The sequence below is a fragment of the Oncorhynchus nerka genome, linkage group LG2, assembly GCF_034236695.1.
Source record: "Oncorhynchus nerka isolate Pitt River linkage group LG2, Oner_Uvic_2.0, whole genome shotgun sequence".
Classification (NCBI taxonomy): Eukaryota; Metazoa; Chordata; class Actinopteri; order Salmoniformes; family Salmonidae; genus Oncorhynchus; species Oncorhynchus nerka.
In genome coordinates, this window is record NC_088397.1 from 13,946,694 (window position 1) to 14,074,551 (window position 127,858).

Below are 127,858 nucleotides of genomic sequence, written 5' to 3' on the forward strand. Positions count from 1 at the left end.
AGCTGTCCAAGAAGACTGTTCAGAGGATACGCATCAACTTTGTCTTCGCTCTCATCTACAACCTGGTAGGGATTCCCATCGCCGCAGGTGAGTAACAAATCATATTTTATTGGTCGCATACACATATTTAGCAGATGTTATTGCGAGTGTAGCAAAATGCCTGTGATCCTTGCACCAACAGTGTAGTTGTGTGTGTGTAGTAAAGCTGGGTTGCACTGTACCCATCCAGGTGTGTTTCTGCCCGCTGGTCTGGTCCTACAGCCATGGATGGGTTCAGCAGCTATGGCAGCTTCCTCTGTGTCTGTGGTCATCTCTTCCCTGCTGTTGAAACTGTGAGTGTATGCTTCTGCCTCTCTGTCTGTCCGTCCTTCCATCTATCTCCCTGTCTGTTGGGGATTTTGCTGTGTATTTATTTCAACCAATCAAACTTGCCCTCCTAGATGTTTTGCATACCTTTCAACATCCCAGATGGGAACTTTTACAGGACGTCATGCAAGCATTTTTATACCACTTTTCATGCACCAAAATCTCAATCTCTTCACTGTAAACTCGGTCCATTGAGAAGCGTTTCCATAGTAACCTGAGTAAAGTAGCGTGTGCCTGTAGAACAGCCCAGGGCACCGTGTCCAGAGTGTCTCTGTTGCAGCAGCCCACTCACTGAACACTACACAGACTGAACACAGTGCACTTTGACCTCTCAGCTGTATCTAGTTCACTATTTGGAACCATTCCAACTCCCTCTTTATTTATGGAAAACAGTGTAAATGTCTCAATCTTTCTCCTTTTCTGTTTCTTACATGCCACATGTTTTCATGTCATGTTTGTCTTACTCACTCACACGTTATTCTGCCTATATGAACACGCCACTTGTCCGTTTCAGGTCAAGTCTCTGTCTCTACACTTTTCTCCCCATCCTCCTCATACTCTCGTTTACTCATTCAAATATTTTTTATTGAACACGCACCAGAATGGTGTATAGGTATAAAAGACAAGTCTGCAATTCTTATTTAAACATAAAAGAGCAGACAGGAACAACAAGACCCAGAGTTCTGGGTACAAAACAAATATTACAAAACAAGACATAGAGAACAAGGACATGTAGAAAGAAAGAGGGTAGATGTCACCCCCCTTATCCCCCCCCCCCCCCCCCTATTCCCCCCTATTCCCCTCCCAACTGCTCGGGTGGCAGGGCCAGCACATGCTGCCTAAAGGTAGATTAAAATATTAGAATTGAGAGTGGGTTAAAATGTACAAATCCACAGCGCCGACTGGTCCAAGTAAGAGAGGAAAGGCTGACAGATTTGATCAAATGTTAGAATATATCTCATTCTTTGTAAGTGTACACTATTTGCCAATTCGCTAAGCCATAATTTGGTAGAGGGAGCTTCCCTCCTTTTGCTCTCTCTCTTACTAAAACTGACCTCAGTCCTCTCCTGATTCTGCCTGCTCCAGGTATAAAAAGACGTCAATCGAGACGTATGAGTTCCGGGCCCAGGGGAACATGAAGAGCCTGAGCCCCAGCCAGGTGAGCACCCACGTGGGTCTGGACGACCGGCGACGCACCCCTCCCTCCCTCCGCGGCGCCTGGGAGCGCCTGAGCCAGGGCAGCCTCCTCTCCCTGCCCATCTCCCGCTCCAGCCAGCCGGCCAGCCGAGGTCCATCCACCCCCTCTCTCCAGGACCGCTGCTCCCTGCTGGACCACGAGAAGGAAGTGGGCCTCGTAGTGTAGCAAGGTGCCAGGTAGAGGACATTCTGTCGAAAGGGAAACTGCCTGTCCTATGGAAACCATCTGATGGAAAAGTCCAAGGGAAACTGTCCACATTCCTTAGTCTCATCCTCTTCATGTCAATTAGATGTATTTTAATATTTGACTGAACCATAACTGAGAAATAAATCAATACCTAGAAGTTAATCATTCACAAAGTTACTTTCTTTAAATCTTTCAAGACACTTTTTATCACAAGCGGTTAAACAATATGGCTCTTCAGTTTACATTATGAGGAAATGTTATTCATTGTGAACTTTTTTTAGGGGGATTGTCATGTGTGGTTTGCCCACCTATTGTCTGTTTTGAGTGTGTTCTAATGATTCATTTGTCTCCTTTGTCCCTGTAGTCCAAATATATTTCAGTAAAATCCACCAACGTTTCTGCTTTGTACTTCCCTTGACTTGTTTGCGTAGCCCATCTCATTAAGGTTTTTACAAAACATCTGTAGGTAGCCTGCGAGATGAAAAAACAGGATTTTAGGCGCAAGATTCAGAGAAACGTATTTGGACAATATTCCTCCTATTCATGAGAACATTGCACTCGCCCATGCAGTTGTTTTAATAAACTACTCTGCGGGGACGTGGGAGGGCGAGACTCTCCCTGATAAAAGGAGAGGGGCTCAAGAATACAGTTTCACAGAAGATGCTCAACTGAAACCGTCTCCTGGTTCCACTTGTTTTGTTGTGCACTGATTTAGAAACAGATCTTGACACACGTTGCAGACTATTTCAGGAAGACCAGAAGGGAAGTCATTCTGAATTGGTGGAGTTTTTATATTATTAACAAGTATTTGTGGAGATCATTTTTAATTCTATCTAAACAATAGGCTAACCTTTTTGTCTCTGCGTTGGCATAATTGACCATCCAAGTCATTCAATATAGCCTTTACGCTTATTTCAATTGGATGTGCATGGTTACCAGTTTTCCAGTACGCTCTCCATCTGTTTTCTGGTCAGTGTGGATGCAAAATAATGTTCAGGTGGATATTAGGTTCTAGGTGACTGTAAGGGAATTCTGCCCTATGCACACAAGAGACCACAGGAAAACTTCTTTGATCAGAGGTTTTGTTAAATAAGGATTGCAACCCGGAGCACACACTTACAGCAATTTACAAGCAAGACACTCAGTTCTAAAGATGGTGTTTTCCCTTTTATCCCACACTATAGTTCACCCCGCCCAGGGTGATGTCCCTTAACTTTAATACCATATAAGCTCATCATTTTCTCTCCGCTGGGCGGAGTTCAGTTTATTGTGTTATTGGCAGTTAGTTTCCCAATCCTTCTTCCTCTTATTGCTATCAGAAGTAAGACTGGAACATGGCATCAACAGAAACTGGCTAAGTTCCCTTTATTTATCTGTTATCAAATTGTATTTGTCACATACACATGGTTAGCAGATGTTATTTGTCACATACACATGGTTAGCAGATGTTAATGCGAGTGTAGTGAAATCCTTGTGCTTCTACTTCCGACAATGCAGTAATAACCAACGAGTAATCTAACCTAACAATTCCACAACTGCTACCTTATACACACAAGTGTAAAGGGATCAAGAATATGTTCATAAAGATATATAAATGAGTGATGGTACAGAATGGCATAGGCAAGATGCAGTAGATGGTATCGAGTACAGTATATACTTATGAGATGAGTAATGTAGGGTATGTAAACAAAGTGGCATAGTTTAAAGTGGCTAATGATACATGTATTACATAAATATACAGTAGATGATATAGAGTACAGTTTATACAGTGGGACAAAAAAGTATTTAGTCAGCCACCAATCGTGCAAGTTCTCCCACTTAAAAATATGAGGCCTGTCATTTTCATCATAGGTACACTTCAACTATGACAGACAAAATGATTTTAAAAAAATCCAGAAAATCACATTGTAGGATTTTTTTATGAATTTATTTTTAAATTATGGTGGAAAATAAGTATTTGGTCACCTACAAACAAGCAAGATTTCTGGCTCTCACAGACCTGTAACTTCTTCTTTAAGAGCCTCCTCTGTCCTCCACTCGTTACCTGTGTTAATGGCACCTGTTTGAACTTGTTATCAGTATAAAAGACACCTGTCCACAACCTCAAACAGTCACACTCCAAACTCCACTATGGCCAAGACCAAAGAGCTGTCAAAGGACACCAGAAACAAAATTGTAGACCTGCACCAGGCTGGGAAGACTGAATCTGCAATAGGTAAGCAGCTTGGTTTGAAGAAATCAACTGTGGGAGCAATTATTAGGAAATGGAAGACATACAAGACCACTGATAATCTCCCTCGATCTGGGGCTCCACGCAAGATGTCACCCTGTGGGGTCAAAATGATCACAAGAATGGTGAGCAAAAATCCCAGAACCACACGGGGGGACCTAGTGAATGACCTGCAGAGAGCTGGGACCAAAGTAACAAAGCCTACCATCAGTAACACACTACGCCGTCAGGGACTCAAATCCTGCAGTGCCAGACGTGTCCCCCTGCTTAAGCCAGTACATGTCCAGGCCCGTCTGAAGTTTGCTAGAAAGCATTTGGATGATCCAGAAGAAGATTGGGAGAATGTCATATGGTCAGATGGAACCAAAATATAACTTTTTGGTAAAAACTCAACTTGTCGTGTTTGGAGGACAAAGAATGCTGAGTTGCATCCAAAGAACACCATACCTACTGTGAAGCATGGGGGTGGAAACATCATGCTTTGGGGCTGTTTATCTGCAAAGGGACCAGGACGACTGATCCGTGTAAAGGAAAGAATGAATGGGGCCATGTATCGTGAGATTTTGAGTGAAAACCTCCTTCCATCAGCAAGGGCATTGAAGATGAAACGTGGCTGGGTCTTTCAGCATGACAATGATCCCAAACACACCGCCCGGGCAACGAAGGAGTGGCTTCGTAAGAAGCATTTCAAGATCCTGGAGTGGCCTAGCCAGTCTCCAGATCTCAACCTCATAGAAAATCTTTGGAGGGAGTTGAAAGTCCGTGTTGCCCCAAAACATCACTGCTCTAGAGGAGATCTGCATGGAGGAATGGGCCAAAATACCGGCAACAGTGTGTGAAAACCTTGTGAAGACTTACAGAAAACGTTTGACCTCTGTCATTGCCAACAAAGGGTATATAACAAAGTATTGAGATAACAAAAGTTTATTGACCAAATACTTATTTTCCACCATCATTTGCAAATAAATTCATTAAAAATGTGATTTCCTGGATTTTTTTTCTTCATTTTGTCTGTCATAGTTGAAGTGTACCTATGATGACAATTACAGGACTCTCTCATCTTTTTAAGTGGGAGAACTTGTACAATTGGTGGCTGACTAAATACTTTTTTGCCCCACTGTACATATACATATGAGATGGGTAATGTGGGGTATGTAAACATTATATTAAGTGGCCTTGTTTAAAGTGGCTAGTGATACTTTTTTTTTTACATCAATTTCCATTATTAAAGTGTCTGGAGTTGAGTCAGTATGTTGGCATCAGCCACTCAATGTTAGTGGTGGCTGTTTAATTAACAGTCACATGGCCTTGAGATAGAAGCTTTTTTTCAGTCTCTCGGTCCCAGCTTTGATGCACCTGTACTGACCTCGCCTTCAGGGGAGGTGACCAAGAACCCAATGGTCATTCTGACAGGGCTCCAGAGTTCGTCTGTGGAGATGGGAGAACCTTCCAGAAGGACAACCATTTCTGCAGCATTCCACCAGACGGAAGCCACTCCTCAGTAAAATGCACATGACAGCCTGCTTGGAGTTTTCCAAAAGGCTCTCGACATTTTGAAATGTTGCGTAGCCTAATTCTAGATGTTTTTTCTCTTTCTACCCTCTCCAGCTAGGCTACTCTGACCCCCTGGGGAAGATACAGGGGCAGGGCAAACACTTTCATCCAGGAATCAGGATGTAACTGTTTGACCAAATTAAGGTTTTAGCTGCCCCCAAAATAGAAAGTATTGAGTGAAGTGAACAGACAGAATTTGTAGCTGTCACAGATGCAACCACATCCAAGCATGGGAGAAGTATGCCTACTTTCTACCTCTCCACTTTATCTACCAGCTCACGTTTGTTTCCTATGTTTTAGGCCTAGTGCTTGGGCTATATGACGCATTATATTCCTTGCTATATTTGACAACATTGTTTGAAAGGTGTTGAAGTTGGGTATAACATGCCAGCGGGTGATAAGATAGTATGCTGAATATTTTACGCATTGGCCCGCCCTAGACTATAAACCAGCAGCGCAGTTAATACCTAGACCTATGTGGATTGCTGCATGTTGTAAAATGAATGAGTATTGTGATGCATAATTGCAATAGTACTTTGGAATGTCCAGTCAATGAGCATTATGATTAAGGCCAACTAGTCATTCTACAGATCGGTGCTTGATGACAGCATCATCTCTCGTAGTAACGGTGCCATTTCAAAAACCGGGGAAATAATCAAACAACCATCTGCTAATAAAACAAGAAAGACTTTAAAGTTAGTTGGAAGCGCTCGTTTTTATTTCGAAGACTTGCAGCCGAAAGGACAATAACCAGGTATGTCAGGAATCTAAGGTCTCCGGAGCCTTTGCCAACTTTCTTAACGTCCCCCCCTTCTCCCCCTTGCCAACTCTCCTCTTGCGCCTAACGGTTTAAGAATATTGGTATATCCAGAAACCAAAAAGCTGAACAGATATACACATTTTTTATTTGGAGGAAGGGGGAATTGCATTGAATCAAGTTCTTACGGAAGGTAAGGAAGGGATCCAATGTGTCAACGTTTTAAATAAATAGCCTACATTGTTAGGTCTACATTTAATTTTCAGGGACAGATACAATGATTACAATGTCTCAATATTTTGTTATCCTAATCTACTTATTTAACTCAATACTGCCTAAAAAACTCTAAACCATCTAATAATAAAAAGACAAAGTCGTAACAGTTTTAGTTAAACGCCCATCTTTTATTTAAGCAGACTTTTAACATCTCTGCACTACCAGTGGTGGAGTCTGGAGTGAGAACCGGTAGGGGGCGGTTAGTTCAGGTAGGTTACCCGGCCTGTCTAACGCCTCCTGCGGCCTCCTCTCCTGCGACGCCGGGACACCCTGGGGCGACGGCGCCTGCGGATACGGCGGCTGGCTCTGCGTCTTCTGGGCATAGTGATTGATAGATAAGACTATGAATGACTTTGAGATGTGCCGGGGGTCCCTTTTATAGGGCTGGAGGTGGGCGGGAGTTACGTCATCATGGGATAAACGATGACGCAATAATTATTAATGACAATTAGAATTTTGAAAAGTCCTGTTATAAGTGAGGTCATAGTAGCATAGTCAGGATGATGCAATAGTCACTGTGCCATTCCAAACACAAAAACCGGAAAAATACAAAACACAGTGGAATATAAATTGGATAATCAGATGTGTTAGGTAATATGACAAGCTTTGCTTGAGCCTAAAATGAAGAAGAAGAAAAATTGTCCCAAAGTTGTAGGAGACCTTCCTGCAGCTTAGAATCCTTAGCACATGCCTATTATAATATACATATGACAATATTTGAGGATGACAATAATTAATTATAGTACACAATTTCTGAAATATCACATGCCTTCACTTTTATTTTCCTGCATAAGTAAAATCAGGATTATGCCTCTACTGCCATTCATTCGAATTAGACTGGGTTGGATTTCTCCCTGACCAATATGGCTGCCATTTTCATCCCATTATGGAACTTTGTGGGCTAGGAAAAACTCCCTAGAAAGGCTGGGAACCTAGGAAGAAAGCTAGAGAGGAACCAGGCTCTGAGGGGTGGCTAGTCAGTCCACTTCTGGCTGTACTAGTAGGAGATTATAAGAGAACATGGCCATTAAGGCCAGATCGTTCTTCAAGATGTTCAAATGTTCATAGATGACCAGCCAGGTCAAATAATAATCACAGTGGTTATAGATGGTGCAAAAAGTCAGCACCTCAGGAGTAAATGCAATTTGGCTTTAAATAGCTGAGCATTCAGAGGGGGAGACAGAGGGAGAGAGACAGAGGGAGAGAGACAGAGGGAGAGAGACAGAGGGAGAGAGAGACAGAGGGAGAGAGAGACAGAGGGAGAGAGAGACAGAGGGAGAGAGAGACAGAGGGAGAGAGAGACAGAGGGAGAGACCGAGGGGGAGAGGGAGAGACCGAGGGGGAGAGGGAGGGAGAGAGAGAGAGGGAGAGGGAGAGAGAGAGAGGGAGAGGGGCGAAGCAGCAGGTCCGGAACAAGCAGAAACTCAGCAGCATGACCAGGTGGACTGGGGCCTGACAGCCAGTAGTTGTCAGGCCAGGTATTCCTGAGGCATGGCCCTAGGGCTCAGAACCTCCAGGAGGGGAGAGAGAGATGGGAGAATTAGAGGGAGCACACTTAAGATCACAGGTGACCAGATAAGACAGGAAATTACACCAGATAGGACAGACTGACACTAGTCCTCCAGTACATAGACTATTACAGCATAGATACAGGAGACTGAGACAGGGGGGTCTGGGGAGATGCACTTATTGGTTTTGGTGCTGTATTTGTTCTATTGAGTTATGTTGGTAAACTAATGAACTATTGATGATGTTTAACCCCTGCAGGTGTGAAGTCTATAGACGACTGCCCTGTTCAGCCAATGATTCCTCTCTACCTGCTGGTGGGTGGGGTTATTGGCAGTGTAAAGGTAATGGATGTGTTCCAGATCATAGGTTGTAATGTGGCAACAGGAAAGTAGAACAGGTTCCAAACACGTCCAGGCTGTAAAAATTATAGACAGTGCAAAACAATATGTAAGGAAGGCAGGCACTGTCGCTCTAGTGTTCACCCCAATCTGACCCATGACCTCTGACCCTGAACCTTCCAGGTCACGCTGCTCCTGTACGACACCACCCGCATGAGGTCGCTCATCTCCAAGTCGGTCGTCATCGGCGACGACGATGCCGACGAGTATCCATGGAGACAGAACGCAAACAAGTACTACGTGCACGTCATCCTCAGCCTGTTCTTGTTCGTCTGGTTCCTCCTGGGGAACTACTGGGTGTTCTCTGTGTTCCAGCCTAACTTCATCACACCCTTCCACCAGCCACAGGACTACTGCAGGAAGTCTCTGTACCTATTTGCTGTGTTTGTGTTGACGCTCAGCCACACCGTGCTGCTCCTGCTACTCTGCTGTGGGGTCTGTGTACACGTCTGCTCTCAGACCAGCACCAGGGACGACTACGGGGATAGTGATGAAGACTGAGTGACTGACTGGCTGGCTGGATGACTGACTCAGAGAAGCATACAGATGTAGGATTTTAATTTGATCATCCTGTTTTCGCAGGAATGTTCTTGCGCAGCAGGAAATACAAGCTTGTAGTGTATCTGAGTTTTAAAAGGGCTTCTGAAGTTTGTAATTTCCACCTTGAAATTTCAGACTTGATTTTCCCTCACAAAAATTATACTGTAATGTCCAGTAATTATAATCCACATAATCATTTACATTTCCTGTTTCCTGCTGTAGCAAACTGTCTCAAATAAAGATCCTACATCTGTACAGAAAGATTGTGGAGCACTGGGGCATTGCAGTTAGATGGTTCTGTAGTTAGTAGAACAGTGGGGCATTGCAGTTAGATGGTTCTGTAGTTAGTAGAACAGTGGAGCATTGCAGTTAGATGGTTCTGTAGTTAGTAGAACAGTGGAGCATTGCAGTTAGATGGTTCTGTAGTTAGTAGAACAGTGGGGCATTGCAGTTAGATGGTTCTGTAGTTAGTAGAACACTGGGGTATTGCAGTTAGATGGTTCTGTAGTTAGTAGAACAGTGAAGCTTTGCAGTTTGATGGTTCTGTAGTTAGTAGAACAGTGGGGCATTGCAGTTTGATGGTTCTGTAGTTAGTAGAACAGTGGAGCATTGCAGTTAGATGGTTCTGTAGTTAGTAGAACAGTGGAGCATTGCAGTTTGATGGTTCTATAGTTAGAAGAACAGAGCGAAAGGTGAGGTTGGGTGTGTAACGTTGGGGAGATATGAGCGCAGGGAAAGACTCATCTTAGCATAACTAACAGAAGTTCTAGGCCTCTATATGTGACCTAGACAGTTGCACGAGGAAAGAAGAGTCATTCTGGTGGCAGCTCCCAAACAAATCTGTGAAATCTACATGTATCATATGTAACCACACAGGTGGGCCTAGGAGCCTGTTGTTAACTTGACTGCATCATGTGTGGGTGTTTTTGTGCAATGTAATTGTCTTTTTAGATATTAAATTACACAAATGAAACATGTGCTACAATTCTACATCTGTTTCATGTACTTTGTAGGGTCTGAAATGAATTTACAAGGCATGTTTTATATACAGTCCCAGATCAACATTTGATCAACACAGATGTCAGCATGTACAGTATATTGTGTTTAACTCAATGTAGGATTTTAGCACTAATATTTATTCATTCATGTTTGCATTTTCTATAGTATTTTAAATCATTTTGTTTGTCAGGAGGCAATGTGCACTGTTACATTAGGCTCTTGACTTGTGGAAGATAATTTTTGAACGCCGCCAATCTGACAGTACAGCAATACTACTGCACCATCTAGTGGTCAAATCAAGTACTATGAAAGCGTAATCTCACATTTACATTTACATTTAAGTCATTTTAGCAGACGCTCTTATCCAGAGCACGACAGCTCATTTTTTAAATGTAATTATAATCTTTAGTGGGTGTGATGAATAATCTCTCAATTGAATTGGTGTTCATTTTTTATCATAAGGACATTTGAATGCAAATAAATAATACATTTTTCAGAAGTCTTACACAATCATTCATGAAATCTATTTATTTTGGAGGCAGTAGCAAAATAGGCCATAAATTCCACTCTGATATGTCTACCCAAATCAGTTTGGACGTGCCTCCAAATCTAATTGGTCTATTCGAAGACGCTTCTGACGAGCTGTTAAAGGAAACGCCAATCCCTCACGCCATTGGCTATGCGCGCCCAATCCCTGCGCATTGGTTTGGTCTGTGCTATCTGGAATCCTTGGGACGTCCATTGACGTTGATATTTAAAATGGTTACTGTAGGTAAACCTTATGTTTAGGTAAAAGGGTAGGGACGTCCCAAGGATCCCAGATAGCAATGTTTGGTGCTGCTGCGTCATCAGAAGCAGTCTCACGCATGCGTCTCTGTGAGTTTAAGCGGTCGAAGTGTCAGCAGCTAGGTACAGGCAGCGGCAAAAGAAACCCAGCTACAGTCCAGTGCTAGCCCCGACCACCGCAAGGACACAGGGCACATGAACAGTAGAATGGCTGCGTCTTCGAGCAGGGTAATGCTGGGGCCACTCGTTGCTGCCATTGACCAGGGTACGAGCTCGACGCGGTTCCTGGTGAGTTACAACCCCCGCAGTCGCATTGAATGGTTCTTCTTGCCTAACGGTGAATGTCCTTTAAATAACCTAGTTAGACACCCGGTTGATTTCGTTATAACTCTCCGATTAGCTGTTTTAATGTAACCTATATAGCCGTACACATTCTATTCTAGTCCTATCGACCGAATGTTTGTGCTTTCTGCAGATTTGTTGTTTAGTAATCGTTCATTCATGCATGAACACGCAGGACTCTAGTGGGACAGTTCACTCAGTAATTTAGTAAATTAGCTAAGAAAATTGTCTTCCTCTTGGATGTCATTTCTGCCTGTAAATACTGCAAGGGTGGTTGGTGTCCAATCTCGGTTGTTACAGCCATTCGGCCTAAATCTCCAAATGGCTGGTGTGGTTGCAGGCTCTTTCTCCAGCAGAAATACTTGATTAAACACTAAGCACATGAACCTGATGGCTGGAGTGAAAGCCTGAACACACACACACACACACACACACACACACACACACACACACACACACACACACACACGCCCTTTGTTGATAGGACTATCCTGTTCTAATGTGTAGCCGCCATAGAAATGCTGAGTCTGTAATTCATTCATTGTGCAGAGCAGCACATCCTCCAGTGCCTGAAGTTTGTGTAACAGTAGGCTTGGAGGGACTCACTCTGTCCCAGTCCTCCCCCTGCTGCTATTCCCCTATGGCATCTTCTTACCCCACATTGAAACCAGCTGTTGTGTCCTACGGAAGCCAGTTTGGACCAGAATGGACAGGTTGACCGACGGGTCACCCCTAAAATCTCTAAATGTTTCACTAGCCCTCTGAAGGGAAGGCAGGGAAGGAGGGGTGTGTTTGTGTGAAAGCTAACAGGGACACTTTTTGATTTGTTAAAGAGCTATCTGTGTTATTGTTGTTACATTTCCTGGAGAGGTGTCTGCTGTTGAGGATACTACTGTGATTGGGCATGGAGCTGTCTGTTCCGTCTCCCTTAACACTGTCCCCTCTCCTCTCCCACAACTGATACATCATAACTCCGTCTCTCCCGTTGTCGTCCGTCTCTCCCGTTGTCGTCCGTCTCTCCCGTTGTCGTCCGTCTCTCCCGTTGTCGTCCGTGTTGTTTTTCAGTTCCACTCTGCGGTTTAGGTAGCAGAGATGCTTTGGTCCAGATGTTCACTCCTGTTCTCTCTTCTCATCCCCAGGTGTTCAATGCTAAAACAGCTGAGCTCCTCAGTCACCACCAGGTTGAGATCAACCAGAGTTTCCCCAAGGAAGGGTCAGTACATGCAGCCGTGTTGCCTCTACAAATCCCCTATTAGTTCCATTCAAACTGGATGACCTGTAACCTCTGAGGTCTATTAACCTCTGACCTTTAACCCTCTGTTTAGGTGGGTGGAGGAGGATCCCAAAGAGATCCTGCAGTCTGTGTACGAGTGTATGGAGAGAACCTGTGAGAAACTCACCCAGCTCAATATTGACATCTCCAACATCAAAGGTAAAACACACACACCACATACTGAACACACCCACGCAAACGCTTCCTCATATTACAGACTGTCACTTTCACTCACCAAACGTGAACCTTTCTAGCCATTGGAGTGACCAATCAGAGAGAGACCACGTTGGTTTGGGACAAAGAGACAGGCGAGCCACTCTACAATGCTATCGGTGAGATATGAATATGTGCCTGTGTTCACATCTCTTTCCTCATGACCTATAAAGCCATCATCTAAGGCCTGGAAGGATTTTAAAGACCCAGGTTGTGTTGGTTGTGTGCAGTGTGGCTGGACCTGCGGACCCAGTCGACCGTGGAGCGTCTGATCAACAAGACACCTGGGAGAAACAAGAACCATTTGAAGGTGAGACGCCGGGGAACACCGACTGCAGACAGTCATGTTTTATCTGGCCTAGTTTACCCGGATGTCAAAGGCAAATGTCCAAGAAACAATCCAACTATTCCAACTATCTGAAGTACAACAAAAGAATAAGCTCAGTTCTACCTCTCTGAGGTATGTGTTATAATTGTCCCCCCTCTCTGCTCAGCACAAGACTGGTCTCCCAATCAGTACGTACTTCAGTGCTGTGAAGCTTCGCTGGCTGATGGATAATGTGGACGAGGTCGCGGAGGCAGTCCTGACACACAGAGCCATGTTCGGCACCGTCGACTCCTGGCTCATCTGGGTAGGAGGGACACACCTCTTTAGATGGGGTTTATGATGTCTGTGTGTGAGTGGTAAGGATAGGAAAGGCCCACCATGGCCATCTGCCTACTCCAAGACAAGTTGTCCTCTGTGTTTCTGATTAGATCTTACATGTGTCCAGTATTGCCTGTGTCCCACCCCCCCACAGTGTCTGACGGGTGTCTGTGTTTGCCCCCCAGTGTCTGACGGGTGTCTGTGTTTGCCCCCCACACAGTGTCTGACAGGTGTCTGTGTTTGCCCCCCACACAGTGTCTGACAGGTGTCTGTGTTTGCCCCCACAGTGTCTGACAGGTGTCTGTGTTTGCCCCCCACAGTGTCTGACAGGTGTCTGTGTTTGCCCCCACAGTGTCTGACAGGTGTCTGTGTTTGCCCCCCCAGTGTCTGACAGGTGTCTGTGTTTGCCCCCACCCCCCGAGTGTCTGACAGGTGTCTGTTTGCCCCCCCACCCCCCAGTGTCTGACAGGTGTCTGTGTTTGCTGCCCCCTCCCCCCCCCCACAGTGTCTGACTGGTGTCTGTTTTTGTTTGCCCCCCACCCCACAGTGTCTGACAGGTGTCTGTTTGCCCCCCCACCCCCCAGTGTCTTGTCTGTTTGCCTGTTTTGCTCCCCCCTGACAGGTGTCTGACTGGTGTCTGTTTTGCCCCCCCCCACAGTGTCCTGGTGTCTGTGTTTGCCCCCCCCACAGTGTCTGACAGGTGTCTGTTTTTGCCCCCCCCCAGTGTCTGACAGGTGTCTGTTTTTGCCCCCCCCACAGTGTCTGACAGGTGTCTGTGTTTGCCCCCTGTTGACAGGTGTCTGTGTTTGCCCCCCACAGTGTCTGACAGGTGGTGTTTGACTGTCTGTGTTTGCCCCCAAAGTGTCTGACAGGTGTCTGTGTTTGCTCCCCTGACAGGTGTGTGTTTGACCTGTGTTTGCCCCCACAGTGTCTGACAGGTGTCTGTGTTTGCCCCCCCCCCCCACAGTGTCTGACAGGTGTCTGTGTTTGCCCCCCCCACAGTGTCTGAGGTGTCTGTGTTTGCTCCCCCCCCACAGTGTCTGACGGTGTCTGTGTTTGCCCCCCCACAGTGTCAGTGTCTGTGTTTGCCCCCCACAGTGTGTGTCTGTGTTTGCCCCCACAGTGTCCCCCCCCAGGTGTCTGTGTTTGCCCCCCACAGTGTCTGACGGTGTCTGTGTTTGCCCCCAACAGTGTCTGACAGGTGTGTGTTTGCTCTGTCTGACGGGTGTCTGTGTTTGCCCCCCACAGTGTCTGTGTCTGTGTTTGCCCCCCCCCAGTGTCTGACAGGTGTCTGTGCTTTCCCCCCACCCCCCAGTGTCCCTGTTTGCTCCCCCCACCCCCCCACAGTGTCTGACAGTGTCTGACAGGTGTGTCTGTGCCCCCCACAGTGTCTGACCTGTTTTTGCCCCCCACAGTGTCTGACAGGTGTCTGTGTTTGCCCCCCACAGTGTCTGACAGGTGTCTGTGTTTGCCCCCCCACAGTGTCTGACAGGTGTGTGTTTGACAGGTGTCTGTGTTTGCCCCCAAAAGTGTCTGACAGGTGTCTGTGTTTGCTCCCCCCCCCCTGTGTTTGCCCCCCACAGTGTCTGACGGGTGTCTGTGTTTGCCCCCCCACAGTGTCTGACAGGTGTCTGTGTTTGCCCCCCCACAGTGTCAGTGTCTGACAGTGTGTCTGTGTTTGCTCCCCCAACAGTGTCTGACTGTGTGTCTGACCCCCCAGGGTGTCTGTGTTTGCCCCCACAGTGTCTGACAGGTGTCTGTGTTTGCCCCCCTGACACAGTGTCTGTGTTTGCCCCCCCCCCACAGTGTCTGACAGGTGTCTGTGTTTGTGTCTGACAGGTGTCTGTGTTTGCCCCCCCACAGTGTCTGACAGGTGTCTGTGTTTGCCCCCACAGTGTCTGACAGGTGTCTGTGTTTGCCCCCCACAGTGTCTGACAGGTGTCTGTGTTTGCCCCCACAGTGTCTGACAGGTGTCTGACAGGTGTCTGTGTTTTGCCCCCACAGTGTCCCCCCCCACAGTGTCTGACAGGTGTCTGTGTTTGCCCCCACAGTGTCTGACAGGTGTCTGTGTTTGCCCCCCACAGTGTCTGACAGGTGTCTGTGTTTGCCCCCACAGTGTCTGACAGGTGTCTGTGTTTGCCCCCACAGTGTCTGACAGGTGTCTGTCTGACAGGTGTCTGTTTTGCCCCCCACAGTGTCTGACAGGTGTCTGTGTTTGCCCCCACAGTGTCTGACAGGTGTCTGTGTTTTCCCCCCCAGTGTCTGACCTGTGTTTGCCCCCACAGTGACAGGTGTCTGACAGGTGTCTGTGTTTGCCCCCACAGTGTCTGACAGGTGTCTGTGTTTGCCCCCACAGTGTCTGACAGGTGTCTGTGTTCGCCCCCCCCCACAGTGTCTGACAGGTGTCTGTGTTTGACCTGTGTTTGCCCCCACAGTGTCTGACAGGTGTCTGTGTCTGTGTTTGACCCCCACAGTGTCTGACAGGTGTCTGTGTTTGACCCCCACAGTGTCTGACAGGTGTCTGTGTTTGACCCCCACACAGTGACAGGTGTCTGTGTTTGACCCCCCCACAGTGTCTGACAGGTGTCTGTGTTTGCCCCCACACAGTGTCTGACAGGTGTCTGTGTTTGACCCCCACACAGTGTCTGACAGGTGTCTGTGTTTGACCCCACACAGTGTCTGACAGGTGTCTGTGTTTGACCCCCACACAGTGTCTGACAGGTGTCTGTGTTTGACCCCCACACAGTGTCTGACAGGTGTCTGTGTTTGCCCCCACAGTGTCTGACAGGTGTCTGTGTTTTCCCCCAGTGTCTGACAGGTGTCTGTGTTTCCCCCCAGTGTCTGACAGGTGTCTGTGTTTGCCCCCAGTGTCTGACAGGTGTCTGTGTTTGCCCCCACAGTGTCTGACAGGTGTCTGTGTTTGCCCCCACAGTGTCTGACAGGTGTCTGTGTTGACAGCCCCCACAGTGTCTGACAGGTGTCTGTGTTCGCCCCCCACAGTGTCTGACAGGTGTCTGTGTTTGCCCCCCACAGTGTCTGACAGGTGTCTGTGTTTGCCCCCCACAGTGTCTGACAGGTGTCTGTGTTTGCCCCCCACACAGTGTCTGACAGGTGTCTGTGTTTGACCCCCACAGTGTCTGACAGGTGTCTGTGTTTGACCCCCACACAGTGTCTGACAGGTGTCTGTGTTTGACCCCCACACAGTTTCTGACAGGTGTCTGTGTTTGACCCCCACACAGTGTCTGACAGGTGTCTGTGTTTGACCCCCACACAGTGTCTGACAGGTGTCTGTGTTTGACCCCCACACAGTGTCTGACAGGTGTCTGTGTTTGACCCCCACACAGTGTCTGACAGGTGTCTGTGTTTGACCCCACACAGTGTCTGACAGGTGTCTGTGTTTGACCCCCACACAGTGTCTGACAGGTGTCTGTGTTTGCCCCCCCACAGTGTCTGACAGGGGGGAAGAGTGGGGGAGTCCACTGCACAGACGTGACCAACGCCAGCAGGACCATGCTGTTTAACATCCACACCCTGGACTGGGACCCAGAGCTTTGCAAGTAGGTGAACGTCCAGTACATGGTGTACTCCCTCATACATGTCCATTCAGTGAGACAAACCATATCTTCTGTGTATTTACACCTGTTTTTGACACGTTCTTTCAGGTATTTTGATATTCCAATGGAGATTCTCCCAAAAGTGAGGAGTTCCTCAGAAATCTACGGCTTAATGGTAAGTCCCCATTGTCTTTGTGTGAATGTCTGAGGGTTGGGAGAAGGGGAATTATGAAGTGTTGCTCTGTCTATTCAACATGCTTATGATTATTATGTAACAACCGGTGGTTGGCTGTACTTCTATCCAATCATAAGCATTTATGAATCACATTCGTAGGGCATTTAGTCTGTTTTTCATAGTCTGTACTTGCTTGAGGTGTTTGAGGTGTTGTCACAAGCATTCTTTTGTGTGTGTCCCTGTTGTCTATAGAAAATATGTTCTAGCCTGGTGAGTATTGGGGTCCACATCGATGTCCTCATCACTGTTAATGCTCTGTCAGAATGTGATCCCCAGTCATCTTGCCTCTGTGTCAGTGACTGAACCATCCAAAGGTGCATTTCCAAGCCATTGAGAAGACAACGGTCAGATGTGTTGAGCAAGACTTTTGAAGGCTTTGAGACAAATATATTTATTTTTAGGGAGTTACGCCTCACCCTAAATGTACTTATATTGATTCCCCCCCCTTTATTGTATAGGATATAAAGCATTTTAAAAGTTTGGGTGAAACAGATTTTCATGGTACACACAATATATATATATATTACACACAAGAGTATGTGGACACCCCTTCAAATTAGTAGATTTGGCTATTTCAGCCACACCCGTTGCTGACAGGTGTATTCAATTTAGCACACAGCTATGCAATCTCCATAGACAAACATTGGCAGTATGGCACTGTCATAGGATGCCACCTTTCCAACAAGTCAGTTCGTCAAGTTTCTGCCCTGGTCAACTGTAAGTGCTGTTATTGTGAAGAGGAACTGTCTCGGGGCAATAATGGCTTGGCCGCGAAATGGTAGACCACACAAGCTCACAGAACGGGATCCTCGAGTGCTGAAGCGCGTAAAAAAAAATGTCTGTCCTCAGTTGCAACACTCACTACTGAGTTCCTAACTGCCTCTGGAAGCAACGTCAGCACAATAACTGTTTGTTGGGAGCTTCATGAAATGGGTTTTCATGGCCGAGCAGCCACACACAAGCTTAAGATCACCATGCACAATACCAAGCGTCTGCTGGAGTGGTGTAAAGCTCGCCACCATTGGACTCGGGAGCAGTGGAAACGTGTGAATCACGCTTCACCATCTGGCAGTCTGAACAATGAATCTGGGTTTGGTAGATGCCAGAAGAACGCTACCTACCCCAATAGGCAGGGTAGCTTAGTGGTTAGAGCGGGGTAGCTTAGTGGTTAGAGCGTTGCACTAGTAACCGGAAGGTTGCAAGTTCAAAACCCCTGAGCTGACAAGGTACAAATCTGTCGTTCTGCCCCTGAACAGGCAGTTAACCCACTGTTCCTAGGCCGTCATTAAAAATAAGAATTTGTTCTTAACTGACTTACCTTGTTAAATAAAGGTAAAAATAAATAAATAGTGCACACTGTAAAGTTTGGTGGAGGAGGAATAATGTTCTGGGGCTGTTTTTCATGGTTCGGGCTAGACCCCCTAGTTCCAGTGAAGGGAAATCTAAACGCTACAGCATACAATGATATTCTAGACTATTCTGTACTTCCAACTTAGTGGCAACGGTTTGGTGAAGGCCCTTTCAATGCCCCCGTGCACAAAGCGAGGTCCATACAGAAATGGTTTGTCGAGATCGGTGTTAGAGAACATGACTGGCCTGCACAGAGCCCTGACTTTAACCCCATCAAACACCTTTGGGATGAATTGGACCGCCGACTGCGAGCCAGGCCTAATCGCCCAACATCAGAGTCAGACCTCACTAATGCTCTTGTGGCTGAATGGAAGCAAGTCCCCGAAGCCCAGAAGAGTGGAGGCTGTTATAGCAGCAAAGCGGGGGGGGGGACCAACTCCATATCAATACCCATGGTTTTGGAATGAGATGTTCGATGAGCAGGTGTCCACATGCTTTTGTAGTGTATTTGTAGAATACATCTTGAGTAGTCAGGTCCGACTGAAACAGACACAGACATTCACCAAACCGTTCTGGATCAGATTGGAAATGTACTGGATGGGTGTGTGCTTCCTGCTCCTGTCGTGGCATGTCGCTCTGCTACTGTGGATGATGCCGCCCTACACCTTACTGCAATGCTCCACACCTTGCCCAGGTGTTCAGTGGGCTGCTGTCCACTTCCTGTCTGGCTGCTCCTCATCCTGTTGACATGTTTCTACAAGCTGTTCTGTAAATCTCTTCACTCTTCCACTCAGTCCCATTTCGGTCATCTCCGTTCCATTTCGATCCCTAGCCCCTTTTGGTGATTGAGGGTTATAGTGAGTTCAATGGGAGTGAAGATATTTGACTTGTGTGCCTTAAACCATTTGTCTCCAAGACAACATGTCTCCTTCATGCTCTTTGATTGGCTGCATCGAGAACTTCTGTTGGCTATAGCACCGTACTGTAGAGTAAAACACTTCTACAGTCTGTCTGTACACAAGCAACACTTCTACAGTCTGTCTGTACACAAGCAACACTTCTACAGTCTGTCTGTACACAAGCAACACTTCTACAGTCTGTCTGTACACAAGCAACACTTCTACAGTCTCTGTACACAAGCAACACTTCTACAGTCTGTCTGTACACAAGCAACACTTCTACAGTCTGTCTGTACACAAGCAACACTTCTACAGCAGCTTGAAACATCAAACTGACATGGCGTTTCATACAGGGAAGAGTCTTTCTTTGCTGGTTCTTGTGGTAACAGAGTTGGCCAGAATTTTACACTGTGAAGCTGGTTAATTTGTCTAACACGTTTTTGTTTCTTTGACAGAAATCGGGCTCTCTTAGTGGCATACCCATCTCCGGGGTAGGTTTTGAAATGTCCTGTCTTACTCTGTTCAAGGTCTCTTATAACATTTCCTGATGTTATGAGGAGTAATTGGCACCAATCTGAACGGTCTTTGTTTACAGTGTCTTGGGGACCAATCGGCTGCTCTTGTTGGACAGATGTGCTTTCAGGAAGGGCAGGCCAAAAACACGTAAGACTTCTCTCCATAAGGTTTTCATAGCTGGTGATAGAACCATATATTTGGGATGTACTGTAAGATAGTTTTGAGATATTTTTCTGTGACAAACGTCAGTGACCAGGTATGATTATCTTTCAGATATGGAACTGGCTGCTTTCTACTCAGAAACACTGGAACCAAGGTGATTTTCTTCCAAATCATCTTTAAAAAAAACTAAAAACGAATTTAAGATGTGGAACATTCATTTGTGACATCATTCAGCCTAGACAGGCATTTGCCTGTATCTTGAAAGATCTGTTTAACTGTTATCTTTTGCAGCCTGTCATGTCGGACCATGGCCTACTAACCACGGTGGCCTACAAACTAGGTCGAGACAAACCTGCCTGCTACGCGCTAGAGGTAGGCATGGATCATAGATTAAACTTGTACTGCACTATTATGCATTCATATCTGACCTGATCGGTCTGTTGTCAGTTCTATTTTCTGATTGGTCCTTAATTCCCCTACTGGTCTATGATTGGTCATTGCCAGGGCTCAGTGGCCATAGCGGGGGCTGTGGTTCGCTGGCTGAAGGACAACCTGGGGATCATTCAGACTTCCACAGAGCTGGGTAAGGGGAAGTCCTTCACAACACTAGTAGAGGGGTGTGTTCCAGAACACATCATGAGATAACTCTCTCTCGTCTCCATACCTCCCGTCTCCATACCTCCCGTCTCCATACCTCCCGTCTCCATACCTCCCGTCTCCATACCTCTCCTCCTTGTTTCCTTCATCCTCAGAGAAACTGGCGGCTTCAGTGGGCACGTCGTACGGTTGTTACTTTGTCCCGGCGTTCTCTGGTCTGTACGCTCCCTACTGGGAGCCCAGTGCACGAGGGTGAGTACTAGTCTTTAAATGAGCCCATTCTCTTTCCCTTACATTTGGTAAAGAAGGAACGTTAAATCAAGAAGTGTAAAATATCTCGCTCTCATACACAGGATAATCTGTGGTCTGACTCAGTTCACTAACAAGAGTCACCTGGCCTTCGCTGCATTGGAAGCTGTCTGTTTCCAGACTCGAGAGATCCTGGATGCGATGAACCAGGACAGTGGCATCCCTCTGACCCAGCTCCAGGTGGACGGGGGCATGACCTCCAACAGACTACTGATGCAGCTGCAAGCTGATATACTCTGCATCCCCGTTGGTAAGAGACTCTCTGTTTCTTTGTCTCTATAAGTCTGTCTTTCGCTCGCTCTCTCTCTTTCACACAAACTATGTTTATGTTAATATCCACAATGATGAGGAAGAATGTGTTTGTAGTGAAGCCCTCCATGCCTGAGACCACTGCCCTCGGGGCGGCCATGGCTGCGGGGGCAGCAGAGGGGGTCAGTGTCTGGAGCCTGCGTCCTGAGGACCTCAGTGAGGTCACCTCTGAGAAGTTTGAGCCACAAATCAACCCTGAAGGTAAGGGACAAGTAAAGCACTGTTCCCTTATTTCAATACTAGCAGTTCCTATTTGTTTGAACACAGACCTACAGTAACAGTCAAACGTTTGTACACACCTACTCATTTAAGGGTCTTTATTTATTTGTACTATTTTCTACATTTTAAAATAATAGTGAATTCAAACTATGAAATAACACATGGAATCATGTAGTAACCAAAAAAGTGTTAAACAAATCAAAATATATTTTATATTTTTCAAAGTAGCCACCCTTTGCCTTGATGACAGCTTTGCACACTCTTGGCTTTTTTATCAACCAGCTTCACCTGGAATGCTTTTCCAACTTGAAGGAGATCCCGCATATGCTGAGCACTTGTTGGCTGCTTTTCCTTCACTCTGCAGTCCAACTCATCACTCGTCCAAACCATCTCGATTAGGTTGAGGTCGGGTGATTGTGGAGGCCAAGTCATCTAATGCAGCACTTGTCACTCTCCTTCTAGCCCTTACACAGCCTGGAGGTGTGTTGGGTCATTGTCCTGTTGAAAAACAAATGATAGTCCCACTAAGCGCAAACCAGATGGGATGGCGTATCGCTGCAGAATGCTGTGGTAACCATGCTGGTTGTGTGCCTTGAATTCTAAATAAATCACTGTGTCAGCAGCAAAGCACCATCACACCTCCTCCTCCATGCTTCACGGTGGGAACCACACGTGGAGATCATCCGTTCACCTATTTTGCGTCTCACAAAGACACGGCAGTTTGAACCAAAAATCTCACATTTAGACTCATCAGACCAAAGCACAGATTTCCACCAGTCTAATGTCCATTGCTTGTGTTTCTTGGCCCAAGCAAGTCTCTTCTTCTTAGTGGTGTCCTTTAGTAGTGGTTTCTTCACAGCAATTTGATCATGAAGGCCTGATTCACGCAGTCTCCTCTGAACTGTTGATGTTGAGATGTCTGTTACTTGAACTCTGTGAAGCATTTATTTGGGCTGCAATCAGAGGTGCAGTTAACTCTAATGAATTTATCCTCTGCAGCAGAGGTAACTCTGGGTCTTTCTTTCCTGTGGCGGTCCTCATGAGAGCCAATTTCATCATAGCGCTTGATGGGCTTTTGTGACTGCACTTGAAGAAACTTTCAAAGTTCTTTAAATGTTCCAGATTGACTGACCTTCATGCCATAAAGTAATGATTTAAATAATAATATTTGACTAGGCAAGTCAGTTAAGAACAAATTCTTATTTATAATGACTGCCTGCTCGGCCAAACCCGGACGATGCTGGGCCAATTGTGCACCACCCTATGGTACTCCCAATCACGGCCGGTTGTGATAGAGCCTGGAATCGAACCAGGGTCTGTAGTGAAGCCTCAAGCACTGAGATGCAGTGCCTTAGACCACTGAGCCACTTGGGAGCCCTGTGATGGACTGTTTCTCATATTTGAGCTGTTCTTGCCATAATATGGACTTGATCTTTTACCAAATAGGGCTATCTTCTGTATACCACATCTACCTTGTCACAACACAACTGATTTGCTCAAACGCATTGAGGAAAACAATCCACAAATGTACTTTTAACAAGGCACACCTGTTAATTGAAATGCATTCCAGGTGACTACCTCATGAAGCTGGTTGAGAGAATGCAAAGTGTGCAAAGCTGTCATCAAGGCAAAGGGTGGCTTTTTGCAAGAATCTCAAATATAAAATATATTTTGATTTGTTTAACACTTTTTTGTTTTGGTAACTACATGATTCCATATGTGTTATTTCATAGTTTTGATGTCTTCACTATTCTACACTTTAGAAAATAGTTAAACCCTGGAATGAGTAGGTGTCCAAGGTTTTGACTGGTACTGTAGGTCAAAAGTCTCCATTTTGGAGGTAAGGGTCACCACTGTTACCTTAATGCTAGCAGTTCCTTTTGTGTGAACACAGACATGGGTCAAAGTATCTGTCTGTCTCTCTGTCTCTCTATGAACCCTGGAGGTCAGGGAGCCTATGGTAAGACAATATACATGAACCCAGCAAACTGCAAAATGTTTGCTGTTGTGCCCATGTGAATAAATGGGATGATGTATTTATTTCTGTCTCCCCCTCTCTCGTGTTCTCCCCCTCTCTCGTGTCTCCCCCTCTCTCGTGGTCTCCCCCTCTGTGCTCTGTAGAGAGTGAGTTTCGATATGCTCGCTGGAAGAAGGCCGTACAGAGAGCCATGAACTGGGAAACCACTGAACCCATCTCTAATGGAAATGGTAGGGACTGTTCTCCACTTCAATACTGACGGGTTTAATGTAGGCTGCTCCATAATAGCACCGTGTATAACAACCAGGGACAGTAAGACTGAACAGTGGCGCCCCTAATGAATACAGTGACAGACTGGGTGGCTGTTCCAATTCCTAAAAACACAGTCAACTTCTAAACTGAAAAAGTCCAAGAAATTGTCATCTAGAGTGGCGATGTTATTGTTGAGCTGTAGCCTGGTCCCAGGCCTGTTTGTGCTGTCTTGCCAACTCTTATGGTCATCATCACGCCAATAACCGTAGGAGTTGGCAAGACAGTAGAAATAAAGGGATCTTGGAACAGGCTGGTTAAGCTGTACCCAGAGGTGGTAATTCTGTGTCCTGCTGTTTCTCTCTCTCTCTCTCTCTGTCTGGCTTGAATTGGACCTGGGTTTGGGCATCGTCCAGGTGAAACTAGTATCTTCAGTAGTGTCCCACTGGGCTTTTACATTCTGGGTAGCATGTTCATGTTAATTGGAGCAAAATACATCACAGGTCAGTGTCTGCTTTAGTGTGGATGTGCTAACAGTGCATGAGAGAGGAAGTGTGTGTGAAACATGTACATGTACTTTGTATGAACAAAGATAAATGAATCTGACTGAACAGTGTGTGTGTGTACTCTATCATACAGACTAGCTTTTAGTTGATCTGAGGGATAAAGTGGTGTTTTCAAGTGTGTTTGTGGTTAATCTGTATCCTTTGCTCTAACTCTTGTCTTAACAAAGTTAGACTGACTAGCTAGTTCTCCCAACCTGCTGCTACTGCAACAATCACATGCTTTACCTGATCGTTTCTCCTGCAGTAACACCATAGCACCTGCTAGCTCTTCCTTCCAAGACTTAGCGATACTACCAGCTTGCATCAATTGCATGACATTACCCTGTAGTTTCAATCCCTGGCATTTATAGCAAAACATCCCCTCCTATGTGGCCTGGTGGTATTAAACTCTTTCTCTGTTTTGTTTTTACCCAGGCCACAAGTAGACTGTGGCCCGTGATGCATTGCAGTGGATCAGAAGGGGCGGGTCCAGGATGCGGGTCCAGCACCAATCCAACCGTTACCTGGGAACTGAACTGTTGGCCTGGAGCCCAGTAGCTGATGGGAACTGTAGTGTGGAATGGACCCAGTAATGAATAAATCTGGTGTTTAGGAATGATGTTGCTCTACATCCTAATGGACATTGCTCTTCTTGTGTGACTGTGGGGTGGTGAATATGGGATGGGTTGTGTATGCAATATCTATCCATGTCATTTTTGGTTCCTTGTTTTTTTGGGTCAACGATCAGTTTGTCGAAGGATATTCACTAATGTAGTGCTATTCACGGAACACAACTCTTCCTCATCTAATCCAAACACACAATCTGTCAATTGTAACATTGCCCTGCTGTCACTGTCACACATTCCTCACTTCACTGTTGTGCTTGAACGAGTTCTCCCAACGTTATCTTGGGTTCTGAACGAGTTCTCCCAACGTTATCTTGGGTTCTGAACGAGTTCTCCCAACGTTATCTTGGGTTCTGAACGAGTTCTCCCAACGTTATCTTGGGTTCTGAATGAGTTCTCCCAACGTTATCTTGGGAAGGTTGGTAAGGGCCTCACAATGAACTGCAATGTGGGTTTCTGGAGCACGTTCGATTTTGTTCTGTGTTTGTGTTGTATTTTTTTATTTTTTTTTATTTCACCTCTATTTAACCAGGTAGGCTAGTTGAGAACAAGTTCTCATTTGCAACTGCGACCTGGCCAAGATAAAGCATAGCAGTGTGAACAGACAACACAGAGTTACACATGGATATTAACAAGTCAATAACACAGTAGAAATAAAATGGGCAGTCTATATAATGTGTGCAAAAGGCATGAGGAGGTAGGCGAATAATACAATTTTGCAGATTAACACTGGGGTGATAAAAGATCAGATGGTCATCTAGAGATATTGGTGTGCAAACACACAAAAGTAAATAAATAAATAAATAAAATTAAAAAAAACAGTTGCCCTGACTGTCAGCTGCAGCATTCTGCTCGGATAGCTGATGTTTGAAGTTGTGAGGGAGATAAAAGTCTCCAACTGAGCGATTTTTTTGCAGTTCATTCCAGTCACAGGCAGTTATCTGGAACGAAAGGCGGCCAAATGAGGTTTGGCTGAGGGATGATCAGTTCACCTGCTGGAGCGTGTGTCTGGGTGTTGCCATCGGAAGTGAACTGAGATAAGGCGGAGCTTTACCTAGCATGGACTTGTAGATGACTGCAATGTGGGTTTCTGGCGACGAATATGTATGTAGATGGTATGTAAATGTATGTAAATGGTCTGAGAGATGAACCTTTTCTAACCCTGTTTGGTTGATCCCACTGCCTGGAGAGCAGAACTTACATCTGGCCCTAAGAAATGGTAATGCAGGGTTATTGTAAAGGACTAGTCTTTGTGGTTACTTTCAAGTTGCCATGTTTATAGACAGACTGGTTAAGGATATAGTTGCCCATATGCACTGATTTGGGGGTGGTTAGTGTTCCCCTCTTATGGAGGACTGGGGTAAGCTGATTCTAGATCTGGGGCAACTTCACTTCTAAGTGAGAGTTTGTCCCATGTGTTACACTGTTCTCTATGTAGAGTATAACCTTTGACTGGGACGCAGCCTGAGTAAGGGACCCATTGTATGTGATTTAATGTACCAAAAATAAATGTCTATGGCAACTGAATACTACTGTAAATTTGGCCAATGAATGCATTGTCCAGAGTAAGCATTTTAAACACAGTAAGTAAAATAGATATGAAAGGTTTCAGGTTGGAATACACTACTCTAAAGGCTGGATTCAATCCATATCTTGGAAGATTTGCATTACAGCTGGTTGAGATTTAAAGGTGATGTTTGGAGACTGTTCACGGTGACTCAATCGCTAATTGCCTTGACATGACCTTCCACGATACGGATTGAATCCAGCAAGGCAACACAATTCTTGCTTCTGCCTAGTCTGACTACTGATTTGAGTCTTCATATTAAAAGGAAGTCAAATGGAGACCAGTAGTGTTTGTCACCTGGTATGATTATGCATCTAGCTGACCCTGTACATGTATATTTCTCATGTGTTTATGAGATGAACAACCTGTACAGACCTGCATATCAGGGTGAGGAAAATGACTCCACTTCTAATACAGCTGATGATTTTTAAATAACATTTGAATGAAAAGGAAATAAAATTGTTTATTTTAGTATCACTTGTAATTCTATATGATGACAAATATAGAACTGATACTTGTATCCAAAATAATATTGCGGTCCTTAACTGTATACATTTTCCTCATCACTATTTAAATCACAGGAGCTGGTGGTGATCCAGGTAACTTAACACAACTATTCATCAGTCATTTTTCAAACGGTTTACATTTACTTTATTGTAAATAAACAGATTTTCACAGGTTAATCCTTTGTGGTCTGCCAGTCCTTCTCCTTTGACCTATTGGTGGCCATCTTGATTTCCCAGAAGGCACTGGGAGAGGCCCTGTGTGATGAGGTCAGTGTCTCTTGGCTACATTCCGATGTTCATCCTAGCATACTACAGTACTTAAAATGCTTGCCCAATACATTGCTTCATTGGAATGTAGCAGTGGTATGCTAGTGTGGATATTGGAACAGAACCTTATTGAAGCTGCATCACTGTACTCTTGAGTGGCTTCCTCTCCTTGTCTCCTTTCCTTTATCAGTGGGTCTGCTTCATACCAGTCAATGGTTATTCAGGTCAGAGTGGATGAAGGGAAGTCCACCACTCAAGAGGTTGTGGCTGCATCCTACTACATGAGCATGTCTGTCTCCTCCAGAGAGGCCTCGCTCATCACCTCAGAGTCCTCGTCCTCGCTCTCGTCCTTGTCACAGAGAGCGTCCCCCGCTGTCCTCTTCACACCCTTCTGCTTGGACAGGGCGACTGCGTAGCGGATGGTGTACATGTTCCAGTCACAACTGCACAGGACACAGAGACAAATGAACACGACCACATTCCACACTGTTACAGGACACAGAGACAAATGAACACGACCACATTCCACACTGTTACAGGACACAGAGACAAACACGACCACATTCCACACTGTTACAGGACACGGAGACAAATGAACACGACCACATTCCACACTGTTACAGGACACAGAGACAAATGACCACATTCCACACTGTTACAGGACACAGAGAGAGATGAACACGACCACATTCCACACTGTTACAGGACACAGAGACAAATGAACACGACCACATTCCACACTGTTTCAGGACACAGAGAGAGATGAACACGACCACATTCCACACTGTTACAGGACACAGAGACAAATGAACACGACCACATTCCACACTGTTACAGGACACAGAGACAAATGAACACGACCACATTCCACACTGTTACAGGACACAGAGATGAACACGACACATTCCACACTGTTACAGGACACAGAGACAAACACGACCACATTCCACACTGTTACAGGACAGAGACAAATGAACACGACCACATTCCACACTGTTACAGGACACAGAGACAAACACGACCACATTCCACACTGTTACAGGACAGAGACAAATGAACACGACCACATTCCACACTGTTACAGGACACAGAAACAAATGAACACGACCACATTCCACACTGTTACAGGACACAGAGACAAATGAACACGACCACATTCCACACTGTTACAGGACACAGAGACAAATGAACACGACCACATTCCACACTGTTACAGGACACAGAGACAAATGAACACGACCACATTCCACACTGTTACAGGACACAGAGACAAATGAACACGACCACATTCCACACTGTTACAGGACACAGAGACAAATGAACACGACCACATTCCACACTGTTACAGGACACAGAGACAAATGAACACGACCACATTCCACACTGTTACAGGACACAGAGACAAATGAACACGACCACATTCCACACTGTTACAGGACACAGAGACAAACACGACCACATTCCACACTGTTACAGGACACGGAGACAAATGAACACGACCACATTCCACACTGTTACAGGACACAGAGACAAATGACCACATTCCACACTGTTACAGGACACAGAGAGAGATGAACACGACCACATTCCACACTGTTACAGGACACAGAGACAAATGAACACGACCACATTCCACACTGTTTCAGGACACAGAGAGAGATGAACACGACCACATTCCACACTGTTACAGGACACAGAGACAAATGAACACGACCACATTCCACACTGTTACAGGACACAGAGACAAATGAACACGACCACATTCCACACTGTTACAGGACACAGAGATGAACACGACCACATTCCACACTGTTACAGGACACAGAGACAAACACGACCACATTCCACACTGTTACAGGACAGAGACAAATGAACACGACCACATTCCACACTGTTACAGGACACAGAGACAAACACGACCACATTCCACACTGTTACAGGACAGAGACAAATGAACACGACCACATTCCACACTGTTACAGGACACAGAAACAAATGAACACGACCACATTCCACACTGTTACAGGACACAGAGACAAATGAACACGACCACATTCCACACTGTTACAGGACACAGAGACAAATGAACACGACCACATTCCACACTGTTACAGGACACAGAGACAAATGAACACGACCACATTCCACACTGTTACAGGACACAGAGACAAATGAACACGACCACATTCCACACTGTTACAGGACACAGAGACAAATGAACACGACCACATTCCACACTGTTACAGGACAGAGACAAATGAACACGACCACATTCCACACTGTTACAGGACACAGACAAATGAACACGACCACATTCCACACTGTTACAGGACACAGAGACAAACACGACCACATTCCACACTGTTACAGGACAGAGACAAATGAACACGACCACATTCCACACTGTTACAGGACACGGAGACAAATGAACACGACCACATTCCACACTGTTACAGGACACAGACAAATGAACACGACCACATTCCACACTGTTACAGGACACAGAGACAAACACGACCACATTCCACACTGTTACAGGACAGAGACAAATGAACACGACCACATTCCACACTGTTACAGGACACGGAGACAAATGAACACGACCACATTCCACACTGTTACAGGACACAGAGAGAGATGAACACGACCACATTAAACACTGTTACAGGACACAGAGACAAATGAACACGACCACATTCCACACTGTTACAGGACAGAGAGACAAACACAACCACATTCCACACTGTTACAGGACACGGAGACAAATGAACACGACCACATTCCACACTGTTACAGGACACGGAGACAAATGAACACGACCACATTCCACACTGTTACAGGACAGAGACAAATGAACACGACCACATTCCACACTGTTACAGGACACAGACAAATGAACACGACCACATTCCACACTGTTACAGGACACAGAGACAAATGAACACGACCACATTCCACACTGTTACAGGACACAGACAAATGAACACGACCACATTCCACACTGCTACAGAGACACAGAGACAAATGAACACGACCACATTCCACACTGTTACAGGACACAGAGACAAATGAACACGACCACATTCCACACTGTTACAGGACACGGAGACAAATGAACACGACCACATTCCACACTGTTACAGAGACACAGAGACAAATGAACACGACCACATTCCACACTGTTACAGGACACAGAGACAAATGAACACGACCACATTCCACACTGTTACAGGACACAGAGACAAATGAACACGACCACATTCCACACTGTTACAGGACACAGAGACAAATGAACACGACCACATTCCACACTGTTACAGGACACGGAGACAAATGAACACGACCACATTCCACACTGTTACAGGACAGAGACAAATGAACACGACCACATTCCACACTGTTACAGGACACAGACAAATGAACACGACCACATTCCACACTGTTACAGGACACAGAGACAAACACGACCACATTCCACACTGTTACAGGACACAGAGACAAATGAACACGACCACATTCCACACTGTTACAGGACACGGAGACAAATGAACACGACCACATTCCACACTGTTACAGGACAGAGACAAATGAACACGACCACATTCCACACTGTTACAGGACACAGAGAGAGATGAACACGACCACATTCCACACTGTTACAGGACACAGAGACAAATGAACACGACCACATTCCACACTGTTACAGGACACGGAGACAAATGAACACGACCACATTCCACACTGTTACAGGACACAGAGAGAGATGAACACGACCACATTCCACACTGTTACAGGACACAGAGACAAATGAACACGACCACATTCCACACTGTTACAGGACACGGAGACAAATGAACACGACCACATTCCACACTGTTACAGGACAGAGACAAATGAACACGACCACATTCCACACTGTTACAGGACACAGACAAATGAACACGACCACATTCCACACTGTTACAGGACAGAGACAAATGAACACGACCACATTCCACACTGTTACAGGACACAGACAAATGAACACGACCACATTCCACACTGTTACAGGACAGAGACAAATGAACACGACCACATTCCACACTGTTACAGGACACAGACAAATGAACACGACCACATTCCACACTGCTACAGAGACACAGAGACAAATTAACACGACCACATTCCACACTGTTACAGGACACAGAGACAAACACGACCACATTCCACACTGTTACAGGACACAGAGACAAATGAACACGACCACATTCCACACTGTTACAGGACACGGAGACAAATGAACACGACCACATTCCACACTGTTACAGAGACACAGAGACAAATGAACACGACCACATTCCACACTGTTACAGGACACAGAGACAAATGAACACGACCACATTCCACACTGTTACAGGACACGGAGACAAATGAACACGACCACATTCCACACTGTTACAGGACAGAGACAAATGAACACGACCACATTCCACACTGTTACAGGACACAGACAAATGAACACGACCACATTCCACACTGTTACAGAGACACAGAGACAAATGAACACGACCACATTCCACACTGTTACAGGACACAGAGACAAACACGACCACATTCCACACTGTTACAGGACACAGAGACAAATGAACACGACCACATTCCACACTGTTACAGGACACGGAGACAAATGAACACGACCACATTCCACACTGTTACAGGACACGGAGACAAATGAACACGACCACATTCCACACTGTTACAGGACACAGAGACAAATGAACACGACCACATTCCACACTGTTACAGAGACACAGAGACAAATGAACACGACCACATTCCACACTGTTACAGGACACAGAGACAAACACGACCACATTCCACACTGTTACAGGACACAGAGACAAATGAACACGACCACATTCCACACTGTTACAGGACACAGAGACAAATGAACACGACCACATTCCACACTGTTACAGGACACAGAGACAAATGAACACGACCACATTCCACACTGTTACAGGACACAGAGACAAACACGACCACATTCCACACTGTTACAGGACACAGAGACAAATGAACACGACCACATTCCACACTGTTACAGGACACAGAGACAAATGAACACGACCACATTCCACACTGTTTCAGGACACAGAGAGAGATGAACACGACCACATTCCACACTGTTACAGGACACAGAGAGAGATGAACACGACCACATTCCACACTGTTACAGGACACAGAGACAAATGAACACGACCACATTCCACACTGTTACAGGACAGAGAGACAAATGAACACGACCACATTCCACACTGTTACAGGACAGAGAGACAAATGAACACGACCACATTCCACACTGTTACAGGACACAGAGACAAACACGACCACATTCCACACTGTTACAGGACACAGAGACAAATGAACATGACCACATTCCACACTGTTACAGGACACAGAGAGAGATGAACACGACCACATTTCACACTGTTACAGGACACAGAGAGAGATGAACACGACCACATTCCACACTGTTACAGGACAGAGACAAATGAACACGACCACATTCCACACTGTTACAGGACACAGAGACAAACACGACCACATTCCACACTGTTACAGGACAGAGAGAGATGAACACGACCACATTCCACACTGTTACAGGACACAGAGACAAATGAACACGACCACATTTCACACTGTTACAGGACACAGAGACAAACACGACCACATTCCACACTGTTGCAGGACACACACACACAGATCTGTACCGAGACAAAACATAACTTTGTGAGAAAAGAAAAGTTAAAATAAGAGAGATGTGTAATATATTTGGACTTACAGTTTTGAGAGATCCTCAAAGTGTTTTTGAATACTCTTCTGCAGTGACTGAATGGTGGGGAGAACAGCTCCAGACCTGATCACCACAAACCAGTGTTTAGCAGTCTGCCCTCTGCTGTGGCTTCACAATCCTTTAAATGACTCTACAAGATGGCATTTCTCCTCTCAGTAAATGTTCAACTGTTTTTGATGCGGAAGATAAGCCTGTTATTTCTATGGTGTGTTTGTTGCCAGCAGTACCCACCTGGTTTTGAGTTTCTGTCCATGCTGCGTGAGGAGAGACTGGGACCAGCTCAGGTAGAACTGCAGGTGACCACATCGCTCCAGGGCTGATGCTATGAAACCTAACAGTTTCTCTACATAGACGTCAGGCAGGGAGCCACACACCACGGCGACTAAAACACACACACACAGGACATGCTGATGGCGTGTGACTACTACCATGATAATCTACTCGTCTGTGGTTACAAAAAACTAACTCTTACATCCTCCAATACCCAACCTCTCATTTTTACAAACAAGTACAGATCGCAGCACTTTTTACCAGAAATGTAAGTCACATGACACCTTTACGGAAACAGAAATGCCCATGAGCACTCACTCTGGTGGTGTGGCACGGCCTCCAGGACTTCTTGTGTGAGGGCGGTCTCGTTGAGGCGGAACGCCAGCACGATGGCTGCCGCCCACTTGGCCTGGCGCAGCTGTCGGCGGACGCTGGCGGGGGTCACGTCCAGGTCAAGGTCGTAGGGGTCAAATACCAGCGCCCCGTCCAGAGAGTAGGTTAGCAGACCCTCCGTGGAGGTAGCAGCCCAGCTACGACCTGAGAGAAGAGAGAGAGGTGGAGGGGAAAGAGAGAAGAGAGAGAGGTGGAGGGGAAAGAGAAGAAGAGAGAGAGGTGGAGGGGAAAGAGAAGAAGAGAGAGAGGTGGAGGGGAAAGAGAAGAAGAGAGGTGGAGGGGAAAGAGAGAGGTGGAGGGGAAAGAGAGAAGAGAGAGAGGTGGAGGGGAAAGAGAGAAGAGAGAGAGGTGGAGGGGAAAGAGAGAAGAGAGAGAGGTGGAGGGGAAAGAGAAAGAGAGAGAGGTGGAGGGGAAAGAGAGAAGAGAGAGAGGTGGAGGGGAAAGAGAGAAGAGAGAGAGGTGGAGGGGAAAGAGAGAAGAGAGAGAGGTGGAGGGGAAAGAGAGAAGAGAGAGAGGTGGAGGGGAAAGAGAGAGAGGTGGAGGGAAAGAGAGAAGAGAGAGAGGTGGAGGGGAAAGAGAGAAGAGAGAGGTGGAGGGGAAAGAGAGAAGAGAGAGGTGGAGGGGAAAGAGAGAAGAGAGAGGTGGAGGGGAAAGGGAGAAGAGAGAGGTGGAGGGGAAAGAGAAGAGAGGTGGAGGGGAAAGAGAAGAGAGGTGGAGGGGAAAGAGAGAAGAGAGAGGTGGAGGGGAAAGAGAACAGAGGTGGAGGGGATAGAGAAGAGAGGTGGAGGGGAAAGAGAAGCGTTTTGACATTGGATATCCGTGGTACAGAACGATGCACCAGGTGGACTCTTCAGCAGAACCAGCTCAGATGAGACACTTGTAATCCTGATACTAACCAGTAGGAGAGAAGCGGAGAGAGCTCACTCTGATTTCAGGCTTGAAATGGCGAGAGCTCATGTCTCCTTTCCTAACCCCTGGCAGACTGAGCTCTACCCCGTCCCCATCGCCCACCCCCTCATCCACCAGCGCCAGACTCCCAAACTCTGTCATTTTCCTCCGGTCCAAGAACTCCTGAAGGAGATAGAAAACAGACGAGATCAATCTCACGCAACATCTGATTAGAAGACAGCTAGCCGCCATTCTACTAGCACAGTGTACTGTATATATGCTCTGAAGGTGTACTGTGTATATGCTCTGTAGGTGTAACTGCATATAAGCTCTGTAGGTGTACTGTATATATGCTCTGTAGGTGTACTGTATATATGCTCTGTAGGTGTAACTGCATATAAGCTCTGTAGGTGTACTGTATATATGCTCTGTAGGTGTACTGTATATATGCTCTGAAGGTGTACTGTATATATGCTCTGTAGGTGTACTGTATATATGCTCTGTAGGTGTACTGTATATATGCTCTGTAGGTGTAACTGTATATAAGCTCTGTATGTGTACTGTATATATGCTCTGTAGGTGTACTGTATATATGCTCTGTAGGTGTACTGTATATATGCTCTGTAGGTGTAACTGCATATAAGCTCTGTAGGTGTACTGTATATATGCTCTGTAGGTGTACTGTATATATATATGCTCTGTAGGTGTAACTGTATATATGCTCTGTAGGTGTACTGTATATATGCTCTGTAGGTGTACTGTATATATGCTCTGTAGGTGTACTGTATATATGCTCTGTAGGTGTACTGTATATATGCTCTGAAGGTGTACTGTATATATGCTCTGTAGGTGTACTGTATATATGCTCTGTAGGTGTACTGTATATATGCTCTGTAGGTGTAACTGTATATAAGCTCTGTATGTGTACTGTATATATGCTCTGTAGGTGTACTGTATATATGCTCTGTAGGTGTACTGTATATATGCTCTGTAGGTGTAACTGCATATAAGCTCTGTAGGTGTACTGTATATATGCTCTGTAGGTGTACTGTATATATGCTCTGTAGGTGTAACTGCATATAAGCTCTGTAGGTGTACTGTATATATGCTCTGTAGGTGTAACTGCATATAAGCTCTGTAGGTGTACTGTATATATGCTCTGTAGGTGTACTGTATATATGCTCTGTAGGTGTACTGTATATATGCTCTGTAGGTGTACTGTATATATGCTCTGTAGGTGTACTGTATATATGCTCTGTAGGTGTACTGTATATATGCTCTGTAGGTGTACTGTATATATGCTCTGTAGGTTTACTGTATATATGCTCTGTAGGTGTACTGTATATATGCTCTGTAGGTGTACTGTATATATGCTCTGAAGGTGTACTGTATATATGCTCTGTAGGTGTACTGTATATATGCTCTGTAGGTGTACTGTATATATGCTCTGTAGGTGTACTGTATATATGCTCTGTAGGTTTACTGTATATAAGCTCTGTAGGTTTACTGTATATATGCTCTGTAGGTGTACTGTATATATGCTCTGTAGGTGTACTGTATATATGCTCTGAAGGTGTACTGTATATATGCTCTGAAGGTGTACTGTATATATGTGTACTGTATATATGCTCTGTAGGTGTACTGTATATATATTCTCTGTAGGTGTACTGTATATATGCTCTGTAGGTTTACTGTATATAAGCTCTGTAGGTGTACTGTATATATGCTCTGTAGGTGTACTGTATATATGCTCTGTAAGGTGTATATATGCTCTGTAGGTGTACTGTATATATGCTCTGTAGGTGTACTGTATATATGCTCTGTAGGTGTACTGTATATATGCTCTGTAGGTGTACTGTATATATGCTCTGTAGGTGTACTGTATATATGCTCTGTAGGTGTACTGTATATATGCTCTGTAGGTTTACTGTATATAAGCTCTGTAGGTGTACTGTATATATGCTCTGTAGGTGTATGCTCTGTACTGTATATATGCTCTGTAGGTGTACTGTATATATGCTCTGAAGGTGTACTGTATATATGCTCTGTAGGTGTACTATATATGCTCTGTAGGTGTACTGTATATATGCTCTGTAGTTTACTGTATATATGCTCTGTAGGTTTAGGTGTACTGTATATATGCTCTGTAGGTGTACTGTATATATGCTCTGAAGGTGTACTGTATATATGCTCTGTAGGTGTACTGTATATATGCTCTGTAGGTGTACTGTATATATGCTCTGTAGGTGTACTGTATATATGCTCTGTAGGTTTACTGTATATAAGCTCTGTAGGTTTACTGTATATATGCTCTGTAGGTGTACTGTATATATGCTCTGTAGGTGTACTGTATATATGCTCTGTAGGTGTACTGTATATATGCTCTGTAGGTGTACTGTATATATGCTCTGTAGGTACTGGTGTACTGTATATATGCTCTGTAGGTGTACTGTATATATGCTCTGTAGGTGTACTGTATATGCTCTGTATGCTCTGATAGGTGTACTGTAGGTGTATATGCTCTGCTCTGTAGGTTTACTGTATATATGCTCTGTAGGTGTACTGTATATATGCTCTGAAGGTGTACTGTATATATGCTCTGAAGGTGTACTGTATATATGCTCTGTAGGTGTACTGTATATATGCTTTGTAGGTGTACTGTATATATGCTCTGTAGGTGTACTGTATATATGCTCTGTAGGTTTACTGTATATATGCTCTGAAGGTGTACTGTATATATGCTCTGAAGGTGTACTGTATATATGCTCTGTAGGTGTACTGTATATATGCTCTGTAGGTGTACAGGTCAACCTGTGGTCACTATTGTACCTCCATGGCGTCCAGGGACAGGTTGCAGGAGATCTCAAACTTCTTCATGAGGATCTGTTCTCTGATGTTGTAGATGCAGACAAACTTGGACTGGCCTCCAGCCAGGATGGACTCCCCGTCTGCAGAGTAGCACAGCGATGTGAAGGACCTGGAATACACAGTACGGGTGGCCACACTTAATGCCCGAAGGGAAACTATGAGGTAATTGCTAAGACGCTGCCAGGGAAATGAACTGTTGGTCCAATAACCAGAACCCTGTCAGAAACACACAGGTTATTCCACTCACTTGCCCTTGGCGGACTGTTTGGAGGTGATCTTCTCGGTCTCCTTGCGTCCCATCTTCAGGTCGTGGCGTCCGCTGACCGAGCCTGTCTGATTGGCTGACTGGGGGCTCCAGAAGGAGATCTCTCCGTCCAGCGTGGCCACGGCCAGCTCCTGACCATCCGGCCGGTACGACACCGCCAGGCCTGCACAACCAATCGGAGACAGAGACATTCATTCAGTGTTTCCCCTACTACCATTACTTCTGCTGAATCCCAAATCGTCTCTACACTCGGCCAAACTACGACTAAGTGTCTGTCTGGAAACAACTAACAACTCTGGATTAGGAAAATTACGAAGAAATGCTAATTTAGCAGGAAACTATCCCATTAACATGACTGTCAGTCAGAGAGCTGTGGAAGGGACTGAGGGGAGACTGAGGCGGGGCTTACCGTCAGAGGTGAGACGGAGCGTCTCTTTGGTCTGCCAGCTGTCCATCATGTCCCAGAGGCGGACCGTCTTGTCCCATGATGCACTGGCCAGGATGGACTGCACCGGGCTGAAACACAGACAGCTCACCGGGCCCTCGTGGCCCCCCAGGACCTCTAGCAGGCGTCCAGTTTGCATGGACCAGATGAAGACCTCGAAGGAGTCCTGGGCCCCAGCGCTCACCAGGTCCCCACTCGGGTCCACCGCCAGAGACGAGAACTGGGCCGGACGCGGAGACGTGAACGTCCGGAAGTTACGGTACCTGTGTAGATACAGTAGTTCCAGACAATCAACTATCAGTATGAACCACTCATTAACCATAGAGCCTGTGTCTCTATGAAACCTTCCAGGTGGATGTGATTGAAATCAACTATCAGTATGAACCACTCATTAACCATAGAGCCTGTGTCTCTATGAAAGCTTCCTAGTGGATGTGATTGAAATCAACTATCAGTATGAACCACTCATTAACCATAGAGCCTGTGTCTCTATGAAACCTTCCTAGTGGATGTGATTGAAATCAACTATCAGTATGAACCACTCATTAACCATAGAGCCTGTGTCTCTATGAAACATTCCAGGTGGATGTGATTGAAATCAACTATCAGTATGAACCACTCATTAACCATAGAGCCGGTGTCTCTATGAAACCTTGTGTAGGAGTGGTGTGTAGGTCTGGTGTGTAGGTGTGGTGTGGTGTGTAGGTGTGGTGTGTAGGTGTGGTGTGTAGGAGTGGTGTGTAGGTCTGGTGTGTAGGTGTGGTGTGTAGGAGTGGAGTGGTGTGTAGGTGTGGTGTGTAGGCGTGGTGTGTAGGTGTGGTGTGTAGGTATGGTGTGTAGGAGTGGTGTGGTGTGTAGGTGTGGTGTGTAGGAGTGGTGTGTAGGTGTGGTGTGTGGATGGTGTGTCTGGTGTGTAGGTTGGTGTGTAGGTGTGGTGTGTAGGCGTGGTCTGGTGTGTAGGCGTGGTGTGTAGGTGTGGTGTGTAGGAGTGGTGTGTAGGCGTGGTGTGTAGGCGTGGTGTGTAGGCGTGGTGTGTAGGCATGGTGTGGTGTGTAGGCGTGGTGTGGTGTGTAGGGGTGGTGTGTAGGCATGGTGTGTAGGTGTGGTGTGGTGTGTAGGCATGGTGTGGTGTGTAGGTGTGGTGTGTAGGCGTGGTGTGTAGGCGTGGTGTGTAGGCATGGTGTGGTGTGTAGGTGTGGTGTGTAGGTGTGGTGTGAAGCGACCTTCACCAGGTGTCTTCTCTTACCTGTGCAGGTCGAAGGCTCGGACCGTTCCATCCAGGGAGGCGCTGACGATGACAAAGCCTCTGGAGGTGAAGGTGACGTTAGTGACAGAGCTGGTGTGTTCTGTGAACGTGACGAAGCACAAGCCGCTGGTCATGTTCCACACTTTCACCTGAAACACAGAAAACCATCATCATTCACATGCCTGTTTGAAAACACAGGAAAATCCTGCTGTTACCTAACCATAGAATCATTGGGGGGGGGTGCTTATATTCGTTGTGTAATGAAATTGTGTTTCTTGCATATCTCAACTCCCCCTAAAGCTCCCGCAGGGAGTGGGGTCACGGTCAGGGTCACCATTTTCATGACCTTGGTATTCCAAAAATGTTGTATCATTCAGCCAACGTGGTTTGGCACAACAGAACAACAGAGATACAGCAGCTAACAGGCCATGGAGATAAACGTATAAGAACTCACTTTCCCATCATCCCCTCCTGTAGCGATGTACTGTCCGTCGGGGGAGTAAGCCAGGGCAGCCATGTTGTTGAAGTGTCCCTGCTGTTTGAACACGTAGGATTCACTCTGCCACTCCCACACCAGCAGCTGGCCCAGACCTGGACAACACACAAGGTAACATGTCACACGGGTAATTGATGATATTTTGTTCCTTTGTTAAACACAGCAAGTTTGCATGTGCTAGTTGGGTATGTTAATTGAGACACCATGAGAACATACCTGAGCAGCCAAAGCCTATCCAGTCGCCAGAGCTGTTCATTGACACTGTGGCGATCCTCTGGTCTGAGATACTGAGAGAACACATGAAAACATACAGGCTCAGTTACTGCTTCTAGCCAATAATGCAACAAAACCTAATTGTCCTAACAACTTATGATGAATGACACCCACGAGCAAGAACTGCAGACTTGGGGCCTGAATGAAACTGGTCATTGAGTGGTTCAACAGTCGAGGAGTTAAGTGTGTGTGCGTGTGTCTGTGTGTATGACCCCTGACCTTAGGGAGTGGATGAGGTTGAACTTGGGCAGTTCGTGGAGATGGAAGATCCCCGAGGCGAACCCAGTCACCAGGATGTGTGTGTGCGTGTGTCTGTGTGTATGACCCCTGACCTTAGGGAGTGGATGAGGTTGAACTCGGGCAGTTCGTGGAGATGGAAGATCCCCGAGGCGAACCCAGTCACCAGGATGTGTGTGTGCGTGTGTCTGTGTGTATGACCCCTGACCTTAGGGAGTGGATGAGGTTGAACTCGGGCAGTTCGTGGAGATGGAAGATCCCCGAGGCGAACCCAGTCACCAGGATGTGTGTGTGCGTGTGTCTGTGTGTATGACCCCTGACCTTAGGGAGTGGATGAGGTTGAACTCAGGCAGTTTGTGGAGATGGAAGATCCCCGAGGCGAACCCAGTCACCAGGATGTGTGTGTGCGTGTGTCTGTGTGTATGACCCCTGACCTTAGGGAGTGGATGAGGTTGAACTCAGGCAGTTCGTGGAGATGGAAGATCCCCGAGGCGAACCCAGTCACCAGGATGTGTGTGTGCGTGTGTCTGTGTGTATGACCCCTGACCTTAGGGAGTGGATGAGGTTGAACTTGGGCAGTTCGTGGAGATGGAATATCCCCGAGGTGAACCCAGTCACCAGGATGTGTGTGTGCGTGTGTCTGTGTGTATGACCCCTGACCTTAGGGAGTGGATGAGGTTGAACTCAGGCAGTTCGTGGAGATGGAAGATCCCCGAGGCGAACCCAGTCACCAGGATGTGTGTGTGCGTGTGTCTGTGTGTATGACCCCTGACCTTAGGGAGTGGATGAGGTTGAACTCAGGCAGTTCGTGGAGATGGAAGATCCCCGAGGCGAACCCAGTCACCAGGATGTGTGTGTGCGTGTGTCTGTGTGTATGACCCCTGACCTTAGGGAGTGGATGAGGTTGAACTTGGGCAGTTCGTGGAGATGGAAGATCCCCGAGGCGAACCCAGTCACCAGGATGTGTGTGTGCGTGTGTCTGTGTGTATGACCCCTGACCTTAGGGAGTGGATGAGGTTGAACTCAGGAAGTTCGTGGAGATGGAAGATCCCCGAGGCGAACCCAGTCACCAGGATGTGTGTGTGCGTGTGTCTGTGTGTATGACCCCTGACCTTAGGGAGTGGATGAGGTTGAACTTGGGCAGTTCGTGGAGATGGAAGATCCCCGAGGTGAACCCAGTCACCAGGATGTGTGTGTGCGTGTGTCTGTGTGTATGACCCCTGACCTTAGGGAGTGGATGAGGTTGAACTCAGGCAGTTCGTGGAGATGGAAGATCCCCGAGGCGAACCCAGTCACCAGGATGTGTGTGGGCTTGTGGAACGCTGCAGCCGTCAGGTTGTTGAAGTCACCCTCCTTGTTAAAGAAGTGTCTGATGGAGACCAACACAACAGGCAGCGTCCAATCAGAAACCAACCTCACATTGGTAACACTCAGTCGGCCCAAAACAAATGTAAGTATCATCAATGTTTATTTGTAAATGGCTTGGTAAGAGTTGGTTAGACTCCTGGCCAGACAAACCGTCGGCAGTCTGCTGCTGTACCACAGATACTTCAACATGTTTGTGAGATGACATACTTGCTCCTCTGTTTGTATCTGACGTTCTTGGTTCCCTCCTTCTCCTTGGGTCTTTCTCCTTTCCCTCTGATCACCTCTCCTCTGGGCTCTTCCTCCTCTCCTTCTCCTCTCTCATCCTCCTCTCCTCTCTCCTCTGGTAGCCTGGTCTTTCTCAGAACCAGCCCGTCCAGCTCCGTATCACTCTCCCACACACACAGCGTCCCGTCCTGGCTCACTGTGTACAACTGGAACACACACATATTCAGCAGGTCACTATGGAAACATGTACACACACACACTTAAAGGGACACTTTGGGGTTTTGGCATGATAGCAGATACCCATACACTTCAAGTCATTGTGCTACCGCTAACGTCCTTCATACTGGACACAGAGACATAAACATGGTATCCACCAGTTTGTCTGACTCTGGGGAAGTAGACAAAGGGCCTCGTCGACAACATCCCGAAGCATCCCTTTAACTCACATACGGTAAATGATGCACAAGCACACGCAGGTTCCAATCTGCAAACACACACAGGGCACAGAGAAACCCAGAACATGTTGGACACAGAGAAGGGCTGAGGGGGAAACCCGAGAGAGAACACTCACATCTAAACTGTCCTTCTCGAAGAAGCAGCCCACCATGATGTCCTTGTGTCCCCCCAGAGAGTAGTAGATGAGGTTGGACCAGCGCTCAGCTCCAAACACCCAGGTAGACATGTCTTTGCTGCCCACCACAAAGCACCTGCGTGGGGGAAACAGAGTTAAGGCAGGGGGTTTCTCTCTACTACTACCATTATATAAGGAAGGGTCACAAGACAAAACTGGGTACTGGGGGATGCTAAACTCCAGTGGTCGGGGTAAGCAGTGCGGTCGGGGTAAGCAGTGCGGTCGGGGTAAGCAGCGCGGTCGGGGTAAGCAGCGCGGTCGGGGTAAGCAGCGCGGTTGGGGTAAGCAGCGCGGTCGGGGTAAGCAGCGTGGTCGGGGTAAGCAGTGTGGTCGGGGTAAGCAGTGCGGTCGGGGTAAGCAGTGTTAGCTGGTTTTCCATTGCCAGGTGACATGAAACTAGGTGGGCCAGTGACTTACTTGGAGTCGTCGGTCCAGTCGATGCAGGTGGTCTCATCGTAGGGTCCGTAGTAGCTCTTGTCCAAGACAAAGGCATTGAACTCCCGGTTCCTCCCGGGAGCGTGGTACATCAACGCTACATTCTCCTTGGTTACCACAAACTTCCTGAGGACCAGGAGAGAGTCACACCAACAGACATTAGGCTACATCAGCTGATGTAATGATGTAGCAATGCAGCGTGTGTCATGATGTGAGAGGGTCTGACCTGCCATCAGGAGAGAAGCGGATACTGGCCACAGGTTTGTGGAAGTGGAAGTGATGGAGAACAGCCCGTGTGATCAGGCTGATCAGCAACGCGGCTCCATCTTCATCCACCAGTATAGCCAGGTTCCCATCGGGGGAGAGGCCGACACAGGTGATGTTCTTGGCAGTGGACACTGGCAGTGTCTCTGACTTGTTGCTGTTAGAAAGAGAACGTGATCAGTTAGTCTGTTCTCCAAATGCAATAAGTTAAAAACGTATTTTAATCAACACAGTCTTGTAAAGGAATCTAGCTAGCTTTAACATGTAGCTAGTTAGCAGATAAAAGGAATCATATAATCAGATGCAATCTTACTTTTTTAGATCAAAGACGGAGATGCGGTTTCCCACCGGACTTATCACAGAGTTGCCATCCTTGGAGAAACTCAGATTCCCACGACGATACACAGCTCCCAACAAATTGGAAAACTGGAGGCAGACATTAGAAAGATTAGCTAGCTAACTAACTAACCACTAAAGCTAGCAAGCAGATACAGACTACTAAATGGTATCACTTACCCTGTAAGCAAACTTCATGTTTGTAGTTGTTCTCTATATTTGTTATTATTTAAATTATCATAAACATCACAGAAAGAGTACATTGATTTATTTCAAGCATGCCACACATGTGTCGGCATGTTGACAGTAGTCATTTCCGTGTATAAAAAGGGCAATTTACGAGTTGTTAGGGAAATCTACAGAGCCCTCTAGCGTCGAGGAGGGTAAATGCACGTGAAAGTGAAAAGTTACAAATATTGTTTTGAGACCATACAAAACTCCTCAAGGTGACTTTAATAAACGGGTATGTTACACAATTTAAATAGCCTCCTATATTGCCATATATATCCGTGGGAACCCCATAACCCTGAGTCATAAGCAAAGCTTTGTAGCTTTACATTGTGCAGATGGATAAACTTGTAAAGAATGTTAATCTAATTACAAAGTAGGTTAGATGGTTTTACTCTTGACAGATTAACATATTAGGAACAAACACTAAACAATCAGCTCCCTGCAGACAAAGTGCACATTATTTACCTACAGGATTGTTCTAGAACATTGGTCATAAGATGTAATTGTGCACCAGAACTGCATACACCAATCTTGTCTGTCCCAATAATTAATTCACAATAGATAGTCCCCAAATATCAGACAACAGACAGGGAGGGGGGACAGAGAGACAGAGACAGAGAGAGCTAGATGGAGAGAGAGGGAGATAGAGAGAGACGGAGAGAGAGAGAGAGAGTCAAAGAGAGGGGGGGCTACAGAACTGTCTGAGAAGAACAGTTTTCAAAGGAAGGATGGCATTCTGGTGGAATATTTTCCCGGAAGGAATGGAGCTGGAAGTGTTCTCTCATGTCATGCAGATCATTGATCGTATTGGGGATATCTTGTCATCAGAGCCCACCATAGAGCCCGAGCTTAAGGGAGATGATGACGAAGAAACAGATTATAGCTCTGATGACAGTGAGGAAGACATGAGTGCAGCTAACACAGTAAAGGATGGTGAGGTGGTACAGGGAACATCATCATCATCACAACCACATACTGTAGGTCGCTGTTCTCTAAAGTGGGAATTAGTGGGGTGGTCACAGTGACAATCAATGATGACCCTTGTAATGGGGCCACCATGGCTGCTGCCAGCGATTCCATGGTACAAGAGAGAGGGACAGCAGGAACTACAGCCAAATATCACAACAGGATGTTTTAGTCACATCACTGGATAATGGTGAACAGAGAGAGAGAGAGAGAGAGAGAGAGAGAGAGAGAGAGAGACACACATTTTATCAGCCGGCCTTGTCATATCAGCCATGCCAGCCATAACCAGACCCTGTAGAGAGAGAGAGATAGAGAGGGGGGGAGAGAGAGAGAGAGAGATAGTGTGTGAGAGAGAGAGAGTGTGTGAGAGAGAGAGAGAGAGAGAGAGAGAGAGAGAGAGAGAGAGAGAGAGAGAGAGAGAGAGAGAGAGAGAGAGAGAGATAGAGAGAGAGAGATAGAGAGAGAGAGAGAGAGAGAGAGAGCAGAGTGTTAGCAGCGGGACAGCCTGTGATGCAGAAGAGCCCCTAACAGAGCCCCAGTCACAGACGCTGCCCCCTAGGACTGGGACAGAGCTGCTACAGCTAGAGCTGCTCTGGTCCCCCCAGAGACATCCAGAGCAACAGAGACAAACTTCTCATCTAGAACCAAAGCCTGGACCAAGCACACAGTGTGACCCAGAGACAGATCTTCACATAGAGCAAGGTGAGAAGCTCCTACAAGGTATTTCAGTATGGTTGATGAGAACAGTTAGTCAGGGATGTGGTATGATTTTTGTATCTTGACATTATTGAATTATAGAGAAGATGTACTCAGATAAACTCACAATAAGGAGATATTTTGATGTACTTGGACACATACATGCACCTATCTTATTTATGTCTAGTTATGTGTATTGTAGATGAATGGAACAAATAAAATAGTCATTTATTATCACATGCTCTAGGAACTATGTGTTGTGGTGTGCGAGTGAAGCAGCATATTTTCTGCAGGCTCATTGCACACCAACAACTGTAGTGCAACACAAATTAGGGCATCAGGCTTAGCTGGGAGTTTGTGATTAATTAGAATAACAATTACAGTTGCTCTTCTCATGCAATGCCATGTTACCAACCATTGATTGTCCTAAGTGGGCAGCAGTGTATCAACAAGACTCTTTTTTATTGGACAAAAAGCCTTTGTGTCTCATCAAGAGAACTATAATTATGGAGGATTGTTGGCAGAACAACAACTATTGATAAACAATGGAAATGTTTTGTCTCTGTTCACTAGAACAGGAAGTGACATCTTCAATGGAGAGGACGCCACAGGAGACAAAGCTGGAGACTGGGGTGTCCACTGGTCAACCTGCAAAAGGGGCAGGACCTAACACATTCACCAAGCCAAGAGAGAACCATGAGGAACCTGAGGAAGAGTGTGAGGAGGAGGAAGAGGGGTCAAATGGAGGTGGGCGCCAGAGTGGTGGGCGGCAGTCCCCTGGCGAGAAGCCTGGCAGCAAAAATGCTTCAAAGTACAGCACCGTATCCTACAGGAAGATAGGAAAAGGGAACACCAAACAGAGGATTGATGAGTTTGAGTCCATGGTAAACACATAACCCCGATGTCACGTGCGCCTTTAGGAACTTTATGCCCTGACATTGTGTCATAATAAATCTTTGTATATTAAAATGTCCAATAATTGCAAGAAATGCTTTTTATACAGTTCATAGAATGTAAATCTTCTGTACTCTATGTTATAAGTTAAGTTGAATAATCTACAGCAGGGGTGTCAAACTCATCCCATGGAGGGTCTAGTGTCTGCTGGTTTTTGGTTTTTCCTTTCATAAGATCTAGACAACCAGGTGAGGGGCGTTCCTTACTAATTAGTGACCTTAATTAATCAGTCATGTACAAGGGAGGAGTGAAAACACGCAGACACTCCGTCCTCTGTGGAATGAGTTTGACATGTGATCTACAGTATTTGCTGTAAACTGGTGTTCAAGTGTGTTTCTTTTGTAGATTGTTCTTCAAATGTAGTTTCAGAGATCCAGTGACGAAGACCACAGAGAAACATGTCTTGCCACACACAAAACAACATCAAACTGAATCTGATCCTTTTCTTTCACATTCCAGTGTATTCCATAAGACCATCCTGAACAGTCAGACCAACAACAGAGATTTGGACTAACAGTGAGCTAACTGCAAAATTGACTTGGATGATAATTATTCTGTGACTTGTAGATCCACTCTGCACACATAGAACAGACCTTGAGACAAGATGGTCTACATTTAGAAAAATATACTTTACACATACACTGAGTGTACAAAACATTAAGAACACCTTCCTAATATTGCGTTGCAGAACAGCCTCAATTCGTCAGGGCATGGACTCTACAAGGTGTCCAAAGGATGCTGGCCCATGTTGACTCCAGTGCTTCCCACAGTTGTGTCAAGTTGGCTGGTGGACCATTCTTCATACTCACGGGAAACTGTTGAGTGTGAAAAACCCAGTAGCGTTGCAGTTCTTGATACAAACCGATGCGCCTGGCACCTACTACCATACCCCGTTCTTGCCCATTCACACACACACACAATCCATGTCTCAATTGTCTCAAGGCTTAAAAATCCTTATTTAACCAGTCTCCTCCCTTTCATCTACACTGATTGAAGTGGATTTAACAAGTGACATCAATAAGGGATCATCTTTCACCTGAATTCACCTGGTCAGTCTGTCATAAACAGAGAACTCAGTGTACTTTTACATTTACGGACAGAAGGTGGCGCTTGAGATCTAGATTAACTGAGGACCAAACAGCAGGCTGTGTGTGTGTGTGTGTGTGTGTGTGTGTGTGTGTGTTTCTTTACACATGGTCTCCCTGGTCAATATCTGTGTGTGAGACAGAGAGAGAGACAGAGAGACAGAGCGAGAGAGAGAGAGAAAGATGAGCCCATTTTGCAATGCAATATTGTCAGACGTTGAGGCTAGACTGCAGTGCCACCTGCTATGTTAATTCTCCTAAATTGCTGAGTAAATTCTCCTAACCTGCTACGTTAATTCTCCTAACCTGCTATGTTAATTCTCTTAACCTGCTACGTTAATTCTCTTAACCTAACATGCTACGTTATACTGAGTAAGTTCTCCTAGTTCTCTCCTAACCTGCTTATACTGAATAGGTTAGTTCTCTCCTAACCTGCTACGTTAGTTCTCCTAACCTGATACGTTAGTTCTCCTAACCTGCTGAGTAAGTTCTCCTAACCTGCTACGTTAGTTCTCCTAACCTGCTACGTTATACTGAATAAGTTCTCCTAACCTGCTGAGTAAGTTCTCCTAACCTGCTACCTTAGTTCTCCTAACCTGCTGAGTAAGTTCTCCTAACCTGCAACTTTAGTTCTCCTAACCTGCTGAGTAAGTTCTCCTAACCTGCTACGTTAGTTCTCCTAACCTGCTGAGTAAGTTCTCCTAACCTGCTGAGTAAGTTCTCCTAACCTGCTGAGTAAGTTCTCCTAACCTGCTACGTTAGTTCTCCTAACCTGCTAGGTAAGTTCTCCTAACCTGCTACTAAAAGCCCCCCCACCACAAAACATCTTCCTGCGGCCATGATAGTGCCGTTGGCATTGTAACATAGTGGTTGATTGAATTTCAAATTCAAACTACAATGTGGAGGAGTAGATGAAAGTGATTTGTGTGTGAAAGTGATCTAAATGTAGCTAATGTCACAGATTACGACAGTTTGGAATGTGACATTTAAGCCTTCATTAATATTTATAAACTGTATTTCATTGTGCCCTTACTGCCTGTATTCATATACATATCTACAGAAACCAAAGGAGTAATCATGGGCCAATCTTGCCCATTAAGAAAGGTAGTAAACATCAAAGGTCTGATGAGTTGTTTCCCTCCATTCTAATCTTGATTTAGCTGTTGTGACCTGCTGAAGTATGACAGATTAGTTGACTTTGATCATTTGTCTCTTGGAAGTTTGTTTCATGTTTGTGTTTTTTCTTATGCAAAATGTATTTGATGAAATTTTCCAAAGCTAACTTTGTATTCACCTTAGCATATTGTCAACAATAGAGCACTTTCTTGTCTCTTCTTGGGCAGTGGTAGTGTGTGTATTTGATTGAATCCTCTTGTCTCTTCTTGGGCAGTGGTAGAGCGTGTATTTGATTGAATCCTCTTGTCTCTTCTTGGGCAGTGGTAGTGTGTGTATTTGATTGAATCCTCTTGTCTCTTCTTGGGCAGTGGTAGTGTGTGTATTTGATTGAATCCTCTTGTCTCTTCTTGGGCAGTGGTAGTGTGTGTATTTGATTGAATCCTCTTGTCTCTTCTTGGGCAGTGGTAGTGTGTGTATTTGATTGAATCCTCTTGTCTCTTCTTGGGCAGTGGTAGTGTGTGTATTTGATTGAATCCTCTTGTCTCTTCTTGGGCAGTGGTAGTGTGTGTATTTGATTGAATCCTCTTGGCTGAGACTGGAGAAGGAGAATGCAATGCACATCGTCCGGTTTCATTTGGTTTTGAATAGATGGGATACATCTTTGTTCAAATTTGACTTTTCATAGAAGGTTAGGAGAACGTAATCGGTTATAAGAATTAGGTAAAGGTTAGGAAAACAGTTAGGGTTAGCTAAAATGGCCCCCCAAAAAATCAACTTTTGATGTTAATTTGACAAAAGCTGGAGCCCTTCTAGCCATGACCGTTTCATTTGACTAGAGGCAAATGTCAGATGATATGGCTGCAGGCTACCTGTTCATTCCATGATGAGCTCCGTTGGGCTTCTTTCCTGATGTAGCTGGGGGTCACAGGAGGTACCAGGTCACATTCAGCACTCTGGTGTTCTGGGGCCACGCTTGACCTTTAGAGCAGTTGTGCAGGACAACATTCCTTCAATGCATAAATAAGAATATTCTTTATATGCTACAAAACTATTCTTCTTAACATTGGACTACAGTATGGATACACGACTCTGACACAGAGGACCATCTGCTGCTATACATGTCACCAATTCCCACTAAAAGCAAAGTCCTACATTACACACACCTGTTGTGATTTGGTGCTCAATGAGATACAGGTGAAATAAAGGACTTTATCTCATCTGTGGACCTATGTTCAGCTAGCCATAGAGACAGGGATAGTTAGTGACACTTCTGTGTCATAGTGTTCACACCACCATCATTAGCCAAGCAGGGGGAGCAATATGTGAGGGTCTAATTAGCTTTCTGTAGCAGCAGGGTGGCTAACAGGATTGGTTCTTCTCATACCAATGTCTTTCTTTCTTTCCTTTGTTCTTTTGTTTGTTCACTTTCTTTCTTTCTTTCTTGTGGAAGAGGAAGAGCAGGAAGCTGAAATACCACTGTTTACCCCAAGCTTTTGATTCTCACATGCACTGAACAATGTTCATCGTCTCTCCTGAGGGAATTTCAGTTTTTATTTTCAGTTTTATTATATTTCCTGGAAGTTTCTTCAACGTGTCATAATTAAATAGTCACTACATTACCTAATAATAACAACACAAACTGTGTTGATTTGAATTCAAAATCAAGACCACCTTTCGCCATGCAGCACGCTGTTCCAGTTCCTGCTAGTGCTGGCGAATTCCACTGAACAAGCTCTTAATCCACCATATAAAACAGCATGCCCTCTGGTGACATTTCACTAAGACATTACACCATGAGACGTGAGAAAAGGGTGGTTGGGGAAAGGGTGGTTTCAGTGCAAGACTATGTGCCCAGTCCTACAGTGGTTCTAGGATTTACAGGTCAGGACTCTTTTTAGATTTAATATGGAGATGAACAACAGCCTTACAAGATACCTTGCGCTATCACAGAATGTGTCCGTTTTAACAGCTTCCTGTTTTAGAGAGCTCTCTACATTGGTGGTCCGTGCTATCCGGAATCCTTTGGATGTCCCTGCCCCATTGAAGTTGAAAGGTTGAAAGGTTAGTATAAGGGTAGGGGTTAAGGTTAGGGTATGGATGTCCCAAGGATCCCAATTAGCGCTTACCCTACATTGGCTCCATCAACTCTCAGAATGGTAGACCATAATATTTGCCAGACTTCGGGGCCACGCCGTAAAGCACCTACATACAAAACTTTGTTTCGGTCGTTGTTGTCTTGGTTTGTAGTCCAATCAGAAAGTAAGGCAGTGCACCCACACACACACTGTATGAATGGTTGGCAGGTTTGGCCCATTTCTTTCCTCAAGTAATTGTGTTTGAGATACAACAGTAAAAAATACAGTAGTTTCACCATGACCATTGACACTGAACAATATTCAAGATTAGAACAATACCATGAACTGTTAATATGAAGTCCTAGTCTGGGTACCAGTCTCTGTAACATTCCACTCCTTCTACTCTGTGTCATGTGTCATTTGCCAAATGACACAGAGTAGGCTACAAGGACAAGTAGTTAAATGTAGCTGATAAGAGATTGGCAGCCAGGCTGATAGTCCTTCTTAATGGCCAAATTGCCAAACACCTGAAGGATATTTGTTGGTTTACACAGATGCCTAAGCTAAGACGGGAGGCAGCCTTCATTCTGTGTTTCCATTAACTCCATGGTGACCACTGAAACAGACCTGTGTGGCAGTCAAAACGCTGTAGAATATTCATGACAGGCCTGGAAGGGGGAGATTAGTGAAACACCTAACCTGGTGACATAGGGACCAATGGTCTTCCTGTAACCCCCCCCCCCCCCAGGGCTCTGAGTAGTCTTGCAGAGAGGATGACTCAATAACCCAGGAATGCTAAGAACCTTCCATTGTGTGAAGAGAATAGATCATTGAGCTTCACCCCCAATTCCGTACATTCCGTCTCCTCCTCCTCCCCAATGATGCAATAATACTGAGGTAATTTGGAAGGTGAGCCGGCAGGCATTTATCCAGGCCATCCACTGCCTGGCGATAAGAACCACATAGTGCTGCATATCAATGCTCAAGCAGGAAGCTCTTTCTCTGGCATTTGAAAGGACACCTGTCACTCAGTCTGTTCAGCAAAATAAGATGATTTTCTCTTTCTTTTCCTATTTTCTATGTTATCAGCAGTAGAAACTAGAACAAAGCGGCCTCCCAGAACCTGGTTAGGTAAAAAGCTGAGGAATGCGGCTGAAGAAATGTAACCTCTCAAATACATAGACAGCGCTATGGATGTAAGGACTGACCATCCAGGATATCAGAATGATCGTTTTAACCATGTTTTGAAGCTAAATAGTGTTTGTTTACATTTTCTTTGTTTACAAACATTGGAGTTCTGATGGGGTACGACAGTTGAACTACATTATTATTATTATATTTTTATTTTATTTAACTAGGCAAGTCAGTTAAGAACAACTTCTTATTTACAGTGACGGCCTACACCGGCCAAACCCGGGCGATGCTGGGCCAATTGTGTGCCGCCCTTTGGGACTCCCAATCACGGCCGGTTGTGATACAGCCTGGATTCAAACCAGGGTGTCTGTAGTGACACCTCCAGCACTGAGATGCAGTGCCTTAGACCGCTGTGGCACTCGGGAGCCCAACTAAGCTCACCAGCCATTTATAAGTTATATATCTTCAACAATCAATGGGTACATTTCATTCATTTACAAGTCCAAAAATGGACGTAGCAACTGGTTTATAACAATGTACAGTGGAATGTTGAAAAATATTGCTTTGTTATCAAATGAGCCTGTTGGGATGGTATTTAGCATCATACAGAGATATCCCTCCTACTGACGTGGATGTTCCATACAGTGTGTTGTAGGGACATACTCTGCCAGCAAACACTGCAACTCATTCCATCTCTACAGTGAGACACTAGCTTCACTTGTCCACTGAGGTCCTGCCCTGTCCAACTGGCCAGCGTCATCCCAGGATTGCTGTCTCCCTCAGAGCACTTGTGTGTGGAAACACCAGGGAATGAATTGCCTGCATGTCATCTCTCCCATCATTGTTCTCCCCACGTAGAGAATCAGAGACTGTTGCCCTCTGGGTTAAGGAAGTCAACACTTCAACTACTTTCCTCGCTCCCTTTTTCTCCCTCAAATATTTTCCAGTTTCTCTCCACCGCTCTCAACAATGTCCTCTTTGAGACCAGGCGCGGGGTTCACAAACTCATTCAAACCCATGACTGTTCCCCCTGTAACTACTGTAACACCAGACTCTGAGTGGGCTGCCTAAATTACAGATATATATGAAGGGATGGCTCCAATACTGCCCTGGCGTCGTTCTGTTCCCTCCCACTCATTTTTAAAAATGAATTTAGCTGTCATGTTGTCTTTGACAGATTCCAGAACTCTGAGGCTGCAGCATTCAGTCCTCCTTTGGCCATCATGCAGCGTCCATCAGTGCTGCTGCCTCCATTATGTGTTAGCTGTTGCAGCAGCTAGCAAGGCAATGCAGTTTCTCCTGAAGCACTTTCAATAACCTCTCAGTGCTCTTCTGTACTACAATGTGTCTTAGAGCAACACTGGTGACCTTGCTATGAATAGCTTCAATGTGGTGGTGGAGATCACGCCTTTGTCACATTGTGACGTCAGCAACTCTAAGACCCTTTGTGTACAGAAGAACGCCCACCTCAAAAATGTACTCCCACGGGGCATAGCTAACTAGTTGTACTTTGAACAAAGGTGGGCCAAGGGCAGAAGGCCTGGGTGATATGGAGAGCCGAAGGCCTGGGAGCTATGGAGAGCAGAAGGCCTGGGAGCTATGGAGAGCAGAAGGCCTGGGAGCTATGGAGAGCAGAAGGCCTGGGAGCTATGGAGAGCAGGCCTGGGAGCTATGGAGAGCAGAAGGCCTGGGAGCTATGGAGAGCAGAAGGCCTGGGAGCTATGGAGAGCAGAAGGCCTGGGAGCTATGGAGAGCAGAAGGCCTGGGAGCTATGGAGAGCAGAAGGCCTGGGAGCTATGGAGAGCAGAAGGCCTGGGAGCTATGGAGAGCCATCTTGGCTCATAATAACATGAATGACAGCTAGCATTCACACTGAAGACCAAACCTCACAATACTGGAGCCAAAATGGACAGCTCTTCTTTTTCAAGTGATGAAAACTGTTATACTCGTGAGATAAAACTTTCTTATAATGAACGTTCCAGTTTTGACAAATGATTCGGATCAACCCTTCCATTAAGAGCCCATGGCAGGACAGGCAGTATGATTATGTCATATTGTCCTGCATCTGCAGCTGTAGTGGTTTGCTACAGAGAAGATGCAGAAAAGATATTGCACAGATGCAGAGAAGCCAATAAAGCTGCATTGTTGAATTCCCACAGCCATTCCCTAATGCCCTTTTCTAGTAGTGTGCAGTAGTCAGTCAGACACCACGGAGCACAGCAGTCAGTCAGACACCACGGAGCACACCAGTCAGTCAGACACCACAGAGCACACCAGTCAGTCAGACACCACAGAGCACACCAGTCAGTCAGACACCACAGAGCACACCAGTCAGTCAGACACCACAGAGCACACCAGTCAGTCAGACACCACAGAGCACACCAGTCAGTCAGACACCACGGAGCACACCAGTCAGTCAGACACCACAGAGCACACCAGTCAGTCAGACACCACAGAGCACACCAGTTAGTCAGACACCACGGAGCACACCAGTCAGTCAGACATCACAGAGCACACCTGTCAATCCGACATCACTGTGCACACCATTCAGTCTGACACCACAGAGCACACCAGTTAGTCAGACACCACGGAGCACACCAGTCAGTCAGACATCGCGGAGCACACCAGTCAGTGCACACCCACACCAGTCAGTCAGACATCGTGGAGCACACCAGTCAGTGCACACCCACACCAGTCAGTCAGACACTTGTAGGTGTACTCTCCCCATCTCTAATCCCCCTGCTGCCGACCTGCTGCCTGCAGAGATGGAGAGCTTTAGTGGTCATAATGCCAAGAAGATTTGTCTGATTATTCATTACAATTACAGTAATTGCCTCTGGTCTCGCTCACTCAAGGCCCTTTAAGTGTGGCGCTGGATGGATCTCATAGACTTCCACTGCAAACGCACCAAGTAATATGAACAGAGGACTTTAGTCCTGACATTCAAATCTCACATTGACCTTTAGGAAAGCCTGGTTGTGTGTGTGTGTGTGTGTGTGTGTGTGTCAAAAGGCTGCTAGCAGTGGCCCTTCCATACTAGTGCTTGTATGTGTGAGACATTTTGGCCAGCCTGACATCTTGTCTCCCCACTCTCTCTGACACATGGCGAGCGTTCAGAGCAGAGGACCTCTATCAGCCTGGTCTATCAGCCTGGTCTGCCCACCCAGTTTCATTAGCAGCCTACATGATTATTCCAGGATCACAGAGCTTGCTATCAAACCGCAGTTCAAATTAGTTCAGGATCAGAGCCCCTCGTCCAACAGCCCCAGGTTGCTTAATTGCATTATACCGTCTGCTGATCACCTAGGAAAACCCATTACCTATTCCCCTGGTGCAGGAGAGCCCCCTGGATTAACACTGGGCTGGGTGACAGGGGACCAGGTATATTAAGGGCCTTTAAGCAGAGCAAACCACAGATACTAGTTCCCTGTTCAAATGAATGCAATCAGACCCAATGAAACAATAACACATTTTCAAAAGCTTTTGATGGATTTGGGGTTAAAACCACTTTGTTTGAGGCAATCAGCCTGAATTGAAGGATCTAGCTGGTTTCCGCTGGTTGTGGGGTATTACAGTTGGCTAACTGAATCTATACATGACCTTCCCCTTGGAGAAGATTAGGTTGTATGTGGCCAAATGATGAGGTCCTATACCCAGTGTAGAGCAGCTTATCTGTACCAGTGACTGATAAATCTATCCATCCTTAATGCAGGATCATCTCCATGTGCTTCACTCTGACCAGTCTCTTCCATACCTGTAGCTTCATAGTGATGCTAGTAACAGGTGTCATCTCTCGTATATACAGTTCTGTATGTTGACTGATCATCAGAACCTGCTTCATGGAAGGCTGCCATATGAATAGATTTAGTGCAAGTGTCTTGGGTTTGTTTGTTACAGTTCAGTGGTTATAACTAATTACCTCAGTTCAATGTGTAGTACACCTCAGTTTGAGTACAGTTCAACATGCAGCCGTTTTCTGTATTGTGTTGAATTATACTACTAAGTTCCCTTATGGGAGAATTATCATGCAAGCTTGTTATGCTCACAAATCTGAATGGCGGTAAGCGGGATTGTAAAAAAACAAACAGGGTTTGCCGTGAAAACACACATGAAAACAATGTTGTTGTTAGCAACCAGATACATTTAATTACATAATTGCAGTGTGTCTTGAAAAAGCTTTTGAGATCGACTTACAGTGTTTATTGAAAAAAGAGGACTATGAATCTCTTTCAATCTGGATAAGGCTGGAATTTCATCCAAGCAGACACAAGCAAACATAGACAAAGTTGGCCCTGGCTGTCAAGGCATTGTACTGAAAACTCCCATGTGGCAAAATACTGATACACATGGTTGGATTCAGTTACAGTAAGAGTACACAGCGGAAGCCTCTAGAATGATTCTCTCAGCCTTTTTAGACAAAACAAGAACACACGCAAATTGTATTACAAACATGCTAACAAGACCAATATTAAGAACCAGTCAGAACTATCAAAAAATCTGATGTTCCTTTTATCCATTCGGAAAATACTAATTCTCTTTAAAAATACGTTTTAGAATATGTATCTTTACATGCTTTTTAATAACTGCAACATTAAGACAGTTCAAATATGTAAAATATAGAGGAATGAGTTGGAATAGGTTCAATTCATATGACATCATACCGTGTTTGAAAGCAAGGCACAGATCATACATTCCCCTTCAACTGCTTCCCTCTATAAAACCACAAATAATCAGCAGAACTGCAAGTATTAACTTAGTAATAGTACAAATACTGTACAAGCTCAGGTGCACTGCAGACAGATACAGACAGTGAAGAGACATTTCCATACAACACTGAAAAAGGCACAATTTGTAACTTTCTGCAAAGGTAAAGGTGGTCACCTCCAGTTTACAAACAAATGCAGCGGCACATTTGACTGGAAATGAAAGTTCCAGATTGTTCCGTTAATCCTCTCAGCATTAGACGTACATCTCATCACCAGTCCTACCTCTAGCCATCTTAAGTTCTTTGAATGATGGAAGGAGTGAATAACATTATAATGAATAAATATCTTTAATAAAAAATATATATATATAATGACGTAGCAATAACAGTAGTAAAAAAGCATTCATTCTGCCATGATTTAAAAAACAGTAAGGATAAAGATGGAGTCAGTTACTTAAGGTGCATCAGACAGACCAGTGTATGCTAGCTAGCAGACAGCAGATATAGAAACGTCGTTGTCACCGGTGTGCCAGGAAAAAAGCCTTATTATAAACCGGGTAGTTTGGTCCTGTGTGATGATTAGCCAAAACAGCATTTCAGCTGTGTGTATATCAGACAATATACCAACGGTATGACACACAAATCCAGTTTATAAAGCAATAAGGCACCTCAGGGGTTAGAGGTATATAGCCAATATAGCACAGCTAAGGGCTGTATCCAGGCACTCCACTTAGCGTCGTGCCGAACAGCCCTTAGCAGTGGTATATTGGCCATTATAAACTGGGTGGTTCAAGCCCTGAATGCTGATTGGCTGACAGCTGTGGTATATCATGGGTATGACAAAACTTTTATTTCTACTGCTCTAATTACGTTGGTAACCAGTTTATAATAGCAGTAAGGCACCTCGAGGGTTTGTGATATATGGCTAAGGGCTGTGTCCAGGCACTTTGCGTTGCGTCATGCATAAGAACAGCCCTTATCCGTGGTATATTGGCCATATACCACCCCCCTCGGGCCTTATTGCTTAAATATACAGTGTGACTGCGGCGAGGAACAGTGATGTAAAGTAACATGCTGAAGTCAGAAATGAAGACGTGGAAACGGTAAGCTTGAGTGTGAATAAACTGCTGTTACTGTAATGCCGGCTGTCCCTAACGAGGCGGAATCAGGCGCAACCAGGAAGAACTGGTTCTTGTATTGGAGAAAGGGCATAAGAACCACATCCAAAGTACAGCTCCAGTGAGATGTGGACATCCATAAGACATCGATAACAAAAATAAGACGGAATAATATAACAATAAACTATATTACAAAGCCATATAAGGCGAAGCATTGATAAGATTATAGACCGTATGAACGGTGAGTTACAGCTTTATGTCAGAGGCACTGATTGTCAAACCCATTAACTTTGTAGTAGTGAGAATCCAGTGTGATGGAAAACTGGCCAGATAGTCCCCGTTTCCCTCCATGAAAATATCAATACAAAGAATTATTATAAAAAATGTCTAACATCAAACTACTTTATATTTTAGTCATTTAGCAGACTCTCTTATCCAGAGCCATTTACAGGAGCCATTAGGGTGAAGTGCCTTGTTCAAGGACACACTGACCTTCCAGTTACTGGCCCAACGCTTTTAACCACTAGGCTACCTGCTGCCCCAATCTAGCCTCAACTTCACAATAAAACACTCAGGGTTGACACATAATCACCTAGATTAAATTAGGATACAAATCTAGTTTGTACTCTTGTTGTTTACAATATCATCCCTTTCATCATTGTCATTCTTAGCACCACAGCTCTGGTTAGTGTGGTGGTGTGGTGTGGTGGTAATGTGTGGTGGTGCGGTGTGGTGGTAATGTGTGGTGGTACAGTGTGGTGGTGTGGATGGGCTCCCCTCACACCCCTCCTCCACTGCGGTCCACAGTCACAGGTCCCCTCAGATCCAGGCTCTCCTCAGCGGTCTTCATCAGGATGGCCAACCTGCTGTCAGACACCTGGCCCTTCTTCACAGCACTCATCAGCTGGGAGCAGGGAACAGAGGGAATATAGAGGATGAGGAAACTGTGGCATAGTTGTGGATGTAATGCAAGGTATCAAATTAACGCAACGAGATACGCTGTATGTGTGTGTGTGTGTGTGTGTGTGTGTGTTAGAGACAGGGATAGAGATACATTATAATGCTGGAGCATGTTCTGATCTAAGCTCCAGGGGTAGTCAGGCTGTGTCTGGACAGAGTACTCATACTACTGACACTTGTGGTAGTAGTACACTGGTTTTACAGTACCCCAAACCATTCTGGGATTCTTACTTGACCATGAAAAGTCATCTCCTGTCAACAGTTCTTGTAATAAAGGTATTCTCTGGTCCTCGGCATTATACTTCCTAATTGATCACATGATGACTTCTAATGACCTGGAAGTACTGTAGCTCTCTCTCACCCTCATTACCTGGAGTCATTGTCATAAGTTTCAGACTGTAATGATCTGAATCTGGTCAGCAGAGAACATACTCCCAGTTAGGCTTTCACACCTACAGCTCCCTTCATAGAAGGGTCTGTCATGCCTTGCCACTCGCAGAAGAGAAAGAACACCCAGCGAACAGAACATGAAAATCCCCTATTCTCCATTAATTACAATGTTGGAATCATGTAAAACTAATGTGAGCATCTACCTGTTCTGTAGCCGAGTGTTAGTGTGTGTGTCTGTGTGTGTGTCTGTGTCTGAGGGGTAATTGATCCTTCTCCCTGAGGAGTCTATTATCATGTTCTCCAGCCTGGTCTGTTTGTTCAGCTTCTCATGGTAAAGAGAGAGAGAGAGAAAGAGAGCAGAGATGGGAGAGGGGGCAGATATTGACCATGGGCCTGAGAATTAATGAGTCCTCTTATCAGTGGAGGGAGGAGAGACCATATGTGAAGATGCACGCGTGCGCACACACACACACACACACACACACACACACACAAACCACCTACCTGTAAAAACTCATTCAGCTCCACCTGTCCATTCTTGTTGAGGTCCACCTGTAAAAACTCATTCAGCTCCACCTGTCCATTCTTGTTGAGGGGGCAACTTCATAATATCAGGAAATTATGTTCTGGGAGGGGCAAGAGACCAGGGAGACAAAATATCAGGAAATTATGTTCTGGGAGGGGCAAGAGAGACCAGCAAGGCATAATATCAGGAAATTATGTTCTGGGAGGGGCAAGAGAGACCAGCAAGACATAATCTCAGGAAATTATGTTCTGGGAGGGGCAAGAGAGACCAGCAAGACATAATCTCAGGAAATTATGTTCTGGGAGGGGCAAGAGAGACCAGCAAGGCATAATATCAGGAAATTATGTTCTGGGAGGGGCAAGAGAGACCAGCAAGGCATAATATCAGGAAATTATGTTCTGGGAGGGGCAAGAGAGACCAGCAAGGCATAATATCAGGAAATTATGTTCTGGGAGGGGCAAGAGAGACCAGTTCTGGGAGTTCTGGGAGGGGCAAGAGAGACCAGCAAGGCATAATATCAGGAAATTATGTTCTGGGAGGGGCAAGAGAGACCAGCAAGGCATAATATCAGGAAATTATGTTCTGGGAGGGGCAAGAGAGACCAGCAAGGCATAATATCAGGAAATTATGTTCTGGGAGGGGCAAGAGAGACCAACAAGGCATAATATCAGGAAATTATGTTCTGGGAGGGGCAAGAGAGACCAGCAAGGCATAATATCAGGAAATTATGTTCTGGGAGGGGCAAGAGAGACCAGCAAGGCATAATATCAGGAAATGACGCCACAGCTCAATGGCCTTTGCACACAGTTTACATGAGCCCTGTCAGCACTCATGGATAAAGATTCCAAAGAGAGTTGTGAAAGTTTCTCACCTGTAAGACCCTCTGAACGTCCACTGTGGTGATGAAGCCTTTACTGTCTTTGTCAAACTTGTGGAACCGGTTTGTGTACCTGTCAATCAAACAAAGCTATTAAAGCAATCTGCATCTCATATCGTGGCAACATCTCAAGGGGAGTGATTTAAGAAGGTCAGGCGGGAGGGAGCAATTGACCAGATTGAGATTGAACCCTTGGTATATCAGGGGTCCAACTCAATCCAGTCAGTTTCTTCCTTAGAACACGTGTCAAACAAGGCCCGCGGGCCGAATCCGGCCTGTGACACATTTCTATCCGGCCTGCGACACATTTCTATCCGGCCTGCGACACATTTCTATCCGGCCTGCGACACATTTCTATCCGGCCTGCGACACATTTCTATCCGGCCTGCGACACATTTCTATCCGGCCTGCGACACATTTCTATCCGGCCTGCGACACATTTCTATCCGGCCTGTGACACATTTCTATCCGGCCTGCGACACATTTCTATCCGGCCTGCGCAATGATTTGTGTTGTCAATTAATTTTGTTCCGCTTCCGTACAGCTGCAATGCGCTGCACTATAAGTCACACGGACCCACACACGAGCCAGCCAATGCGCTGTAACATGTCATCACTAATGGCACTGACCAAATCTTCTACCGGACCGAAAGTTTCAACGTGTTGTAGGTTAAATGTCCATGCCAAGTTTGGGTTCCAACGAGTCATTGCTGTAGCCTACAGGAAATGTCATCTTGATCGTCAAAAAGTTATAACATAAAGGATTCAGAAGTTGGTTTACTGAACGTTACTACTAAAGGATTCAGAAGTGGGTATACTGAACGTTACTACTAAAGGATTCAGAAGTGGGTTATACTGAACGTTACTACTAAAGGATTCAGACGTGGGTATACTGAACGTTACTACTAAAGGATTCAGAAGTGGGTATACTGAACGTTACTACTAAAGGATTCAGAAGTGGGTTTACTGAACGTTACTACTAAAGGATTCAGAAGTGGGTATACTGAACGTTACTACTAAAGGATTCAGACGTGGGTATACTGAACGTTACTACTAAAGGATTCAGAAGTGGGTATACTGAACGTTACTACTAAAGGATTCAGACGTGGGTATACTGAACGTTACTACTAAAGGATTCAGACGTGGGTATACTGAACGTTACTACTAAAGGATTCAGAAGTGGGTATACTGAACGTTACTACTAAAGGATTCAGAAGTGGGTATACTGAACGTTACTACTAAAGGATTCAGAAGTGGGTATACTGACGTAAAAGGATTCAGAAGTGGGTATACTGAACGTTACTACTAAAGGATTCAGAAGTGGGTATACTGAACGTTACTACTAAAGGATTCAGAAGTGGGTATACTGAACGTTACTACTAAAGGATTCAGAAGTGGGTATACTGAACGTTACTACTAAAGGATTCAGAAGTGGGTATACTGAACGTTACTACTAAAGGATTCAGAAGTGGGTATACTGAACGTTACTACTAAAGGATTCAGAAGTGGGTATACTGAACGTTACTACTAAAGGATTCAGAAGTGGGTATACTGAACGTTACTACTAAAGGATTCAGAAGTGGGTATACTGAACGTTACTACTAAAGGATTCAGAAGTGGGTATACTGAACGTTACTACTAAAGGATTCAGAAGTGGGTATACTGAACGTTACTACTAAAGGATTCAGAAGTGGGTTATACTGAACGTTACTACTAAAGGATTCAGAAGTGGGTTATACTGAACGTTACTACTAAAGGATTCAGAAGTGGGTTATACTGAACGTTACTACTAAAGGATTCAGAAGTGGGTATACTGAACGTTACTACTAAAGGATTCAGAAGTGGGTATACTGAACGTTACTACTAAAGGATTCAGAAGTGGGTTATACTGAACGTTACTACTAAAGGATTCAGAAGTTGGTTTACTGAACGTTACTACTAAAGGATTCAGAAGTTGGTTTACTGAACGTTACTACTAAAGGATTCAGAAGTGGGTATACTGAACGTTACTACTAAAGGATTCAGACGTGGGTATACTGAACGTTACTACTAAAGGATTCAGAAGTGGGTATACTGAACGTTACCACTAAAAGGACAATAGGACACACAAGCGAGTATAAATTAATAAACAGTTGAGTCATCTACTTTATGAAATCACAGCCTGATGCGCTCACATCTGTGAATTCAACATCAATTGCATTGCTTTCGTTCCGTTTACTGTGCGCAGCAGAGGTGTACAGACACATAACACAGTCCTAGCTAGGCTCCAAACATTTTGCAGTCTGGCTTCGTTTTTTTAAAGCTCGACAATGAATAACCAAAACTAAACCTGCAACAAATCTACATGCAAAGGAGGAACATGTAGACATATTACAGCGTGGCGGCAGAATTTGGGGTGAGCTGTTGTCACTTCTCAAGGGATATATTCCCTGTTGGACTGGGATGTTATGCCTTTCATACAGTAGACTCCTGGTATGTCTCACCCTAACACGAGGCCATTGTGTTCCAGAACTGTTGCTTGTAGAAACATCTGTTGTGTAAACAATATGATTGTATGATCACCTCTCACTATATAAGAACATTTGACCATTTATTCTTTGAGTTCTTCCCTGACTGCGACCAGAGACAGATCTACCTTGCAGCTGCTCGTATGCATTAAAGATTTTTATTTTATACAATTAAATAGTCTCTGTCTTAATCTTTGGATTGAGCCTAGGCTGACTACTCATCTACAAGACATGTTGAGTGCACCATACAGTAATGCTGCATTCAACCGCACCAGTGATCCATGCCGTGCAAAAAAATGTTACATGTTTTTAAGAGTTAATGTTACAACAACCTAGCTACATTTATGTCATTGTTGTTATTAAAAACGTTTTGATTAGGGACGCAGCATATTATGCACATTCGCAAGCATAGCAGCAAAGGCTGGACAAATATTACTGAGCTCTTCTTTTGTTTTAATTTGTTAAAAATGCTATGTACAGCATCCTATGTACATCAGTGGGCATTGTAAAGGGTCATATTTTAATAAAACAATGGCTAGTTTGGATCAGTTGTATGTACACATTTTTTGTTAAACCCCCCCCACATAACTGGCTATGTATGGCCCGGGAATTCCTTGTGTTTTTTCAATATGGCCCTGTGCTGATTGAGTTTTACACCCCTGCCTTAGAGATTAAAGTAGACTAGAAGTAGAGAGTAAAGTAGACCAGAAGTAGAGTGTAAAGTAGACAGGAAGTAGAGAGTAAAGTAGACAGGAAGTAGAGAGTAAGGTAGACCAGAAGTAGAGAGTACAGTAGACCAGAAGTAGAGCGTAAAGTAGACAGGAAGAAGAGTACTTTGCCACTTCCTGTGTGTCCAGTGTGATCTCTGTGGTCCCGGTCAGCTGCTCAGAGCGGGACCTGTAGCCCATCTCAAGGTACAGGAACTTCTTAGCAGCTTCCAGCTCCTCCTAAACAAACCATGGTAGTGAAGATAAGTTACACTACGTGACCAATAGTATGTGGACACCTGCTCATCGAACATCTCATTCCAAAATCATGGGCATTAAAATGGAGTTGGTCCCCCCTTTGCTGCTCCTACAGCCTCCACTCTTCTGGGAAGGCGTTCCACTGTATTAGAACACTGCTATGGGGACTTGCTTCCATTCAGCCACAAGAACATTATTGAGGTCTGGCACTGATGTTGGACGATTAGGCCTGGCTCGCAGTCGGAGTTCCAATTCATCCCTAAGGTGTTCGATGGAGTTGAGGTCAGGTTTCTATGCAGGCCAGTCAAGTTCTTCCACACCAATCTCAACAAACCATTTCTGTATGGACCTTGCTTTGTGCACAGGGGCATTGTCATGCTGAAACAGGAAATGCCCTTCCCAAAACTGTTGCCACAAAGTTGGAAGCACAGAATCGTCCAGAATGTCATTGTATGCTGTATCGTTAAGATTTCCCTTCACTGGATGGAACTAAGGGGCCTATCCCGAACCATGGAAAACATCCCCAGACCGTTATTCCTCCTCCACCAAATGTTACAGTTGGTACTATGCATTGGGGCAGGTAGCGTTCTCCTGGCATCTGCCAAACTCAGATTCATCCATCAGACTGCCAGATGGTGAAGGGTGATTCATCACTCCAGAGAATGCGTTTCCACTGCTCCAGAGTCCAATGGTAGTGAGCTTTACACCACTCCAGCCAAAGCTTGGCATTGCGCAGGGTGTGTTCGGCTGCTCAGCCATGGAAACCCATTTCATGAAGCTCCCGACAAACAGTTCTTGTGCTGATGTTGCTTCCAGAGGCAGTTTGGAACTTGGTAGAGTGTTGCAACCGAGGACAAACGATTTTTACGCACCAGTCCTGTTCTGTGAGCTTGTGTGGTCTACCACTTCGCAGCTGATCCGTTGTTGCTCCTAGATGTTTCCACTTCACAATAACAGCACTTACAGTTTACCACAGCAACTCTAGAAGGGCAGAAATTTGACAAACTGACTTGTTAAAAAGGTGGCATCCTATGACGGTGCCACGATGAAAGTCACTGAGCTCTTCAGTAAGGCCATTCAACTGTCAATGTTTGTCTATGGAGATAGCTTGGCTGTGTGCTAAATTGAATACAGCTGTCAGCAACGGGTGTGGCTGAAATAGCCGAATCAACTAATTTGAAGGGGTGTCCACATACTTTTGTGTGTGTGTGTGTGTATATATTTATATATACACAGTGTACATTATTCAGAACTTTAATCGTAACTAATTTAAGTAATAATTAATGAAGAGGGATCATAGCTAAATGTAACAACAACTTAAGTAAAAGGAACTGATGCATCTTGTGATAAACCTGTAAAGAGCAGGACAACAGGAATAGCAGAACTGGGGGAAGGTTTACACACACACACACAACACACAACACACAACACACACACACACACACACAGCCCCCTGGAGAGGGAAATCCAGGAAGGGCGTAGATTCTACTATTATACTCTGACCTAACAACAGTTCCAGCGCTCCTACAAGCTGACTAGCAGCACATGGATTTAGGGTTGGTCCTATTCAATCAAAACATTATTATTAGTCCACTGAGTGAGAACGTACTGTAGTCACTGAATCATTAAAACAATGGTTGGATTAAAACAGGTCCTAAGTCTTTACTGGACAGGAAATACAGGGGCAATAATTCATCTTTGAGTTAAAAATGGATATTAAGGCAAGTTGTTCTTTTTAAAAGGTAAAAAGTATTTGGTTGTTTGTATATGTTATTTTAAAGGTGTTGTAAAATAGTTCCTGTAACACTGCCAGACAGTCTACAGTCTAGTAGACAGGAACAACAGTTTGTGACGTACCGTCCTCTTTTTGTCGCTCCAGTCCAGCATCTTGCCCATGATGTCTACGATGCGTGGCAGAGCCTCATCAGCAGCCTGCACGTTGAGGAAACCCAGCCGTGTGCGCCTGGCGATCACATCGATGGCCGTACAGGCATATTCCTTCACAGCATACCTCACCTGGAAGGTGGGTGGGGGTGTGTTTCAATTGGTTAGATAATAGAACATAATAGTCTATGGTTATGATGTGTGTGTGTGTGTGTGTGTGTGTGTGTGTGTGTGTGTGTGTGTGTGTGTGTGTGTGTGTGTGTGCATCAGGAGAACATAAACATGCGGTCTTTTACAGATCTGATGCAGTATCCTGTAGTAGTCTCAACAGAACACATATTGTACCTCACTCTCAATGTAAGGGAATTCAGAGACCAGTCTATTCCCTACGATGGGCCACCTCTTCCCAGTGACGCGCGCCATCTTGGCCACGTCGAATGCTTTCCCCCCGTACGTTGCTGCCAGGTGCTGGGCAACCTGTGGAATGATGGGAAACAGGCCACTATTCAATCAAAACAGCAATCCTTGTTTAAGGTTTTACCAAGACAAAATGACATTGCTCTTGTGTTGTGAGAGGACATTGTGTGGGTGTCCTATAATAAACAAAACAAGGTTTAGGGTGACACTTTTTGATTAAAGCCCAGGTAATGGTTTTGTTTGAATATGCCCCATGAAGACCTAAGGGCAGAAACATTGTTATAAATAAATCCCCTGGGGACATAAGCAGCAGTGTTAGGCGTTTTCCTTTCTGTTTCCCATGAGTTTGAATATGACTCACAGCGTTTTGCCAAAGACAGTATTGAGAGAGTATTGTGAAACACAGCAGGCAGCTGTTCAAAGGCAACTCCTTATGGTTCGATACGATCTTTCAGCAGACAGCTCCAATGTTTTGGATATGCTGAGGTGGGTGATGGGTAGATACAGTTATGTCTATGATTTATCTTGCGTTTGGACCAAACAAGGGGTTATTGCTATTCAGATGGTTGGCTTAGCTCTCTCACCAAAAGGTCAAATGCAGTCAAAATATGAGCACTGACCTTTTGGAATATTCTAGAAAACACCCTAATGGTGTGGAAGGCTTTCTCTAATGAGAAGTTAACATAGATAGGAAGCGGAGCGCTTTCCTACCTGGTACAAATTACTTCTAAAACCTTGAAAGGGAAGTACACTGGTCTGGACTAGAGCCCTCAAACTCAACTCTGGACCGCAAAGCCAGTTCCACTGCATTGTTCCCCTCTAATCAGGGACTGATTTAGACCTGGGACACTAGGTGTGTGCAATTAATTATCAGGTAGAACAGAAAACAGGCAGGCTCTGGACCTCGTAGGGTAAGAGTTGATTAGCCCTGGTCTAGAGCCTTGGATCAATCTCCCTGTGTAACGCGACATCTCAACATTTTCAACCCTCATCCAACCGTTAACCAATGTTAAATGTTCTGATATATGATATACAGTGACTGTGTAACCATAGTGCAACTGACAATGCCTAAGGGAGTATTATATATCCAAAATGGTGGCTAAAGACAGAATGTCTATGGGAAGGGTCTGTCCCCACCTCATTCTCCAGGCCGTAGTCCTGCACCAGTCGGATGTACAAGGTGGGGCTCCAGTCTTGGCCGCCCTCCAGCACCAGGCCCACTGTCTTACTGGGTCCACCCCCCAGCCTGTGGGCTGCAACCGCGGCGTCCAGGGTCTCCTCTGCCATGGAGCGGTACGTTGTCCACTTCCCACCTGGGGTGATGGGATCATCCACATGTTACACACACATACACACCAGATACGACAGGGGGGCAGGTAGCTTAGCGGTTAGTGCGTTGGGCCAGTAACCGAAAGGTCGCTAGTTCAAACCCCTGAGCCGACAAGGTGAAACATCTGTCAATGTGCTCTTGAGCAGGGCACTTAGCCCTATTTGCTGAGGGTCACTCAGGAGGAGTTGGGATATGCAAAAACACATTTCCAATTCACACATGCATATAATACACACAAATCCAAACACCCACCAGATGATTATTATACATTATTATTATACATTATTATTAGATACAGGGCCAGACAGAATACAGAACATGACCTATCCACTTTGAGCAGGAAAAGGTCTATAGGCTAAGAGCCATTGACGGCTATAAACGACCTAGAAACTACTACAGCTGTATAGCACGTCACCAGGATACCACTTGTTTTAGAGTAGGTACTGACCTGCAATGGTGACCAGGCCGCTGTCGCTGACGTTGACTATGTGGTTCCTGCAGATGGACTGGGTGTCTTTAGAGTTGGGGTCAGTGACCAGAGGACGGATACCACTCCACGCTGCCAGGACATCTCCTCTCCTCACTGAGGACCACCGGGCGAGGACAGAGTCAGTATTACACACAAGGTTCCATTAAATCAGATGACCACATCAGATCACATCTTATCACAGGTCCTAGAACCAGTCAGAGAACACAGGGAATCTCATCTGCATGTGATGACAGAGATCATTACCTGAGGCACAGAGGCATCAGACAGGTGTTACATCTAATGGCAAAACCATATCAAGCTAAACAATCAGAAAATCAAGCCTGTAGTGTCTCCAGCACTTAAAACAATTACTAGCTACTGTGCTGTTCCAAAGTCAACGTTACGTACCCTCTACATCAGGGCTGAGGTAGTTTGGGGGTTACGTACCCTCTACATCAGGGCAGAGGTAGTTTGGGGGTTACGTACCCTCTACATCAGGGCTGAGGTAGTTTGGGGGTTACGTACCCTCTACATCAGGGCAGAGGTAGTTTGGGGGTTACGTACCCTCTACATCAGGGCAGAGGTAGTTTGGGGGTTACGTACCCTCTACATCAGGGCAGAGGTAGTTTGGGGGTTACGTACCCTCTACATCAGGGCAGAGGTAGTTTGGGGGTTACGTACCCTCTACATCAGGGCAGAGGTAGTTTGGGGGTTACGTACCCTCTACATCAGGGCAGAGGTAGTTTGGGGGTTACGTACCCTCTACATCAGGGCAGAGGTAGTTTGGGGGTTACGTACCCTCTACATCAGGGCTGAGGTAGTTTGGGGGTTACGTACCCTCTACATCAGGGCTGAGGTAGTTTGGGGGTTACGTACCCTCTACATCAGGGCTGAGGTAGTTTGGGGGTTACGTACCCTCTACATCAGGGCAGAGGTAGTTTGGGGGTTACGTACCCTCTACATCAGGGCAGAGGTAGTTTGGGGGTTACGTACCCTCTACATCAGGGCTGAGGTAGTTGCGGACTTCGTTCAGGATGAAGTTGATGTCTTCCTCCCTGGGGATGGGGTGAGCAGTGATGTCAGTGGGCGTGTCCGTCGTCCCGGCTATGGTCATCTTCTCCCAGGGCAGGAAGAAGATGACACGGCCGTCGCTGGTTGCCGGGTCCAGGAGACCCATGTTGTCAGGACTACAAGAACAGGGCAGAGGGAGGAGGGGCTATGGAAATGACAACTACATTTAGGAAGACCTGGTTGGTCAGCGCTGCTGAATTGAAATTCCCTCATTAAAAATAAATGACTATTTTCAATTCATGACCTAAATTTACCTGGTGTGAAGGTGTGACAGTGTGGCGCTGTCCCTGGTGTGAAGGTGTGACAGTGTGGTGCTGTCCCTGGTGTGACGGTGTGACAGTGTGGTGCTGTCCCTGGTGTGAAGGTGTGACAGTGTGGTGCTGTCCCTGGTGTGAAGGTGTGACAGTGTGGCGCTGTCCCTGGTGTGAAGGTGTGACAGCGTGGCGCTGTCCCTGGTGTGAAGGTGTGACAGCGTGGCGCTGTCCCTGGTGTGAAGGTGTGACAGTGTGGCGCTGTCCCTGGTGTGAAGGTGTGACAGTGTGGTGTCCCTGGTCAGTGTGGCCCCTGGTGTGAAGGTGTGACAGTGTGGTGCTGTCCCTGGTGTGAAGGTGTGACAGTGTGGTGCTGTCCCTGGTGTGAAGGTGTGACAGTGTGGCGCTGTCCCTGGTGTGAAGGTGTGACAGTGTGGCGCTGTCCCTGGTGTGAAGGTGTGACAGTGTGGTGCTGTCCCTGGTGTGAAGGTGTGACAGTGTGGCGCTGTCCCTGGTGTGAAGGTGTGACAGTGTGGTGCTGTCCCTGGTGTGAAGGTGTGACAGTGTGGTGCTGTCCCTGGTGTGAAGGTGTGACAGTGTGGTGCTGTCCCTGGTGTGAAGGTGTGACAGTGTGGTGCTGTCCCTGGTGTGAAGGTGTGACAGTGTGGTGCTGTCCCTGGTGTGAAGGTGTGACAGTGTGGCGCTGTCCCTGGTGTGAAGGTGTGACAGTGTGGCCTGTCCCTGGTGTGAAGGTGTGACAGTGTGGCGCTGTCCCTGGTGTGAAGGTGTGACAGTGTGGTGCTGTCCCTGGTGTGAAGGTGTGACAGTGTGGTGCTGTCCCTGGTGTGAAGGTGTGACAGTGTGGTGCTGTCCCTGGTGTGAAGGTGTGACAGTGTGGTGCTGTCCCTGTACTGTACCTGTAATAACCAGGGATAACTATGTGAACCCCAGCACTGGGCTGGCAGATGTTAGTGTTTTTCCCGTCGTCCATCTTCCTCAGAGAGTCCGTGAACGGTCCTGTGGCGTTAATGACACATTTGGCTCTGACGTCAAATTCATTTCCTGTGAGAGATCATAACTGTTTCAGTCAAAAACCACTGTCATACTGTGTCTTCGTGTGTGTGTGTGCACATACAAGTGTGTGTACCTGTGATAACGTCCCTGCAGCGCGCCCCACAGACCTTCTCCTTGCCCGTCCCTGCGTCTGTTTTCTTCAGCAGGTGGACCACCTCTGTGTAGTTAGCGATGGCAGCACCATGTCTGGCTGCTGTCAGGGCGATCGCCAGGTTCATACGAGCATCGTTATGCTGTCCTGTAGCGGGGGTCGATAGGAGGGGGTCGAAGAGAAGAACAAAAATATAGTATTTTCAGCTGTTTGAAGCTGGTGTACAAAACCCAAAGTAGAAAGTAGCAAAAACTAAACTTAAGAATAGAAGCATAGAAATAGCACACACAGAATAGATGTACCGCTTCTCAGACTTTCTTTCAATGAGAATGACAGATCTATAACTCACATTTCTATGTGCATTTGGTCGGGTTGCCCAAAAAGTAAAATATTGCATCTTTAAGAATGTGGAACGGAGCCTTGAAGTGCAGTGTGGCTGTGGTGTATCTAATGTGCGGGAATCCCTTGCAGGGGCATTTGGTTCATTGCTGCCCTCAAGGCCCGGTCCTAAGCCATGCCTGCTGGTGCTACTCAAATCACTAGTCAGAGAGCTTGTGGGATGGGACAGACAGCCAGGGCTGGGCTGGGCAGTGCTGGCTTGGGGTGGGCTGACGTGGGGCTGGGGTGTGCTTGGCTGGGCTGATGCCTCACATTAAGGCAGCAGAAGGTATGACTGGAGACCCCGTCGTTAACCCAAAATATGATACGTCTAAAAAAACAGTTCATGGTTGCTTGCTGAAAAAATACAATTACACACTTGTGCAGAATGAATTAGTAAGAATGAGGACTCCTGTCTCTCTGTGTGTGTGTGTGTGTGTGTGTGTGTGTGTGTGTGTGTGTGTGTGTGTGTGTGTGTGTGTGTTGGACCACACTGGTCTCCTGGGAAATGAGTAACGCTGGTGAAGTCTAAGATCCTACCCGGCAGGGTGAAGAACAGGAGGAGCAGTCTGGCAGTCAGACCACGGTACTGCTCTCCTCTTCTCTGAGCCGCAGTAGCAGAGAAGGTCAGCTTTTGAAATGTCACGGCCGTGATTGTTCCAGACAGAATAATTGGAGAGAAAAGACCCCCTCAGCCTCCTGGGGGGGAGGGGTACAAACCAACCCAACAATGCTGCTTCAACCCAACACAAAACCCCTCCGAATATTCTCTCTGTTTGCTGTAGGACAGTCAGCACACCCAGAGACAATACACACACAAACATGCTGCCTGGAAGAAATGTTAAGCTACAAATATGTTCTGCACATTTCAAATGAGCAATAAACAAAACGCATTAAAATGAACAAAATGCATTAAAATAAACAAAATGCTAAAAAAATATCAGCATGCCTCACTCTTCCTTAGAAAGTCAAGTGAGTAAATGTGATGAACTGTTGCTCAGGTATCTGGCCTGGTATATTATCCCCCTCAGTGAAGAGGTTGTCTTTCCACTCTTGGAGAGACCTAGTAGAATCTAAATGTAGACTGACTGATTCTGCCTTCAGACACAGAGTTGGCTGTTGTTGGTTTGAAAAAGAGAGGCCTCCAGTCAACTAATGGGACATTCTCTGCACAGAGTACACCCAGATAGAGCCGGAACATCTGATTGGTTGTCTCCGTGCCAATCCAGGCCACGCACACACTACACAGCCTTGGCCCAAGGCACATAGAGAGCACAAGCTGCTCGCAGACACATTGGTTCAGGCATCAATGGACATGTGAGATCTGATGGCCACAGGCTGCCTTGTGTCTTGTCTTGTTGTTGACTTGGGTCACATTCAATCACACCCACACTAAAGAAAAATGATTTTGTTACTGTTGGGGAAAAAGGCAGTATTTTTATGAACATGAGTTTTGTTTTGTTTAATAACAGTGTGAATTCTTAATGTATGGCAAACCGGCCCTAGACATAGCCCACTTAGCAAACAGAAGAAAAGCATCTTGATAAATGAGACGGTTATTACCATCCTATCGGAGTATTACTGACTGAAGTGTTGGTATGTCCAACAACACTTATACATCTTAGTCATTTAGCAGAGACACTGTTATCCAGAGAGACTTACAGCGAGTGTAACACATTTCGGACCAGTTCCCCGGATCCAGACTAAACCTACTCCTGGACTAAAAAGCCCTTTCAATTAAGATAATAATGAGAAATACTCACCATCATAGTAGACGATGGCTCCCACCAGCTTGTCTTTCTTTAGCATGGGGAAGAGTTCCAGAGCCTTGTTCTTACTGAGGACATAACTGCTCTTCAGACACTGGCCTCCAGCTACCAGGTCGTACATCTTTATACCAGCCCAGTAGTATGGCAGCTGCCACCATCTATAAACAGATAGTACAGTACAACATCTTTCTACCAGTCCAGTAGTTCATCTAAGATGGCGCCGAAGGGGATGGCTGACGTTTTACATGCCTGTAACCAATTGTGCTAATTTGTTCATTTTTTGCGTTGTTTGTACCTTATTATTTAACTTATTTTGTACATAATGTACATAATGCTACCGTCTCTTATGACCGAAAATATCTTCTGGATATCAGAACTGGGATTACTCACCATGAACTGGAAGAAGCTTTTTCCTTTAACGAGTCTGACGAGAAAGATTGATGCAGATCGGGCTGCCGTAGACGAGCGAGTAAACTCCCACTGCCATCAATTCTACTTGCTAATATGCAATAATTGGAAAATAAAATTGATGACCTACGATTACGAATATTCTACCAAACGGACATTAAGAACTGTAATATCTTATGTTTCAACGAGTCGTAGCTGAACAACGACATGGATAACACAGAGCTGGAGGGATTTTCACACCGGCAGAACAGAGAAGCTACGTCTGGTAAGACGGGGGGTCTTTTTGTCAATAACAGTTGGTGCGCAATGTCGAACATTAAAGAAGTTTAGAGGTATTGCTCGCCTGTGGTAGAGTACCTTATGATAATCTGTAGACCACACTATCTATCAAGAGAGTTCTCATCTATATTATTTCGTAGCCGTTTATTTACTACCACAGATCGATGCTGGCACTAAGACCACACTCAATCAACTCTATAAGGCCATAAGCAAACAAGAAAATGCTCACCCAGAAGCGGCGCTCCTAGTGGACGGGGACTTTGATGCAGGTAAACTTAAATCAGTTTTCAAAAATTTTCCAGCATGTCACATGTGCAACCAGGGGGAAAAAAAACTCTAGACCACCTTTACTCCACACACAGAGATACGTACAAAGCTCTCCCCCACCCTCCAGTTGGCAAATCTGACCATAATTCTATCCTCCTGATTCCTGCTTACAAGCAAAAAGTAAAGAAGGAAGTACCAGTGACTTGCTCAATATGGAAGTGGTCAGATGATGCGGATGCTACGCTACAGGACTGTTTTGCTAGCACAGACTGAAATATGTTCCAGGATTCATCCAATGGCAATGAAGAGTGCACCACCTTAGTCATCAGCTTCATCAATAAGTGCATCGACGACGACATCCCCACAGTGACCATACGTACATATCCTAACCAGAAGCCATGGATTACAGGCAACATCCGCATCGAGCTAAAGGCTAGAGCCGCCACTTTCAAGGAGCGGGACACTAATCCGGTGGCCAATAAGAAATCCCGCTATGCCCTCAGATGAACCATCAAACAAGCAAAGTGTCAATACCGGATTAATATTGAATCCTACTTCACCGGCTCTGACGCTCGTCGAATGTAGCAAGGCTTGAAAACTATTACTGACTACAAAGGGAAACCCAGACACAAGCTGTCCAGTGATGCAAGCCTACCAAATGAGCTAAATGCCTTGTAAGCTCGCTTCGAGGCAAGCAACACTGAAGCATGCACGAGAGCACCAGCTGATCTGGATGACTGTGTGATAACACTCTCGGTAGCCAATGTGAGGAAGACCTTTAAACAGGTCAAAATTTACAAAGCCGCGGGGACAGATGGATTACCAGGACTTGTACTCAAAGCATGCGCAGACCAACTGGCATGTGTCTTCACTGACATTTTCAACCTCTCCCTGACTGAGTCTGTAATACCTACATGTTTCAGGCAGACCACCCTAGTTCCTGTGCCAAAGTAAGTGAAGGTAACCTGCCTAAATAATTACCGTCCCGTAGCACTCACGTTGGTAGCCATGAAGTGCTTTGAAAGATTGTCATGGCTCACATCAACAGCATCCTCCCGGATACCCTAGACCCACTCCAATTTGCATACCACCCAAACAGATTCACAGATGGCGCAATCTCAATCGCACTCCACACTGTGCCTTTCCCACCTGGACAAAAGGAACAGGTGGTGGAGGGTGGTGCGTATGGCCCGGTACATCACTGGGGCCAAACTTCCTGCAATCCAGGACCTCTATAATAGGCGGTGTCAGACGAATGCCCATAAAACAGTCAGATACTCCAATCACCCAAGTCTTAGACTGTTTTCTCTGCTACCGCACGGCAAGGGGTACCAGAGCGCCAAGTCTAGGACCAAAAGTCTCCTTAACAGCTTCTACCCCCAAGGCATAAGACTGCTGAAAAATGTATTGAATGGCCACCAGACTATTACATCGACCCCCTTCCCCCCCCCATTTGTTTTGTACACTGCTGCTACTCGCTGTTTATTATCTATGCATAGTCACTTCACCCCTACCTACATGTACATATTACTTCTGTAACCACGCACACTGACTCTGTATCGGTATCCCCTGTATATAGCCTCATTATTGTTCATTTATTGTGTTACTTTTTATTATTTTTTTTACTTTAGATAATTTGGTAAATATGTTTTTTTTTTAACTCTTCTTGAACTGCACTGTTGGTTTGTAAGTAAGCTTATAAGTAAGCATTACACAGTAAGGTCTACACTTGTTTTCAGGGCATGTGACAAATAAAGTTTGATTTGATTTAGGACAGCAGCTGCCACCATCTATAAACAGACAGTACAACATCTTTATACCAGCCCAGTAGACAGAGTACATTCAACCATTACATTTATATGTTGGTCAATTAGCAGATGCTCTTATCCAGAGTGACTTAAAGTCAGTGACCATTCGAGGTGACCATTCGAGGGTAACCATTAGAAGTAACCATTAGAGGTAATATGTAAATACACCTGGTATAACTAGCTGTCTGTTATACAGAATGGCCATCTGGCTATACGATTGAACATTTTAAAATGTGTATACATGTTTTAAACAACCACCACACACAGAAAATGTTCAGTTGACAGGGTATAACACTCATTCTACTAACTGTGTGGACTCGTGTCTTACTTGTAAACAGGGAGCATGATGGGTAGTGGGGCAGACAGATGAGGGGCGATGTCTAGCAGGTTGGAGCGCTCGTGGAGAGCCTCTTTCACCATCATGTACTGAGAACAAGGGAAAGAGGGGTTCAGAGGTCAGTAAAATGGGTGGATAACATCTAACACATAACACAGTACTTGTTGGTAGAAGAGTAGGAGTATAATCGTAGCATTCACACAATAGCAGACCAAGGAAGGATTATGGGAAACACCTAGTGCCCTACAACCCTCTGAATCTTCCAACCTCTCAATCTCTTTTCAATGATAAAATGTCCACAACTGGGGAAAACAAAGCAATGTGATCACAGAGGGAACCAACTGTCAGGCAGCATGGGAAAAACAAGCCGTTTACCTGTTCGTAATCTAACTTCATGATGGCCTTTTGGAGGTATCGTACTCCCCCGTGGATGAGCTTGGTGCTCCGGCTGCTGGTCCCCGATGAGAAATCATTCCTCTCCACCAGGGCAGTCTTGAGGTCTAGGAGAGCAGAGACAAATCAAGACAAGACCAGGATTTAGACAGTCTGAAGTATCACCCTATTCCCTATATGGCACACTACTTTAAACCAGGGCTCATAGGGTTCTGGTCAAAAGTAGTGCACTATATAGGGAATAGGGTGCCATTTCAGATGCACCCTCAGAGTCAGAGTTATTCAGGAGGCATTTGGTAGGTTATGACTTCCATGTGCTTCTCCTGTCGTGTAATATGCATGAAGGGAAAATGGCAAGGCATGCATATTGCATTGAGGGCCTCGTAATTTTTAGAGAAGAATAGCCTCGACTCTCCTGCACATTGACTGAAATTGAAATGTAATTGACCCCAACCAAAAAGGTTTTCCAAAATGGTGCAGTTCATGGGGACTCACTGCGTGTGACAGCGTCTAAGGCACATCCGGAGCCCGTGGCCCCTCCCCCTACGACAAGGACGTCAAACTCCTCAGTGTCTTGCAGGGTGGAGAGCTGAGCCTGTCTGGTTGGGAGCTCATCTTTAAACGGCTGCTTTAACTCCCCCTCCGCCGCTACGTACGACAGCCGTGCCTGGACAACATGCAGGACAGGCACAGTTACATCTGTTGTTGTGAAGGCATTGTCTTTTGTGACAGACTGAAAATAATCAAGATTTGGCTCTGGGTTCAGAGATTAGTGAAAGCATAAAGCAATGTCTTAAAGCCTGGATAATCTCCTCTGGGATACATGTGTCTACATTGTCACAGCAACATTGTCACGACCATAGATATCGATGGTCACAACAACATTGTCACGGCCATAGATATCGATGGTCACAGCAACATCAGGTACCCATATCGGTAAGGGTTGTACCCACAATCCTATTCATACAGAAAGACCCCTGCTTGCAGTACTTAGATAATAACAATGATTCCTGGTGTCTGATTTGCAAAAGCACAAAAGAATTCAGGGAAATAGAACAAAGTCAAATCAAGTCTGTTCTGAACTCAAGGATCATGGGGACAAGCAAGTTAAGCATGGCTGTCGTAATGAAACATTTGATTCATTTTCTATTTAGCATTTTATTCTCTAAATGATTACATCGAGCTGCTGCGATGCCACTTGGTCCATTTGACTTGCAAATCTGTGAATGAAACCCGGGCATTTGTAATTTAGGGCCGTAACAGTAAACAAGATCAAATAATTAGTGTCTATTTCCATGGACGTGCATATTTAAAACACCCACAGACAATTAAGTGGCATTCTGCCCTGCAATCACGTTGAGTACATGGAGTCAGTGAGACAGTGGATGTCATGCAAATGCCCAATCGCCCACCGCCAGAAAACAGAAAAACGTTCAAGCTTGAAAGAGATTGTGCCCTTGTCACAGAGGAGACCAAACAGACATATTTATCCAATTAGCAGTAGATTCTCCAGGGTTAGTTAGTGATGGCCTCTGTCGTCCGCATGCCTGATTGCAGATTATTATAATTTTTTCGGAGGTGTGTTTCACTTTTGCTTACCCATTTATTCTTGTTTGGGAGGAAGGTGAGGGGGATGAGATATTATACCAGGATACAGAAATAAAGGTTCACATTAGGACAAAGGGTCACAAAGGGTCACACAAAGGGTCAGATGCTTTAGACAAGTGACCTGGTATGTCACTAGTAATAACAGACCATTGAAATAGAAGATATAATGTAAGACGTATTTATATCTGTGGCGCTGATTAGGTTCAAAGGTCAAGAGATGCACCCGTTTCTCTCTTTCTAACGTTACCCACACGACTCCTTGGCTATTTCAATCCCTGGTCTACAGTGATGCAGTGGTCACCTGGTCTCAGATCGGTTTGTGCTGTCAATATAGTCATTATCATGTCAAACATTTTCGGCACAAACAGATCTGGGACCAGTCTATTGCTTTTTCACACAGCAGTTGCCCTATTAATAATATCAAGTGATGCATCGCCATGGAAACATCATGGAGGTGTATTTTTTCCAGTTCCCTGGAGTTTCAGATGCTATGTTATATGATCCACATGAGCTTCATCAGATTTGAATAAATGAAAAATAATGAAATAAATTCAGGACTCCCATTCCTCCTCAGTGTTTTTTTGTTTGTCTGTCAACATCAAAAGTCATGTTCCCTTCTTTTTTTTAACGCAAATGAAACTAGGCATAAGAACTTCTCACGTCACATAGCTAAAGTCCATCTTACCACTTCATAAGGCAGTTTATGGCAAGTTGCGACAGAAAGTAAGCTATTTTATGATCAGGGTTGGTCCCATTGAAGGTCTTCATATTCAGGTCAACTTCACTCTACACAGCTAAAGCCCATTGACTGTCTTCACATTCAGGTCAACTTCACTCTACACAGCTAAAGTCCCATTGACTGTCTTCATATTCAGGTCAACTTCACTCTACACAGCTAAAGTCCCATTGACTGTCTTCATATTCAGGTCAACTTCACTCTACACAGCTAAAGTCCCATTGACTGTCTTCACATTCAGGTCAACTTCACTCTACACAGCTAAAGTCCCATTGACTGTCTTCACATTCAGGTCAACTTCACTCTACACAGCTAAAGTCCCATTAAATGTCTTCACATTCAGGTCAACTTCACTCTACACAGCTAAAGTCCCATTAACTGTCTTCACATTCAGGTCAACTTCACTCTACACAGCTAAAGTCCCATTGACTGTCTTCATATTCAGGTCAACTTCACTCTACACAGCTAAAGTCCCATTGACTGTCTTCACATTCAGGTCAACTTCACTCTACACAGCTAAAGTCCCATTGACTGTCTTCATATTCAGGTCAACTTCACTCTACACAGCTAAAGTCCCATTGACTGTCTTCACATTCAGGTCAACTTCACTCTACACAGCTAAAGTCCCATTGACTGTCTTCACATTCAGGTCAACTTCACTCTACACAGCTAAAGTCCCATTGACTGTCTTCATATTCAGGTCAACTTCACTCTACACAGCAGTCCTATCTGAGCAGCATAGTCTTGAATAATAGTGGAACACATTCCTCAGTCTAGATAAGACATGCCCAGATGCAGGTTGACGTTTATTGTCATGAATCTTGTCCTGGAGGCAGAACTGAGCCATTTCCACGAGACAGGCCAGCTGGAATGTCAAAATTGGCTATATCGTAAAAATGCATGAAAATAAAAATGTGCTTTTGTCTTAATTTAAGGTTAGGGTTAGGCATTAGGGTTAGCAGTGTGGTTAGTGTTAGGCATTAGCAGTGTGGTTAAGGTTATGGTTAAGGTGTGTGCCAGCTAGTGACCACTCTGCAGAGCTGCCTCCAGTACATTAGTCATCCCAATAAATGCCAACCTGCTATCCAGATGGGCGTTCACTATAGACTCCCAGGAGCATACCCTGCCATTGTCAGATGCTGTCCCAGCATTCCCTAGTAGACTCCCAGGAGCCTGCCCTGCCATTGGCAGACACTCTCCCACTCTCAGTACTATCTATAACCTGCTGCAGAGGGACTCTGCGGTGTAATTTACAGGTCCTGACTTTAGAAACAGACTACCATAACATTGGCAACATAAAGATGAGATTAGAAAATGTTATTGTCCTCAATGCAGCATACAAACTCAAAATCCACACAAGTATGAGAAAAACAAGTTTACAAAACACAAGCAGATTGTGTGAAATGCAACCCACTACATCATCTCAATGTCCCAGGCCTACCTGTGTCTTTCTGTATTCCGACAGTTGTGATAGGCCCAGAAGAGCAGCGGCCGCCCCGGTCCCGATGATAGCTGTCCCTTTCAAGGCCTTCCGGAACGCCATTGATGCTGTTCCTGCAGCACAACACACAGCAGTGGACTGAGTTAGACACACTGGGTTATATTGCAATGACATGACAGGTGATCATGTGGAGAGGGCGTGACAGGAGGGCAAAGAGCCAATCGGCTAGGGCCAGGTGCTGAGGGACAAGGTGGGGGTAGGGGGGCATGGGATTCACAGGCTGAAGTAGTGGAGGAGAGTGTGGGAGCCCTGGGAGTGTCTGTGTGAGACACTTGGATGACAGCTGACTTTTCTTTAACATTCTTACTTGTCTGACAGTTAATTATTTTTTAAAACCTTTATTTAACTAGGCAAGTCAGTTAATACAATGACGGCCTACTCCAGCCAACCCCTAACCCGAACGACGCTGGGCCAGTTGTGCGCCGCCCCTATGGGACTCCCAATCACGGCCGGTTGTGATACAGCCTGGAATCGAACCAGGGTCTGTAGTGACGCCTCTAGCGACGCCTCTAGCACTGAGATGCAGGGCCTTAGACCACTGCGCCACTCGGGAGTTAAGACGACACCTGGTTCACCCACTCAGGTGCCGTGACATGATGGCCACTTTCTCTCCATCATTCTGACAATCTACTTAAAATACATTTTTTTCAATATATTCTAATCTACAACTGAGCAAACATCATAGTGGTGTATGCATGCACACCAGCAGCTCTTGTTTCACTAGGCCAGAGGTAATGATTTCCCTCATAAGATGAGGAGAATTTAAAAAATGTCTGTCATTTTCTTATCTGTCATGAATGTAGGTAGGAAAATCCTTTTGGATGAGACAAGCTGCGTTCTGTGTTTATTACCTGTGTATTATGTGTTCATCAGATGGATCATAAAATCAAATATATGATAATAAGAAAAAAAGTACATGTAGTATGACATCGTCGTGTTGATCCAGTGAATGTGTTAGAGTGCGGCAGGTAGCCTACAGTACCAGTAACCGGAAGATTAAGCAAGGCGCTCTGTACTACTAGGGCTGACCCGTAAAACAACACATTTCACTGCACCTATCCAGTTTTCGTGAAAATAAAACATATTTTTGTATTATTTGTTTTTATTATTATTATTATTATTATTATTATTATTAATACTCAGCATGATTAAGTATAGGGGGAATGAATGGGGAGGGGTCTTACAGCCCCGCCCACGCAGAGAGACAAGTACATTATTGGTTTCAGAATGGCATTACTTCCTGGTGACACATCTCCAACGTAATACACCAGGGCCAAATCCCACATGACAGCAGCCGTTTACTCAACTGAATGACAGAAAATGAAGAAATTACGCAGGGAACCACATGAATTAGAGACATGATCACGCGAGATACAGACGCCACCATCCACATAACATACAGTAAATCCCTCTAATACAACATTTTAGCTTGAGACTTGTTGTTAATGACAACAAATACACATGCAAGAACAGTGACAGCAACTCATATGAAGGTTCCGAGTGTTTACACAAAAACGACAACGTGAATTTAGAGGACAAACTAACTTAGCATTTGTTCCAATTCTTATACGTTACATAAAAATTTTAAAAAGTCAATCCATCCCCATTTCGGTGATACTGGTTATCCGATGCAAATGCAACAGGAAGTAAATATAACTCTATTTCACAGTGTTTTTATTCTATAGAACGGTGTAAAATAAAACAGAATGCCGTATCATCATCCTAACAGAAACAGAACAGAAAACGTTGAAGGTGCACTGGTGAGAGGGTTCTAGCAATACGTACAATGCCGCATTGACGTTCGCAATGATATTGTCTGGCTCGCTGCCAGTCGCTCAACTTTTCATATTATCAATATAACAATAAAGAAAGGGCACAAATATGTATTCTAAATCGTTCACTTACTGATTTTCTATGTTCAATTGATGATAACGCCGGGAGAACGGTGATACAACTCTGACAGCCAGGAGAACCAGGAAGCAAAGATTAGTTGACTGACATATGGGTAGACCAATGGGATTACACAATTATCCAATCAGGTTGGAGAGGGCGTTGCTATAATAATGAGGTAAGTGAAGGGCAAAATTGCACAACGTTTCCTCAGGAATCCCCATCCTCAATAGTGCGGGGTCACTATTTAGCCACAAGTGTCACCAGCCCTAGTCATTATTTTACATGATTGTTGTTTGGTATCTTCGTACATACCTCTATATTTTGCGTAGGCTGCTGTAAATGCAACAATGCATATCATTAAGTTAGTTGTGAATTGAGGTGAGATTGTTATTTGTTTTTTGCAATGCTTTCATCAGGCATTTCGTCAACCCATATGCGTTCATGTGTATTATTATGTGATGTTTTTTTATCATTCTTGTATGATGATGTCAAAAAAAATAAACATTCTATTCTATTCTATTAGATTCTGTACGCTATCGTGCGTTTACAGAAGTATCTGAAACATCCATCCTTGGAAGGGATTGGTGCGCGTAATGCTCGATGACGTCCAGTGTCTTTGGCACGTGGGCAGTGGTATTCCGACTCCGAGCCACATAAACAAAGGCACATTGTCAGTGTTAACCGCGGCCAGTCTAGTAGCCAGTTGGGGATGTGCATGGCCATCTGCCCCGTTCTCTTCACAATACTACATTTGCACTTGGATATGGATACAGCGGAGAAGATGTAATCTTCTAAATGTATGTATTATGGTGCACCGGGTGACAGTTTAAGGTATTGGTTTAATTGTCTTAAAATTGACATTTTGTTTTCAACAGTATAACATTAATGTGATCAGAATTGTAATGACCTGCTTATAAATTCATATCTTTACAGGTTTGTCATTTTTGTGACCGATTTTTTTCGAATTCTTTAGCAGGGAGCAACATCGAGTGGATATTATCATAACTCCAGGAAGTGATTCGGGCATTGTGTCTTTGAAAATAGTCATACAACTGAAGGTAAGACCACAAATAATGTTGGAGACTTTGCGCCTATTATAGATGCAATGCTTTTGCTGTTGGCACTTGTTCTAGAGAGTGGTGACAGAATAGGCTAATCATATAAGTCTCGTGCGCTTTTACGCAAACATTCTAATTTACGTGCAATGCATCTGCATTGGATGGGATTGTGGCTTGACAAGGAGATCGATTTATATAATATGTCTCCCTCTCTCATTATAGCAGCTATGCCGTGCGTCCAGGCTCAGTGCGGATCGTCGCCTCAAGGAGCTAGTCCCGCTTCGCAACAGAGCGCAAGCAGCTTCCACGCCGCTGGAGAGCACCACAGCCATAACTGCGACTTCCTAACGCCCGAGTTTGTCAAGTTTAGCATGGACCTGACCAACACAGAAATCACATCAGCCACCATCACCAATCTTCCAAATGTCGGTGTTTTCGTGGACAGCTACTGTAACAATTCGAACTATGACGTCAAACCCCCTTGTCTATTCCAAATGCCCCATCTGGGGGAGCAGTCATCCATCAAAGTTGAGGACATCCCCATGTACCACCAGCAGAGTCACCACCACCAGCCGCATCAGTCCGATGAGATGGTCACTCCCTCCGGGTCCGTTTACTACAAGTCCCCCTCTCCACACACACAGACATTCCAGAGTCCACCCAGCCATGCGTGGGATGATTCTGGATCTCTGTACAGTTTTCACCAGGACTACTTGGCGGTGGCGCACAGAATGGAGCAGCGGAAAAATGCCATATCCAGATTATCCTTGTTTTCTCTCAAGCATTCCCAAACCGGTAGTCCTTTGTCGACGTGCCAGATGAGATTTAACGGGTCCCTCCAGGTGTCCGTGAACCCGGATACCTCAGGCAGGTATCATGGCTTGGAGAGCCAGGGCATCTTTGGTTCCAGCTCCCTAAGGAAACAGCACAGGGTGGGTTCCCCCTATTCGTTCCAGCTCGGTCACGGACATCACTTTATGGATAACCAAGAACCGTCGCCTCCTAGCCAAGGATCACCCACCAACACCGATGCTTTATGTGCCGTGTGTGGGGACAATGCCGCCTGTCAGCACTACGGCGTGCGAACCTGCGAGGGCTGTAAGGGATTCTTCAAGGTATGTTACATTAAATATCAGCGGGGATTGTTATACATTGCGAACTAACGGTCAACTAACATTCCATTTAAATGTATTTTAATATTTAGGCTACTGATTCATTGTGTTGTTAGTTGGCTCCTGATACAATCCCTTCAAAATCAAGAACCTTCATCTCCTTGCCATGTCAATAGAGGACTGGGAGAGGGTCAACTTAATATTATGAGTAGCCACGGAACTATATTTACCCACTGTCTGCCTCGTCCGCTGCTATGATGCATTATGCAGCTGGGAGAGTAGGTGGAAGACTGCAACGCCATGGCTGTTCATTTCCCATGGTCAATATGCGTGGCAAAAGTATTTTAATGGCTATATTTGATCAATGTATCAAAGCTTCAGGTGTCAACGCATCGAATGGCAACTAAGGTGTTCTCCTCTGTGTTTCTTCACAGCGCACTGTTCAGAAAAATGCCAAATATGTGTGTTTAGCTGGGAAAAACTGTGCAGTTGACAAACGCCGGAGAAACAGGTGCCAATACTGCCGTTTCCAGAAGTGCCTTGTCACGGGAATGGTCAAAGAAGGTAAGGTTCGTTCTAAAACGCGTTTCCTTTACGCATTTCCTTGAAATGTATTTACACATTAATTGTAGGCAGAATGTGTTTTTCAAAGCATAATAGTAATTATTTATACAAAACAACTTAATTCATATTTTTCATTATTCAGTCGTCAGGACTGCAAGTTTAAAGGGTCGACGTGGCCGGTTACCCTCCAAACATAAAATTCAAGACCCTTTGTCACCTGTCAGCATCCTTAACGCGCTAGTGAGGGCCCATGTGGACTCCAACCCCTCATTGTCTCGACTGGACTACTCCCGAGTAAGTACGAGCCTCGGAAATGCAACCCACATCACTTTGCGCACCAATTTATTCATAAAATAAGTACAAAAATACGTTAAAAAAATATACCGTTGAGCATTGGGTTTATGAGTTCAATTTAACATCATCTTCTAGTTCCAGAATAATGCTGACAGCCAAATCGAAGGAGATGACACGCAACATGTGCAGGAGTTCTACGACGTCCTGACCGTCTCCATGGAGATTATCCGGGACTGGGCGCAAAAGATCCCAGGTTTTACCGATCTGCCGAGACCGGACCAAGATCTCCTCTTCGAATCAGCCTTCCTGGAACTCTTCGTTCTGCGTTTGGCTTACAGGTATCTTATACAATAGCATATCAAAAATGCACCTATATAAATAGTCATTTTACGCACAACAATTACGCGCGATAGTATCCATTTGATCTTTTTGCCAAGTCGGTATCCGATTCCTAATCATGCGATGCTATCATATTACAGGTCCAACCCTGAGGAAGGGAAGCTCATCTTCTGCAACGGATTGGTTTTGCACAGGCTTCAGTGTAGGCGCGGCTTTGGAGACTGGATTGACACCATAGTGGAGTTCTCTGCAAACCTTCAAAGTATGAATATAGACGTTGCAACATTCTCCTGCATATGCGCCCTTGCCACAGTAACAGGTAGGCTAATAAACCCCTAAATTCTGAATCTATGCGCCTATAATGCCATTGGGTTAAGTTTTGAAACGAATTGCACCCTGTCATTGTTTCAGAGAGACATGGGCTGAAGGAGCCCAGGAAAGTAGAGGAACTTCAGAACAAGATGGTGAACTGTTTGAAAGACAAAGTGACTTTTAACGATGGAAGTGTCAGTCGACCAAATCACTTGACAAAACTCTTGGGAAAGCTGCCTGAACTTCGCACGCTGTGTACACAAGGTCTGCAGAGGATATTCTACTTGAAACTGGAAGACTTGGTCCCTCCACCTGCAATAATAGACACGCTTTTCCTCGATACTTTGCCCTTTTAGGTGACATATATATATCCTGTCATCATGTCAGAAAGGCGAGGTTAATATGGCCATTTTTGAGTTCCCTATATCACGCATTATGCATTTTCTCTCATATTTATTTCCATTGTTTTTGTACCTCTCTTCATAAGAGCGCTTGATCATGTTTATAGGCCTACATGTCTGCATTGCCAGATAAAAAAAGAGACAACACGACATTTAAGATGTTTTTAATTTAAACAGAATGAGGAGTTAGACAATATTACAATATCGTCGATTTCTGAAGGACATGGATGTCTTGAACTATTTGGTCTTGCTTTGAATTGTGAGTATATTAATTTGATAACTAACCATTTTCGATAACTATGTTGTTGTATGTAGACACTGGATAATGTATATGGAACATATATGCCTCGAACGTATACAGATTAATTTTTTATCAAATAATTTATGGGAGATGTTTTATGTAGGCTATGTCTTGTCTTGTCACACCTGGACTGTGGTTATATTGCATTTGAATTAATAACGTATACTGCTAAATAATCTAACGTTTGTAAATGTGTTCGTTATTTTGATTGGTCAGGGGCTTACAATGTCTGGTTTTTCCATTCAAAATAAAATTCATGCCGTTTATTACACTTTTAAATGAATTATTTATGATGGTAATTTCTAAGGATTCTGACTTTAATTTAGTTGTTGAAATATCGTCATAAATCATCAAACATGATAATGGGGAAATATGTTGTTACTATTAAATAGTAGCCTACTAAATAGTTTCCTATTTTTCTTGTACACAGATTTGTCTGACAATCATTGATTGATTAAGGACTAGTGTAACAGATGTGATTCAAATATTTGTCATTAGATGGTCAGAGGATAAATTCCAAATAACGACAATACAATTATACTAAATTGTATAACCAGATGTAATGTAAAATGTTACCTATTCTCAACTTAAGTTCTCAGAGAAATAACTGTCCTCTCCAATGAAGTGAATGTTATAGCCTATTTTTCTACTAAGTGTGATTTCTCCGGCAACAACAAGACGAGGAAATGGTCATTCTCTTCAGTAGAGCTTGAGTTGAAGATTGACTACGTGCTCTGTTATTACACATGGATTTATCATGAACCATAATGTCAATCAAATAACAATTGTCATTTAGCTGTTTTATAATATATGCCATTTAGCAGACGCTTTTATCCGACGTACATTTGAGAAATGGGTGGTCCCGGGAATCGAACCCACTCCCCTGGTGTTACAAGCGCCATGCGCTACCAACTGAACGAAGAAAGATTAAATAAGACTCACGGTATAGGAACAAATTGCTGGAGTGTGTGATTTGACCTGCTATATAAGTCTACATGACATTTCCAAACCAAACCCTCAGGATAGGATTGGCATTAAAGAAACATGCAAACCAATGTTTTTCAGTGTTGGCATGTAAGTAAACACACATTGTGTCCTGAACTAAACATTTCACAGAAGAACTAAATAGCATTATATGTGTATGTTTTCAGCTCCCTATATGTCCAGTCTTTCTTCCAGGGAACGGTTAGAAAATGCCTATTACACATTGGTGGAGGGCATGTAGATGAAAATTGCAGATTTTCAAATATGACATCTCTTCTGTCCTGTCTGGAAATGTGAACCATTGATTCTATAGGCAGTAAAAGGTCTTATAACAACGATTATACTCACAAGAGGGTTTAATAAGCTAGAGATCAATAGAAACGCTGCTCTCTGCACCGGCCTGTCATGCAGGCTGAAATGCTAAGATAAAGTAATCAATAATATCTGTGAAATGTCACATTTATGATAATGGTGTGGATGAAGAGTGGCAGGCAGGGGCCATCCCAGAAGGATGGGCTCTTGTTAGTATCAAACACCTTTCAGCCAGGCCTACAACATCATGAATGGTAAATGCGTGTGTGTAGGTGTGTGTGTGTCTGGAGGGTGTTTGGGGAAAGCAGAGGTCTTGATGTTGAAGGAGGAAGTACAATAATCAGTTATTAACCACAACCTTTTCATGACAGCTATTTTCTAGGCTTGTGTGACCCTTCAAGTGCCATTCCATTCTGGTAAGGATGAATGCTTACTTTAGGAGTAAAACTCTATGGGGTTTTCTAGGGGTCTGAACACTTCTGTTGTGGTCTGTGTGGCCCACCTTGATCTCAGTGTAAATCTGCCTTCAAAGCCCCTAAGCCCTTATCACGGCCAGCCCAGACTCCCCTGCACCCAGGCCACCGCAGTGGCCCTCCTCCATGTGTGAAAATACCATGATTTCATCTATAGCAGATAGGGAGCTGAACATCAACAACCCCAGCCTCCAAGCCGATGTTCTGAGACATGAAACAAGACAAAGGTCTGGAGTGATGAATATGAGGAGCTTGATCAAGGTTAGTCAAGACATTAGAATTAGTCTTGCTTGTCAATGTTCTCAATGTTAAGGTGACCAAACCCCTACAAGCATTACAGTGTATTTTCTGTGGAATTGTCCACTGGGATTTAAACTGTCTTAGCAAGCAACTTTGCATCCCTAGAGTTTCTAACAATGAAAAAGCATTACCTCACCCTGAGGACAAACCCCAATCTCAATGTGTATAGATCTTTATAGAAATCCTAGAACTGTGAAGACAACCAAGTGAATGCACTGAACAGGGACGGACTGGGAGTTTCCAACAATGAAAAAGCCTTACCTCATCCTGAGGACAAACCCCAATCTCAATGTGTATAGATCTTTATAGAAATCCTAGAACTGTGAAGACAACCAAGTGAATGCACTGAACAGGGACGGACTGGGAGTTTCCAACAATGAAAAAGCCTTACCTCACCCTGGGGACAAACCCCAATCTCAATGTGTATAGATCTTTATAGAAATCCTAGAACTGTGAAGACAACCAAGTGAATGCACTGAACAGGGACGGACTGGGACCAAAAATCATTCTGGACATTTCTAACACCGGACAATTTTGTCCCTTGAGGGCCCCATTACTAGCCAAATAATGATAATTTTGTGCAAAAAAATATTTCTACAGGCCCACTGGGCTAAAGATGGACCAGTCCATCTGGAATTGACCAGAATTGCCCTATATCCAGTCAGACCTTGCCACGGAATCATGTTAGTTGAGAGTCAGAAGGCATCTTCAGATACTTTACAAAAACAGACATCCTTACCTCTCTTATTACCACAATATTACTTTTTCTGAAGATTCATTTTCAACCAAACAGCCATGAAAGGATTTGATTATGGTTGGTAAGCAAGGAGAAGGCATAGTTTATAATTACTCTAGTGTTAATGGTTATCCAGACAATTGAAGATAATTGGAAAGGATTAAAATGACTCTTGATGGGTCAAATCCTACCTTGTAATACTTGATACACGTGAACGTTTGGGTTAACCGAGCTAATATGAAGTCAGGACACTTATATAGGACACTTGAAATATAATCACTGGATTGGACAACAGCACTTGGGGGAACTAGGGAGTATAGGATGAATACACAAGCACATCCTTCTTGACTGTCTGGTGTAAATAGACCACTTCTTTCCAAAAATAATGATTGTTTTCAAACACTTGATGATCTGTTTCATTACAAGATACAGATTGTAATAATTACATTCATTACATGTTTGCGTACTTCAACCGATATCCTGGGACTGTGTAGCAATTAAACAAATTCTAATGAATCGTTACCCACATTTTATTTAGCAGGGTACCTGATCAAAGTGACAGGTTTTTCCACATGAGATGAATATGCATCACACAGTAAATGGAGCAGCCAACCTGCCATCCAATAGCCTCGATGTTTATCTGATTCTCATTTTGTATCTTTGTAGTTATGCGCACACACACACACACACACACACACACACACACACACACACACACACACACACACACACACACTCCCCATTACAGAGAGTGGGCTGGTGTGTGTGAGGTCAAACACAGACCCAGAGTTTCTCCGTTTGTCTAATAGGAGGGCGGGTCCACAGGGAGGAGTGATTCTATTTGACCAGAGGTTGGCCAGACTGCAGGGGACACAACCTCCCATATCTCAATCTGTATGCACAGGGCAGGATTCTGACCTGGCTCCATTAGGGAGCTCACTCTGATAGCTCCTCCAACCTGCACTGCAGAGAAATCAGAAATCACATTGCCTCTGTGCTGCAGTGGAAATACTTTAGTAGCACAGCAAATCTACTTAGACCCTGTTAATTCATTATGAACAAAACATTTTGATTTGTGATAGTAACCTACATGGTCTCTCTCAGAGTGTATTATTGCACAGTGCAGGACAGATCCCCCTCCCCCAGTTTCTTCCTATAGTTAGTGGTTTAGCAGTAGGATCCTACTAGGCATTGCCTGAGGCAGGTACAAGCACTGGGGTGTTTAACTGGCTAATGTATTCTGGTCAGTTAACCACACAGACATCACTGCTAATAGGTTTTCTATCTCTCCAATGTCCAGACCAGCAGACCTGGACATGACTGTGAAGCAGTAAGATCACTATGGTATTCAACCCATGGATGCTGTTCATTAGATTTAACCCTAAAAACAATGGCAACAATGAGATTTGTCAACATGACTCAGGAATGACAGGTTCAGAAATCCACAAAAAAAATGTCTGCAGTGAGAACAGCACTTTTTGTAGCTCTTTCCTGCAATCAAATGTCCCTCTAGTGGCCTCATGGGTGGAATGTTATAAATATTTTTCATAATTAATACTTTCTTTTTACTGCAGAAAATCCAGTGTTTTTATGGAAACAATTGTTATATTTCAGTCTTCTGTGATGGATGAAGTGTAATATTGGAATGCAAACTGAAAATGTAGTATATTTCAACTATATCTGACATAGAATTTGTGACTACTTTTTTTAAGTCCATAACTATCAGGAATCAAGGTAAGACCCAAGTGCAGATGTTATTGTAACCACAGGAGCAGGCAAACGACCGGACAAGGCAGGCAGGGGTCAGGCAGGGGTCGATAATCCAGAGCAGAGACCAAGGTACAGGACGACAGGCAGAGGTCAGTCAGTGGTCGATAATCCAGAGCAGAGGTCAAGGTACAGGACCACAGGCAGAGGTCAGGCAGGGGTCGATAATCCAGAGCAGAGGTCAAGGTACAGGACCACAGGTAGAGGTCAGGCAGGGGTCAATAATCCAGAGCAGAGGTCAAGGTACAGGACCACAGGTAGAGGTCAGGCAGGGGTCGATAATCCAGAGCAGAGGTCAAGGTACAGGACCACAGGTAGAGGTCAGGCAGGGGTCGATAATCCAGAGCAGAGGTCAAGGTACAGGACGGCAGGCAGACCTCAGGCAGGGGTCGATAATCCAGAGCAGAGGTCAAGGTACAGGACGACAGGCAGAGGTCAGGCAGGGGTCGATAATCCAGAGCAGAGGTCAAGGTACAGGACCACAGGTAGAGGTCAGGCAGGGGTCGATAATCCAGAGCAGAGGTCAAGGTACAGGACCACAGGTAGAGGTCAAGCAAGGGTCGATAATCCATAGCAGAGGTCAATCCACAGGCAGAGGTCAGGAGGTCAGAGGGGACGACAGGCAGAGGTCAGGCAGGGGTCGATAATCCAGAGCAGAGGTCAAGGTACAGGACCACAGGCAGAGGTCAGGCAGGGGTCGATAATCCAGAGCAGAGGTCAAGGTACAGGACCACAGGTAGAGGTCAGGCAGGGGTCGATAATCCATAGCAGAGGTCAAGGTACAGGACCACAGGTAGAGGTCAGGCAGGGGTCGATAATCCAGAGCAGAGGTCAAGGTACAGGACCACATGCAGAGGTCAGGCAGGGGTCGATAATCCATAGCAGAGGTCAAGGTACAGGACGGCAGGCAGAGGTCAGGCAGGGGTCGATAATCCATAGCAGAGGTCAAGGTACAGGACGGCAGGCAGAGGTCAGGCAGGGGTCGATAATCCAGAGCAGAGGTCAAGGTACAGGACGACAGGCAGAGGTCAGGCAGGGGTCGATAATCCAGAGCAGAGGTCAAGGTACAGGACGAGGCAGGCAGAGGTCAGGCAGGGAGGTCAGGATAATAATCCAGAGCAGAGGTCAAGGTACAGGACGACAGGCAGAGGTCAGGCAGGGGTCGATAATCCAGAGCAGAGGTCAAGGTACAGGACCACAGGTAGAGGTCAGGCAGGGGTCGATAATCCAGAGCAGAGGTCAAGGTACAGGACCACAGGTAGAGGTCAGGCAGGGGTCGATAATCCAGAGCAGAGGTCAAGGTACAGGACCACAGGTCAGGCAGGGGTCGATAATCCAGAGCAGAGGTCAGGTACAGTCAAGGTACAGGACCACAGGCAGAGGTCAGGCAGGGGTCGATAATCCAGAGCAGAGGTCAAGGTACAGGACGGGCAGAGGTCAGGCAGGGGTCGGAGGTCAGGCAGGGGTCAGAGGGGTAAATCCAGAGCAGAGGTCAAGGTACAGGACGGCAGGCAGAGGTCAGGCAGGGGTCGATAATCCAGAGCAGAGGCCAAGGTACAGGACGGCAGGCAGAGGTCAGGCAGGGGTCGATAATCCAGAGCAGAGGCCAAGGTACAGGACGACAGGCAGAGGTCAGGCAGGGGTCGATAATCCAGAGCAGAGGTCAAGGTACAGGACGGCAGGTAGAGGTCAGGCAGGGGTCGATAATCCAGAGCAGAGGTCGGACAGGTAGAGGTCAGGCAGGGGTCGATAATCCAGAGAGATGTCAAGGTACAGGACGGCAGGCAGAGGTCAGGCAGGGGTATAATCCAGAGCAGAGGTCAAGGTACAGGACGGCAGGCAGAGGTCAGAGGGGTCGATAATCCAGAGCAGGGCCAAGGTACAGGACGGCAGGCAGAGGTCAGGCAGGGGTCGATAATCCAGAGCAGAGGCCAAGGTACAGGACGGCAGGCAGAGGTCAGGCAGGGGTCGATAATCCAGAGCAGAGGTCAAGGTACAGGACGGCAGGCAGAGGTCAGGCAGGGGTCGATAATCCAGAGCAGAGGTCAAGGTACAGGACGACAGGCAGAGGTCAGGCAGGGGTCGATAATCCAGGGCAGAGGTCAAGGTACAGGACGGCAGGCAGACGTCAGGCAGGGGTCGATAATCCAGAGCAGAGGTCAAGGTACAGGACGGCAGGCAGAGGTCAGGCAGGGGTCGATAATCCAGAGCAGAGGTCAAGGTACAGGACGGCAGGCAGAGGTCAGGCAGGGGTCGATAATCCAGAGCAGAGGTCAAGGTACAGGACGGCAGGCAGACGTCAGGCAGGGGTCGATAATCCAGAGCAGAGGTCAAGGTACAGGACGGCAGGCAGAGGTCAGGCAGGGGTCGATAATCCAGAGCAGAGGTCAAGGTACAGGACGGCAGGCAGAGGTCAGGCAGGGGTCGATAATCCAGAGCAGAGGTCAAGGTACAGGACGGCAGGCAGAGGTCAGGCAGGGGTCGATAATCCAGAGCAGAGGTCAAGGTACAGGACGGCAGGCAGGCTCAAGCAGAGTTTGGTAATCCAGAGGTGGAGCAAAGGAACAGGACAGCAGGCAGAGGTCAGGCAGAGGGTCGGGCAGAGGGTCAGGACAGGCAAAGGTCAAAACCAGGAGGACAAGCAAAAGCACGACTATAGAAACCCATAACCTGAGACAAACCACTGATAAGCTTGAACAAACAAGACGAACTGGCAACAGACACACAAAGAACACAGGTATAAATACACAGGGGATACTGGGGAAGATGGGCGACACCTGGAGGGGGGTGGAGACAAGCACAAGGACAGGTGAAATAGATCAGGGCGTGACACATAACCATGTGTGTGAGGTGTATACTTGCTTCAAAGTAGATTTGTTTAAGACTACCAAGAAACACTTTGTAAAGGGTTAATTTGTCCTCCTCACAGGGAGACCCTGGTAAGGCAGGAGAAGTGGGGACCCCAGGTGGTATTCAACCTATGGGTGTTGTTCTTTAGATTTCACTGGAAACCATGACAAATATAATTGTTGACAACATGACTCAGGAGTGACTGGTTCAGAAATCCACAACAACAAAAATGTCTGCAGTGAGAACAGCACTATTTCTAACGCTTTACCTGTTACAAGAACACACAATACTTCTTGGGAGGAATCTGCCCAAAAGCAATATGAACACTCTAAGAAAAAAGGGTTCCAAATGGGTTCTTGGCTGTCCCAATAGGAGAACCCTTTTTGGTTCCAGACAGAACTCTTTCGGGTTCCATGTAAAACCCTCTGGGGAAAGGGTTCTACATGGAACCCAATAGGATTCTAGTTGGAACCAAAGGTATCTTCAAAGGGTTTTTCTACGAGTGTAGTCACAGCATGAGATGAAGACTGGGAATCAAAGAGCTTTACCTGGTTGGTCTGTTTCAGCATCTGTATCTGCAGGTAAAATGATTCCACATGTATGAAAGGATGAACTTGGAACTGGGTGCCCTCTTATCATAGAACAAATATGTGCCCCATCTTCTTCTTCTCTTGAAGCTTTTGGGCCTATACATTGACCTTTGACATATGAACCCTACACTGGGGATCTTGTTTTCTCATCCTCTCTTCCTGGTTAGATAGAGGTGGTGGCTTGAAAGTGGTTGCTGATGCTTAAAAATATGTGAATGCTATTTCTGCTTTGAGAGAATATTTACAGAAAGAATATACTGAGATGCAGAAGAAACCTCTGAGATGTAAATGTAAAATAACAGGAGACAGAGGCCCTTTAGTAAAATAACAGGAGACAGAGGCCCTTTAGTAAAATAACAGGAGACAGGCCCTTTAGTAAAATAACAGGAGACAGAGGCCCTTTAGTAAAATAACAGGAGACAGGCCCTTTAGTAAAATAACAGGAGACAGAGGCCCTTTAGTAAAATAACAGGAGACAGAGGTCCTTTAGTAATATAACAGGAGACAGAGGCCCTTTAGTAAAATAACAGGAGACAGGCCCTTTAGTAAAATAACAGGAGACAGAGGCCCTTTAGTAAAATAACAGGAGACAGGCCCTTTAGTAACAATAACAGGAGACAGAGGCCCTTTAGTAAAATAACAGGAGACAGGCCCTTTAGTAAAATAACAGGAGACAGAGGCCCTTTAGTAGTTTACACTCACATTCATGTTCTAGACATCAGTTTATACTCACATTCATGTTCTAGACATCAGTTTATACTCACATTCATGTTCTAGACATCAGTTTACACTCACATTCATGTTCTAGACATCAGTTTACACTCACATTCATGTTCTAGACATCAGTTTATACTCACATTCATGTTCTAGACATCAGTTTATACTCACATTCATGTTCTAGACATCAGTTTATACTCACATTCATGTTCTAGACATCAGTTTACACTCACATTCATACTCACATTCATGTTCTAGACATCAGTTTATACTCACATTCATGTTGTAGACATCAGTTTACACTCACATTCATGTTCTAGACATCAGTTTACACTCACATTCATGTTCTAGACATCAGTTTACACTCACATTCATGTTCTAGACATCAGTTTACACTCACATTCATGTTGTAGACATCAGTTTACACTCACATTCATGTTGTAGACATCAGTTTACACTCACATTCATGTTCTAGACATCAGTTTACACTCACATTCATGTTATTCATGTTGTAGACATCAGTTTACACTCACATTCATGTTGTAGACATCAGTTTACACTCACATTCATGTTGTAGACATCAGTTTACACTCACATTCATGTTCTAGACATCAGTTTACACTCACATTCATGTTGTAGACATCAGTTTACACTCACATTCATGTTGTAGACATCAGTTTACACTCACATTCATGTTGTAGACATCAGTTTACACTCACATTCATGTTCTAGACATCAGTTTACACTCACATTCATGTTCTAGACATCAGTTTACACTCACATTCATGTTGTAGACATCAGTTTACACTCACATTCATGTTGTAGACATCAGTTTACACTCACATTCATGTTCTAGACATCAGTTTACACTCACATTCATGTTGTAGACATCAGTTTACACTCACATTCATGTTGTAGACATCAGTTTACACTCACATTCATGTTCTAGACATCAGTTTACACTCACATTCATGTTGTAGACATCAGTTTACACTCACATTCATGTTCTAGACATCAGTTTACACTCACATTCATGTTCTAGACATCAGTTTACACTCACATTCATGTTCTAGACATCAGTTTACACTCACATTCATGTTGTAGACATCAGTTTACACTCACCGTCATGTTGTAGACATCAGTTTACACTCACATTCATGTTGTAGACATCAGTTTATACTCACATTCATGTTCTAGACATCAGTTTATACTCACATTCATGTTCTAGACATCAGTTTACACTCACATTCATGTTCTAGACATCAGTTTACACTCACATTCATGTTCTAGACATCAGTTTATACTCACATTCATGTTCTTGACATCAGTTTATACTCACATTCATGTTCTAGACATCAGTTTACACTCACATTCATGTTCTAGACATCAGTTTACACTCACATTCATGTTCTAGACATCAGTTTATACTCACATTCATGTTCTAGACATCAGTTTACACTCACATTCATGTTCTAGACATCAGTTTACACTCACATTCATGTTGTAGACATCAGTTTACACTCACATTCATGTTCTAGACATCAGTTTACACTCACATTCATGTTGTAGACATCAGTTTACACTCACATTCATGTTGTAGACATCAGTTTACACTCACATTCATGTTGTAGACATCAGTTTACACTCACATTCATGTTGTAGACATCAGTTTACACTCACATTCATGTTGTAGACATCAGTTTACACTCACATTCATGTTGTAGACATCAGTTTACACTCACATTCATGTTCTAGACATCAGTTTACACTCACATTCATGTTGTATACATCAGTAAACACTCACCGTCATGTTGTAGACATCAGTTTACACTCACATTCATGTTGTAGACATCAGTTTACACTCACATTCATGTTGTAGACATCAGTTTACACTCACATTCATGTTGTAGACATCAGTGTACACTCACATTCATGTTGTAGACATCAGTAAACACTCACATTCATGTTCTAGACATCAGTTTACACTCACATTCATGTTGTAGACATCAGTTTACACTCACATTCATGTTGATCAGTAATCAATGTGCCATTATGTGGCTAGGCTGTAAAGAAACGTTTTCTTGCTATAGATGCTACAAAACAACCATACCAGCATATACATAATGCTTTATAGACAAATGCTATATTAAAGAAAGAAAATAGAAAGAAACTCGTTTAAACCCATGGCCGGTGGGTTAGGGTTTAAAAAAAATAGCCAGCAGGTTACAGTTTAATCACAAGGTCAGTGGGTTAAAGTTTAATCACATGGCCAGTGGGTTAGAGTTTAATCACATGGCCAGTGGGTTAGAGTTTAATCACATGGCCAGTGGGTTAGAGTTTAATCACATGGCCAGTGGGTTAGAGTTTAATCACATGGCCAGTGGGTTAGAGTTTAATCACATGGCCAGTGGGTTACAGTTTAATCACATGGCCAGTGGGTTACAGTTTAAACCCATGGCCAGTGGGTTACAGTTTAATCACATGGCCAGTGGGTTAGAGTTTAATCACATGGCCAGTGGGTTAGAGTTTAATCACATGGCCAGTGGGTTAGAGTTTAATCACATGGCCAGTGGGTTAGAGTTTAATCACATGGCCAGTGGGTTAGAGTTTAATCACATGGCCAGTGGGTTAGAGTTTAATCACAAGGTCAGTGGGTTACAGTTTAATCACAAGGTCAGTGGGTTAAAGTTTAATCACATGGCCAGTGGGTTAGAGTTTAATCACAAGGTCAGTGGGTTACAGTTTAATCACAAGGTCAGTGGGTTAAAGTTTAATCACATGGCCAGTGGGTTAGAGTTTAATCACAAGGTCAGTGGGTTACAGTTTAATCACAAGGTCAGTGGGTTACATTTTAATCACAAGGTCAGTGGGTTAAAGTTTAATCACATGGCCAGTGGGTTAGAGTTTAATCACATGGCCAGTGGGTTAGAGTTTAATCACATGGCCAGTGGGTTAGAGTTTAATCACAAGGTCAGTGGGTTACAGTTTAATCACAAGGTCAGTGGGTTAAAGTTTAATCACATGGCCAGTGGGTTACAGTTTAATCACATGGCCAGTGGGTTAGAGTTTAATCACATGGCCAGTGGGTTAGAGTTTAATCACAAGGTCAGTGGGTTACAGTTTAAACCCACGGCCAGTGGGTTACAGTTTAAACCCATGGCCAGTGGGTTAGAGTTTAATCACAAGGTCAGTGGGTTACAGTTTAAACCCATGGCCAGTGGGTTAGAGTTTAATCACAAGGTCAGTGGGTTACAGTTTAAACCCATGGCCAGTGGGTTAGAGTTTAAACCCATGGCCAGTGGGTTAGAGTTTAAACCCATGGCCAGGGGGTTAGAGTTTAAAGCCATGGCCAGTGGGTTAGAGTTTAATCACAAGGTCAGTGGGTTACAGTTTAAACCCATGGCCAGGGGGTTAGAGTTTAAAGCCATGGCCAGTGGGTTAGAGTTTAAAGCCATGGCCAGTGGGTTAGAGTTTAAACACATGGCCAGTGGGTTAGAGTTTAAACACATGGCCAGTGGGTTAGAGTTTAAACACATGTCCAGTGGGTTAGAGTTTAATCACATGGCTAGTGGGTTAGAGTTTAATCACATGGCCAGTGGGTTAGAGTTTAATCACATGGCCAGTGGGTTAGAGTTTAAACCCATGGCCAGTGGGTTAGAGTTTAATCACAAGGTCAGTGGGTTACAGTTTAATCACATGGCCAGTGGGTTAGAGTTTAATCACATGGCCAGTGGGTTAGAGTTTAAAGCCATGGCCAGTGGGTTACAGTTTAAACCCATGGCCAGTGGGTTACAGTTTAATCACATGGCCAGTGGGTTACAGTTTAAACCCATGGCCAGTGGGTTAGAGTTTAATCACATGGCCAGTGGGTTACAGTTTAAACCCACGGCCAGTGGGTTACAGTTTAAACCCATGGCCAGTGGGTTAGAGTTTAATCACAAGGTCAGTGGGTTACAGTTTAAACCCATGGCCAGTGGGTTAGAGTTTAATCACAAGGTCAGTGGGTTACAGTTTAAACCCACGGCCAGTGGGTTAGTTTAAACCCATGGCCAGTGGGTTAGAGTTTAAACCCATGGCCAGGAGGTTAGAGTTTAAAGCCATGGCCAGTGGGTTAGAGTTTAATCACAAGGTCAGTGGGTTACAGTTTAAACCCATGGCCAGGGGGTTAGAGTTTAAAGCCATGGCCAGTGGGTTACAGTTTAAAGCCATGGCCAGTGGGTTAGAGTTTAAAGCCATGGCCAGTGGGTTAGAGTTTAAACACATGGCCAGTGGGTTAGAGTTTAAACACATGGCCAGTGGGTTAGAGTTTAATCACATGGCTAGTGGGTTAGAGTTTAATCACATGGCCAGTGGGTTAGAGTTTAATCACATGGCCAGTGGGTTAGAGTTTAATCACATGGCCAGTGGGTTAGAGTTTAATCACATGGCCAGTGGGTTAGAGTTTAAAGCCATGGCCAGTGGGTTACAGTTTAAAGCCATGGCCAGTGGGTTAGAGTTTAAACCCATGGCCAGTGGGTTAGAGTTTAAACCCATGGCCAGTGGGTTAGAGTTTAAAGCCATGGCCAGTGGGTTAGAGTTTAAAGCCATGGCCAGTGGGTTAGAGTTTAAACCCATGGCCAGTGGGTTAGAGTTTAAAGCCATGGCCAGTGGGGTTAGAGTTTAAAGCCATGGCCAGTGGGTTAGAGTTTAATCACATGGCCAGTGGGTTAGAGTTTAAAGCCATGGCCAGTGGGTTAGAGTTTAAAGCCATGGCCAGTGGGTTAGAGTTTAAAGCCATGGCCAGTGGGTTAGAGTTTAAAGCCATGGCCAGTGGGTTAGAGTTTAATCACATGGCCAGTGGGTTAGAGTTTAAAGCCATGGCCAGTGGGTTAGAGTTTAAAGCCATGGCCAGTGGGTTAGAGTTTAAACCCATGGCCAGTGGGTTAGAGTTTAAAGTGGCCAGTGGGTTAGAGTTTAAAGCCATGGCCAGTGGGTTAGAGTTTAAAGCCATGGCCAGTGGGTTAGAGTTTAAAGCCATGGCCAGTGGGTTAGAGTTTAAAGCCATGGCCAGTGGGTTAGAGTTTAAACCCATGGCCAGTGGGTTAGAGTTTAAAGCCATGGCCAGTGGGTTAGAGTTTAAAGCCATGGCCAGTGGGTTAGAGTTTAAACCCATGGCCAGTGGGTTAGAGTTTAAAGCCATGGCCAGTGGGTTAGAGTTTAAAGCCATGGCCAGTGGGTTAGTGGGTTAGAGTTTAAACCCATGGCCAGTGGGTTAGAGTTTAAAGCCATGGCCAGTGGGTTAGAGTTTAAAGCCATGGCCAGTGGGTTAGAGTTTAAACCCATGGCCAGTGGGTTAGAGTTTAAAGCCATGGCCAGTGGGTTAGAGTTTAAAGCCATGGCCAGTGGGTTAGAGTTTAAAGCCATGGCCAGTGGGTTAGAGTTTAAAGCCATGGCCAGTGGGTTAGAGTTTAAAGCCATGGCCAGTGGGTTAGAGTTTAAAGCCATGGCCAGTGGGTTAGAGTTTAAAGCCATGGCCAGTGGGTTAGATGGCCAGTTTAAAGCCATGGCCAGTGGGTTAGAGTTTAAAGCCATGGCCAGTGGGTTAGAGTTTAAAGCCATGGCCAGTGGGTTAGAGTTTAAAGCCATGGCCAGTGGGTTAGAGTTTAAAGCCATGGCCAGTGGGTTAGAGTTTAAACCCATGGCCAGTGGGTTAGAGTTTAAAGCCATGGCCAGTGGGTTAGAGTTTAAAGCCATGGCCAGTGGGTTAGAGTTTAAACCCATGGCCAGTGGGTTAGAGTTTAAAGCCATGGCCAGTGGGTTAGAGTTTAAACCCATGGCCAGTGGGTTAGAGTTTAAAGCCATGGCCAGTGGGTTAGAGTTTAAAGCCATGGCCAGTGGGTTAGAGTTTAAACCCATGGCCAGTGGGTTAGAGTTTAAAGCCATGGCCAGTGGGTTAGAGTTTAAAGCCATGGCCAGTGGGTTAGAGTTTAAAGCCATGGCCAGTGGGTTAGAGTTTAAACCCATGGCCAGTGGGTTACGGTCTAACTCCAGCGCATAAGATAAGGGGAAAGAAATCCTTAGCCCCATAGTGTCCACCATAGGAGGGAAAAACGATGCACATGAAAAAGATTTTGATCTATCGTTCCATCTATCTCAAAATACAGGGGGGGTTAGGATGAAGAGCCTGTCTGGAGGAATTCAGGCCTTGTTTGAGGATTATAACTTTTTCATTCATAGCCAAAAGACAGAGAGAAGGGTCCTCCAATGCCTCATGGGCCAGCGGCCGGGGTCTATCGTACAGCTAACCACTTAGATAGGAGAGATAAAACTGAGTTCAACTGCAACAAAGTTAAAGTATTAAAAGTGTATCCTCTCAACTTTAATTTATTAACCACAGAAACAGATGTTACTGGAATCAAAACTGCCACCTTGTTCATGCACAGAAAGACCGCTCCAAAAATGGTCCCTTAGACACAGAACTAGGATAATTTTACTCTCCTCAATTCCTAATGGAGAAATTAGGGAGGAAAATACATACCTGACCTCAGATCATTGTCTGTCCAGGGACAACGTTGACCTATTTTGTTGCAGACAGAAGAGCGTCTTCGTCATGGTAAGGACCAACAAGCAGCTCACTAGACAAGTCTGACATCTAGTGGCGAACAAGGAGCAACAAAACCCGAAGGCAGTTCATTTGCGCAAAGACAGAGAGGAAGAGGTGAAGCGAGAGGATGTACTCTGCCCAAAATCTGTCTACGTGATATAAGCCCTCTTTTGTATGGGGTGGGGGGGTGGGTCCATAAGCGAGTGTTGAATTACGTGAGGCTTACCTGGTAGAATAGAAGTTTCGTAATGTTTAGGCTGTACTGATTTAACTGGATGCACGTGGCATTCCGGCAACAATTTAGTTGTGCCTGTTGGTCACGCGCCCTCTCGTTGACTAGAATGGTCTCGCCTGCCTTCAATCACTGGGGAAATGTAATTACATTGTTAGAGCGGTCACTCGGCTATCTTGTCAATGTAATATATCGTCTTTGGTACAGCTAACCTTTTCTGTCCTGTACTTTCCTACCTAGCCTGAGGTCTAATTCGTGTATGGAGGAGTTCGTTTTGCATGGCCCGGTGACTGGGAATATCAGTTAAGGGCCAATGGAATCGTCTAAAATATCCAACTACGCCTACTTAGAATGGTCTAAAATAACCAACTCCGCCTAACCGGAGCACCGGGCCATGTGAAACGAACTCGACCTATGAGAGAAGAGGGAGTGTCCAAAACTCCACCCCCGCCCTTCGTAGTTTATAAAAACAGATTGCAGTAACACACGCAGTTAAAACATACTCACGGAGACCCCATTATAGGTTCACTGTGAGAGGTTATACCACCAACACTTTTATTTTTCTACGGAAACGAAGACGAACAGAATCAAAATGGTGAGATCTTTATTTTTTTCAACATTGCCTTCGACGCATAGGTTGTAATAATGTAAAGGTTGAGTTGTATGAATTAGGCTACATTTCTAATGTTTTTGTAGTCCATCCCGTATAGTAATGTTTATGATATCTATAATACGTGTAGGTACAGCCTACGCTACGGCTCACCTGTTTTTATATAATATGATTTTGTTCTGATAACATGGTGCGTCATGATAAGAGTATCCATTTTGCTGCGCGTTCAATTTAGCCCGCCGTTTTGCTTTTCAATTCAAACACGACTGGCGCAGTAGACACAACTATTACTAGAATGCATTTAATTATTAAATTGCGTCACCTGAGCCTTAATTGTCCTATTTCATAATAATGACTCAGTTCATAGGTATCTGCATTTACTATCAAGTGTTCATTTGGCGCTTGACGCAGCCTCCTGCCATTTTGAATGGTTAAAGGAGTTGCCCGTTTCCATATAGTGGCGGTGGGGCCAGTGTGGTTATGGGTGTGTTTATTTGCTCTGCTGGCTTTAAATGCTGATGTGGCTCCCACGGGTCCGTGTGTATTCTGATGGGTGACTGTAGGCCCAGTCAGCTACTGTTCCTGTTGCTCTAGTCTACTGCGCAAAACTGGGAACGTTCTCTATGTAGTGCTATTCAGTCCGAACAAATGCCAACGACTACTAATGAACCACAGATTACCATCTTCTGTAGTATGGCAGATTACATCTACAATGAGTTTACAAAAAAAAAGATTAATTGTAATAGTTGTCCCGAAGTAACATTTTCCCACCAAGTTGCCACATAGATGTTTTTAGGACATGGCTCACATTTGTATTACCTCACATCCTGCCCATGTGATTTAATCATAAAATATATCAAGGAATTCGACTTAGACCTCTCAGAAATCTTGTGACTATGCATACATGCTTAGTCGTGATGGGGTAACCTTCAGTAATCTGATTTGAAAGGGAAATCTGAGGTTAGGAGTGACGCAGAGCCCAGTGGATCAGCACTTCAGACTAGCACATGGCAGACTGTCTGATCATGAGGTTAAGGTCTATACTACTAAATGTGGGTGAAAGAGCCTTTATGATCCATTCTAGTTCATGTACTACTCTGGCCATAATGCGGTGTCTTCAAACACCTGCCATCTGATGTGAATGTTATGAAAGGAGAGGGAGGCTATTTGTTTGGGTGTGAATTCCAAGCCATATGTCTTCCCGCATAACACAAGGCCCTCTTTGCACTGAAAAGAAAACCATAGGGGACAGAACAGGAAGCTGGAGGGGGGTTGCTTACTAGCTACTGAACAAGCCACAAGCGGTTAGTCCATCAGCCATGTTGCATGTTGGTGCCAAGTGTCTCGGCGGACTTGCAGTTGCACAAACTATTTGTTAATCTAGACTGTACTCAACGGTCTATCGCCATACGAGTTTAAAATACAGGAAATGAATACCATAACCTAGCATGTACCTGACTGGCCTATTTGGTAACATTAACATAAATGGCTTATATCATGAGCAAACAGTCTGAGTCAACTAGCTATCACAGTTACACACGGGACTGCAAGGTTTCAAGTGTGTGGTTTAGTAAATCAGGGCAACCCCTGACAAATGCAACAGGGTGGAGGTTAGTTTCTTAAATCTGGTATGAACTAGGGACTGCCTGAACATCAACTATGACTGAACTAGAGGTTCAGGACACCATGTGGTTGTTCCCACCGAAAGGGGTCAGTGGAGTAGAATGGGGTCTGGAGGGGCTACACACAGAGTGGGGGGGTGGGGTCATTGACACCTCCCTTTAAATAGCTGGCTGCAGTGCTGACCTAGCTGTCATGCCTAAACTAGGCACACACTCGTATCCCTGTGTCACCAACCCTCCCCCACATCCACCCTACCCAGCTTGTTCTGTCAAACTAGGAGTCTGGAGAAATGGCTGACAGTCGTGGCCCCAGTCTCTATATGAGTGGAGTCATAACAGTAGTACATTATGTGTGGAGGGGTGTAGCAACATGCAGGTGTAAGACCTTGATGTCACGAGGACCTCCCTGTAGTAGATTCAGATCTGGAGTGAAGTGAGGTTTTCTAACGTTCCTTCACATCCTCTTACTGTACTGTAAAAAATAATTTACAAAGTTACAGTTCATAAAAGGAAGTCCTATTCCCATTTATGCGGATTCCTCCATTTAAATAATTGCCCTTGATACTACTGAAAGTTAAACCTAGCTTAAGGGGAAATGATTCTACCAGAGGGCAAAGCCTAGTTGGCTGGTGTCTGTTCTCCTGTTACTGTGGCAGGTGGTCTTGTTTATAGCTGGGCCTTGGCAAATCAAAACGCTCTGATTCATAAGTACTGCCAACACATACAACCACACAACATTCCCAGACTCGTCCTCTTGGCATGTCACTGTCTCGAACTTATCTTCCTTGACGTTCTCGTTTCTCTTGAATGTCTCGCTCCCATCTCTGTCTAGTCAGCCAGTTTGGACAGACTGGTGTGTGTATGTAGCCAGCTCTGCCTCTGGTGAGCTGCGATTCAGAAGTGATACGCTTGTTATTATCAGCTTCACTCATCCTTGGTGCTGCTTTCCCCTCGGCCTCTTCTCTAGAAATACTTCAGTAGGGTGTGGAGGGCCTTTTGGCCTTGACACAGACTCGTCAGCTCCTGTTAGCATTGTCGCTGCTCGCTAGCTCAATGACTCGCTGAAGGGGTAGGGTAGCCACTTGCCAAACCTCCCAGTTCGGCCTTGATTCTAGTGACGTCTTATCAGACCTTGTTTCCTTGCGAAGCTGTGATGTTAAACAAATTCACATAATTGTATAATCTCTAATGACCTCTGTCCAAGTTGGCATTCCAATGAGGGGAGGGGGGGTGTATCTCAATCTAGTGGCATCCTCTCCTCAGGGGTGTGGTGCCTAAATGACAGGAAGAATATAAGGAGAGTGGGCTGTAATGGACTACTGGGATGCACATTGTGGTAACACATTCAGCATGGCTGTTTTGTTAATGCTATAAGAGTCTAATCGACTGGATGGTGTCACTGCAGTCGAGTCCAACTATCCTGCCGTCTGCCAATACTGCATTGCAAAATTGACTCATTTCTCACATGCACACCTTCTGTTTGGTCCTTAGTGAATATAGATATCAAGTGCTGCCTTCTCTATAAAATGTGTACACTACATGACCAAGTATGTGGACACCTGCTCTTTGAACATCTCAATCCAAAATCATGGGCATTAATATGGAGTAGGTCCACCCTCTGCTGCTCAACAGCCTCCACTCTAAGAAAGGCTTTCCACTGATGTTGGAACATTACTGCGGCGACTTGCTTCCTTTCAGCCACGAGCATTAGTGTGGTCGGGCACTGATGTTGGGCAATTAGGCCTGGCTTGCAGTCAGTGTTCCAATTCATCCCAAAGGTGTTCGATGGGGTTGAGGTCAGGGCTCTGTGCAGGCCAGTCAAGTTCTGCCACACCGATCCCGACAAACCATTTCTGTATGGACCTCGCTTTGTGCACAAGGGCATTGTCATGCTGAAACAGAAAAGGGCCTTCCCTAAACTGTTGCCACAAAGTTGGAAGCACAGAATCGTCTAGAATGTCAATGTATACTGTGTAGTTAATATTTCCCTTCACTGGAACTAAGGGGCCTAGTCCAACCGGTGAAACGGCCCCAGACTTAAGTCACTGAGCTCTTCGGTAAGACCAATGTTTGTCTATGGAGATTGTATGGCTGTGTGCTCGATTTTATTAACCTGTCAGCAACTGGTGTGGCAAATTGCCGAATCCACTAATCAAAAGGGGTGTCCAGGCTCCTGTGTAAATGTAAAATGCAGTTGGTGTACAAAACAGTAGGAACACCTTTTTATAATTGTTCCACCTTTTGCCCTCAGAACAGCCTCAATTCGTCGGGGCATAGACTCTACAAGGTATCAAGTGTTCCATACTGGTCCATGTTGACTCCAATGCTTCCCACAGTTGTCAAGTTGGCTGGATGTCCTTTGGGTGGTGGATCATTCTTTATACACATGTTGAAGTACTTGACACAACCCGGTGTGCCTGGCATCTACTACCATACCAGTGTCATCAATAAGGGATCATAGCTTTCATCTGGTCAGTCTGTCATGGAAAGAGCAGGTGTTCTTAATGTTTTGTACAGTGTAGATCAGTTACATGGTTCAGACGTGGTTAATGGCTATGTCAATACCGGTAGTCACACACTGAGACGTGGCTAGGCTTCTGAGACGGTAGCTGCATACAGTTCAGTACTAAAGTAGGTCAGATGGACTCACTGCAGAGTTGGCTAAGCCATGCTAGGAAGTGTAGTCATAGTCCCGTTTCAACACACTGCAAACAAATTGGGTCACCATGCAAATATACACACGACTCAAAACTTTGGCTCATAACTCCGGTGGCTTGTCTTTAACTAGCTAGATCATGCCGCCCACTGTTTTCAGGCTCACCTGTCCTTTGTCACTCAGACATGGGCAGGTTAGGTTTGTTTCCTCTGTTAAGTGTAGAGCAGTGGTTCCCAACCTTTTTCTGTTGTACCACCAACTGAATTTTGCCCTGCCAGACGTACCCTCATGTGCATTCTATCAGTAACCTTATGGTCTCATGAGTCTTAAGTACCCTCTGTGTATCGGCATAGCGCTCCCAGGGAACCTAGTACCCCTGGTTGGGAACCACTAGTGTTAGAGTGCTGCCACTTGGTGGTGAGAAACAGCAGATAAACAAGTGCTAAAATGGTTGCCCAAATTCTTAATCGACCTCAGACTCTTATGCACTGAGTGGTTTGGAGGGGTGCTCCACTGGCTCCATTTATCATTGGTGACATTGACAACCAAGTGTTACTCCATCCATTGCAGACTGCTGTCGATGCATCGGCTCCTTGTGTAGTCAATGTTTTGTACCTGTTCAAAGAAACCATAAGTTAATTGTTTGACTAACCCTATTTCCCGGTCTCTCCAGCGTGAGTGTATCTCTGTGCATGTGGGTCAGGCTGGAGTCCAGATGGGCAACACCTGTTGGGAGCTGTACTGCCTGGAGCACGGGATCCAGCCGGACGGCACCATGCCTAACAACAAGGCGGTCGGTAGCACTGACGACTCCTTCACCACGTTCTTCAGCGCCACGGGCATCGGGAAATACGTGCCCCGCGCCATCTTTGTAGACCTGGAGCCCACTGTCATTGGTGAGTATTGGAGGGATCTGGCAGAGAAAATCCACTGACTGATTGACACTGGGAATGTGTAGGAAGAGGTCTTCATCAATATGGTGGTACAGTTCAAAACAAGCATCAAGACCAGACTAATTAACCCTAGTCTGTTCCCCTTTCTCTCAGATGAGGTGCGGACAGGTACCTACCGCCAGCTGTTTCACCCCGAGCAGCTGATCTCAGGGAAGGAGGACGCAGCTAATAACTATGCCCGTGGCCACTACACTATCGGCAAGGAGATCATCGACCAAGTGCTGGACAGGATCCGTAAACTGGTGAGAGAAACTGTCAGATTTGATAGATTCAATGGTGATATTAGGATAACCAATGGGTTTTTCATTAATGTTTTATCAGAAAGGGTTTTAGCCTTGGCTTGTATAAATCTAGCCTGAATGGGTCTTATCAGAGCTTGGACTTTCCTTCTAGAAAACATGTTGATGAGTTTTCTGTGTCTTGACAGGCTGACCAGTGTACGGGGCTCCAAGGTTTCTTGGTCTTCCACAGCTTCGGAGGAGGTACCGGTTCTGGTTTCACCTCCCTGCTCATGGAGCGTCTCTCAGTCGACTTCGGGAAGAAGTCCAAGCTGGAGTTTGCCATATACCCTGCTCCCCAGGTGTCCACAGCTGTGGTGGAGCCCTACAACTCCATCCTGACCACCCACACCACCCTAGAGCACTCTGACTGTGCCTTCATGGTCGACAATGAGGCCATCTACGACATCTGCCGTAGAAACCTGGACATTGAGCGCCCCTCTTACACCAACCTCAACAGGCTCATCAGCCAGATTGTCTCCTCCATCACCGCCTCTCTCCGCTTCGATGGTGCCCTTAACGTGGACCTGACAGAGTTCCAGACCAACCTGGTGCCTTACCCCCGCATCCACTTCCCCCTGGCCACCTATGCCCCTGTCATCTCAGCCGAGAAGGCCTACCACGAGCAGCTCTCTGTGGCTGAGATCACCAACTCCTGCTTCGAGCCCGCCAACCAGATGGTGAAGTGCGACCCTCGCCACGGTAAGTACATGGCGTGCTGCCTGCTGTACCGCGGAGACGTGGTGCCCAAGGATGTCAACGTGGCCATCGGCAACATCAAGACAAAGCGAAGCATCCAGTTCGTGGACTGGTGCCCTACAGGTTTCAAAGTGGGCATCAACTACCAGCCACCCACTGTGGTGCCAGGGGGTGACCTGGCCAAGGTCCAGAGAGCTGTGTGCATGTTGAGCAACACCACAGCCATCGCTGAGGCCTGGGCGCGTCTCGACCACAAGTTTGACCTGATGTATGCCAAGCGGGCATTCGTGCACTGGTACGTGGGTGAGGGCATGGAGGAGGGAGAGTTCTCTGAGGCCAGGGAAGACATGGCTGCCCTGGAGAAGGACTATGAAGAGGTCGGAATCGACTCATTTGAGGAGGACGAGGAGGGAGAGGAGTATTAGGCGAAGAGTTCAAAGGAGGGATATGTCCTCGGTCGGCTTACGTATCACTGAGAGATAGAACTGCCTTTACTTGACCATGAAGTGGGGAACGGCCTGCTCCTTCCCTTGTCGAAAGTCATCAATCGTGTTTTCTTCACCAAAGACCCCACATCATCCATGTCTGACACTATTTTCCCAGGTTGACTATGGAACCATGCAGAACCTTGAAGATTAAGCTGTCTCCATAAAAATGTTTCCTTTAAGTTCATGGTACTTCTGTGCGTTCAGATCTATCCTAAACACTAAAGTTACTGCCAATCAGAAAACAAACTAGCCAACTAAACCCCATGGTGTTGGGTCTTAATGAATGTAATTCAGTAACAGTCTTGGAGGATTATTTTGCATTGCATGTTAAGTTTCCCCAAAATAATTTATTGGTTTTATCCCTACAGATTGTATTTTCTTTGCCATGTCTTATTTTAAGAGTTAATCACATCAGGTTACTGTTGTGGCTGTATCCCCTCCTTTGTAAATAAAGTTTTATCTCAGTTAAACCTCAGTCACCTCTTTCAATGGTTCTAATCAATCACAACTGCCTCCAGTCCTGACACTAGGTTTCATTGTAATTTGTCTAAATGACTATTAAACTGCCATAAAGTCAGTCTGTGCAATCGGCCACACAAATGGCCTGGTAAGTAGCAGAGAATTCTTGGGATATAAATGTAGCCGCAGGGTGCCTTGAAAAACAAGTTTATGGTCAGGTAACTCTGTCTTAATTGCATACTCCTGTGGACTGTCAAGCCCCATTGGATGAGAAAGCCAGGTGTCTGTCCCTTCTGACCTTCTCAATGTGTTTTGAGAAGGTGAGAATCTCAAGGATAACCTGTAGTGTTGACTAATGTGGAAGGATTGTCCCCATAATGTGAAACTAGTTTATTTAGATTGTTACAGAATAGCCTAAAGGTGACAAGTGGATTTATGGATGGTAAACTAATTTTGATTTGAGACCCACCTTAGCAAAGTTCAGTCCACTGGGTAGTGCTCTGGTTTAATGAAATACTTGATTTGGCCAGAGGAAGTGCTGAATCGAGAAGTTTAATTCGGCCCAAAATCTCTCCCTGGAATTATGGCCACAAAGTGAGTACTTTTGTATGGAGGTAATTTGTTCAAAACATTTAACTAATTTGGTACGTGAGGCTTATTTGATCGAATAGAAATTTCGTTAGGTTGTTACGAATGCACTAATGTGGACGCAAAATGCTTAAATATTTGTTACATGCTTCATAAACATGTGTAGAGTACATGTAGCACTAGACCAAAAGCCTGCAGGTGGCCATATTGAGACGTTTTATTTGACATCCAAGGGGAAGCGCGTGTGGGCATGAGAAAATACTTTATATCGGACCTGTGCCTGTCATGGATGGAGCATGGGAATTGCCGTTGAGGGCTTCCATTTTAACGTCAATTTGGGTAGAGATTCCCATGCGTTAGGCACAATAAACCAAGATTAAGATAATTTAGTACTTTAAAATGGCGCTACCCATGCGGTCACATACGCTATAATGGCACGGATGCAAAGACAACTACTATATCGCTATGGCCTGTTCACACGCGTATATGTCCTTGTACTGCGTAGAATGATTTCGCCTCCTCCCGCCTGCCTTCCGTCTTTGAGGACATGTATTTCCATGGTTAATGTTCACTTGACTATCTTGTCGATATAATAGAAACGTCGATTGGTGCCGCGTTCTAAACAACTGAATCTCCGACTTCCGTGTGTTCAAAACAATTTGGAACTCGGGGGAAAAAACGAGCTCCGTCTGGGGAAAATCGATTTTGAACGGTCTTCCAACTCGGGCCTCTAAATCTAGAGAGCGACCTGAAGATCGCTGACGTCGGGATTTTACCTTGTATTTTTCCGAGTTCCCAGTTTTATTTTTAATATCAAATCAATACATAAAGCACATGAGGGAACACAAGCATACATAGATTACAAACAATAGACAATCGAGCTAGGGGGTACAATATCACATTACAATTACACAAGGACCTTAAGGGACATGCATATACTTACAATTCTAACAGCTTTTTTTGTTAGAGCATTTAACCGTCTTAAAATACAGTTCAATTTATTTTTGTAGGGTACGAAAATGTGTTCTGTTTGTAAATTTACATTTGTGTATATGAAATTTGGCCAAAAGAATAATGAAATTAATTACGTAAAAATGATTGCGCTTATTTCTATTGTATGTAAATAATCCAAACAGTACATTTCTCCACAATAGATCCGAGTTCCCAGTTTTTTTATTATTATTATTTTTTTTTTATTAACAACAAATCAATACATAAAGCACATGAGGGAACACAAGCATACATAGATTACAAACAATGGACAATCGAGCTAGGGGGTACAATATCACATTACAATTACACAAGGACCTTAAGGGACATGCATATACTTACAATTCTAACAGCTTTTTTGTTAGTAGAGCATTTAACCGTCTTAAAATACAGTTCAATTTCTTTTTGTAGGATACGAAAATGTGGTTTTCTGTTTGTAAATTTACATTTGTGTATATGAAATTTGGCCAAAAGAATAATGAAATTAATTACATAAAAATGATTCCGCTTATTTCTATTGTATGTAAAGAATCCAAACAGTACATCTCTCCACAATAGTGTAACATCTTCATAAATGTGTTCAATTATAAACCTACTGATGTCTTGCCACAGTTTTCTTACATGCATACAATGCCAAAAAAGATGCACAACTGTTTCTGGGTGGTCATTACAAAAGGAGCAATTTGAGTTGATGTTTTCCTTAAACTTCTTCATATATCCGAGTTCCCAGTTTGGAAGGCAGCAGCTCACAGGCCTGCGTCATCATTACGCGTTTTATGTACACGGAAGTAGCCAGCAGAAAACAGGACGATAACAGAAGGTAATTTTATATATCCACCGCTAACAAACGTAAATATCTCCATGTATTTTCCTCACACGTTTATCAATACCTCTATCAGATAATATTGGCTGATCAGGATTGATCTGCATGCTGCCCTCTTGTAGTTTAACTTGTATTCTCATACCGGTGTGCCACGTTACTAAACAAAATCGTACACTTTTGAAAAGGTTTAGGACCAAGAACCGCTGTAGGGCGGCTAGGAAAGTAACCGAAAGGTTGCTCGTTTGAATAGTTAGGCCAGTAACCGAAAGGTTGTTAGTTTGAATCCCCGAACTGACAAGGTCAACAAATCTGCCGATGTGTCCTTGAGCAAGGCACTTAGTCCTACTTTCCGTAACCCCACTCTCCAAGGTTGTCTCAGGAGGAGTTGTGATATGCAAAAAAACACATTTACAATTCACACGTGTAAATAAGACAAATATAAACACCCACAATTATTATCAAGCACAGGTGACAGTGAATTATTTTGATAAGTGAAATTGACACTGCATCAATCCTTGGACCATAGTGGAATGGACTGGATTTCATGTTTCAGTATGTTTTTTACACATATATCCCATACTCGCCCTCTATCTCCCATGGCTTTCCACTTGACCTCTCACTTTCAATTCCACTAAACCTGGTCTTTTACCTCATATGCACTCCATCTCTCTCAATTCAATTTAAGGGGCTTTATTGGCATGGGAAACATGTTTACATTGCCAAAGCACAAGTTCCAAAATAAAGACATTTTGAATGACATATGTCTGTATACAGTGTTGTAGCGATGTGTAAATAGTTATGGGTTGTGTCTCTCTCTCTGTCCATCTGGGTGTTGGTGTGTTGAGTTATGCCCCAGGGAGGATGGGTCAGACCCTGTGTATCTGTTCCCGCGGCTCCATCACCATTGACAACAAAAGATACTACTTCATCCAGAAACTAGATGAAGGGTAAAACCGTCCGCATCAGTGAAACACTGTTACCTATTCTACATGGCAGACGATCACCCCGGTCCCTCCCACACATGTATTTGTATTTCAGTCTTCTGTAACGTTACATCTTACTGATCAGGACTTTGGTTTTGTCTGCCTCTCCACTTTCTCCTGCTTTCCTTATCTACCCCCTCTGTCGTTCCCTATTTTCTCTCTTTCTCTCGTCTTTTACCTTCCATCCCTCCCCTCATCCCAGAGGGTTCAGCTATGTGGACCTGGTGGAGGGGGTGCAGGACGGGCGTTTCTACGCCCTGAAGAGGATCCTGTGCCATGACCGGGAGGGTCGCCAAGAGGCTGAGACGGAGGTGGAGATGCACCGTCTCTTCAGCCACCCCAACATCCTGGGCCTGGCAGGGCACACCTTCATAGAGAGGGGGGGCAAGAGTGAGGCCTGGATACTGCTGCCCTACGTTCAGGTACGTGTACGTGTGTGCGCATGTCTATGTACTCACGCCTGTATGTGCGTATTAGAGCCCAGGTGTTTTTTTGGAGTCCGATACCGTTTTTTTGGGGGGGGAGTTAAAAGATACCAATACATCTGCCGATATACTGTTTTACAGCGTGGAAATGAAAAAGTGTGTATGTATGCGTTTTTGTATTCACGCCTGGGTGTGGGTGCTCCTACAGAAGGGCAGTCTGTGGTCAGTGCTAGAGAAGCTGAGGGACAAGGGAAGCTTCATGCCAGAGAGACGCATCCTGAAGGTCCTACAGGGCATCTGTTCTGGACTGAAGGCCATGCATGACAGAGGCTACGCACACAGGTACAGGCTGATACTGCTATTACACACACACACACACGATTATGGTTAGTGGTTCAAATTAGAATGAGTCTCTCTCTATCTCTATCCCTCTCCTCTCTCCTCTCAGAGATCTGAAGCCTACCAATGTACTCCTAGAGGAGGATGACAGGCCGCTGCTGATGGACCTGGGTTCTATGAACCGCTCCAGGATGGAGGTCAAGGGGACCAGGGAGGCCATGACAGTACAGGACTGGGCAGCTCAGAGGTGTACTATATCGTACCGCGCCCCTGAGCTCTTTAACGTGGAGAGCCACTGTGTCATCGATGACCGTACAGACATCTGGGTAACGCACACTAGCGTACTACCCCCTTCCTTCTCACTTTAGTTTGGTCGGTGGAAACTGTCAGTATTGTACAAGCGATATAACATAGACCAATTTGTCATAACAGAGATTGTCTTTACCATTGGACTGTGCGATGCTGTTTTGACTCCAGCCATGTAGTCAACATGTTGGGCTCTAGTTAGATTGCCATCTCTCTGTCTCCATCATCCCTGGTGTTTGTTGACCTTGTAGAGACCGTATTCTCTCTCTCTTTCTCTCCAGTCTCTGGGCTGTGTACTGTACAGCATGATGTTCCTGGAGGGGCCCTATGACATGGTGTTCCAGAAGGGAGACAGTGTGGCCCTTGCTGTCCAGAACCCAGTTACCATCCCTCAGCCATGCAGGTTAGTCAGTCCCCTGGCAAGCTAACTCTAACCCCCAGTTACCATCCCTCAGCCATGCAGGTCAGTCAGTCCCCTGGCAAGCTAACTCTAACCCCCAGTTACCATCCCTCAGCCCTACAGGTCAGTCAGTCCCCTGGCAAGCTAACTCTAACCCCCAGTTACCATCCCTCAGCCATGCAGGTCAGTCAGTCCCCTGGCAAGCTAACTCTAACCCCCAGTTACCATCCCTCAGCCCTACAGGTCAGTCAGTCCCCTGGCAAGCTAACTCTAACCCCCAGTTACCATCCCTCAGCCATGCAGGTTAGTCAGTCCCCTGGCAAGCTAACTCTAACCCCCAGTCACCATCCCTCAGCCCTACAGGTCAGTCAGTCCCCTGGCAAGCTAACTCTAACCCCCAGTCACCATCCCTCAGCCCTACAGGTCAGTCAGTCCCCTGGCAAGCTAACTCTAACCCCCAGTCACCATCCCTCAGCCCTACAGGTCAGTCAGTCCCCTGGCAAGCTAACTCTAACCCCCAGTTACCATCCCTCAGCCATGCAGGTTAGTCAGTCCCCTGGCAAGCTAACTCTAACCCCTAGTCACCATCCCTCAGCCCTACAGGTCAGTCAGTCCCCTGGCAAGCTAACTCTAACCCCCAGTTACCATCCCTCAGCCCTACAGGTCAGTCAGTCCCCTGGCTAGTCAACCCCTAGTTACTCTTCAATCCATCACCCACTCAGCTTTCAAGGCTAGCAAAATATAATTTATTGATTCCAAATAGGCGCCTACCACCTAGGCACTCCTGCAGATCTAAAAGGATTGGATAGATTTAAGCATTTTTCATCTGGCCTTTTCATAGGTTGTATGGAATTTATACAATTTACAGTATGTCTTTTTTCTCTAGTTACTCTGGAAGTTTCTCAGTATATATATTTGCTATTGTAGTAGTTAATTGTTTCTCCAGTTATTCTGGTAGTTTCTCAGTATACAGTTGAAGTCTGAAGTTTACATACACTTAGGTTAGAGTCAATAAAACTTGTTTTTCAACCACTCTACAAATTTCTTGTTAATAAACTATACTTTTGGCAAGTTGATTAGGACATCTACTTTATGCATGACACAAGTCATTTTTCCAAAATTTGTTTACAGACAGATTATTTCACTTATAATTCACTGTATCGCATTTCCAGTGGGTCAGAAGTTTACATACACTAATTTGACTGCCTTTAAACAGCTTGGAAAATTCCAGAAAATTATAACATGGCTTTAGAAGCTTCTTATAGGCTAATTGACATCATTTGAATCAATTGGAGGTGTACCTGTGGATGTATTTCAAGTCCTACCTTCAAACTCAGTGCCTCTTTGCTTGACATAGGAAAATCAAAAGAAATTAGCCAAGACCTCAGAATTATTTTTTTTTAATTCCTTGGGAGCAATTTCCAAATGCCTGAAGGTACCACATTCATCTGTACAAACAATAGTACGCAAGTATAAACACCATTGGACCACACAGCCGCCATACCGCTCAGGAAGGAGACGCGTTCTGTCTCCTAGAGATGAACGTACTTTGGTGCGAAAAGTGCAAATCAATCCCAGAACAACAGCAAAGGACCTTGTGAAGATGCTGGAGGAAACGGGTACAAAAGTATCTATATCCACAGTAAAACAAGTCCTATATCGACATAACCTGAAAGGCCGCACAGCAAGGAAGAAGGTACTGCTCCAAAACCTCCATAAAAAAGCCCAGACTACTGTTTGCAACTGCACATGTGGACAAAGATCGTACTTTTTCGAGAAATGTCCTCTGGTCTGATGAAACAAAAATAGAACTGTTTGGCCATAATGACCATCGTTATGTTTGGAGGAAAACGGGGGAGGCTTTCGATCCAAAGAACACCTTCCCAACCATGAAGCACGGGGGTGGTAGCAGCATGTTGTGGGGGTGCTTTGCTGCAGGAGGGACTGGCACATTTCACAAAACAGATGGCATCATGAGGGAGGAAAATTATGTGGATATATTGAAGCAACATCTCAAGACATAAGCTATTTTGCCACAACTTTGGAAGTATGCTTGGGGTCATTGTCCATTTGGAAGACCCATTAGCGACCAAGCTTTGACTTCCTGACTGAAGGACAACAAAGTCAAGGTATTGGAGTGGCCATCACAAAGCCCTGACCTCAATCCTATAGAAAATTTGTGGGCAGAACTGAAAAAGAGTGTGCGAGAAATGAGGCCTACAAACCTGACTCAGTTACACCAGCTCTGTCAGGAGGAATGGGCCAAAATTCACCCAACTTATTGTGGGAAGCTTGTGGAAGGCTACCCGAAACGTTTGGCCCAAGTTAAACAATTTAAAGGCAATGCTACCAAATACTAATTGAGTGTATGTAAACTTCTGACCAACTGGGAATGTGATGAAAGAAATAAAAGGTGAAATAAATCATTCTCTCTACTATTATTCTGACATTTCACATTCTTAAAATAAAGTGGAGATCCTAACTGACCTAAGACAGGGAATTTTACTAGGATTAAATGTCAGGAATTGTGAAAAACTGAGTTTAAATGTATTTGGCTAAGGTGTATGTAAACGTCCGACTTCAACTGTATATATTTATTCTGAAGTTATTCTGGTAGTTTCTCAGTATATATTTGTTCTCCAGTTATTATGTTAGTTTCTCAGTATATATTTGTTCTCCAGTTATTCTGGTAGTTTCTCAGTATATATTTGTTCTCCAGATATTCTGGTAGTTTCTCAGTATATATTTGTTCTCCAGTTACTCTGGTAGTTTCTCAGTATATATTTGTTCTCCAGTTATTCTGGTAGTTTCTCAGTATATATTTGTTCTCCAGTTATTCTGGTAGTTTCTCAGTATATATTCACCCCATCTGAGGTCCTGAGTGATCTGGAGCAGCTTTTCATCAAGGATCTCTCTGTACTTTGCGCCGCTCATCTTTCCCTCGATCCTGACTAGTCTCCCAGTCCCTGACACTGAAAAACATCCCCACAGCATGATGCTGCCACCACCATGCTTCATCGTAGGGATGGTGCCCAGTTTCCTCCAGATGTGACACTTGGCATTCTGGTCAAAGAGTTCAATCATGGTTTCATCAGACCAGACCATCTTGTTTCTCATGTTCTGAGTCTTTTAGGAGTCCAAGCGGGCTGTCATGTGCCTTTTACTGAGGAGGTGCTTCCATCTGGCTACTCTACCATCAAGGCCTGATTGGTGGAATGCTACAGAGATGGTTGTCCTTCTGGAAGTTTCTCCCATCTTCATAGAGGAACTCTGGAGCTCTGTCAGACCATCGGGTTCTTGGTCAGGGAGGTGACCAAGAACCCGATGGTCTGACAGAGCTCCATCTCTGCAGGACTCCACCAAGGCCCTTCTCCCTCGATTGCTTATACTCTAGTATTTTCTCAGTATATATTTGTTCTCCAGCTACTCTGGTTGTTTCTCAGTATATATATTTGTTCTTTAGTTACTCTAGTAGTTTATCAGTATATGTTTGTTCTACAGTTACTTTAGTAGTTTCTCTATGTATTTGTTCTCCAGTTGCTCTGATAATTTCTCAGTATATATTGTTCTCTAGTTACTCTGGTAGTTTCTCTGGTAGTTTCTCAGTGTCTTATGGATGTTTTTGTTATTCCCCTCCAGTTACTCTGAAAGCCTGCAGAACCTGCTGAGCTCCATCATGGTGTCCAACCCCCAGGAAAGACCCGACGTCAACTGGATCCTGGACCAGATACAGGACATGACATGTTCCAGCCCCAACACACAGACCAATATGGTATGATGGTCCTGATCGGGGAACCATGGCAAGCCTGGTTCCTCTCTGGTTCCAACATCTGTGGGTGATGAACTTTGAACTTTATGACCTCTGGACTGTTGTAATGGCGACCCTGACCTTGTCGTTTTCCTCTAGTCTTAGAAGCTCAGGGGATCCTACCCCATACACACACCTGCTATTCTGCAGTTGAAACCATATAGACTTACGTCACAGGTCCTCACTGTCCTCTATATGCATGTGCAACAATATGCTTTGACACAGTGTCGGTCAACTCCACATCCAGCTCACCTTGGGGAAATTGAGATTTGGGTGGAGCCATTTTATGACTGCTAGTGAATAGGAAACCCCATGGGTTAAACTACCATCAGACACTAGGGTTGAAGGGGGCCCCGGACCAGGAAAAGGACCTATGGTAAATTCCAAACAGACGGTTTCCATGGAAATGTACTCGGCCATATCTTATATCAGCTTCAAAGGGATTTTAATAACTTTGATTCCAGACCTGGGTTCAATACATGAGTATTTGTTATTTAAATACTTTTTCTGTATATTTGAGTATTTTCAAATACACAGCTCAAATGTTATTTATTTATTTGAGTACTTGAATGGTTATTTGTAAAGACCAAATAGTCGACCAAATTGTATTTGAAAGTGTTTTCAAATACTATTTTCAAATACCTGGGTTAAATGCATGGGAGTGTATTTGAGTGTTTTAACATAATTTCCAAGTGTATTTCCAAATCCATTCCAATATTCATCTACTTGTTTTTTCAAATATAGGTAATCTGATTGTTTTGAGATGTATTGAAAAGTAATTGAAATACCTGAAATAGTATTGTGAACCCAGGTCTGCTTGATTCATCCTTGAACTTCTTTCAAGTCCATCGTAACTGTATTTATTTGTTATCATCACATAATGCTATACTGTAACAATTCTCTATTTTCCATTCATGACACGTTCATTTAGGCCTGTATGTGTTTGGCAATACCTCACAAGATTCTGTTTTGAGTGTCAACAGGAAGATAAGATAATCTGGTTTTAAGTCTCAGCAGGTTTTGCTCAGTTAACTCTCACTACAGTTGCTTGATAGGAACTTTTTAATGGTTTCTTTTTTAAAGCTGTTATTTGTGTGTGTGTGTCTATTTAAGGAGCAATGATTTATTTGTCCAATGTATATGCTATATGAACATGTTCTAAATAAGCAAATGAAGTTGGAATACAGATGTTATTGATCATTTCAGTGGAACAATGTAGAATGTACTGGAACTATAAATGGCTGTTGTTGGCTATTTCGCACTGTTTGTAGCCTAATTCAGCCCATCCAGGAATTTGAGATATTGTGATAAAATAGGGAATTGCATAATACTGTTAATACAACACTGAAGGCGCTGCTTGTTTCTCATAAGATTGATGTTTTATAGGCATTACTTTTCTTTTTTTACATTTGTGGTACATCTTAATTTGTTATGTATAAGAGGCCCTTTTCACGTACTTTTAGAGTTGTCTGAGGGCCTGACTTTCTATGTTGTTGTCATGTGGCTTTTATTCCACTCGGGGGAGCCGTGTCCTACACGTTGGTCAAAGCAGAGGGAGTCGGGGTCTCAAAAGGTTGTCTTAGTTTGGCCAGACCTGTAGATCTGAGGAAGACTCACTCAATATGTGAACATATGCAAAACCTCTACTCTGATAAACACCAGGGAATAAAATGGTACTGATTCTGATTTGTCCCTTCAATACATCCACATTCCATGATAACATTACAGTTGCCAATACCTACCCTTGCTGTTGATAAAAAGGGCAGGGCCAGCGGTTTTCATTGGAAATTAAAGTTCTATACTACAATTACATGTTCAAACTTGACTTATGGGATTGTTGGCAGTGAAGAAAGGAGGATGAGCGTGATGCCAGAGAGAACCAGAAGGTGCCGCTGGAAGCTCAATGACAGAGGCATGGATAATGTGCAGAGTGCAGGCCAGAGAACCTGTAGCTTGTAGCTGTGTACACAGCCCTATACGTTGCCTTAAGTGTGTGTACGCACAGCCACAGTCTTGGATGGGCTGTGTGTGTGGACTACAAGGTATGAAACAATTATCAGAAACTGTTTACTGCGCCTGGTTTACAGCCCTGTGGTTCACTAGGGTCAAAGTGACGTCGTACCTCACTCCTCATCCTAATCAATCTCAGACGGTCATAAACCTCACAGACATAACCCACAGCAGAAACGACTGACACAAGAAAACACACACTAACACTAGAGGAATTCATTACACTTTAATTAACGTTTTCCCCAACCAAATACACCCCCATACAGGAGGTCGGCCCACCCATAGTCCAGACTCCCCTGGGACAGTATTCATTACACACAGACTGTGTTTACGGGTTGAGGAGCGGAGGAAAAGGACCCCCATTGGCCTAGCAGGTTGAGGAGGAGAGGGGCCCTCCCCATTGGTCCATTACCTTTATATTCACCATCATCTGCCTGATGATGTCATGCAATACCAGTACAAGGTCAACACAATGCTGGTTCCATTTCAACATCCACCTTCCTATTCTTTTCCTTTGTGAGTCCATAAAGGCCATGGACGTGTGTGTGTGTAAGTCTTGTCTAGGTGTGTTTCATTGTGAAGGTCTATTCCCAATACCGTAATTAGTTTCCTCCCACCCCACCCCGTACTCAGAGTGGCGCTCACACCATAAACCATCTGGATGCTTTATTGATTTGGTTATGAATCAATTAGTGAATTATTTAATGAGCTGGGAATTATGGGTCAGTTCTGAACTGCTCCCACCCTGCACTGTTCCCAGGTCTCTCTAAATCATCATCACTTCATCACTACCTGCCTAGTCTAGTTGACTGTGTGGGGTCTACTCTGGTGAGTGTGTGTGTGTAGTGGGGGGGGGTACTCGTGTGTGTGTGTGATGTGGGGATTCTGGTGTGTGTGTCCATGTGTGTCAGTTAAACAGTCCCTCTAACCTCAACAGTACATTACGTGAGTAGGCAATATGGCCAGGGTGTCCGATTTTATCTTTAAAGTGGGTGAAGCAGACTCTTTCTCCAGCCAAAGCAGTAACACACCTGATATAACTAGTCAACTAATCATAGTCTTCAATCTAGACTTTATTAGTTGAATCAGATGTGTTGCTTCTTTGGCTGGAGAAAAAGCCTGATCCCATAATGGCCCTATGAAAGACTGGACCAGATTGTTTCTGGACACTGGACAGGGTCCTACTCTCAAAGACGTTTAAATTGGCTCTGTTGCCCTGAGAGAGGAGAGTAGGAAACGAAAACATATGGACATTATGTCCAGCCCATTGAGTGTGTGAGTTATGACTTCCACTTATTGCAGCTAGGGGAGAATTTTTAAGAGCCGGCTTTTTGCATGCTCATTAATTCCGGGAAGTGTTTAGGTTAAAATGCATAATGAGTTCATTAAGGGGGATTGGCGTAATCAGGAAAGGTATCGGCTTAATTACTGGCGCCGTGCCAAGGCGAATGCTCTCCCTCTTCTCTTTCCCGGCCGGGTCCCTGAAACCTGTCCTGGCTGGTAGCAGTAGTGCTAGCGCTATCTAATTTAATTAAGTGTACAAAATGCTACGCACTAACGTCCCCCCTGGGGGCAATTAGCAGGAGAGAGATTGAGAGATCCCTGCTGGGCATTTTACTCCCTGGCAGGAGATTCCCTATGTCAGTTAGCTGATTGCATTGATTATATTGATTTGTAACAGCTTTTCAGGTAATTCCATCTGCAAAGGTGAGAGCAACACGTTGGCCCGGAGACTCTTATTTTGATTCATTCATTCTTTATTTAGGCCCCAGGGTTGTTCTGCCAAGTGATCAGATGAGAGTGTACCTCAATAAAACCTCAAACCCGGTCAGAACAGGTGGGATGTTATTGATGCTTTTAAAAAAACATCACAACTCTTTCAGCGTCTGGATAGGAATGTGCTGATGGATGCAGGAAAGTGGCATCAACGGTCAAATGAGACAAATCCACATATACACACACACACACATAGCGTAATTACGCATGCACTCACACACAAACACACACACACACATAGCGTAATTATGCATGCACTCACACACAAACACACACACACACATAGCGCAATTATGCATGCACTCACACACAAACACACACACACACACACACACACACATAGCGTAATTACGCATGCACGCATGCACTCACACACATACACACGGTTGTAAGGAATTACAAAAAACTAACTGTAATCCGTTACATTACCAGCAAAAATCGTATAACCAGATTACAGATACTTAAAAAAAAACAGATGATTACTTCGAGGATTACTTTTAAATTCAGACAGGATGTTTGCGGAAAAAACCTTTGACACTTTTCTGTTTTCTCTATGACATTCAGATCAGCATTGAAAATGCGCAAGTTTAAGTTTGTTCCACTTGAGCGACTCTGGCCATAAATCAGAGACCACTATGATGACACACCAAATGTGTTTGATGGATCGTGGGAAAAGAGCAGGAATAGGTTTTTATAGGTTACAGTCCAAGCTGTGTCTTCCAATGGAGTGACTGCTGTCGGCATCCAAAGATGATCCAACTTGAATAAACGCTTGGTGGTAAGGATGACATCAGTGGTGTAGTCTACTGCATACAGATATCACTTATTATTGATATCTACCTAGCTCAATGATGTGAATCACACTGCTGCTCTCTCATTTAGCTATTTGCACCTTATGGATTGTGGTTGTTGTGGATGGCTGTTCACAAATCTAAATGTGTATTTGAACCCAATAATGATTGAATGCAAGAAGTTCCAGCTACTATCAATCATTGTTTTTGAAACTAGTTGACAGCCAGTGAAAAATGTACAGTGGAATAAATAACAGTGGGGCTTTTATTTCTCAATCTAATTAATGCTGACACATGTTTTAAATCCATAGGCCTAATGGACACATGTTCAAACTTGTACTTTTTAACCTTGATTTAACCAGGCAAGTCAGCTAAGAACAAATTCTTATTTTCAATGCCTAGGAACAGTGGGTTAACTGCCTGTTCAGGGGTAGAACAACAGATTTATACCTTGTCTCGGGGATATGAACTTGCAACCTTTCGGTTGCTAGTCCAACGCTCTAACCACTAGGCTACCCTGCCTTTGATAGACTTAAAGCGGCAATATGTAGTTTCTATATCCATTTTTGGACTTCTAAAGCTGTCATCAAGGCAAAGGGTGGCTACTGAAGAATCTCAAATATAAAATATATTTTGATTTGTTTAACACTTTTTTGTTAGTACATGTTTCCATATGTGTTATTTCATAGTGTTGATGTCTTCATTATTATTCTACAATGTAGAAAATAATCCAAATAAAGAAAAGCCCTTGAATGAGTAGATGTATCCAAGCTTTTGACGAGTACTGTATATCAATAGATTCTTGAAGAATATAACTTATAAATGTCTCATGAGCTTAATTCAACTGTCAAACTCCACGAGAACCCAAAAAATAACATTTTTTTCCCTCCAATGTTTGCTAACATTGTCAATGTAAACAAACACTGTGTAGCCTCATAACATGGTCAAAACAATACTTTTGATATCATGGAGGGTCAGTCCTTGTAACTCTGTCTATTCATCTGAGAGAGGTTCCATTTCTCCAGGCCCATCCCCATACCAAAACAGCCCTTACATCCATAGCTCTGTCTATTCATCTGAGAGTGGTTCCATTTCTCCAGGCCCATCCCCATACCAAAACAGCCCTTACATCCATAGCTCTGTCTATTCATCTGAGATTTCTCCAGGCCCATCCCCATACCAAAACAGGCTTCCATTTGGTTCCATTTCTCCAGGCCCATCCCCATACCAAAACAGCCCTTACATCCATAGCTCTGTCTATTCATCTGAGAGTGGTTCCATTTCTCCAGGCCCATCCCCATACCAAAACAGTCCTTACATCCATAGCTCTGTCTATTCATCTGAGAGTGGTTCCATTTCTCCAGGCCCATCCCTCAGCTTTTTACCAAAACAGAAGTGGGGTGCCCGTTTTGTTATTGTTTCATCTGTGGATTATCAAGATGTCAAAGTGTCACCAACAAAAAGTTGAACCATAGACCTATAGCAAATGCAGCATATGGCATTCATTTTTCACATGTAAATAGCACTTCTCAGTAGTGCTCAAAGCATGCCATTCCATGAGCGCAGCATTTATTTTTCAACTGGAATCAATGAGACCAATCAGTCCTCCATGACAACAAAATCATAAACAACATCAGTTACACTTACTGTAACATTTATTGGAATGACTGGAATTCTGATAGACGTTGGTTTATAATGTAAAGATATCATTTAAAGACTTAACAAACCCATAAAGTAACATTTAACATCCATATATGGCCAGCTATGTACATTGATAACTAACTTTAACATTCATTTATCCTGCAATAGATGTGATTCAAATGGTAATGTACCTTTTTGTCTTCTAATGCCTCTTAAAGGGGAAAGTCATCTAATAGTAACTGAATGTAATCAGATAATGTTACTGAGTTTGGGTAATCCTAAATGACTGATTACAATGTTGGACAGGTAACTAGTAACTGTAACAGATTACATTTAGAAAATAACATACCCAGCCCTGAACACACATACTGTATAGCCATGTTGCTCTCACACACACCAATACCAACACCGGTCGTTCATGTACAACTATTTTGGTCTTTAAAAATGTGACATATAGCTCATGAGACTATGTTGCAGCCTAATAACAGACCAGAGTTCCATGTTTGGTTGATTCTCTGAAACAGATGTGTTAGAGCTGGGTTTGGAACAAAAGCCTACACACCTGACCAGTAGTGGAGAGCGCAGGTTTAATTGGTGGATCAGGAGGCCTACACACCCGACCAGTAGTGGAGAGCGCAGGTTTAATTGGTGGATCAGGAGGCCTACACACCCGACCAGTAGTGGAGAGCGCAGGTTTAATTGGTGGATCAGGAGGCCTACACACCCGACCAGTAGTGGAGAGCGCAGGTTTAATTGGTGGATCAGGAGTTCATTTAAGCAGATTAGACGACATAGATGACAAGATACTCTAGCGGTGCACCGGTCGTTAGGGGCGACGGGGCGAGAGCCAATTAGCTGATTAAACCGCCCAGCACAGCCAACATGCAGCAGGCTGAGGGGAGGGGCCTGGTGATTGATGGCCGAGGAGGAGGGAGGGGGAGTGTTTGTGTAGCTTGTCAGAGAGTTGTCGCTGAATGAGTGAAATGTCTTCATCAATTTGGAGCCATTACCATGTCAAAAGGAGAGGATGGTGTTTAAAGGAGGGGAGGACGAGAGGAGCAATGTGTGCCGATCCGTACACTCACGGCTGCTCTGCAGATGATCAATCTGATACGCACACACACACACACACACACACACACACACACACACACACACACACACACACACACACACACACATTTCAATGTCATTTTCATCATCATCATCATCATCATCACACATACACAAATCAAATGTTATTAGTCACATGTGCCAAATGCAACACCTTACAGTGAAATGCTTATTTGCAAGCCACTAACCAACAATGCAGTTTAAAAAATACAAATAAGAATTAGAAATAAAACGAACAAGTAATTAAAGAGCAGCAGTAAAATAACAATAGCAAGACTATATACAGGGGGTACCGGTACAGAGTCAATGTGCGGGGGCACCGGTTAGTTGAGGTAATTGAGGTAAAATGTACATGTAGGTAGAGTTATTAAAATGACTATGCATAAATAATAACAGACAATAGCAGCGGTGGGAGGGGGGGTAGTGCAAATAGGCAAATAGTCTGGGTAGCCATTTGATTAGATGTTCAGGAGTCTTATGGCTTGGGGGTAGAAGCTGTTTAGAAGCCTCGTGGACCTAGACTTGACACTCCGGTACCGCTTGCTGTGCGGTAGTGGAGAGAACAGTCTATGACAAGGGTGGCTGGAGTCTTTGACAATTTTTAGGAACTTCCTCTGACACCGCCTGGTATAGAGGTCCTGGATGGCAGGAAGCTTGGCCCCAATGATGTACTGGGCCATACGCACTACCTTCTGTAGTGCCTTGCTGTCGGAGGCCGAGCAGCTACCATACCAGGCAGTGATGCAACCAGTCAGGATGCTTTTGATGGTGCAGCTGTAGAACCCTTTGAGGATCTGAGGACCCATGCCAAATCTTACAAGTCTCCTGAGGGGGAATAGGTTTTGTCGTGCCCTCTTCACGACTGTCTTGGTGCGCTTGGACCATGCTCTCATGCATATTTCCGTGTTATTTGCCTTGAAGTGAGCATAGAAGTAGTTTAGCTCGTCTGGTAGGCTCGTGACACTGAGCAGTTCTCGGCTGTGCTTCCCTTTGTAGTCTGTAATGGTTTGCAAGCCCTGCCACATCCGACGAGCGTCGGAGCTGATACACACACTTATGTAAATGTACATTCAGCCATTTAGTAGATGCTCTTATCCAGAGCGAATTGCAGTAGTGAGTGCAGACATGTTCATACTACTAAATCTACTCAAACACTTCCAAACACACACACCCATGTCTCCACACACACACTGTGCGTCCTGGCCCCGCCCGGGCGGGCCCCTTTACCGTAAGCCTGTTTAATTTTCCTGAAATAGGGCTGTGACAGCTCAGTCATGCTGATGAGATGGGCTGAAGAGAGTGGCAGCCTGTCAGAGTCTGTCTCATCTGTCTCCTTACTGCTGACCAGCCTCTCCTCATCTCCTCAGCCCTGTCAAATCATCACACACACTCTCAACACCACATCTCCGTCCTCACTTACACACTTTACAATAGAGAACCTTGGTTAATCTACAGAGGTGTGTGTGTGTGTGTGTGCGTGCAGTCACGTATGTGTGTGCATGTGCACTAGTGTGTGTGCATGTGCGTGCGTACTAGTGTGTTTGTGTGTGTGTGTGAGGACTAAAGCAATAACTGAGAGCTTTTTTATTTCACCTCTAGTGATTGTTATGGGTCCCTCTATCACCTGACCCGGATCAATTATGCTAATTGGATACTGCAGTGACACCATAAGGCTGTAGAGAGAGAGACAGAGAGAGACAGAGATAGAGATAGAGACAGAGACAGAGAGAGAGCGAGAGAGACAGAGACACAGAGAGAGAGAGAGAGAGAGAGAGAGAGAGAGACAGAGAGAGACAGAGACAGAGACAGAGAGAGAGAGAGAGAGAGAGAGAAAGAGCGCGAAAGGGAGAGAGAGGCAGACAGACCGAGAGAGAGAGAGAGAGAGAGAGAGAGAGAGAGAGAGAGAGAGAGAGAGAGAGAGAATGGGAGAGAGAGAGAAAGGGAGAGAGAGACAGAGAGAGAGAAATGTGAGGGAAAGGGAGAAGGGTGAACGAGAGAAGGAAGCGAGAGAGAGGTGAGGGAGATGAGGGGAAAACAGCCTGTTTGAGGATTGCATATTACTTAGGACATATTGATGTACGGTATAGAATATTACTGATGTCATTTCCACCTGTCAGTCATGTCTGAATGCCGATAAACCCATAGCCATTACATAAATGAGATGTTGACGGCACCGTCTCTGTCTGCATAACCATATACACACGCCACAGAGCTGGGACCAACACTTGTCTGTTATTTCAGGTCCAGATCATAGAAGTGTAACAAGTAGT

At 44.9% G+C, this 127,858-nt stretch overlaps 8 protein-coding genes across 22 annotated transcripts in view; 6 read left to right on the plus strand and 2 right to left on the minus strand.

Moving 5' to 3' along the window:
- The window catches only part of atp7b (ATPase copper transporting beta), a 24,406-nt gene extending 22,267 nt beyond the window's left edge, over positions 1-2,139 (plus strand). For all 5 annotated transcript variants that reach the window (XM_065023528.1, XM_065023526.1, XM_065023527.1 and 2 more), the window contains 3 exons: positions 1-87; positions 230-332; positions 1,453-2,139. The exon at positions 1-87 is cut by the window's left edge and continues 31 nt beyond it. In XM_065023528.1, the coding sequence (XP_064879600.1) occupies positions 1-87; positions 230-332; positions 1,453-1,729 (467 nt within the window). In that variant the 3' untranslated portion in view covers positions 1,730-2,139. The remainder of the gene's footprint in view (positions 88-229; positions 333-1,452) is intronic.
- Positions 2,140-4,521: 2,382 nt separating this feature from the next.
- Positions 4,522-10,004, plus strand: LOC115116359 (transmembrane protein 272). Of its 2 annotated transcripts, none has more exons than XM_065023554.1 (3): positions 4,522-6,484; positions 8,335-8,417; positions 8,598-10,004. In XM_065023554.1, the coding sequence occupies exons 2-3, from the start codon at positions 8,370-8,372 to the stop codon at positions 8,973-8,975; spliced, it is 426 nt and encodes a 141-aa protein (XP_064879626.1). In that variant the 5' UTR covers positions 4,522-6,484; positions 8,335-8,369; the 3' UTR covers positions 8,976-10,004. The 2 variants fall into 2 exon arrangements, with proteins under 2 accessions (XP_064879626.1, XP_064879633.1); XM_065023561.1 differs by having other exon boundaries at positions 4,522-5,772.
- Positions 10,005-10,771: 767 nt separating this feature from the next.
- Positions 10,772-24,826, plus strand: gk (glycerol kinase). 3 transcript variants are annotated; one of them, XM_065023545.1, is made up of 20 exons: positions 10,772-11,087; positions 12,281-12,354; positions 12,467-12,573; positions 12,669-12,746; positions 12,858-12,937; positions 13,122-13,259; positions 16,721-16,830; positions 16,936-17,002; positions 17,255-17,272; positions 19,767-19,802; positions 19,907-19,974; positions 20,101-20,143; positions 20,281-20,361; positions 20,494-20,572; positions 20,742-20,838; positions 20,940-21,145; positions 21,262-21,405; positions 23,369-23,383; positions 23,545-23,631; positions 24,067-24,624. In XM_065023545.1, the coding sequence occupies exons 1-20, from the start codon at positions 10,995-10,997 to the stop codon at positions 24,168-24,170; spliced, it is 1,725 nt and encodes a 574-aa protein (XP_064879617.1). In that variant the 5' UTR covers positions 10,772-10,994; the 3' UTR covers positions 24,171-24,624. The 3 variants fall into 3 exon arrangements, with proteins under 3 accessions (XP_064879617.1, XP_064879623.1, XP_064879620.1); XM_065023551.1 differs by lacking the exons at positions 17,255-17,272; positions 23,369-23,383 and adding an exon at positions 24,631-24,826 and having other exon boundaries at positions 24,067-24,153; XM_065023548.1 differs by lacking the exon at positions 23,369-23,383.
- Positions 24,827-26,831: 2,005 nt separating this feature from the next.
- On the minus strand, positions 26,832-43,965 carry pwp2h (PWP2 small subunit processome component). The gene is made up of 18 exons (XM_065023567.1): positions 43,818-43,965; positions 43,615-43,727; positions 43,264-43,458; positions 43,020-43,163; positions 42,543-42,678; positions 41,954-42,177; positions 41,604-41,747; positions 40,085-40,155; positions 39,827-39,963; positions 39,373-39,521; positions 38,091-38,389; positions 37,664-37,844; positions 37,378-37,525; positions 34,557-34,731; positions 33,586-33,804; positions 33,229-33,379; positions 32,986-33,060; positions 26,832-27,604 (listed from the first exon to the last, which is right to left on the minus strand). Exons 1-18 carry the CDS (start codon positions 43,833-43,835, stop codon positions 27,439-27,441), a joined length of 2,745 nt encoding a protein of 914 aa, XP_064879639.1. The 5' UTR covers positions 43,836-43,965; the 3' UTR covers positions 26,832-27,438.
- Positions 43,966-56,014: 12,049 nt separating this feature from the next.
- Positions 56,015-82,021, minus strand: LOC115115828 (glycerol-3-phosphate dehydrogenase, mitochondrial-like). 2 transcript variants are annotated; one of them, XM_065023569.1, is made up of 18 exons: positions 81,918-82,021; positions 79,953-80,065; positions 77,767-77,775; positions 76,663-76,834; positions 76,150-76,274; positions 75,766-75,863; positions 72,670-72,833; positions 70,511-70,675; positions 70,281-70,425; positions 69,035-69,228; positions 68,021-68,155; positions 67,380-67,555; positions 66,171-66,302; positions 65,799-65,957; positions 63,811-63,923; positions 60,465-60,543; positions 59,572-59,652; positions 56,015-58,621 (listed from the first exon to the last, which is right to left on the minus strand). In XM_065023569.1, the coding sequence occupies exons 2-18, from the start codon at positions 80,052-80,054 to the stop codon at positions 58,496-58,498; spliced, it is 2,175 nt and encodes a 724-aa protein (XP_064879641.1). In that variant the 5' UTR covers positions 80,055-80,065; positions 81,918-82,021; the 3' UTR covers positions 56,015-58,495. The 2 variants fall into 2 exon arrangements, with proteins under 2 accessions (XP_064879641.1, XP_064879640.1); XM_065023568.1 differs by lacking the exons at positions 56,015-58,621; positions 59,572-59,652; positions 77,767-77,775 and having other exon boundaries at positions 60,408-60,543.
- Positions 82,022-82,486: 465 nt separating this feature from the next.
- Positions 82,487-86,565, plus strand: LOC115115978 (nuclear receptor subfamily 4 group A member 2-like). Of its 5 annotated transcripts, none has more exons than XM_029644465.2 (8): positions 82,487-82,702; positions 82,879-82,963; positions 83,189-84,078; positions 84,510-84,639; positions 84,782-84,933; positions 85,069-85,271; positions 85,413-85,591; positions 85,684-86,565. In XM_029644465.2, exons 3-8 carry the CDS (start codon positions 83,191-83,193, stop codon positions 85,938-85,940), a joined length of 1,809 nt encoding a protein of 602 aa, XP_029500325.1. In that variant the 5' UTR covers positions 82,487-82,702; positions 82,879-82,963; positions 83,189-83,190; the 3' UTR covers positions 85,941-86,565. The 5 variants fall into 5 exon arrangements, with proteins under 5 accessions (XP_029500325.1, XP_029500323.1, XP_064879647.1 ...); XM_029644463.2 differs by having other exon boundaries at positions 82,553-82,736; positions 83,186-84,078; XM_065023575.1 differs by having other exon boundaries at positions 82,553-82,702; positions 82,839-82,963; positions 83,186-84,078.
- A 15,752-nt stretch (positions 86,566-102,317) lies between these two features.
- On the plus strand, positions 102,318-109,606 carry LOC115132043 (tubulin alpha chain-like). The gene is made up of 4 exons (XM_065023576.1): positions 102,318-102,425; positions 107,392-107,614; positions 107,765-107,913; positions 108,099-109,606. The coding sequence occupies exons 1-4, from the start codon at positions 102,423-102,425 to the stop codon at positions 109,071-109,073; spliced, it is 1,350 nt and encodes a 449-aa protein (XP_064879648.1). The 5' UTR covers positions 102,318-102,422; the 3' UTR covers positions 109,074-109,606.
- Positions 109,607-111,591: 1,985 nt separating this feature from the next.
- Positions 111,592-119,943, plus strand: stk16 (serine/threonine kinase 16). 3 transcript variants are annotated; one of them, XM_065023580.1, is made up of 7 exons: positions 111,592-111,993; positions 112,842-112,943; positions 113,182-113,401; positions 113,613-113,746; positions 113,853-114,069; positions 114,331-114,452; positions 118,089-119,943. In XM_065023580.1, the coding sequence occupies exons 1-7, from the start codon at positions 111,950-111,952 to the stop codon at positions 118,225-118,227; spliced, it is 978 nt and encodes a 325-aa protein (XP_064879652.1). In that variant the 5' UTR covers positions 111,592-111,949; the 3' UTR covers positions 118,228-119,943. The 3 variants fall into 3 exon arrangements, with proteins under 3 accessions (XP_064879652.1, XP_064879653.1, XP_064879649.1); XM_065023581.1 differs by lacking the exon at positions 112,842-112,943 and having other exon boundaries at positions 111,594-111,993; XM_065023577.1 differs by lacking the exon at positions 111,592-111,993 and having other exon boundaries at positions 112,000-112,943.
- The last annotated feature ends 7,915 nt before the right edge of the window (positions 119,944-127,858 follow it).

What these genes read in the sequence shown, in the direction of transcription:
- LOC115116359 (XM_065023554.1), top strand. Translation starts at nt 8,370, where the DNA reads ATGATTCCTCTCTACCTGCTGGTGGGTGGGGTTATTGGCAGTGTAAAG. An exon ending in GGGTTATTGGCAGTGTAAAG is followed by an intron (nt 8,418 to 8,597) that starts GTAATGGATGTG and finishes TGAACCTTCCAG; the next exon opens with GTCACGCTGCTCCTGTACGA.
- gk (XM_065023545.1), top strand. Translation starts at nt 10,995, where the DNA reads ATGAACAGTAGAATGGCTGCGTCTTCGAGCAGGGTAATGCTGGGGCCA. An exon ending in GCCACTCTACAATGCTATCG is followed by an intron (nt 12,747 to 12,857) that starts GTGAGATATGAA and finishes GGTTGTGTGCAG; the next exon opens with TGTGGCTGGACCTGCGGACC. An exon ending in TGGGACCCAGAGCTTTGCAA is followed by an intron (nt 16,831 to 16,935) that starts GTAGGTGAACGT and finishes ACGTTCTTTCAG; the next exon opens with GTATTTTGATATTCCAATGG.
- pwp2h (XM_065023567.1), bottom strand. An exon ending in TCCGTCTTTGATCTAAAAAA is followed by an intron (nt 43,459 to 43,614) that starts GTAAGATTGCAT and finishes TCTTTCTAACAG; the next exon opens with CAACAAGTCAGAGACACTGC. An exon ending in TGTCCCTGGACGCCATGGAG is followed by an intron (nt 34,732 to 37,377) that starts GTACAATAGTGA and finishes TATCTCCTTCAG; the next exon opens with GAGTTCTTGGACCGGAGGAA.
- LOC115115828 (XM_065023569.1), bottom strand. Translation starts at nt 80,054, where the DNA reads ATGGCGTTCCGGAAGGCCTTGAAAGGGACAGCTATCATCGGGACCGGG. An exon ending in TGAAGTTAGATTACGAACAG is followed by an intron (nt 75,864 to 76,149) that starts GTAAACGGCTTG and finishes CCTTGTTCTCAG; the next exon opens with TACATGATGGTGAAAGAGGC. An exon ending in TCCCTTACATTGAGAGTGAG is followed by an intron (nt 65,958 to 66,170) that starts GTACAATATGTG and finishes CCCACCTTCCAG; the next exon opens with GTGAGGTATGCTGTGAAGGA.
- LOC115115978 (XM_029644465.2), top strand. Translation starts at nt 83,191, where the DNA reads ATGCCGTGCGTCCAGGCTCAGTGCGGATCGTCGCCTCAAGGAGCTAGT. An exon ending in CTCGACTGGACTACTCCCGA is followed by an intron (nt 84,934 to 85,068) that starts GTAAGTACGAGC and finishes ATCATCTTCTAG; the next exon opens with TTCCAGAATAATGCTGACAG. An exon ending in CGCCCTTGCCACAGTAACAG is followed by an intron (nt 85,592 to 85,683) that starts GTAGGCTAATAA and finishes TCATTGTTTCAG; the next exon opens with AGAGACATGGGCTGAAGGAG.
- LOC115132043 (XM_065023576.1), top strand. An exon ending in CCTGGAGCCCACTGTCATTG is followed by an intron (nt 107,615 to 107,764) that starts GTGAGTATTGGA and finishes CCTTTCTCTCAG; the next exon opens with ATGAGGTGCGGACAGGTACC. An exon ending in TGGACAGGATCCGTAAACTG is followed by an intron (nt 107,914 to 108,098) that starts GTGAGAGAAACT and finishes GTGTCTTGACAG; the next exon opens with GCTGACCAGTGTACGGGGCT.
- stk16 (XM_065023577.1), top strand. Translation starts at nt 112,795, where the DNA reads ATGGGTTGTGTCTCTCTCTCTGTCCATCTGGGTGTTGGTGTGTTGAGT. An exon ending in GACAGAGGCTACGCACACAG is followed by an intron (nt 113,747 to 113,852) that starts GTACAGGCTGAT and finishes CTCTCCTCTCAG; the next exon opens with AGATCTGAAGCCTACCAATG. An exon ending in ACCATCCCTCAGCCATGCAG is followed by an intron (nt 114,453 to 118,088) that starts GTTAGTCAGTCC and finishes ATTCCCCTCCAG; the next exon opens with TTACTCTGAAAGCCTGCAGA.